At 47.7% G+C, this 136,101-nt stretch overlaps 12 protein-coding genes across 15 annotated transcripts in view; all 12 read right to left on the reverse strand.

Annotated features, from left to right (window-relative positions):
- Positions 1-6,288: 6,288 nt before the first annotated feature.
- KRT23 (keratin 23) lies at positions 6,289-16,566 on the reverse strand. The gene is made up of 8 exons (XM_009959430.2): positions 16,150-16,566; positions 12,502-12,584; positions 10,961-11,117; positions 9,195-9,356; positions 8,978-9,103; positions 8,020-8,240; positions 7,068-7,099; positions 6,289-6,392 (listed from the first exon to the last, which is right to left on the reverse strand). Exons 1-8 carry the CDS (start codon positions 16,564-16,566, stop codon positions 6,289-6,291), a joined length of 1,302 nt encoding a protein of 433 aa, XP_009957732.2.
- Positions 16,567-20,413: 3,847 nt separating this feature from the next.
- On the reverse strand, positions 20,414-25,266 carry LOC104352985 (keratin, type I cytoskeletal 19). Of its 3 annotated transcripts, XM_086478027.1 has the most exons (9): positions 25,061-25,266; positions 24,715-24,934; positions 23,942-24,024; positions 22,851-23,007; positions 22,438-22,599; positions 22,167-22,292; positions 21,810-22,030; positions 20,970-20,995; positions 20,414-20,499 (listed from the first exon to the last, which is right to left on the reverse strand). In XM_086478027.1, exons 1-9 carry the CDS (start codon positions 25,264-25,266, stop codon positions 20,414-20,416), a joined length of 1,287 nt encoding a protein of 428 aa, XP_086334153.1. The 3 variants fall into 3 exon arrangements, with proteins under 3 accessions (XP_086334153.1, XP_086334152.1, XP_009957743.2); XM_086478026.1 differs by having other exon boundaries at positions 20,414-20,496; positions 24,715-25,266; XM_009959441.2 differs by having other exon boundaries at positions 24,715-25,266.
- A 5,899-nt stretch (positions 25,267-31,165) lies between these two features.
- LOC104352966 (keratin, type I cytoskeletal 19) lies at positions 31,166-36,234 on the reverse strand. The gene is made up of 8 exons (XM_009959420.2): positions 35,785-36,234; positions 34,091-34,173; positions 33,593-33,749; positions 33,174-33,335; positions 32,897-33,022; positions 32,547-32,767; positions 31,719-31,747; positions 31,166-31,197 (listed from the first exon to the last, which is right to left on the reverse strand). The coding sequence occupies exons 1-8, from the start codon at positions 36,232-36,234 to the stop codon at positions 31,166-31,168; spliced, it is 1,260 nt and encodes a 419-aa protein (XP_009957722.1).
- A 10,294-nt stretch (positions 36,235-46,528) lies between these two features.
- LOC147413740 (keratin, type I cytoskeletal 19-like) lies at positions 46,529-50,299 on the reverse strand. Of its 2 annotated transcripts, XM_086478034.1 has the most exons (9): positions 49,853-50,299; positions 48,967-49,049; positions 48,658-48,814; positions 48,304-48,465; positions 47,827-47,952; positions 47,506-47,732; positions 47,031-47,032; positions 46,848-46,925; positions 46,529-46,548 (listed from the first exon to the last, which is right to left on the reverse strand). In XM_086478034.1, exons 1-9 carry the CDS (start codon positions 50,297-50,299, stop codon positions 46,529-46,531), a joined length of 1,302 nt encoding a protein of 433 aa, XP_086334160.1. The 2 variants fall into 2 exon arrangements, with proteins under 2 accessions (XP_086334160.1, XP_086334158.1); XM_086478032.1 differs by lacking the exon at positions 47,031-47,032 and having other exon boundaries at positions 46,848-46,939.
- A 5,776-nt stretch (positions 50,300-56,075) lies between these two features.
- On the reverse strand, positions 56,076-59,157 carry LOC147413741 (keratin, type I cytoskeletal 19-like). The gene is made up of 7 exons (XM_086477964.1): positions 58,711-59,157; positions 57,874-57,956; positions 57,525-57,681; positions 57,171-57,332; positions 56,694-56,819; positions 56,373-56,599; positions 56,076-56,217 (listed from the first exon to the last, which is right to left on the reverse strand). Exons 1-7 carry the CDS (start codon positions 59,155-59,157, stop codon positions 56,076-56,078), a joined length of 1,344 nt encoding a protein of 447 aa, XP_086334090.1.
- A 4,437-nt stretch (positions 59,158-63,594) lies between these two features.
- Positions 63,595-69,068, reverse strand: LOC104348399 (uncharacterized). Its single transcript, XM_009953681.2, has 8 exons — positions 68,319-69,068; positions 67,468-67,550; positions 66,854-67,010; positions 66,118-66,279; positions 65,628-65,753; positions 65,182-65,408; positions 64,091-64,446; positions 63,595-63,620 (listed from the first exon to the last, which is right to left on the reverse strand). Exons 1-8 carry the CDS (start codon positions 69,066-69,068, stop codon positions 63,595-63,597), a joined length of 1,887 nt encoding a protein of 628 aa, XP_009951983.2.
- Positions 69,069-77,863: 8,795 nt separating this feature from the next.
- Positions 77,864-83,302, reverse strand: LOC104348400 (keratin, type I cytoskeletal 19). Its single transcript, XM_086478023.1, has 10 exons — positions 82,655-83,302; positions 81,991-82,073; positions 81,270-81,426; positions 80,724-80,885; positions 80,287-80,412; positions 79,824-80,064; positions 79,234-79,269; positions 78,952-79,200; positions 78,347-78,448; positions 77,864-77,889 (listed from the first exon to the last, which is right to left on the reverse strand). Exons 1-10 carry the CDS (start codon positions 83,300-83,302, stop codon positions 77,864-77,866), a joined length of 1,830 nt encoding a protein of 609 aa, XP_086334149.1.
- Positions 83,303-91,266: 7,964 nt separating this feature from the next.
- Positions 91,267-96,207, reverse strand: LOC104348402 (keratin, type I cytoskeletal 19). Its single transcript, XM_009953684.2, has 8 exons — positions 95,719-96,207; positions 94,756-94,838; positions 94,026-94,182; positions 93,443-93,604; positions 92,881-93,006; positions 92,475-92,701; positions 91,846-91,976; positions 91,267-91,292 (listed from the first exon to the last, which is right to left on the reverse strand). Exons 1-8 carry the CDS (start codon positions 96,205-96,207, stop codon positions 91,267-91,269), a joined length of 1,401 nt encoding a protein of 466 aa, XP_009951986.1.
- Positions 96,208-101,491: 5,284 nt separating this feature from the next.
- Positions 101,492-106,263, reverse strand: LOC104348401 (keratin, type I cytoskeletal 19). Its single transcript, XM_009953683.2, has 8 exons — positions 105,679-106,263; positions 104,765-104,847; positions 104,077-104,233; positions 103,660-103,821; positions 103,105-103,230; positions 102,757-102,983; positions 102,288-102,433; positions 101,492-101,517 (listed from the first exon to the last, which is right to left on the reverse strand). Exons 1-8 carry the CDS (start codon positions 106,261-106,263, stop codon positions 101,492-101,494), a joined length of 1,512 nt encoding a protein of 503 aa, XP_009951985.1.
- Positions 106,264-113,607: 7,344 nt separating this feature from the next.
- On the reverse strand, positions 113,608-117,176 carry LOC104348403 (keratin, type I cytoskeletal 19). Its single transcript, XM_009953686.2, has 7 exons — positions 116,643-117,176; positions 116,184-116,266; positions 115,750-115,906; positions 115,491-115,652; positions 115,035-115,160; positions 114,689-114,915; positions 113,608-113,695 (listed from the first exon to the last, which is right to left on the reverse strand). Exons 1-7 carry the CDS (start codon positions 117,174-117,176, stop codon positions 113,608-113,610), a joined length of 1,377 nt encoding a protein of 458 aa, XP_009951988.2.
- Positions 117,177-123,119: 5,943 nt separating this feature from the next.
- Positions 123,120-127,991, reverse strand: LOC104341022 (keratin, type I cytoskeletal 14). Its single transcript, XM_086478025.1, has 8 exons — positions 127,470-127,991; positions 125,588-125,670; positions 125,119-125,275; positions 124,692-124,853; positions 124,472-124,597; positions 124,129-124,349; positions 123,726-123,775; positions 123,120-123,217 (listed from the first exon to the last, which is right to left on the reverse strand). The coding sequence occupies exons 1-8, from the start codon at positions 127,989-127,991 to the stop codon at positions 123,120-123,122; spliced, it is 1,419 nt and encodes a 472-aa protein (XP_086334151.1).
- A 4,802-nt stretch (positions 127,992-132,793) lies between these two features.
- The window catches only part of LOC147413742 (keratin, type I cytoskeletal 14-like), a 4,808-nt gene continuing 1,500 nt past the window's right edge, over positions 132,794-136,101 (reverse strand). Inside the window, exons 2-8 of the mRNA XM_086478028.1 lie at positions 135,698-135,780; positions 135,010-135,166; positions 134,331-134,492; positions 134,111-134,236; positions 133,768-133,988; positions 133,244-133,281; positions 132,794-132,891 (exon numbers count right to left, since the gene is read on the reverse strand). Coding sequence (XP_086334154.1) covers positions 132,794-132,891; positions 133,244-133,281; positions 133,768-133,988; positions 134,111-134,236; positions 134,331-134,492; positions 135,010-135,166; positions 135,698-135,780 — 885 coding nt within the window. The remainder of the gene's footprint in view (positions 132,892-133,243; positions 133,282-133,767; positions 133,989-134,110; positions 134,237-134,330; positions 134,493-135,009; positions 135,167-135,697; positions 135,781-136,101) is intronic.

The raw sequence follows: 136,101 nt of genomic DNA on the forward strand, positions 1-136,101 counted from the left end.
TCCATGTAGGCACATTTGTGTAGATTTTTTTCACTAGCTTTTTTAAAAAAAATAACAAAACCTTCTGTTTTCAGGGACTTGCCTTGTGCCACGCTCAGAACCCCCAAACAAGGAGACAAACCGATTTTTTTTCAAGGGTGTAATGCACCCCGAGCTGTCGGGAGCCGCCCGGGGGTGCAGGGCCGCAGCTTTCAGTCTGGGGACGCCGGGACGGCGCTGGTGAACCGCGGGTCCGCAGACCCCGGTGCCCCCCGGCAGCCCCGCTCCCCGTGCCCGCACAGCCCGGTGCCCCCCGGCAGCCCCGCTCCCGGTGCCCGCAGACCCCGGTGCCCCCCGGCAGCCCCGCTCCCGGGGCCCGCACAGCCCGGTGCCCCCCGGCAGCCCCGCTCCCGGTGCCCGCAGACCCCGGTGCCCCCCGGCAGCCCCGCTCCCGGGGCCCGCACAGCCCGGTGCCCCCCGGCAGCCCCGCTCCCGGGACCCCCACAGCCCGGTGCCCCCCGGCAGCCCCGCGCCCCCCGGCAGCCCCGTTCCCGGGGCCCGCACAGCCCGGTGCCCCCCGGCAGCCCCGCTCCCGGGACCCCCACAGCCCGGTGCCCCCCGGCAGCCCCGCTCCCGGGGCCCGCACAGCCCGCCGCGGGCTGGGGGTCGCCGGCTGTGCAAAGGGAAGGGGCCCGCAGCGCTGCCCCAGCCTCGGGGCTGGCTCCGGCAGGCACCGACACCGTCCCGTGTGAGGACGCCCGCGGGCCGGGTCCCAGCTCGGAACCTCCGCGGCCGCGCTGTGGCACCCCGGCCCGGCGCTAGGGGCCCCCACCCGCCTTCCGAACGGCTGCGGATGTGCTGCGCCGGGACGGGGGTGATGGAGTTCGCACGTTGCGTAACGAGGCTTCACACGTTCCCCCCTTTCTGGTCCCACATCCAGAAGAGAAATTTTTTGCATAACTCTTGTGGCCAAACGTTTAAAGTGCTGTTTATCTTCACAGCCACGAGCTGTTAATTACGAGTTTGGCGTTGGGTACGGCGGTGAATTTGTAAGCGATGGCAACCAGTATTGTCTGGCTTTCTGAATCCTGAAAGCTGAGCTGTTGAGAGCAGGAATGTTCGTTATCCCTTGGAATTATGCCCCTTTCTTGATGCTTGAGCATCTGAATTTTTAGACAGCGATAATCCCTAGACATTCAAGAAAAGGTTTCATTGGGGTTTTTTTACAGGTTTTTTTTTTTGCATAGCAGCAATGTTCTTTCCAGTGGAACATGTCTGTTCACAAAATGGCTCGGTGACTGGTTTGAGGCTGTTCTGTGGTGGGATTAACTAAGAAACAGAGCCTGGGCACTGGGGCAACTTCCAGAAATTGGTAATTTGTCTCACTAACAAGGAATGGAAAAGTGAGTTTTTTCCTGCACTAGTAACTTCAAAATCGCAATTTCTGTCTACTTGCGGCAACAAAACGTATTTCCCTCTTTGAAATTGCTCTGGCAAGAGTTGCTTCCAGTGTACTTGTTTTATGCACTTTATGCTTTAATTTCTCTTATGCATGATTCAGGGGTGTCTGTCTGAGCCAAAGCTGGTACTTTTTCTCTGAAAGTAGCAGGCTGTTAACTTCTACTGTACAGAAGTACTGCAGGGCTTGCCAGCTGCTTCAGCCTGTTTATTTCTCCTTCTTTTCCCTGCCTGCTCCCAATAATTATTCCTCTAAATTGAATTACGTTTTTCTCTAATTATATTCCTCATTTTTGTTGCTTTCCACAGAGCCTAATAACAGCCTATCAAATTAACTCCTTCTCACTTGTCCTTAGGACACTGGAATGCAAAAAAATATACCCCTGAAGTCTAGATAGTTATTGGAAGTGTCTTTGCCACGGCCGATGTTATGGTTTTATGCCTTTAAGCTTCTGATGCATATTCAGGCTTTCAAAAGGCAAATTCCTCTGTCCAGAAGCAGCAGCCACGCTCCTGTTTCACCATTAGGTCACGTTTAGTACTTTGCCGCCTGTGAGCCTCTGTCACAAGGGCAGTCCAAACCCTGGCGTGGTGGTGCTTGTTTGTTGTGATGCTTTTGCGAACGATTCTGTTACGCCAACCCCAAGGCGTGTGGCTCAAGTAGGTCATTTCAGTACAGTCGTGCAGCTAAAAATATCTTAAAAATACAACTTGGAAAAAAATGGAAAATGTTACTGAGGAAGGAATTAAGGGGAAGCAATACACAGGAGAAAATGACTTGTGATGTCATGAAGCCAAAAGCACAAGTCAGGTCAATACTGGCGATGCTTCGGCTGTGTAATCCAGGACGCGGGGCGGCGGGGGGTGCAGGCCTCTGGCGCATTGTTCTCCCCTTGCTTCCCTGGCTCTAGATCTTCCCTTTTCTAATGATTCACGCACAGAAGCAGGCATCTCCCAGCAGAACTTTAGAAACCTTTATAGGTCAGGGTGTGGACATTGTGAAACGTTTTACCGGCTCTTCTACCTGTTCCCTTTGCTTCAGTAGCAGCACACAGAGTGTTTTCAGCAGTGGTGTGAATGATGGGTTTTCTTTTCTTCTCTGTCTGAAATGACTTAATTAATTTTGCATCTGTGCTAACAAGGCAGGCAGAAAGCACAACTTTTGCATTCTACAGAAATGTCTCGTTCATAAATAAGAAAGCAGCCTGCCAATGTGTGGCCACATCACCTGGAAGAGTGTGTGATTAACAGCACAAAGCATTGCTGCATTACCTCAGTGCAAACTTCTTCCAGAGGATCAACAATTCACTTACCAAAGCTGCGTATTGTAATGCACTTAATAAGTTTTTGCATTTCTACAAGTGAAATGAGCGATGACTCACATTCTGGAGTGCGTTCAAGTCTGTTATAAATCACCTTGGAGGATTATTTAGTGCAGGACTTCCTTAAATGGCAGGTGAAACTGCGAGAAGTGATTTGTGAATGCGGATGGTTTCAGCCTCCTTTTATAGCCTGTGAGTTCCTGTGTCTTGTTAGTTTGCAAAAGTACTGTTACATCATTCACTTAGACTTAGAAATTACATTCTCTCCTACTGATACTTTTTCACCTTCCTATTCCATTTATGGGAAATAGAATATAGTCACTTGGAATGTGTTATTTTTTTAATGATACTTCAAATTTTTACAATTGCAGTTTTTATGGGCCTGGATCAGTTGCTTCCTTCATGTTGAAACAGCACTTCTGTGTCTGTTTAATACTGAAGTAGAATAAATACCAGCTAGGGGAGTTCAATCAGTTTTAATACAATGAATTAATAATATGATTTTTTGAGCAATATAGTGACACACTCCTGAAGATTTCCTTTCCTTCGAGACACCAGTCTAAGAGACAGACGCACGTATGCCTTCTCTTTTTCCGTTTCCCAAATACTACAAAGTCATAGGCATAGTGTTCAGTACAGATTTTGGTAGGGCTGCTGGAAGAAGTAAATTGAAGAACATCATCAGGGTATGTGCAGGGTCTTGACTGGCGGTGCACGCTTGAAATGAATCAGTCAAATTCTGTGTCTCCGGTGCGATGAGGTCCAGGAGGGATTGCTGGAACTAGAGGGTGGCTCTGCGCGGAAGTGGTATTGTCTAATAGCTGGGATAAGTAGAAGCTGTGAAGTGATGAGTTCTAATTTAGTCGCTATCAGTGACATTCTTTGCAGCCTTGAGCGAGTTGTGTCATCTCTTTTTCCAGTTTCTCAGGCAATAAAATGGGAATGATAATACTACCCCGATTCATTATCTCCCTAACTTCATCTCTCGGCGTGTTGTGAGAACCTAAAGCTAACAGTGCACGCAAGTGGTAAATAGTAGTATCGTTATTTATTTTTTAGGGTGCAGACCTACCCTAAGTACATTCAGAAATGCAGAGCTTATCTACCAGAACACGGATTCAGAAAGAATGAGTAACTACTAGATATAGGGCAACATGTGGCTGGCGACACAGTATCATGAGCTGTTCAACAAAAAGGAAGTCTGCAATTATACAGAGTGTTCTACAGCCATGAAAAATTCTTCAGAAATAAACAGGGTTTGCCGTAGGATACTTGTTTTCATTTAGAAAACAGAAGTAGTGTAGCTAATATTTCTATGTTTAAGGACTGTTTGGTTTATTTCACTTATTAAAAGGCAGCAGCTCGAAGGGATGTCTTGGAGCCATCGCTGCGTGATGCTGTTAGTGCACAGCGAACTCCGAGGTCAGTGCTGTGAGCTGTACTGGTCTGACCATTGGGAATGACACGGTTGTACGAGAAGGTTAAAATCATCAGGGCAGTGGAGCGGAATGGGAATGCTGCTGCCTCTTAGCCAGTACCCGCTGGACCATGGCTGGGCGTAACACGGGAGTGCAGGGGCTGCATCTCTCACCTCTGCCTGGGAGGACACCAGCACACCAGTGAAGCCGGTGCATTGCTCAGGCATGTGAACCGAGGACAGGCGTGTTCTGTAAAGCACTTCAATTACTCGTTTTTCCTTCTGCTTTCCTTGTAGTTTAGCACAATCAAAACCTAGCACAAAGCATAGGTGTGTTCCTTCAATTCCTTAGAAGGTTTTGTAGTTATTTGTATCGCAGCAATGCGGTCATGCTCTGTAAATCTGGTAAGTGAATATAACCTTAAATAGCAAAGAAAATTGTTCAAGAAAACCTGGGCACATTTTGTCCAGATGCTACAAACACCAGGTCTGGCTTGTTGGATCTGGTAAGCCATAAGGAAGGACATCGTTAATTAGCCAAGAGTCACTAATCCTGTATTACAAGTTTTACCCAATTTAAAGAAACCATTAGGTAATCCGTTCAATGCTTTTGGGATCTCTTTGTGCAACAAGGGTGGAGAGTTGGGGGGCGGGAGGGCAAAGGGGGATCGTGAACTGGTCCTAACATGCCAGTAAAGAAAACATTGTGTTGTGGAGATGGACCATGTTTGTTTTAAATCTGCATTTTCTTTGAAATTTTCCCTTTCTTTTGTGAGCCTTGTTTCAAAGCAAAGCAGGTAACAGGAATCCTGTGTGAAAGTCCCTTTTGAGTAGGAATGAAAGAGTGCAATGACGATTTTGCTGATGAATGTGAGACTGTCCTGAACACACTGTTTTAGGTGCAGGCGTTGACTTTGGAATGCAAATCCGAACAGACACTCATTAGGCTCCATTTTGTCTCTCTTCGTTCTGCTTTACAGTCCTTGTTGTCTGAACAGTCCTAGTAATATTTCTCTTTTTCTTGCTCAGTTTTTAGCTTGACATGTCACTGGAAATTCTCCTATTGCTGTTAGGGCCTCCTGCTGAGTCGGTGATGGGGCTGGTGTGAGAAAGGGGAAGCAGCTTGGATTTGGCTAATGAAGCTTGGATTTGGCTAACGAAGCTTGGGCCTCTCCCCTTACGTTAGTATGCACTGCATATACCAGTCTATCCTGACTACAGAACCCATCAACAAAAACAATGAACATGAATATGAAAGCAAATAACTGAAATGTTTTTTGAATTAAATGGGTCACTGAGAAAGAATGAGAGTATCTGGAAAAGTACTTTTAATCTTTGAAGGAAAGTGTGTAAAGAGAGTTAAAGAAGATGTCTCTAAAGCTGAAGAATAAAGAGATGTTTCTAGGGTGACTATTGTAGTACAGTGTGCTTCACAGCAATCCTACTAATAATGCTGTTTTAAACAATGACATTGAAAATTTGTCCATAGGGAAGTCTAATAGTTTTGCTTATGTAAATGTCACCAGTAACTTATGTCACCTCTTTCCTTCTTTTCTGTGTCCTTCCAGTTTTATACCTCCTGAAACAGTGAGGCTTTTGCAGTCAGGACCCATGCCAGTAACACAGCCACGTTGGGCTGGTGCATATGTAAGAAAAAGCAAAATCAGAAATTCCAACGACCAGAACAAGTAATGGAAAAGAATTTATTTGCTGCAGTGAGGTATCTGATGGGAGACGTGAGACCAGGAGAACAGTTGAGAGATTATTTACTTTAACTTACAGTTAATTTGCAGAGCAATAAATGAATCACAGGCAGAGATTCGTGCCCCAGTCAGATGTGCATAACATACATTACCAGCTCAGCCAGTCATTTTCATTTAATAGCTTTTCTTCAGCGTTTTGGTGACTAAAAGCTCTTTAAACTAACAGTATCAGCTATGCCTAGCTCTGTGCGGCACTTGTCATTACGAGGCTGCAAATCATTTGAGGAGAGAGTTCACTGCAGTAACCCTGTTTACACACAGGGAGACCAACGTACAGTGTGTGGTGGCACAGAAGGGTTGTCAGAGCTTGGCCCGCTAGGAAAGCCAGTAGTTAGCAGAGCTTTTAACTTCAGGCTTGCTGGTGGATCTCGTTGATGGTGGAGGATATCACCTGCCCATTCACACTGTCATGGACAATTGCTTTGATCTTTCGATTGGTCTGCCCAGCATGTTCTGAAAGAAAAAGAAAGGTTAATTAGACAAGAAGCAGCGCAGAGACAAGATGATGCAGGTATAAAGCTTCATTTACAGTAATTTACCAGCTCCCTCCTCAACTGATTTATCTTTACACGTTTCCCTTTAAGTCACTACTTGCTCTTGCTCTTTGTGAAATGTAATGCCAGAAAGTCACCCGAGTCTTGTCCAGGTCAGGGCAAATGAATAATCCAGCTACGTCTGAGCCAATGCAAATCTGACTTCAGAGCAGATTATCCTAAATGTCTGTAGGTCATGCTCATGCCAGAATATGAGGTTCCAGACATGCAGATTTGCTGTTTGCTCTCAAGCCCTAGCGCTGGTTTAGTCACCAAATGGAGCCTCTTTGCCTCCTCACAGACCATGAAAGCTTTAGTCTTGACTCTGAGCTTTGGCCAACGTGTTTGACTAACAGAGGTCAGTCTGAAGACAGTCCGGGAGTGGGCAGACACAGCAGAATGTGCTCTGAAGTGCAGCCCTTCACAAGACAGATGAATCACTGAAATTATTCTCAAATGTGGCCTACACAAGAATTAAGTGCCATGCAAACCTTTCATAGTTCGTTCATCTAAGGTTAAAATTATTCTGCGTAAAATTTATTGGAAATGACAATAATTAAGAGTCACTATAGAGAACAAAATGAGGGACTTTTACCTTTAGCTTTTGATTCAGATTTTCTTGCTATCCTGTAAAGATAGTATAACAGAGGAAAGATAATGGTTATGCTAAGTTCAAGAACTTATTCACCCCCTTCTTCTTGCTGATTGTAAGAAGATCTCATACCACTATGAAAAGAGATAAAATAATAATAAAAAAAAGAATGATGCTTTTATACCACGAGAACTTTTCCTCTTTGGTGGTCTTAGGTACTGATACTCTCACCTGCAGCCGTTCCTGTGTCCATTCATTATCGCTTCTGCTGTGGCCAGTTGCGTTGTTTCTCATATGTTCTGAGTTGCTCAAGTTGATCCCATTTGGCTTCTGACAACTAACCCTGTACCCGGTGCCGTGCTGCCCTGCCTCCCTGAGATTTTCAGCTATAAAGGCTGCTAATCTTCCTTTTCCTAGTTTTGTATAAATAAGGCATAGTCTGCATAGAAGATGAGCGAATAAAGAATAGAGGCCCAAAGATTTCTGCCTGCAGAGGTGTCAGACAAGAAACCGAACAACCCACCAGCAGCGGGGCGTACTGTACCGAGCGTGTGCGCTGGTATGTGGAACTGCAGATGGCCGACCAACAAAGACCCAACCTAGTCTCTAGGCTTCCTTTTGATCTAGAACTTGCTTTGAAGATAGGAAATGACTGTGAATTTTACTGAAATTGGCATTTATTCCTGTGCTGAGATAGGCATGCTGTGGGAATGTAGAATTATTTTTTTTAATAAAAAGTTATATTAATTTAGATAATCCAAATTACATGGATACAAGTTTCTCTGTATACTAAGTGGCTCAAGCTTTTTATTATGATCCATCTCATTAAAATACCAACCCTTGATGTAGTACGGAACTCACAAGCTTTGATTAAGCATAAACAAACAAACAAGTAAATAACCCGAATATGAGAACTCTCTTCTCATCTATTCCAGTCCGGGCGGCTTTGCCTTACCCGTCAGCATTCCCTTCCAGCAGCAGGCGGTAAGTGGAAATTTCCTTCTCCAGGCGAGTTTTGATCCCAAGAAGAACCTTGTATTGGTTATTTTGCTGCTTAATGTCATGTCGAACCTGGCTTAGCTCTTCCTCACATTTGGAGATGATCTGCTGCATGTTTTGAAGCGCAACAGCGTAGTAATTCCGAGTGTCAGCCAAGGTGTCTTCCAGCATGTGTTTCTGGCAGAGCAGATAATACCAATGCTATGGTTATTATTTCTGTGATAGATACAATGCAGAAATGCCAGCAAATTTGGTGTCTAGCTAGAAGATTGCAAAATTAAGAGTGTGGTAGTTTAAACACACATGTATTTGCATGATATTGATGGGAAGACAGCAGAATCATGAAGTTGTGTCATGTGTGCGTAATGAGAAGCAAAATTTGAGTAATTTATCCCTATTCTTCCTGCTCAAAACTGCTCCTGTAACTGTTGACTCTTTTGTCAGTTCTGCATTTACTGTCCAGAATTGCGCCAAAGTCTCCAGGTCACAGGTATGTGAGCTTTAACCTGCACAAGAGCTGAGTAATCTTTCTGAAGATCCCCACCAACATTTTTCACAGTTCATATATTTCATGCATTATAGTAGGGGCTGTAAACATGAACTTTGTATTACTATCTGTCTTCTTGGACATTTTTTCTTTCTAGATCATGGAGTCAGCTATCCCATCTCTTCTTTTTCCTCTCCCCATATTTTGTTCTAAGGAGAGACATAAATTTTTCACTTCTTGGTGATGGTTGCTGAATCTATTTTGCATATTCTGGCAGTCGAGCACGGTCCAAATTCCAATTTCACTGATACTCTAATAACTGCAACAAGGTTATGCTAGGCTGTGGATTTAATGAAGAATTGGTCCCTGACAATTTCTGAGAATATATGAAGTATCAGTGACCGGCAGAGGTGTCTGCGATAGATACCTTACTCATCTGTGCCTGCAGCTCGATGTCCAGGGACTGTAAAGTACGTGTTAGATCCTTGATCTCGTTCTCATTGCGCTGTATCTGTTCTGGGTTAGGGGTTGCTGCCAGAGACATAGCTGCGCTCTGTGGAGCAGAAGCAAGAGGAAAGTTTACTGGTTCTAGTCAGTCCTGTGCACAACCGGGATCTTTGAAATGAGCAGGGAATAGCCGTTACCTGTTCTTTGTACCAGCTGTCCAGGCTCTGGCGATTCTTTTCAATTATGGCTTCATAATCTTCTCTTATTTCTGCTAGAATCTTGGCTAGGTCTTCAGGAGGTGCTGCATTTACTTTTACGTTGACTTTGAAGTCTTGGGATGAGCGATTTGCTTCCATATCCTACTCATACATTAGCAGAGGAAACAAGAACACTTGTTTATGGAAGTGGAAAGTTTTCATTCCTCTCCTGTCTTTTTCAGTTCCATCCTCTCACAACACCCAAAAATATTTTTTTCGTTGTGGTGGGTTAATTATGATATAGATTGAGTAACTGCTATTTGGCAAGTTTATATATGGATAATACTATGACGTGACTTAAACCAGTGACTTACGTCTGCTTCTGTAGCAGAACTGTGCTAGAGAACTCAGTAAAAAATGTGAGAAGATCTTTTTATGTTCTGTTCTGGAAGATATGTACTTGATGAAGAAGCACTGACATTTTTTATTTATTTATCTGTTAGGAACCCAAAACCTTTGATGAAAATCTAACAGTAATTTCATCTTTCTTACCCTGTATGTGAATATTTATGGAGCCATACCTAAGTTTACAGGAGAGTAATGTAAAACTTCTATGTAATTGTTAAAGGAATAATTGGATTAAAGCATATAATTACCGTGTAAACAACATAATTAGAGGACAAGTCAAGCGGGTATGGCAACATTCCTTTCGGTGTAGCACAGTCCTGTGTGCTAGGTACCATTTTCAAAAGCGCCCAGGCAAAGTAGCATTGCTTTGGGTATGACATCACGGCCTCCGAAATGCAGATCAACTGGACATGCTGATGTCTCTGAGGGTTGCCCTGCTTCCAAGAACTGTTTCGTTACACTGTTGGGTTGTATCCTTGGCTATACGGGGATCAGCCAAAGACAGCTGCACCCGCTGCTGTGTAACCCTTGTGTTCCTGGGCTCCATTTTAATACTCCACAGATACTGAGTGGGATGTTTGGTTCTGCATTAGGTAATAACTGAGAACAACACCAGATCAAGCAACACGAAACCAGCGTGCTGTCAAGCAGTGGTATTCTGTGTGAGGGAATGACAGAGACTGTTGTGGTGTAGCTCTGGAAGAATTGAGAGCAGGATGTTTTTTTGACAGTCGTTAAGTATTATCTAATTATTGTGCTCAGGATTTTGCAAGAATAAGTAATTTTACTTGACTTCACCAACCGTTCTTTTTAATTTTGATCCTTTGAGAATTCAAGGCCTGTTTAGTTCAGATCAGCCTGCTCTAGGTGACCCTGCTTGAGCTGGGGGGTGGACAAGGTGGCTTCAAGAGGTCCCATCCAACCTCAGCCACTCTGTGTTCTGTGATTCTGCTAAATGATATGTCCAGAGTTGAGGGAAAAGTCTGTGATGAATAAAACTCAACAGCAACCAGTAACGTTTCCGGTTTACTTGTAATCTCTGTGTATTTGTGTCTAAGTATTTCTGAGAACATTTCTGTCGAATGTGTAAGTATTATTAGCCATGTGTGACAGATGGGTAGGTAACCAGAAAAGAGTGGGAGAAAATACAGCAATTTGTTATCCATCCTGAAATCCCAAGTTAATTGGTGAAGTAGTACAGCCCTTTGTGCCTCATCTGACTCTCATTGGCTTCTTTAGGAACATGATTAGGGTCTGAATCATCAATCCCATTTATAGATTGTGGATCTTACTCAAAGTTAATTACATGGTAGTGAAGATTTGTGTGATAGGATTTTACCAAGTGGAACTCTTTCTACCTCCTCATGGTCTTTCCTCCTGAGGATGTGCTCCTCTCTCAAGCCTTCGATTTCCATTTCCAGATCTGTTGTAACGATGGTCAGGCCGTCGAGCTCCTTACGCAGGTTCTCAACATCGAGCTGCACTCCCTGCCTGCGAGCCTTCTCTGCTTCGTACCTTTGTGAGGAAAAAGAGGATCAAGTGAGCTTGTTGAGAACAGACCCCTTCGGGCCTCTTGTATTATACAAGAGTATCAAAGAGAAGTTGACTTGCTGAAGTCCTCTCTGTAGGGAACTAGAGAGAACAAAAAAAAAAGGAAACAAATTCTATTTCTAAAATATGGTCTTTGAATATTCTTGAATAGTCTAAAAAATAAGATGGGTTTTATTATTGCTTTTCTTTCTTCCTCACAGCTCCTCCTATAATTGCTCCTTCTTTCATTTTAACATTAATCAGGTTGTGAAAGCTTTGAAAATACGATTCTCAAAAATTTGTCAATAAAGATGTGAAAACAGAATCAACAATCAATGCTTTCTGTAGCTTTTCCAAAATGATAACTTTTCAGTCCTTCAGAAAACAGGAAAAATGTCATGGAACCAGTTACTAACATTCCTTTCTAAACCTCTTGAGTTTGCCATCTGTAGCGAGCCAAAGTCGGAAGGACACTGTTGTGTCTTCCCTTGGGCATATGGAGCACTTTTGCTCTTCAGAATCTCTCACTTTACTTCATTTTTTTGGGTGGGCTCTACTGCTGTTTCTATGTTCAGTCCACCAGACTCACTCTCTGATTCCAGTCTCTCACAGTAGTTCCACTGTTGCCTTTCTATGGGGATGAGACAGAAAGGAAGGCAAGGCTGGATAAGGCCTACAGTGGGCAGAGTCCTGAAGTTTGTTAGGGTATTACCAGAAGCGGAGAGATTTTGTTAATAGCTGATCATCATCTGCTGAAAATAAGACAAATCTTCACGATTCCTAACACGTCTAACTTACAGAAATGTAAATGTCTTCCCTTTGCGAAGATCTGCCTGTTTCTGTCCAAACGTTATGTCTTTTTAGTTGGTCTGAGAACTATCTTCCAACAACGTGCCGAAAAATCAGCCTGCGTAGGGGTAGCCAAGGAAGGGCAACCCTTGGGCAGCGGAAGGTGCTGAAGGACGGGGATCTCCTGCGGAGGTGGGCAGGAGAGGTGACAAGTGCAGGAAATAGATTGGGGCTGGACTGGGGAAGCCCAATGCAGGGAAGGGTTGGTTTGTATTCCCAGATGACAGTTTTAAGTGCCTTTTGTCACAAGTATCAAGTGTCTGCTGTAAAACCTGCTCTTCAGGCCCTGAACTAAGTATCATAAACAGGGTGACTCAAGATTGTTCAGCAATCATTTGTGGGTTTTGCATCCTTTTTATCCTTTCTGGGTTTTTTTTTTCTGTTCTGCATTGGTTTTATTTATCCACTATCAGCAGAAAACCTCAGTAAAATCAGTTTCATATTGGATTATCAAGAAAAAGCAATATTTTGCTTAATCCACTTTCAAACTTAATCAAGGAAACCAAAGAACTTTTCTTACTTGAGCCTGAAGTCTTCAGATGCCATGTTTGCGTTATCAATTTGTAAAAGGATACTGGCATTGGTGATCTTGCCATCCTCAATCTGGAAAACAGAAAATCCAACAGGAGACTCAGTGTTGCCATATGGTGATGGGGAGCAACCTGTCTTGTTTTAGACTCCCTGCTGCTTGTAGGAAGCACCTAAATAGTAGAAGTTCCATGTTAAGGAGAGTACATGAATAAAAGCTTATTTTCCTGGTTCCCTTAGGTGTTTCTGCAACTTTTGCCATAGTCTTACTTTTCTCTTTGTCTTACTTTTCTGGATTGAAGCAGGAGGAGTCATCTTATTCCTGGCCAGGTAGAGGCTATGAATAATATTGCACAAACTTCATGGTATATTACAGGGTAACAGTCACTGTCTTCCTCTTTTTTTGTGAACTGATTTTGATTCTGTTTAGCATTGCTGGAAAAGCAGCCCTGGTCACCTTTAGGGCAAATTCAGCTGTGTCTGAGTACAATCAAAATGCTGGAATTACTCATACGCTAAAAAGTAAGCATGTGCATAACCACCGTGCTGAATCAGCGTGGTGATGCAGAGGCAGAACGATGATGGTAGCGTCAACCCGTGAGCAGGACCCCTCCGATCCACCATGTCCCTCAGTCTGGAGTCACGTGGATTGCCATTTGAGGATAACACTGGCAACTAGTTGTCATGGTCCACGCAATTATTCACCTATAACCGTACTGAGTCGTCCAGCATCACGGAGTGATTAATTCCTGTTTCTGATATTGCTTTGGGATGGTGAAAGTTGCCCTAAAAGGTGCAGGAGGAAGCGACTGCATCATTCATTTACCGTACTCAGCACGCACTGAAACGTCTTGTCAGTCCCTGCGAGCATGGAACACCTTTGCACTGCAGAGCTGACTGTGGCAGCTCGGTATTCCCTTCAAAATCTTTGAGAGAACCCTAGCAGGAGCTCATATATAATGAGCAGGAACTAATACTGTGGGACGTCATGTCCTTCTCGAACAAAGAGGAAGGAGAAGCACGGTTGCAATTCCAACAGCTGCCTTCACTCAGCACTTACATAGCAAAACAAGGTGCATTAGGGCTGTACAGAAATCATTAGCCGTTTACAGAGCTCTCAGCACCTTGAAGTAAGACTTCGCACACCTAAATGAATCACAAAGAAATGAGGAAATGACAAAACTGTGCTGAAGTGTCAAAAGTTTACCTCTCCGAGTGAAAAAGAAGGTGCCTGTGGAATGTTTTAACTAATCTGTGAACAGACTGTACATTCTTGAGCAATTAGCAGCGCACCTCAGATACTGCCCTGGGACATGATCAAGGCCAGCCGAAGTAGTATAACAGTCCCCTAAACCTGTCCCTGCCTGGAGTTTGTTGTCAGAGAAGAGGCAATGCTTGAATCCATCCTTAGGGAACGCTCAGTTTTCTAGGGAAGGCAGTAAGGCAATGAGAAAGCAACGTGTGAGTTCCTCAACTTTGTGCCGTTTCATAATGGTGCAACACAGCACCACATTTCTGGAAATGCTTTATGACCCTTTCTCTGCAATCTGAACAGTTGTCAGTGTTTTGCTGACTGCTGTAGGTACTGGTTGCTCTGCCAGTTCGCAGTGCATTTTGAATGGGGACACTTACCTGTCTATAATGGTACAGAATTCTTTGCTACCATGAATATGGATGCATCACTAATATCAATCTGCAAACTTACAGGTAACTTAACGAAGAACCCAGACTTTATTATGTATGAAATACTCTCAAATTCCTTCTCAAAACAGACTTTTTTCAAGAAGGCTTCCTGCACCGTCTGCTTCCTCAGCATGTCTCGTGCCCTTTGTCCAACAGCATCAATCCTTGGATGCTCTGTGAGTCAGTTTGCTTGTTTAGCGGTACCAGATGTTTGAATGAGGCATTTACCTGAAGAACTGGTGCTGTTTTACTTCGTGTCTGGGTTAGAGTGGAGCCAGGCTGGAGCAAGGCAGCTTGTTGCTGCATCTGGCATGTTCACCCAGAACTCAGGTATTCGAGGAAGAGTGTTGGCCAAAATGTAGGACCCAAATGACTGTATGCCTCCAAGTTTAGACAGCCAGTATATCATAGACTTTCTGGGTTATTGGATAGAGGATCCTAAATTTTCTCTAAATTTCATTTTGGGTGCTAAATTAGTTTTGCCTTTTAAATTCATGGTTAATTAATTTAATTATGGTTAATAGTTAGATGCTATATTTTCATTCATTTCACTGGCAGTCATGGTGCTAATTGCAATAATTTATAGAGAAAGTAAAAATTCTGGGTTCAATCACTGAATTGTCACCTGTCAATAATCCTGTACTAGCCCTGGCTCCCAGCGGGAGCACCACGTTCGGTGCTGAGACAGCCCCTGGTCCAGCAGGTGCCTGCAGCCACTGACAGCCCCCGAAGTGGTGAGTGTCAGAAATAAGTGTTTTGGGTGCAACCTGTTCAAAAGGGAGGGCTTTACCCCAACCGGCATTATGTTTTTAGTCTTAATTGTCTGCCTAAAGCTTTCTGATTTATTCATTCCGATCAATGTGAACACGTTTATCTTCTTGATGAACAAGTTTTTGTCTCTGGATCGGTTAAAAAAGGAAGTGCTGAAGTGACAAGTCTGGAGACAGATGACCCTGCTTTATCCTCAAAAGAGAAATAGGTGAGGACAATTCTGGCTCTCCTTACACATTGTCTGTGGTCAGAATGCCTCATCTTCTGCCTGGAGGCAACACATTTAACAGGGAGCAGGAGTTTGATTAAGTCCCTGGCCTCAGTCAGCAAAGATGTGGGATCATACCATTCGCAAGCCCTCTTGAAAAAGTGTCACAGGGTCTTGAGAATGCCAAGTGGCCACACTCTAAAACGTGGAGGGAAAACTACAGCATTGCATTTGGAATAGCTTTGGGTTTTGCCCCGTACAGCTATGTAAAGTTAATTACAATGGTTAGTCACACAGATGGTTACAGTGCTAAGTATGTTCATTATGAATACAGATTAATATTATGCTTAAATTTGAAGACACGTGAGTTTGGGAGATTGAAAGAGTTACTGTTGAACGTTAATATTAACTGCTGGCAGGAACCAGAAATTCTTCTTTTAATTATAGTGAAAACATCCACAAGGAATTTGTCACTGCTATTTTCTTAATTACAATGAAGTATTTTTCCATCTGATTACATAAGCTCATTGGACCCAAACCTCCTGTAGTTTCATTGTCTGCTACCACAGGAATCAAAGAAATGAAATGCAACAGAGGGCAGACTCTTCAGTTTGCCTGCTTTGTAATTTGCTTGAGTACATGTGCAGTCAAAAAGACCAAATTCTGCCAGACATAGTTACTCAAACCACAGTTTCATGTACAGAAACGAACACTTGGCAGCAAACAAATCTCTTTATGCTACCGGTCTTTGCAGAATCCCCCTTGTCTCCTTCCAGCCTTTCTGTCGGGTTCCCCATTCTCCTCCTTGTGAACACAAAGAATGTTTCTGCCCAAGGTCCTGTGACCACTTTCCTTAGTATTTCTAACATTTAGAAGGTTTTCTTTAACTTTCTTTAAAGGAAAGCCAGCAGCATAAATGAGTACCCAGATTCCTTAAAAGAGCACAGAATGACATAGTCACTTACAGCTCTGACTTACCTGTCTTTGCATGTCAGTGACGTTTTGCTCGTATTGGTTGAAGTCATGCCTCTTTCCATGAGACTTTCTCTTGTGCCACTCTAGGATGCAGCTTTCCAGCTGAGCGTTGGCTGCTTCTAGGGCACGGACCTTGTCCAGATAAGCAGCCAAACGGTCATTCAGGTTTTGCATAGTCTGTTTCTCATTCCCACCCAGGAAGATGCTTTCCCCAGGGTGCTCGCCGAAGCCTCCCCAAGGTGCCCCTCCTCCAGTAGCCAGCCAGAGGGGTCTGGCACAGGAGAAGGACGTATGTGTGCTGCTGGCACCACCATCTGCACTCGAAGGTCTGTAAGAAGGTCCTTGCTGGGCCAAACCACACCCTGAACTACCCCTGAGGGACCCAGAAAAAAATTGAAAAGGGCCTTGGCTGGTAGTCATGGTGAGCTCTGTTGTGAATCTAACCCAATGTTTGACTGACTAGCACTGAGCAGCTTCTTAGCCTTCCCTAAGCAGCTTTATGCCTTTTCCTGTGGGAGTTTCCCTTCGATGAATGACTACAGCAACAAGATTGTGTCATCATGAAACGTGCTTCCTCTTGGTCAATTCTGAAGCATTTATGAGCCTGCACACACTGTTGTTGTTATTTGGACTCACAGCCGCATACCGGATTGCTTTCCTTTTGGTTGTTTTGGTGGTTTTTTTTTTCTTTTTCTTTTCATATTATAATATGAGGTGTGGCTAGAATCAGTAGGTGTGGAACAGGATCAGCTGTGCCTCAGACAGTTTTCTAACCCTGTAGTTAGTACGTTATGTTTCCCTGCTTATGAGGGGAAGAGTATCGTCCATTACAGAATAAATGGAGAGCTGGGACAGGGATGGGTCTCTCAAAGTACTTTCTCTCTGTTGTAATTCTCAGGCTTTAGAATTACAGCAGTCTGTGAATCCTGAAACGCAGCATGTGCTGTCAAGCTGTTGTTAACGTACCGAACAGCTTCAGCCTGCGTGAGACGTGAGGCTTTAAGGAAGTTATCCAACCTCTGCCATTTGACTAAACCTCCAGTCTGAGGTGAGGAAGGCCCAGCTATTCCCTTCAGCTGCCCATTTCCAGGTGAAATACATGAGAATTAGGCACTTCACAATCTTTTCTGGTGATTTTTTTCATGATTTGAGGTGCAGTCATATTTCAATAGTCTTGTTGAAATCGATGGTAGTGCAGGAAATTCTCACTGTTACGAGTATTAATACTATTAAGATCTTTATATGTTTAGCTATAGAAAATAATTAGAACATGAGTTTGTAACAACACTTGAAAAATTCAAGTGATTGTTTAAAGCTACCAGTCCTAAAAATTGGCCTGGCAATCAGCAGATATAGTCTTTCTCAAAAGTTTCAGTAACCTTCTGTCAAACTTCTGCCGTCAAATACAGAACAGCCAAGTCTGGCTTCTGCAGAGATTCTGTTACTCCTCATGTGGACAGCGGCTGACTCGCCAAGGGTTCCCAGGGCAACAGTGCGGGTTGTTGGGTTCACCTTGTCTTTCAGAGGAGTTCTGGACCCGACGGAGGGATGGGCGAGAGGAGGAAGGTTTGGGAAGAGGTGGAAAGCGGAGTGGGCACGGGCTCTCACAACCGTGCAGCTGTTCTCCCTTACAGCAGCTGAAGGCTCAGCTCTTTGAGTTCTGTCCTGGCACTGTTACTCACTCTGAGTGTGGGGTTGAACAGCCTGCACAAACCCGAGTTACACTGTCCTGGAAGAAACCTGAAGGAATCTTTTTTTCTCTGTTTGTTTCATCTGAAATGTCTCAGTCCTAAGGAGTCGCTGCACTTGGTCCTTTCCTGGGATGCCTCCTGGGCCTCGTTTTCTGCGTAGGGCAGGTTTTGAGCTCCTCCTGGTGGCCCTGCGTCAGATCTGCTCAGCACCTGCAGATCCTCTTTTTACCAGTTACATTTCCACTGAGTGCATATTCCTTCTTACTCCTCATGCCCTTCATTCTCTAGAAATGCTAGCGTTTCTAGTTTGAGGAAATGAATCATTGGGATATGGTTTTCCAGTAAGCCCAAGGGGTGGCTGTCACCAAATACACTGATAACAGCTACTGTTAATAGCCGCAGTTCGGGGTCAGCCCTGCTGCGTGAGGGTCAGAGGAGCTTGAAGCACCAGACGAAACATGAAGGCCTGACTTGAAAAAAACCCCCAAAGTATAACAGAGCCCCTCATGTCCTGCTGTGCAGTTCATCTCAGTGGGGATTAATTTCAGTCTGGAGTTTGTAGCCTGGCAGTTCAGCAAGCTGATGACCTGTGAAATACTGCACTGAAATATAAATCCATACATATGGACAGCCACCATGGGAAGCAGAATTGTATTTTTTCTGGCAATAACACAAAGCAAAGGTGATCTGGCACATAGGAAGTGTTTCCTCTGCAGCTCAGCCTTTTCAATCTGGAAAAGATGCCCCACAGTTTTCATCAACACATGCTGAGGATCCATGAAAAAGACCAAAAAACTGACTTCAGACCCAGACGTGGCTCTCCTTTGTCAGGCCGGCACTGTGGGACCTGTTCATGGGCAACTGTTTAATCCCCCGAGCGCAGAAGGCAAGCAGGGACCCGAGGAAGGAGCTGGAGCATCGTCAGCAGGTGGCACCACGAGCTGGTGGCTGCTCTCACCAGTGCTCGCCCTCAGCTGGGGAGCTGCTGGGCAGCCCGAGCTAGCGGGAACGGGGGAGTGCGTGGTCCCGAGCGGCTTTATTGGGAATCGTGCCTGTTCTGCTGGGTTGGAACATGAAAAGCAAACTGAACTGGATTTATAGAGTGCAGTTTAAGTACAGACAGAATATTTTGACACCTACATTGTACAGGTAAATATCCCGTGACCAGCACGTGTTGACTCAGCTCCTCCAGCTGAAATACAAACGCATGGCTGCCTTTGGCCATGGAATGGCTCTCTCTTGCTGTCCGAGCAATGCGTACAATAGTGACCTGATTTCTGCATCAGGAAAAATATCGTTTGTACCATTTGGTCTTTCTTTTCCAGCAGATTGTGATGTTGCTTTGCTGCAGTTTGCAAGAACTTCTTGTCAGCTCTTTCCAGTGAGAATGCCAGCAGTACGGGTGTTTGTTAGCAGTGCTGTGCCGACGGTCCTGCAGCCGCGGTCCTGGCTGCACTGTGGGCTGGTGTCAGCAGTGTAGATTTTTTTTTTTTAAATGTCAGAAAATAGAAGACAGAAAAGTAGTGTCTCTAAGGAGGGTGGAAGGAAAATAAAGTATGTAATTCCAGACATGTTATCATTTTTGTAGTTACTAGTATGTGGATTGAAATACCCAGCAATGAGGCTAACAACAAATTTTCCAAACAGGTTATGTTAGCAAACTACAGCATCCATGTAGTTGTTTTATATGCTTCTGCAGTGGGGAATTACTAGCCTCTTAAATCTTTACAAGCATCTCCCTTCAATTACTGGAGTGTAGATTTGCAGGCCAGCGTTGCTAACACAACAGCTACGGTCGTGCCACGGGCTGGTGAGTTCCCTCCTTATGTAGGGGAACCAAAACAGTCACAGCAAACTCTGCTCGAACAGCTCATTGCGCCTGGACCTTCCCTAGTGCTTCCTCCAGAGCTGAGGGAATTTGCCTTTTTGCTGAAGGAAGTGCAGGAACGTGAATATATATATATATGGAAAAATCTTAATTTTTTTCAGAGGTGCGCTTTGTTCGTGCATGACTTATAGTCCTGTTGTGCACTTTGAATTCAGAACAAAGAGCTTAAGGGGTTTTTTCATTAACTTCTCAGTTTTTTACTGATATTAGCTTCAGATCCCTGGGAGAGTCTAATGGCACTTTATATCTGTCCGTCCATCATCACCTTTTTTATTGTTAAAGTTACTGTTATTGGTGTGATCCACGGAGCGTCTCTTGTGTTGGGTCCGGGAGCACTGTGTTAGGGCACTGCATGGTCATGTGTGTGGCGATGCCCGACTCACTTCAGAAAAACCACATTAGACTGGATGTATTTGCTCAAGCAGAACAGAAACTTTATTATGTAGTTTCTTTTGTAAGGAATCTCTATAGCTGCTGACAGGAAACAAGCTTGTTGGCTCTGACCCACAGAGCCAAGTGATCATGTAAAAAGGGAGAGCAAATTTAAGGAAAGACATCAAGCTTTGCACATTCTTGGATTACATTCTTGTGATTTGGTGAAAGTGAAAGGGTATTTCTCTTAGCATCAGCCAACGTGTAGCTGCACTGATTGAATATGGTGTTATGCAAGAGGGGAGTCAGTATTTCTTTACTGGAGTCTCCTTTCACGAGTAGAAGAAGATTTTCCGTCATCTTCAATGCCCACGAGAGGTCTTCTACTGCTCAGAAATGCTGCTGTAGGAAGAAAAAAGAATTCAACTAGGGGGAAAAAAATAGACTGCTAAGACACCGAAGAGCTGTGCAATGGGGTTCTAGTTTGTTTCCTCACAAGATCTTTTTCACAAATCAAAGGGGAACTGCCTTTGCAGCTTGTCCTCTCTCTACTGGTCCTCATCCAGTAGAGCTTATGAGAGCACATCACTGTCCGGTTTGGATGTCTCTTGTGTGAATCAGCAGAGGAACTTAGGAACCTTTGGGAGATTTCAGTATTTTAGAATCCCATGAGGAGTTCATGCAATCATTTTGGCAAGCTGCTGGTTTCAAAAGTGCACATAAAATAAGTGTCTAAATGATAAAGAATGTGGTCATTGTGGAGAGACTAATCTGTGTTAGTAAGAAGTAATCCTAAGCAAAAAAAGATAGGCTTATTTAATCCTATTTTGTCAAGTCATTTCAGCCGCTCTTTAAATCAAAAGTTTTCTTACCGTCCTTGGGGTTCACTCCTGACATCCTGCAGAAGAGAAGAAATATTTGATTAATGACTGTCACTGACCCTGCCCACCGAAACCGCTGATCCATGTAGGAGCCACTGCCTGTGAATAGCCGTGGTCTCTCTCTGCTGCTCTCGATGGGCTGTTTCTGGGCTGTGCTGTCACTAGTATTACTGTTAAGGTGCTCTCTGCTTGGGAGGCCGCTCCTCTCTACTCGGTGGGGAATATGAACAGCAGTCAGACCAGTCTGGGTCCTGACAGGTGTCTATATACTTCTCAAAATGTCAGAATCTAGCAACAATATAAGGAGCTGATTCCTTCTCAGAAATCAAAAGGAATTCTGTGTGTAGATCAGATGTGAGAAATGGGCACTAAAATGTGGATTTTACTAAAGTAAGCTGTGGTCTGAACCACGTTCTTTTCTAGTTGGGACTACTGGTGTATGATGGTGAATGTTTTCAGTGCAGAAAACCAAGAGCTAAGGACATACTGAGAACAGGTTTTTATGGGTTATTTCAGGCTGAAGGCTGTTATTCCAGTGCAACAAGAGATTATGTGAGACATACCTATGGTGCCCAGTAACTCACTATAGCCGAAATGGTTGCATTTGTATTTTCAGATCATCAGCACAATTGATCTGGAGATTTAGGCTGAGTTACAGCGACGCCGGGGATTTTGCCAGGCAGCTGTTTCGCCAGCACTCGAAAGGCTGCCCGTGCAGCGGGTGTAATTTGGTAATCGGGAGTCAGCTTAGCAACCCCAAATTGCTGCTTTACAACCTGTCATGTTATTAACCTGATCTCATCATCACGGGGTTTGTGTATAGTAACGTACTGAGAGTCCTGGCCCTCCAGCAAGTGGCGGTACGTGGCGATTTCCTGCTCCAGGCGACTTTTGATGTCCATGAGCATTCTGTACTCCTGGTTCTGACGCTCCATGTCGCATCGAAGTTCACTCAGTTGCTCCTCCACGCTGGTGATGAGGGCCTGAATCTGCGCCAGCTGGGCACAGTACCGCGCTTCTGTGTCTCGCAAGTTGGCTTCCAGTCCAGCTTTCTAAAGGGGAATAGCGTCAGAACAGGTCAGCGTGTGGGTTTGTCCCACCGCGGGGGTCTGAGGAGAGGCAGGACAGAGAGGGGGAGGGGGGGAGGTACTAGTAGTGACTTGTGATGTGCTTGGGACAGCTCCGTACCATGCTGAGCTGCGACTGGAGCTCAATCTCCAGGCTCTGGACATTGCGCCTCAGTTCTGTGATCTCCGATTTGCTGGTCTGTATCTGTTGTGTATGGGTGGCTACTTCACGGTTCAGCTCATCAGTCTGAAAGAAAAAAACAACTGTAAAATCACATACATATTGTAGAAAAAAAATCTCAGTTATATTGAGAAAGGGAGGGCCCATCCCGTCTTCTGGGGCAGTAATAATTAGGCGATGCATCGTTTGCGGCTTATTGGCGCAGCTGTACCTGAGTGAAGAACCAGGCCTCAGCATCTTTACGGTTCTTCTCAGCCAGAGCTTCATACTGTTCCCTCATCTCAGAGAGAATTCTGGTCAGGTCGATGCCGGGAGCTGCATCCATTTCCACGTTGACTGTCCCGCTTAGCTGGTTGGAATACTCTTTCATTTCCTGCGGGGGCAGGAGGCAGAGGACACCAGGTTAGGCTCCCTCCTCTCATACTTGCTGCCCTCAGCAATCCGTGCTACGCAGTACTTTTGTTCTCACGTGTCATAGGTGGAGCACATATAAAAGCATTTATCAAGTTTTATCTCTCATCGCACCTGCTTTACTGCTTTTTGTTTGGATTTCCCCCTCCTCACCCAAGAGGCATAAATTCCAGAGGGAAGTAGTTTCCTCTCTGCGCTGTTATGGACTCTCACCTCCTCATGGTTCTTCTTCAGGTAGGCCAGCTCCTCCTTCAGCGTTTCAATCTGCATCTCCAGGTCGGCTCTGGCCAGGGTCAGCTCATCCAGCACTCGGCGCAGGCCGTTGATGTCGGACTCCACGCTCTGGCGCAGGAACAACTCATTCTCATATCTGCGGTTTAAAAAAGAAACAAGCACTGGAATATGTACGAGCTTGTACCCAGTAGAGCTATAAAACTATGAAATTTTGTGTTGAATGTAGGAGGAACAGTGGGCTATAGATGAAAACATGCATTGAAAAGAAGTGTAAGGGGAGTGAAGGTGGTTTTTTCCAACATCCAGCCAGGGCATATGAAGGCATTGCCATCTGATTTTATTCTCGAGGAGTACATGACACTTCACTTTGCAGAACCTACTAATGATTATCAGCATCAACAGAAAAGTTGTCACACAGGACAGCCCTTTTGCAGTGTCCTCGGACTTGGTGTGAAGGAAGCACAGGTTGCCTGGTTCTGCCTAGGACACTCAAGGAGAAAATATAACCCTCCGGGTACCTCACTGCAAGGTGAATCAGTGGCACGAGTATCGTTATCATCTTTTCAGCAGTGTCTGATGTGCTGCTGAGTCCATGAGCTGGGTAAGCCCCGAATTACTCTTTGGCTTTCTTTTCTAAATTTCAGACTGAGAGAGAGCTACTGCAACTGAACAGCCATCTCTTCACACCACCCTGTTCCTTTCAAGTGAAAATCCCAACCTATTCCTCTGTTCTTTTCCCCTGTGATTTAGGCCAGTAAAAATAATTGAGAGCATCACTAAAAAACTGAGACATGAACTACAATTTATTATACAAACAGCTCAGGGATCTGAATACTGTGTTCTGTCAGGTTTATATTCCAAATTGATCCTTCGTCACACTGATTCTGTTTGCCAGGATTTTTTTCATCAGGAGTTACCAAGGAAAAATACCTCTCCATAATTTCAAAATGTGTCCTTCAGTGACTGAAGAACTTTATTTTCTCGATAAAAAGTAATACTACACTTCAGAAAACTGTTTTGAGAGAGAGAGACAAGGAGAGAGAAGACACGTGTGCTCCGGGTAAACTTACTTCAGTCTGAAGTCATCTGCAGCCAGCCTGGCGTTGTCGATCTCCAAAATGACTCTGGAATTGTCAATAGTAGCTGCAAGGATCTGGCAATTGAGAAACACAGAAAAAGGTTCCTGTGAACAGCGGCGAAATGCCATGGTCGTGAGTACACAGTGGTAGTTACTGAGGCTGTAAACCGCCAAAGAAGGCAGGAATGGAGCTCTGTTGTGCTGTCCCTGGTTAGACGTGCTTTCTGGATTGCAATAGCCATTTCAACTTACTGTGCTGCTCTTTGGTCACACTAATTCTTACAGCTTTTATAGAGAAAACCCCAAACCGCTAAGCTCTTTTCCACATTCCATATGCAAATCAGAGAGCTGAGATACCTTTGTGTAACAAAATTAGAAACACGAGAAAGTACATTTGTACACCTGATCTTATCTGTAGCTAGGAGAATTATTTTTTCAGCCTTTGAGGCCTGCCTGTCACATTCTTTGCTATTTGATTACTGAATAAATATATTGATAATTCGAAACACATTTTGCCATGTTTTGCCAGCTTTCAGTGCAATCATTTTAATTTCAACAAACGTCACATTTCAGGATAACATATTTGGTTTTTAAATTGGGAAGCAGCTACTCTTTTCTGCTAGAATGCTCATAACCACAACATATTTGGAGTTGGGGAAATCAATATTTGTTTTGTAACTATTTTAGCGTATTTTAAAGAAGTGGAATATGCAGTTCCACAACTCTAATGAATTCTTATGACTCCTCTACTTACGAATGTCATACCTTGTCTCGGAGGTCTTCAATTATCTTGTAATAGTTACTGTAGTCCCGAGCTGGGCTGGTGGGCGCTTGCTTCTGATACCAGTCTCGAATTTTAACTTCCAAATCTGAATTTGCCTCTTCCAGTGCTCGTACCTTGTCCAGGTACGAGGCCAGACGGTCATTCAGATTCTGCATAGTTATCTTTTCATTGCCAGAGAGAAGGCCATCACCACCACCAAAGCTAACACCAAGTTCATAGACTCCACCAAAGCCAGCTCCTCCACCAAAGCCAGCTCCTCCACCAAAGCCAGCCCCTCCACCAAAGCCACTGTAGCCTCCTCCGTAACCACTACCAAAACCAGAACACAAGCCGCCACCATATCCACCTCCTACAGAGGAGACATACCGAGCTGAAGAGATGGAGACACCCCTGCCACCAGATCCTCCATGTATGCTTGGAGCTCGGTAGGTTCCTCCTGCTCGGACTGAGGAAAGGCGAGAGCTGCTGCTGCCACCAGCCCCAAAGCCACCCCCATAGGTAGAAGCAGAGCTCTGAAGGAAAGAAGTGGTCATCGCTGCAGCACAGCAAGGCGCTAAGGTCGGTGGTTCAGCTTGGTGTAGAAGAGGGAAGTCTGTGCCTTCGCTGCCCTGGTGCTTCTTTTATACCCTCGAGACAGGGTGTTAGGAGACAAACCCAACCTGCCGCCTCCCTCCAAAATTTCCCCTCCCTAGAGGTGAGGCCCATTATGATGACATTCCTCACAAACGGAGCTGGCTGCACATCTCAGGGGCTAGGGCTTGGATTTTCTTTTTTAATTAAACAAAAGGGATGATTCAGATGAGTGTTTTTTCTTCAGGCTACAGTTCTGAAACTTGGAGTTTACCTCCCTGACATTCAAGAATGGAAAAACAAAGTGAGTTCAACCACACCCACTTAGCCATTTACAGCAATCACCATGACTATTTTAAGGAAATCAACTTTTTCTAAAAACCAAGTTTGATTCTTTCATTGAAAAATGTACAATCATCAGTTTATCTCACCATTATTTCTTCTTTTCTATCCATATTTTTTCCCATCAAAAATTTGGAGTTGAATTTGATGTGTTCTCATTCCTGTTCTTTGCTTGGAATGAATAGATTCTGGAGTCTGAATTTTCAGTACAAAAAGCATATAATCATAGGATTGCCTGAAGAACGATTAGCATCCATCAGTGGACGAGGAAGAGTGGGCACAGTTAATGTACTAATGCTTGTGAAATAGTCAAGAAGGGTAGTACCAGATTGAAATAATTCGGTTAACAGAAGAAATGTGGGAGGACTAAGTTCCTGTTACTTCTGGAAAACATCAACAAATTTGGTTTAAGATGAAACTGTTCAGGTCGCAATAAATGTGTTTAGTGCCAGTGTGCACTACGAAATGAAGTAATTCTTGAAAATAAGATTTGAGGAGCACTTAGAAGAGTCTTAATCCTTCATTAAAGTGGGAGTCTGAAACACCGGAATATTTCAGATCTATTAATTTCCAAGTGAAGTTCCAAAGGCAGTGGTTCATTAACACAGCTCTGTTCAGTACTGCGTGACTATGGGAAGGCAGATTTGGGAGATTTTTAAGGAAGTATTAACTGCTTCTTTACCCTGCTGGGCGGTGTCACTGGGGATAATGTGTGTGCGGGGAGTGTGGCAATAGCGTGGCGGTTGCAGAAAGGCCCCATTCTCTTTGCACCACAAGGTGACATTCCTCAGATGACAGCCAAGGTTGCAGCTGGAGAAGTGGGTTATGGTAAGACAATGAATTGGTGCTGAGGCGCATAATGGCTTGAGGAAGCTGGGAGCTGAGAAGAGGGAGAAGAGCAGGGATGAAGTGAATGTGGGAGGAACTTTCTCTCGTCTCTGCCTTGGAACCACCAAAATTATTATAAAATAAAACTTTGAAATAAGAAAAATGATCTGTTTGCTAACAGCGTGATAAGGAGACTCTGGCTCTTAGCACAGTTTTTGATGGTGCAAATCAACAGAAGCTGAGCTTAGAATTCAGGGTGGGTGACTGCAGATAAGCTGAGGCTCATACCAGTTGTTGGAATAAACTGAGGGGTTTTCTGAAATCTACAGTTGAGACTCCAATGCAGCCGCAGGGAAATGCACAGCCTTTTTACTAGGAGAAGGTGTGCACTTGGGAGGAAAGAAACAGCCCAGATCTAGCTGCGGTACAGAGCTTCACAGCCTGGTTCTGAGGATGTCCACTCATTCTGAGCTGATTGGAAAAGACAGGGTGTTTCCCAGTTGTGGAAACATGTTTCAAACTGAACCTGGACCTTTGCCACAGCAGTTCGGTTTTGCTGTTGGGCAGATTAATGCTTCTGCGTAGCTTGCCAGGTCTGTATGTCTCCAGAGTTAGTATCTCGGGGAACAAGTTGAGACAAACTCTCCTGAAGATAAAAAAGTGCCTTTAAGACCCCTGTAATGTAAACATCCTGAGGTGTGCATGCTGCTGGGTCTGTTCAGCTGAGTGATCCCGCATACACAGGATCAAATTCCACTTTAAAAGAATCTAGCAAAATCACTTCTAGAAACTCCATTAGCTTTAACAGGAAACTTTGGGGATTTTTCATTCCGTCTTCTTTCACTCAGTCTTTGTAACGTCTTTGGAAGCTTGCTGGTCAAACGCACTTTGCCGCTTCTTAAAGTGCCCTGTGCGTTATTCTAGATGGTTATCAGATGAACACGTGTAAAAACCAGGTAGCAGATAGAAAGCTGTTTCTTTCCTGTAGAATATTTACCGTTGGGAAAAACAAAAATAAATCAAGCAGCCACTACAGATTATGTCCTATAATGTAATTCAGAAAACCGTAGTGGTGGGGATTCTGTGGCTTTTTCAATTTTCTATAAATCACCCAACTCAGATCCTTGGGATGTGCCCCCACGACCCAAAGCTTGTCAGTGCAGGGCACAGCACTTGCAGACCTGAGGGTTGTCCCTGCCTTCATCATCTTCACTATTTGTTCTTTCCTATTAAACAACTACTTCTAAATAATTCCTAATATTTTGCTAGAAACTGCCGGTAGTCTTTTCACACCACAGGAGACTCCAAGGAAAGGTGCTTCAACGAGGCACTGTGGAGTCTGGGGGTGATTGGTTATGGATCATTTATTTGCAGCGTGCTTCAGTCGCTGTGCTTCGCAGGGATTTTCCTAAAGAGAAACCCCTTCGCCTTTGAGAGCTCACTGGCGAGCACCGGCCGTTCCGGTGGAAGAGAGACGGTGAGCATGCCTGTGCCGCTGCACTGCGAGCAGGCTGCTGGCAGATGCCGGGGTGTGTTCAGGATTCACTCACTCATGGTATTTATTTGTGTAGATGTTGTTGGTTTGTTACTGTCTCCAGGTTGAAGACTGCTCTATCAAAACCTACGTGCATCGTAGCAGCTTATAACGGACGATGTAAGGCAAAGCTTGCTTCGGTGAAAAATTATGACACAATTTGGTATTTACATTAGTAAAAGTTTAGAAATCAAAAGTGGTTTGATGAATCAAATTTCATATCTCAATTTGAACAAGTATGTGAAAATCATGTCTTTAGCTTGGTTCTTGATCTAGGTACACAATCGTATTCTTCTTTTCAATTGTTATTTCTGCATTTTTGCTATGTTCTATCTATAATTTTTTAAAAAATAAGTTACATTTCTCTGTATTTAGGAGGTTTGGAATGCTTCCAGATCCATAACCACTGAGGACTTGAAAGGAACATCTTGAATGGGTCTGCCTCTGCACTGGTAGAGCTCTCTGTTGCTCTGTTCATTCTTCATTTAGCTCTTTTGTGCAGCTGGAACGTCAGCTTCAGTCTACAAAATTTTCTCTCCTTATAGTCTGTACAAGGGAATTGAAGCCAATCACTTGCTGAAGTAAAAAAAAAAGCTATTTCAAGCTTTTGCCTTTATTCTGTTCTGGCTGTCTTCACTCTGAGATGTCTTATCCGATGCCTTGCCACACGGTTCCAGCCTTTGCACAGTACTCAGCGTTGTACCTGTGGTGCATCAGCTCTGCGGTTTGTCATGCTTCCACAGGGCTTTCCTGGGAGACATTCCCTGACATGTCTGTGCTCTGCAAACTCTTTTGTTACTTCTCTTGGGGAATTAGTGGGGTTGACACGCTTTAGCCTCTCCTTTCAGGAGGACAGAGTTCCATTCAAGAACCAGCTTGTTTATCATCTCAGTCTGCTGATAAAACTGTCACTCAGGCATTACATACCTTTAGAAAACACTTTTTTTCTGAACCAAACTCTGAAATTACAGTCTCTGAGTGATTTTATACTAAACATTTCACCAGAAAGCCTTCATTACCCTACAATTATGGGACAAAACCAATATAATTATAAACCAACATTAGAATAAGGCTATAAAACCAAGAATTCTAGCCTTTTCAAGATTTTTTCAAGTCTCTGAAGCCTCAATTTCTTTAGCAGGGTTTATGAATTCATTCAATTCTTGGCACTTTCAACATCTTAAACACTTTTAAACTGTTAACCTTTTAAACATCTTTTTTTTTCTACACATGTGTTCAATTCAGTCTTTGAAAATAAAACTTTTCAGTCAAAATACACATTTGCAAAGTATCTTTATAACTTATAGTTTGCGTTATTGGAGCATGAGAATTTCTTGTTGGACTTGCACATTTCAGCTATAGGACACAAGAAATCTGCACCAGTAATCTCATACTGTGACTGGTTTTGTCACAAGAACTTGTTCTCAGGGAATGGGAGTTAAGGTTAAAAAAGACCTGGAGTTGTTTGTTCTTTCTTCTGGGAGGGATTCCAGGTCTAACTGTTGTAGGGGATAAATTTGGTACAACGCGTTTGTTAGACAGCGTGTCAGCACTCGGGAGCAGCCTGTACAGGGGCATTTGATGCCCAAGAGCCGCCTTCTCCTTGCCCTTCCAAAAGCGGATGCCGTAGAAACGGGGGAGCTGCTGAAGAACCACGTGCATCTCGTGTATGCCAGTGCTTCTCATGCCACTGCTCCCTTCGGTTCTGTGCTTGGTTCCACCAGAGCCCCTTAGTCCCCCTGTTCTTCCCATCTTGTCCTCTTCTCTGTATCTCTTTGCTGATTCTTACTTTTCGTGTCTGTTTTTCTTTCCTGTCACGTTTTTTCCCTGTTGTAAGGAAGCCACTGCCTGATGCTATTGGGTTGGATTTCCAGAGGTGAGCTGGGATTGTCTGTGTCAGTACTTGACAGCTGATGTTGACAGGTCGCCTGAGTCACTGCTGAACCACAAGCGAGCACCAGCACCTCTTGAGTGAAGAGGGTTGCCCAGCCTCGACAGAGGAGGTCCGTAGCTTTGGGGTGCTCCCTGCTCTGCAAACGCTCCGTTGATCTGCTATGAGCATCTAGTTGTGAACTAATTGTTCCCTCCCCAGTCCAAGGAGAGAAGTGCTGAAGGATTTGATGATGCCTCCCTGAAACACAGGCTGCAGGATGATGTGCTCTGGGGGAGTGCAGTGGTGGGGTGCTTCCAGTCTGGGCACGCTGTTGGTTCAACTTCCCCCTGAGCTGACGAGCTGTGTGCCTGTTGTAATAGTGGGAGGTGGGAACGGGACAGGCTCTAGCCATGATTTTCTTTTAGCACAAGCCCTGAGAAGTTTCCTTGGCTGTAAGCTTGCAGAGAGATGGTTGGAAATGAAATTACTGATTTCTGGGGGCCTGACCTAAAAGCAATGACATTTGGGATTTCGGCTGGGGTGATGTCCTTTCAATGGCATGAGAGTGAAGATGGCTAAGATTGGTGCTAAAGGTTTGTTAGGTCTATGAACTGGGAAAGGGAGTGAAGAAATCTCACCGCTGTTTCTCACTCCTGTTTGTTCCTGAGGGAGTTACCTTCAAGCCATTTTAACAGCTGTATGGTTCACCCTGACAAAATGTCTCCCAGCTCTTGCTTCTTTCCAGAATCACTTAAGATCTCACTGCTACTGCTCTTCGGAGTGCACAGCCGTTGTACTTAGAAACATGGCACTTTTGTATTCCCCACTCTGAGGGGCTGAGGATGCCATTGCCTCCATGTTCAGAGCTCCTGCCAGCGAGAGGAGCTAGAAGGCATCTGAGATGGAGAGCCCCAGGCACCCAGCAGCTCAGTGAGCAGGGACCTGTGGGGAGGCTGGCTAGCTATCTCCTGCCCGATTAAAGCCAAACTTCAGTAACAATACCACAGTAACTCAAAAGAAGTTGAGACTGCAAGAAGATCATTTTTATTAGAGTAGATACAGCAATTCAGTACACGAAAGAACTCGAAGTAATTGAAAAGCTAACCCAATTCACAAATTATTCACCACTAAATGGATGAATCTACCTAAACTTTGCGTGCCCAAGAATTTTCTGTGCTTTAGTATAGTAATTTCCAGCAGTTTAGAGTGATTCCTCTCCGTTTCAATTCCTGTGTGTTGTCTGCTTTTTCTCATTTTGAAGAGGACATTTGGAGGACTTGCAGTACTATTTTCCATCTGCCAGCTTGTCTCTTTTGTCTGCAATAATACGGAGAGAAAGAACAGCGATTACTTAAGCATAACACACGGGACTGCTCTGCAGTGGGCACGGAGCTTGCTCTATGTCTTGTCTCCAATTCTCTTTTCTCAGAAGTTTTCTTCGTAGCATTGACTTGTATCATACATCACTTTTACAGTACAGCTGACCTTTAAAAGCTCAAGGCAAGTTTTCCTTGCATGTTCAAACAATTCCACCAAGCTTAAATTTCTTATATCCTTTCATTTGGGGGAATGACTAAGCATTTTGAACTTTACTTAGCCTTTACTGTAGCAGAGTCTGAGATTTCTTTCTGATGTCGAACATCTTTTAATGACTGAAATTTGTTAAATTCTAGCCAGAGTCATCATTTGTTACTTATCAGATTTTTTCTGTGACACAAATCAGTGGAGCAGCCCAGTCTCCAGAACGGACACAACTACCATGACAGATGTGTATTTCCTTCTAGAAAATAAAACTTCTTCGACTCCTAAAGGTTTCCTGAAAGAGAAGGAATTCTTACCCGCGGTTCCGGAAAGGGAGCCAAACATCCTGCAGAACAAAGAGAGAGCAGTTGAAAGGAGAGGTAACACATCAAATGCTGCATGAGATGAGATGTATGAAAGCAAATTCTCTATCAACCAGGTACATTTTGTGTATAGTCAGAGAAGAGGTGGTCATCTCCTTGCTCTCCCTCTCAGCTCAGGAGAGGGAATTTTTGTGGGAAATGTGTATTTAAACAATTGCAGTGGGAAAAGACAATTATGGAAAGAAGGAATAGAGGAAATCAAAACCTTTCAACTTCTACCTCATTTTTTTTGTTCGAGGCAACGGGATTTTTTCCTCCCTGAGGCTCTGTGTGAAATGACAGACAGCTGTGCTCCCATGTGGGAGCTCCACTCAATGGCTGTCTGAAAACAGCCAGCTTATCTGCCTTCACTTCTCTTCAGAATATTTTCTTCTACTCTGATTCCTCTGAGGCAAGAGCTGTTTAACTGGTAACAGGAAGTTTATGGGAATTTGGTGTTAATCCTTATATTCTGTAAATGTTGCTAACTACGCCGTGTTTCCTGGATGTGAGCAACTAAGGGTTAGTTACATTTAACCTCCTGCACTGCTTGTCAGTTTGCCTTCTTGTTCAGAAACGCTGAGGTGCTCACTTAATGTAAATCAGAATCGTAAATTTTCTAGCTCTGCCACGGTCCAGAAAAAGGGATTTGTTAAAAATTTTAGAACCTCAGGAGTATTTGAAGTTGTGTTCACTGTGGTGCTGTGGCAATGAGCACCGCGGCACGGTCAGACTTTATGGGGCCGAGCACAAGGGGTTTCTGCAGTGAGCAGCGTTACTTACTGGGACTCCTGGCCTTCCAGGAGCTGTCGGTAAGTAGCGATCTCTTGCTCCAGCTGAGTCTTGATACCCATGAGGATCTTGTATTCGCTGTTCTGACGCTCGAGGTCAGCTCGGAGCTCCGCCAGCTGCGCCTCGACGCTGCTGATCAGGCCCTGGATCTGCGCCAGCTGGGCACCGTAGCGCCCTTCCGTGTCTGCCAAGGTGTTCTCCAGCGCGGCTTTCTGCGAGCAGAGAGGTTGGAGGGGAAACCACGAAAAGGTTGCTGACAGATGCAAGACTCTTTGTGGGGAGGGGGATACGTGCCCATTTTGCGGGGCAGGGGGGGTCATGCAGTGCAAATGTTAACATACCATGCTGATCTGGGACTGCAGTTCTATTTCCAGCCCTTGGAGGCTGCGTCTCAGGTCAGTGACTTCGGACTTGCTGCTCTGCAGTTGCTCAGTATTGACAGCTACTTCACGGTTCAGCTCTTCAGTCTGAAACGGAAAACATTACAGGACAAATATGGGGCCTCTGAGGAGAGGTCATAAGGCTTTCACAGCAGCTTGCTGTGTGTTTTAGTCATTGTTTTCTTCCTTTCATGCATTTTTTTTGGTTAGTATTTGTACCGTTTGGAGTTTTTTCTACCTTGTTGTGGAACCAGGCCTCAACATCCTTCCTGTTCTTCTCAGCCATGTGTTCATACTGGTCTCTCATATCAGCCAGAATCTTGGACAGGTCAATGCCTGGAGCAGAGTCCAGTTCAACATTGACCTGGCCGGCTACTTGCCCTCCCAGGGCACTCACTTCCTGTGTGGACAGGGCAGAGGAAGACAAAAGAGGGTACGATCACAAACTGAAAACATCACGAACCTTCCATTCTTTCTTCAGGGGCTAACTCTGACTGACTCCCCTGAAACACGTGCAGGGGGTATCTTTAGTTTCCCAGTCTCCACAGAATCTGCTCCTCACTGTTGGAGAGCCCAGGGCAGTCCCGAGGCACTCTGCATTTCCACACGCTCTGTTTCTAATGGCACTTTCAGATGTGTTTCTCAGTGTTGTTTTACCTCCTCATGGTTTTTCTTCAGGTAGGCCAGCTCCTCCTTTAAGTTTTCAATCTGCAGCTCCAGGTCTGTTCTAGCCAGGGTCAGCTCATCCAGGACCCTGCGCAGGCCGTTGATGTCAGCCTCCACGCTCATGCGAAGAGCCTGCTCTGTGTCAAACCTTAAAAAAGCAAGCAGAACGGGTCAGGTTAGCTGATTAAGCCAGCCCGCCGTGAAACACACTATTTGCTATAAATGTATCTGGTTTTGTAGGATTCGTGATGTAGCAAATGTTGTCCAGCGTTAAACTTTTCTCCACGTTTTTTACATGATATACAATTGTCTGTGGTGCAGATGGTACTTTCAGCAGATACATAAAGGGCTGAACTACAACGACAGGATCAAACTAGTGTTCACACAGAGGTTTTATAGGCGTCCCTTTCTTTTTTCCCAGCCAGTCCCTTTGGCTCAACAGGGATTTTGCCTGCTCAAGAGAGCTTTTTCCTTTCAGAAATTACTCACTTGGTTTTGAAGTCGTCAGCAGCCAGCCTGGCATTGTCAATCTGCAAGACAATCTTCGAGTTGTCGATAGTGGCATCAAGGATCTACAAACAATGAGAGCTCATTGCTGGGGCTGAAACAACTACGTTATCTTCTTTCCTGATCTGTAGCTGCACCAAATGGAAGTATCAATGGTCTGTAGGAAATGCATGGCACAGATTTATCGCAGTACTTTTGCCATGATTGTCACTTGTGGCTAGGTCCTCTTGCTCTTGTCTGGCACATGAAGTCCCACAGGGAGACAAAACTAAGTGCTGTCTTAGAGGGAGAGGGCTTTGGTCAGCCAGGGGGCAGGTGATGTTTTAGGACTGAGGCAAGAAACCTATTTCCTGAGAGAGGCAAAGGGAGCAAAGTCTGCAGACCCCTCTTGGCAGAATTTGTTCTCGTCACTCATTTCCTTCACAGCGGGAAGTGATGGCAAGGTCTGTGTGACTTTAATATAAAGGACATGTCAGTGTTTTGTGAACAGTATGGGTTTGTATTGCATTTGTATAGGCTTTGAGCACATTTTTATTTCCTAAAATATCCAGGATAGTGTTTATTGATTCTTCTAATGTATCATGAAAGCCTCTAGAGGAAATTGTGTTTATTTAGAAGTAATCCCTGTTAATCTTTACCTAGAAAGTATGTCTTTTTTTGCCTGCCACTTTTAAAACTCCAAAGGCATCCACAAAAACATCTGGACAAGATTGTCTCTCCCCTAGCTAAGGGGAGTAAAAGACAGGAGGGAAAAGAACGCTGAAAGGAGAAAATCTAATTGCCAGTTCTGCCTTCACTGGAGCTCGGTTTTTGAAATCGGTAGAGAGTGTGAACGCATCGAAGCAAGGGGAAAGTAAACAGCGTGGGAGCGGTCATGAACTCCAAGCTGAACTGTGAAAACTAAACCTCAAGTTTTCTTTCATTTATTTACATAGCTTAATCAGTAAGCACCTATGTTTTCTGGGGTGTGTGCCATCTCAAAGTAATCTGTTATCAGGTACCCATGGGCTATTGGGGCAAATCCTGCATTTATAGATGGGGTTGATTACTTCACGTCTGCTGCTTCCTTTCTGCAGAAGCCAAATGTTTCAGCACCCTTATTTCAATTCCAAGCTTAAGCGAAATGTGAAAGAAAAATAGATGTGCAGTGATGCAATCTCAGGCTCCTATCTTCACATTTCCAGAATTGTGCTTAACCCATTTTTATTTTTACTGTGAAAGCTGTGTGGATGTGCCTCTGAAGTTTTTCAAGCTGTATGGCAGGTAACAGTCAGAAACACAGGCAGGCTGCTGTCATTGCCTGACTCTCTTTGTGTTTATAATGGTCATATGTACATTAACTGGTCAGGTAGGTGTGTATGACCCTCTATATGTGTATGTATGTATTTATATGCTTTGTTAAGAGCAAACATTATCAGAGAATTAAGTACTAAGGCATCTCAGACTCACTGTTTTATACATCCTCTTAGCTAACATTTGAAAAGTAGATAATTCCTTACTGATCATTTTCTTTATCCACCCCGCCCAATCATCGCCCATCCTTTTCCTCTTCCTCTCCTTCTCATAAACCGCAATGCCTTCTGGGTGTTTCCCTAGTGAATTTTTTCTCTTTGGGTTTTTATGCTTCCTTCTTAAGTGCAAATCTGAGATGATTTTTAAGAAATATTAACACCTACCTTGTCTCGAAGGTCTTCAATAATCTTGTAGTAAGGACTGTAGTCCCGACTTGGGCCTGGCCCTTGTTTTTGGTACCAGTCTCGGATTTTAGTTTCAAGGTCAGAGTTTGCCTCTTCCAGGGCACGCACTTTGTCCAGGTAAGACGCGAGGCGTTCGTTCAGGCTTTGCATAGTTGCCTTTTCATTTCCCGAGAGGAGGCCGTCGCCGCCACCCAAACCACCACCATAGCCACCGCTAAAGCTGCTGCTGAAACTACTTCCATACCCCCCACCCAGGCCACTTCCTAGGCCAGAAGAGACAAACCTAGCAGAAGAGACTGACACCCCCCTGCCGCCAGATCCCCCATGGATGCTTGGAGCCCTAAAGGAACCTCCACTGAAGCGGACGGAGGAGCCGCCAGGTCCCCCTGCCACAGAGGAGGTCGTTTGCCTGAAGCTGTAACTGGCCATGGTAAGAAACGCCAAGGACCTGGCCCAAGCTGCAGCTCACGCAGGTCCCGAGGCAGGAGTGTGTGCTCTGTTCCCCCACCCCTCCTCTTTTATGCCTCGACAATGGGAGTTGTCTCCAGAAAGTGTTATCTGAGACCCGTGGAATTTATCAGCCTTAAGCCCTCTGCCAACACGGCAGTTCCGCCCATTGGTCAGTGGCTGTTTCTTTCCCAAATACCTTCACGCACAGGAGCTGGTTCCCTCCCCGTGGCCGCTGCTTCCTGAAGGAGAAGGTGGGATTTGGAGGAGGCAGCGCCCTGCTGAGAGGAGCCTTCCTAAACCTCCTCCTGGTTTGCCTATAGGGGAACAAAAGAGCTGGGAGCGCCCGGCCCTGCTGCAGCCGACGCTGCATCCGCAGTGAAGTCACACGACGACTTTCTTCCCGTAGTCTCAGGAAAGGAGCTTTAATCCAGAGGGATTAAGGTAGTAATTGGTAGACTGATAACAGAGCTTGAAAGGAGCCCAAATGGTGAACAGTATGTGTGCACCTCGACAAAGCAGGTTCCCACCCCTCTGTTTTCCTTATTGCCCTCAAGAAAAATTCTTCTTTCAGGAGTAACTTTTTCACTGTTTCTTTCTTTGCTCAGTTCCTTTTGGGCTGACAGTCGAAGAGAGGGTCTGACAGAGAACATGCCTTGTCTGAGACAGTTTTGTTTTCTACAAAACCAAGGATCATTTTGAAGGAACCATAGCTGGATTTGTGGCAGGGATAAGCATTCAACTTCCCTGAGTACCTGGGGAGTGAGCAACCACAGAAACAAGTGCCTGATTATACCTTTAGTCCTTCCATTGCTACTGAAAGAGAGAAGTAAACAAAAGAGATGCGATCACTTCATCTTCCGGTCTTTCAGATTCATGAAAATGTGATTTCTAGAACATTCAAGTCCTCTGTTATCCAGGATGAACTTTCAAAAGCAATGTTGCTTTTGTTAGTGCCAACTCCTCCATGAGCATCCCTAACACCGAGGGGACGCTCACGTCTCCTCTTCCATTCTCTTTCTTTCACTTGCCACCCCTCACTCCCTCCAAACCTCTGGGGCTCCCCAGGAGACCTGCTTTGAAGGAAGTAGGAGTGAGCTGCCTACCAGCTTTTGTGGCTTCCGGGGAGCAACCAGGCCTGGGCAGGAATTCTGCCACCTACAAGTGCTTCCACTAAACAGAACCTTGGAGCACAAGACACGTGCCATGATGGTTCAATAAGAAATCCATTTAAAGGCAAAATAAAGAATTAAAGATAAGCCAAATTAAGTGTATACTCTGTGCAGGGGCCTGTCTAGTCTTTCTATACCCACAAAAAAAGCCTCAGGTATTTTAGACCACACATCAGCGCTGTGCTCACGTTGTGCAGAGAGAAATGTTGAACTGCAGGGCAAATACGGGGAGGGTAAAAGAACAAATACACCAACTGGCAGGTGGCCAAGGCACCTGTATCAACAGCCCGTTGGTCTGCAGCTAATTAGGAGGCTGCATCGGGAAGAGGAATTCTGCAGCGACCCAGGTACGGAATATATCCCTTGATATGTGCAATACCTGCACCGTACTTCACCTGGCTGCGATGCTGTAGCCTGGGGCCACCACGGCTGAGTTCTTTTCTTCCTGTGGAGGCTGCTGTGTTCAGACAGCTCTCCGACTTGCGCAGTAAACCTGCACAGCCTTTCCTGAGAGATACGGAGGACACGTCTGTCTGCCAAAGGCACGCTGGTCACTCCTTCTGCAGCTCTGAATGTCCTGTTCAGCCCTGGGTAGGAAAAACCTGCCCAGCAGGTAACTGTTCCAAGTCTGGAACAGTTCAATGGGTGAACTAATAGTCACGGTCTGCCTGCAGACAAAAAGCAAGCTGCAGAGGAACAGTTATTTTATTGTTAAAGTCCAGAGTTAGAGCATAAAGAATCTAAGTCCATGTGCTTTTCTTCACTGAACAGAAATGCAAGAAGCTTAAAGGAGAACAAATACTGGTGTATTCTGGTTTGTGTCCTGCTGCAAAGAGGGAGAAACAGCCTTCCCTCTAGGTACTGCTTCATCATTCCCTGACTCCCTTGTCAGGACCTCAAAGCAGTGTATTTTTGGGTTTTGCAAAATAAAATGCACATTTATAATGCTGTGTAATATTTTATGTTCCAGTTCATGAAAATGGGGCTCTGGAAGGCCTCTCTCTGAAGCCCCTTGGGTAGAAGCAGCAGTCATCACGTGTTAACACTGTTAGAACATCGATGATGTCCTGAGGGCAGGTTAGGTTTGCTTCATGTACGGGGAAAAATTTCCCAAAGAATGAACTGCAGTTGTTCATGGCAGCTTGGAAGGACATCTGAAAGTGGCAGGAGAGGAAAAGCTGGGGAGACGCTGCCAAATGGGGTAACTATTTGATCTTATTTGTACCACCAAATACATCGTGAGCGTCTAGTGCCCTCGTGCAAATCTGTCCCTCCTGCAGCATTTTTACTAAAACTGCATCCTAAGTTTCCAGAAGGGTTTTAGTTTTCTTTTAAGTTTCCATCTCTCAATGTTGGGACTCCCTGAAGGTGATAACATGTACTTAAATGCCTGGAAAAGCCTTTAGTGTGGCAAAGCATGTGCTCAGGAAAGAAGGTGCTTTTATCATTCTGCGTAGGTCTTTTTTTCTCCCACTACAATAAATCTAATTTATTTCAGGGTCAGATTTTCCCTCAAGGCAATACAAGGAATAGTCAACAAAGGGAATTTCCTTTATCTGCAGCTTATCTGAGGGTGAGGGAGACACGTTTGTTCAAGTGAAGTCATCCAGCAGCCTGGCGGAAACAGCCTGCGCCCAAGTCCTGGCCGAGACCTTGTTCTGCTTTACCTTTCTCTGCTCTGCTTTACTCGTCACTACTGCTTTATAAAATTGTTCATATTGTTTGGGGGTATTTGAATGAAGTGTCCTGTAAACCATTTTTATTGCTCTTGCGTGACACTGGCATATATTTCACTCTGCTCACGTGCTGCTACGTTTGCTTCCAGGGATTGCTACGGCAACTGCATTAAATTAACTCTGTGAGCGATTCAACCTACTTTATTGGTGTCTGCAATTCCACGGGTGCTTCTGTGGACGAATGAGCAAAGTCAGGTTATTATTCTGAATTTGCCTTTTAAATCTTAAAGTGTTTGTCCCTTCTGATAATTCTTCATTTCTCCCTCTGCTTCCATCAGTGAAAACCATAGAACCACAGGTTTGGGTTGGAAGGCACCTCAAAGATCACCCAGTTCCAACCCCCTGCCATAGCAGGGACACCTCCCACTAGCCCAGGTTGCTCAAGACTCCATCCAGCCTGGCCTTGAACGCTGCCAGGGACGGAGCATCCACAGCTTCCTTAGGCAACCTGTGCCAGTGTCTCACCACCCTCAGGGTGAAGAACTTCTTCCTTATATCTAGTCTAAACCTGCCCTCTCCCAGCTTCCAACCATCACCCCTCGTCCTGTCACTGCAGGCCCTTGTAAAAAGTCCCTCCCCAGCCTTCTTGTAGGCCCCTGCAGGTCCTGGAAGGCCGCTAGAAGGTCTGCCCAGAGCCTTCTCCTTTCCAGGCTGAACAAGCCCAACGCTCTCAGCCTGTCCTTGTAGGAAAGGTGTTCCAACCCTCTGACCATCTTGGAGCCCTCCTCTGGACTCACTCCATGTCTTTCTTACGCTGGGGGCCCCCGAGCTGGAGGCAGCCCTGCAGAGGGGGTCTCACCAGGGGGAGTCTCACCAGGGCAGAGCAGAGGAGCAGAATCCCCTCCCTCGCCCTGCTGCCCCGCTGCTCTGGGTGCAGCCCAGGAGGCGATTTGCTCTCTGGCTCTGAGCGCACACTGCTGGCTCATGCCCAGCTTTTCATCCCCCAGCACCCCCAAGTCCTTCTCCCCAGGGCTGCTCTCAACCCGCTCATCCCCCAGCCTGTGTCTGTGCGTGGGATTGCCCCGACCCAGGGGCAGGACCTCGCCCTTGGCCTTGTTAAACTTCATGAGGTTGGCCTGGGCACACAGAATGTGCTTCGTGGCTCTTCTGTAGGCACATTCTTGGACTTCATCTCTTGCTCATCAAAACTTTGGCCACCCCACCCTACTGATCATGTCACATGGCCTCTTAAAATCACAGCTTTGAATGTTTTTCTCTCCTGTTGAAGGTCATAGGCATAAACCATTTGAATCTCTTTAGTTGGAACGTGAAATTTTCTATTTTTTCATTAAACTTCCTTGTGGGAAGAACTGATGATAACAAGAGCTGATCTGCAGCTGGTACTGAATTGGCTGGTTTGAATGTCTGCCTAAGGTACAATTCTTAGCTTTCTTGCTTTTATATCCCATCATTAATCATTTTTAAAAAATCCTCACAAACCTTGCGTTGCCAATGCTCACCGAATGTGCCAGCAGATCCGGAGACAAGGATGTTTACATGCTGAAAAGGCAGGTCCAGGCACATGCACACCTAGCTGCTAACAGTGTAAAAAGAGGGTCGATGAGAGCAGAGAGCAACGCTGTTGACTTCCTCAAAATTAGTATTTTTGCAAAGTAGGGGGCATGTGATTTGGTGAAGAGAAATGCACATGAGTGCCCCAATTTCTGCATTGAAAGAGATGAGAAATAAGGTCATGTAAGTGTTCAGTTTTTAAAGCAATGACGAGAGTAAGACGCAGGACAACTTATTTTTATCCAGGGGTCCAGTACCTTCATGACAGAAAAGAAACAATGATGCAGTGATTCGAGCTGAACTTGAAAGATACAGATTCCTGTTCAGCTACAGGCTTTTTTGGGATACTGGGACACAGAATTTAATTTCTCAATATTTGTATAATATTTGAATAGATTAGTATAAGGAAAATACATAAAAGATCATTAAGAACTCAAGCACTTAAATAACTGGGAGCAGTCTAAATACTTGGCAAATACTTGAAACTGGATGTGGTGTGTGCTTTTGGAAATACCTCATTATTGTCTCTGTTTCCATAGAAACGTAGATAGCTTTAAACTCTTGACTTCTCTGTCAGTCCAGAACGATAATGATAATGCACTTCAGGGAGTGAAGTACCTGAGATAGGAAAATAAAATAGATTTTCTTATAGCATGAACAAAAATTTGGTGGGAAGCAAGGATCGGTAGGACACCAAGCCCTGATGTGTGAGAGACAAGGCGCTGGCTGTGTTTTTACACTTCCTTTAGCCTGTTATCTGGCTGGTGAATCTCAGCAAGGTACGATGGGGCTGGAAACTGAGAGTCAAACATCTGACTGATGAGAGGATGTGTTCCAAAAGTCGGGTTGCTGCAGGCAGCGGCAGTAAGCAGCGGAGAGGCCACCGCCAAGTCCAAATAGACTAAACCTGTCCCAGGCTCCAGAGCTCCAGGTAGATGCTGAACACTTGCCAGGTCAGCTGCAGCTCTCGGTGATTCACGCCGAAGGAGGCCCAGAGCTGTTCAGAGGGTGTTTTCCCATAGGCCACGTGGAAAATTCCTACTCAAAAGCCAGAAACACAGAGTGGGTGGGTTTCATAGCACAGGGCTGAGCTGCTTTGTTCATGTCTGTAAAACATTTGGAGAGCGTATTTGTGTTACTTGTATTTATGTTTGTGTGCTCATATATTTATGTATTTGTATTTATCTACTTACGTATTATTATTTCTTTTGCTAATTTTATAAGAATATATTCTGATCATAGCAACAAGCCACGGCTTCCAGTAAGGGCAGGGATTTTACGTGCAAGCACTGAACACAGGTTCTGGATCGAATTAGAGAACAAGGAGCTCTCTTTGTACCCTACTGATGGATCCTGTCAGCTGGATTTGAGCTTTTCTGCTCCTACAGGTGGTTTCGTACTGGTTTTTGCTTGAGATAAATTCTCAGAGTCTCCAGGTCTCCGTTAGGCTCAGTGAGAAACTCAAGCTGTGTGTTGCTCAAGTCCTGTAGCCGCTGGCTTGAAGAGCTGCTGCTGGGAGGCGTTTGGAGAACAGCTTGTTCTCATGGCAGCTATCAGCTCCTGGGGAAACTGCAGCCCTGGGTTTGTCCGCATGCCTTTAGGGAAGGAAAAGGGTATTTCTAACTACTCTCAACAGTTTTCTCCATTTTCAAAAAGAAGCAGTTTATAGGCAAATTCCACAGTGTTGGGGGTGGGGTGGGTGGGGTAGGTTACCCTCCTGTGCAGTCTGCGCTGTTGACTGTAACTGAGAACTGTGGTTTTCCACCAGCCTTTGACACTTGTATTCAGCTTTAAATCTTCTTTTAACTAAACACTAAGGTCTGCACCGAGTGCCTAGATATTTTGGGCAGACCACCACCACCAAATCAAGGTGACTGAAATACTTGCTGAGTGCCTTTTCACTCTTTTGCAATCAATTCAGCTCTGATAACTCATAAAAACTGTAAGATTCTAATGACATGATTTCTACCAGCATTTTCAAAAGACAGGGGCTCTCAGCATTTGTTTAAAATCTTTACGTGTGTATAATCACTGTGAACTTTTTAGTACTGCCATAATTTTTGACACTCTGACATCGGATTGTGGGAAAGAACTGAACTAAGACTAGAAATGTTCTAAAAACCCGATGATTAGTAAGGCTGTGAGTGCCTTTGATCCACTGCTGCCAGGGCTGGTGAAGCACGAGTGCACATGCCAGTGGAAAGGTGTTCCCTGCAGCCAGCCTTTGCAGTGCACCTCTGAGCGTGGGCTCGTGAATAGTGGGTTATTAGGAATAATTGCAGGGTGCATAAACAGCTCCTCTTTAGGCAGTACTAAATAAGTTATGAAAGTCAGCTCCAGCGCACCTGAAATTGCGTGTTCACTGGATCAACCGTGAGAGAGCATTTGCCCTTGGTGTCTGTCGTCGTGTGAGGATACTTGAGGAAATTCAGGAGTTAGTTGGCATTACTGCCCCAAGGTGTTATGCGCTCCGTGACATTTGTCAGAAATACGTTACCTGAATCCAGAAAGAATAGATTCTCCTGTAGGAATTTTTGTGCTTCCTTGACTTGACTGCTGTTATTTTTCATTGTTATGGTGGTTGGTAAATGTGAGAAACACCACAAAGGTAGCTCCTTTCACCTGATTTTTTATCAGAGGCACAGTGACTCACAGATTTTCTTTGTGTTACCTGAGACAGCGGTGGGGCCAAGAGGGAAGCCCACCTCGCAACAGGCCGGCTGCGGCGCAGAGCCTGGCCAGGCTGCCCGCGCCGGCGCTGCCTCGGTGGCACCTCTTCCCTGGAGCCAAGGGCGCAGAGCCTGGGCAGAGCGGGCACAAAGCCGCGGGCTGGTGTACCCCTCCGAGCCTGACAGCTGCCTCGGCAAACGAAACGTTTGCTATGGTCTAGACCCTGCAGGTACGTGCTAGTCCTGATCCTGCACGAAGCCCTGCAGAGGATTCAGTCCACTCGTTTCTGGTTCTCGCTTTGGATTCTTCTCTACCAGGCTATTTCCCCCTCTCGTCTCCATCTAACCCCCTGAAAATGTTATATTATGCAGGTGGAGATGATTAATTTCCAGAATTAATCATCACACACACCCAAGGATGATAATGCACAATACCTTCGGCTGCCTTTGGAACCAGTGACGGTACAAAATGTCGGTATCTCCACAGTTCCCCCTGCAGGCCTGGGTTTTAAACACAGCCCCGCTCCCTTGAACCGTGTTCTTAATAAAATTCTTCTCCTCTCCACCTGGCAATACCAGGCTCCCTGTCTGCCTGTGGCAGCCGCTGTTGCTGCTAAATGAGCTGAGAGACAAAACAACTTCAGTGCTAATTAAACGCATGCAAGAACAGTCCAGGAGGTTTGACTTAATCTGAATTTGCTGATTTCATACGGAATTACCTCCAAATCTTCGGCCAGAATTATTTGAAACAGTTACTTCCTCTCTTTCTCTTCCCTGTCCTTCACAATGAATGAATTTCTAACCTTTTTACTGTCTATTAATTTTGTTTATTACCGCCTCTGGTATTACAATGCTACCCCTGTGAAAAATGTATTGATTTTATAATTATTTAAGCTGTTCTTTCCTTGACCTAACCGTTTCCAAGGTCTGAGGCTTGAATTTAATTTTGGGACTGTACTGGACAGTTTCTGTCACAAGCCCTATTGTGTGTTTTCTGCATTTGCCACTAGAGGATGCCGGGCGAACCGCCACGCGGCGTGGGCCGGGGTGCTGCGCTGTCAACAGAAGCTTCAGAGACAGCCGGTCCCTTGGACCGGGCTGCAGGAGACACCCCTGCGGGGGGCAGGCAGAGGCCCCGCACCGTGCTGAACCACCCGAGAGCAGGGCACGGTGCTCCTAGTCCTGACGCTGCAGGTGTAGGCTCATTTCAGCTCGCCCCGTCCTCTTTGGACGGGCTGTGATGTTGGGATGGGCAAATTACGCTCTGGTGAGTCCTGCACAGTGACTGCACCAGCAAAGTCGGAGGAAGCCAGAGGCGGGTGGGCTGGGCTCAGCTCAGCTCGGCGCTGGGCGCACCCCAGTCCGTTACCCGCCAAAGGCTCTGCAGGGGCTGTGGGCAGCGCGGCCAGCACGGAGGTTTCTCCCCGGTTTCTCCCCTTTCCCGCTTAAGAGAGAGCAGGAGGGAAGCAGGAGATCGGAAGGGTCCTGACAGGCAGCCTGGGACAGATTGGCTCCCTTCTGGGATCAGAAACGTTCCTTTTGTTTCAACTGTGGCCAAACAAGGTATTTCATCCCCTAGTGCATTATAACTGGCTGATGCTGAGTTTTAGACTTTATTTTTGAGGTGGGCAGCACTGGTTGATACGAGAAGTGAAAAGCAGCACAAGGTAGAACACAGTCTGTGCTAACTTACACAGGAGGGTGAGAGTCCTTCTGTGACTCAACGCAGAGGAATTTTTGCTTTGACTTTACAAAACTCCTTTGTTTTCTAGGGACGTTGTTTCCCTGACTCATCTCTTTTTCCTGCTGTGCTGAGAATTCGGCCTTGGATTGCCAAGAGTAGACAGTTTGATGCCTTTTAAAATAATACATTGTTATCCGAGATGGTGATCTTCTACCTGACCCGAACCTGTTAGCACACCAATGTGAAAGTGCAAAGCTGTTTGACAGGATAAAAAATGTTAGTGATTTGTGTGTGGCTCAGAGAGCAGTGAGGGCTTGTGAGACCCACCCGTGTTTGTTACAGGGCAGCAGCTGAATCACTCACCTGGTATGTGGGAGACCCTGCTCAGCTGCTTTCTCAGCCCACTGCAAATCAAAGACTGAAATACAGATTTGTGAGTTTTAAATGACTGAGATATTTCACCAATTTTTCTTCCTCTGTCAAGCCCAAATAATGTAAGTGTGTTACGTGAAGTGGAACAGTTTTAGTGAGAAAGATTGAAGCTTGCCTCCAGCCTGCCATCCTCCGCCCAGAGCACTGCGCGGCCATGGAGCCAGGAATACTGCCTGAGGGAACACACTGCCTTCATTCTGAACCACCAGATAAAAGACCTGAGCCCAGGTCTTCCAACACGTCAGGAGGAACGATCCTGTTCCAAGGAGAACCTCTCTGCGTACTCGTCACTCGTTTCCTGAGCTGATCCTGTGCTTTTGTTGAACAGGGTTAGGTAGAGCCTCACCTAAAAATTGGGAGAGAGGGCTGCCTGAATACGATTGATTTCTCACTCAGTGACCAAAGGAAAATGTTTTTGATCTGACAAAATTTTAGTGGAATTTTGGGGTTAATGAATCCTGGTTGTTTCAGTTCAGCTGCTGAACTGGCAAGTCAACTACTTGCACTTCCCTTGCAATGTACGCTGTGAGAAAGGGTCTCGCCCGTTCTTTTTTCTTCCCTATAGGTGTCACTCTTGAGTTTAATGTGAATGTACTCGTTCACCTCCAATATTTTATCCAGACATCACCTGATTAAGTCAGGGTACGCAATTTTCTTTGGGGCCATATTACATAATACACCCAACCTTAATTTCGCCGTGAAGGTATATCTCATTTGTTCCACCTAAATATAATATTAATATACCAAATAGATTGCTGGATACACAGTTTTCTTTGCATTGCAGAAGAGTAAAATTTTATTGGAGGCATTGTTATCAGCAGAAAGTAGATCACCAATTGCACCGCAGAGAAGTGTATGTGGATACAGTGATTGCATATGAAGAGTAGTATAAAAAGGAAAAAGTAGCTGAGTTTAGGAGAGTCCTAGAAATGATTCATCTTGACTTCCTGAATAACATTTGTAGAGCAACCTGTGCGTTGGGTGGGTGCACAGGGTGTATTAGCACGGCACAGGTCAGGCTGCTCAGGTGACAGTAGGTAGATCAGGGAAGACCAACGCATTGGTGGTATCTTAACACACTCTTGACTGCCCTGTGGAATGAAAGAAGAAATCATTACTCCGATGGGGAAATCAAGAGTCTCTTGCAGCACTGACATTTCAGCTGTATCCAGTACTGAAATGTCCACCGTGTTAGCAAAAGCATGGGAAAGGAGCTTAGCCTGTTTCTGTAACTGAAGCTAAGACACCTTGAAATGAAGAAATTTGATTGTGAATTGTTCAATCCCTGTTGCGATTGCGAATGTGGAAGTCATAACACATGATGGAATGCAAAATATGAAAGCCACGGGGACAGGATAAATTAGGAGCCTCTTTGGAAGATGCTTCTTACCTGTCTTGTCACAGGACTGACCATGAGAGTAGGAAGTAGAAGAGTAAGAGTGAGAGGATATTCCCCCTCCTTGGAGAGCTCCTTGAGATGTTCTGTGGAAACGAGGAAAAGGGTCTTAATGAAGGGAATGACAAATACATTCATAAAGAGACATACTGTGACATACTGTGCAGTGCATGTAACAGCTCAGCTTTTCCTGGACTTTGCAAATGTTTCTTTATATTGTGTTATTTTTGTTTCACGCCCTTCAGCAATATTTTCCTAGCAGGATGTAGAAGCCGAAATAACAAAAGGCTGTAGCAGTATAATTCTGCTTTCGCAGTCCAGCTGTGCTTGCTCATCGGCTGAGAGAAGGCAGTGTGTTACAGTCAGGTTTTACATGGTGACTCCTCTTACTGAATTCGCTCTGCACAAACAGGCTAAGAGGAACTGAAGAACCGAAAACATGTCAGAACGATGTGCCCTGTGTTTCCCTCTGTGTTTGATGTGCTTTTTAAGTCTATCATACATACATTTTAATGCAGATCGTGTGAAAGAATCTGCTGTACTTAGATTTCAACTACAGACTGGTAAAACATTCTACTCTGTCTTCACTGCATCTCAATACAGAAAAGATTGTGGTAGAATTCATGGCCCTGTTTGCAAGCAGAATACGTACACAATATCTTGCTGTCCCTCCTGCAGCAGTGCCCGGTACTGAGCGATCTCCTGCTCCAGGCGGGTCTTGATGCCCAGGAGCATCTTGTACTCCTGGTTCTGACTCTCCATCTCGCAGCGGATGCTGGCCAGCTCCTCCTCCACAGCGTTGATCTGCCCTTGGATTTGTTGCAGCAGGCAGCCATAGCGAGATTCGGTTTCGGCCAAGGAGTTTTCCAGAGAGTTTTTCTGGAGGTGGAAAGGCAGGAGTTCAGGCCCAGAGCTCTGCCCCTCCCGGCCCGTTCCGAGGAGGGAAGGGCCCTCGGCGATCCCCCCCACGTACCGTGCTGAGCTGCGCCTGCAGTTCGATCTCCAGGTTCTGCATTTCGCGTCGCAATTCAGTGAGCTGGTGGCTGCTGGTCTGGATGTCCTGGCTGCTGGAAGTGACCTGCCGATTGACTTCTTCGATCTGCAAGAGTCAAGCCCCAAACAGCCTTTCTGAGTGAGAAAGTCGCCTGGGGGAGCACCTTGGCTGACTGAGAACTGAGGCAGCCGGGGAGCCTCTCCCTTTCACCCTGTCCTGCCTCGTCGTTGCTGCGTAGAGCCCGACGTTGCACCCGCCTTTGCACGCCCGACCTGGCCTGCTCCCCCTCTGCCAGTGCAGCCTTTCCCCAGCAGCTTCTCCTTCCCGCTCCCCCAGCTGTGCAAGTGAGGTGCAGGGGAGCAGCCTCCCCCTTTCAGGCGCAGGCGTCGCGTGCCCAGTACCAGGGTGTCTGGGTTTTCCCGCAGAGGAGACTGCGCTTTGTGCATGGCCTCGTACCTTGACTTCGTACCACTGCTCAACCTCTCTGCGGTTCTTGTCAATGACCTGCTCATACTCGTTTCTCAGGTCGTTCAGTATCTTTGTCAGGTCTTCTCCAGGGGCAGCATTGACCTCCACGCTCACATCACCGCCAGTTTGAGACTGCAGCTGTCTCATTTCCTGCAGAGAGTCCAGCGAGAGAAGCAGAGAGGTCAGGTCACTTCTTGTGGGGACCGCGGGCAAAGCAGCGTCACGGTATGAGGGAGTGACAGTCACATGACATGCGGCTGAATTGACCTGACATGTAGCTTTGGGGAGCCTGAAGAACCAAAGGACTATGTCTTGGGCACGTTATTTATGATGGGATCGTACCTCCTCATGGTTCCTCTTAAGAGTAATCAGCTCATCCTTCAAGGACTCCAGCTCGGATTCCAGTGAAGACCGAGTGCGAGTGAGATCATCCAGGATATTTCTCAAGCCATTAATATCAGCCTCCACAGTCTGACGGATGACCAGTTCATTCTCATACCTGTACCACAGAAAAAAGAAGCGTTACACATTCATTTCATTACGATGTGTAGGCTTGGCCATACCACCTGGGACTGGGTATCATCACCTGCATTAATGAATCTCCTAAAATTCATGACATGAAAGATGCAAGGTTCACAGAGAGGTACTCACTTCATTCGGAAGTCATCAGCGGTCATCTTGCTGTTATCGATGTCCAGAACCAGTTTGTTATTGTCCACGGTGGCAGCAATGATCTACAAAAGGAGAAGTTGGAGAGAAGTCTTTCTGTGTTCTAGACATTCAGGACAAGAAGAAAGAAGACCCAACGATTTGGTAGGGCATGGCTGTGGGTCTTGGGATTGTTTCCTGCAGTAAGGCAGGGGCCACAAAACATTCTTGAAATGCCATGCCACAAGAAGTGGTGTGTGCAAGGTTTTGGCTTCCCCAAACATTCTGATGAAAGAATATATTGATGGGGGAGAGAATATAAGAACATTTCTGCTGGGAGATCACCAACACCTATGCTTTCTGCACTCTGAGTGCATAAGGAAGCCTTTGTCCCTGATGCTGTAATTTGCCTCAATATAGAAACAGCTGATTGAACAGGAAGGCCTTGGTCCTTCCATCTGGGATATGCAGGAGGGTGCAGAGGAAAAGGGGGTTGAGATCTTGCAGTCCTGGTGCCTTGGCTTTGCGCTCCATCCAGCTGAACTGGGTGGGAGCAGAGGGAAGGACTGGAAACCGCACATGGCTGGTTCGGAGCCGCATGTGCAGCGCGGGGTTTCGGCGACGTGCGCCAGCACGTTTGGGCCTGGTCAGCATCCGCGAGGCCTCGGGCTGTGCCCCCAGAGCACGTCGCTATTGCCTGTGGGGTGCTGGGGGGTTGTGTCCCCGAGAGATGGGAGGCGCAGCTGAGCGGGTTTCAGCCTGCGGTGCCAGCAGCAAGGCCGTCCCGTAGCTGCCTCCCTCGCTCCCGCAGAGGCAGAGCCGGAGGGAAGCGCTGGCAAGTGGGAGCAGCGTGCGGGAGATGGGGCCGCGTTAGCCGGGGCTGCCCTACCTGGTTTTGGAGTTGCTCGATGGTCTGGTAGTAGGAGGTGTAGTCCTTGGAAACGCTGGGAGCTTGTTTCCTGTACCACTCGCGGATGTGGTGCTCGAGCTGAGCGTTTTCTTCCTCCAGCCTTCGCACTTTGTCCAGGTAATTAGCCAGGCGGTCGTTGAGGTTCTGCATGGTGACCTTCTCATTGCCACTCAGCAGGATGTCCCCCCCGGCACCAAAGCCTCCTGCAAAGCCACCAGCAAAGCCACCAGCAAGGCTGCCCGCGCTCACGCCCCCTCCGTAGCCGATGCTGCATGCTCCCCCACCATAGCTTCCCCCGCCTATCACAGAGGAGGCATATCGCCTGCAGGAGACGGAGGAGTTCCTGCCGCTGCCCCCGCCACAGACGCCTCCGCCTCCCCCGCTCCTGTAGGAGGTACTAGATGTTCTCTTGATGCTGCAGCTCATGGTGGAAGTGATCAGGTATCCAGCCCCAAACGCAAAGCCCGCTGCACAGCTCGCTCCGGGAAGTCAGACTGCAGCCTTCTGTCCTCGCTGGTGGCTCTTTATACCTTGTGGGGTGGGTGTCACCTGCGAGGCAGTCCAGCTTCCCATGGAGTTTGCCAGCCTTGGTGCTCATGCCAAAAGTGATGTGCTAAGGGGAATTTCTTTTGGGGCTTGGGACAGCCCTCCCCAAAGGTATTGTGTTTGCTGATTCACACAAAGCACACGCTATAATTTCAGGTGGGTGGCTGTGTGTTAGATTTTGTTTCAGATAGTATGTTGCGGGCTACTTAGTGAGTGAGACTTGTTTTAATAGTTCCTCTTTGTTCTTTGTAGTCATTTTTTGTCCTGAAAACAGGTGGTGAAAGCACCACCTAGTTACTCTGAATTTCAGAGCTGGAGAAGTATGAACTCAGGCACCCTGTGCATGAGTCTGGTTTCAGTTTGCCTGCAGAACTGCCGGCAACTGGCACCTCTGGAAACAAAATCTATGAATTAGGCCCTTCCCCACAAAGCAAGCTCATTGTGGGTGCTTTCTCTCAGAATGCTTAGTGGTAAATCTCCGTAGAATAACATTTGAAGAAGCAATGATATTTCTGTTTTCACCAAACTCTGGTAGTTTCACTTCTAGGAAATAGTCCTCTGTCTTGCAGAGAGCGATGGGCGTGCAATGATGTCATTTTAAAGTTGTGATTTTTAAAAATTTTGTGCAACTTTCCAGTCTCTCAGAGATTACTTTAAACTGAAATAGATGTATAGAATCTATAAGGCGTCACTGACTCTGTCCTGGGAGAGGAGAGCAAAAGGATTCTGCCTTTCAACTTAGCAAAATGGATGCTTAGATGATTGTCAGCTCGCTCTCGAGGAAGGAGATACCCGGGCTATTTAGAATGAAGGACAGTCCTGTTGTCTGCATAGGAAAGGGCATAATCTGGTTTTGAGTGTATTTGGGCTGGAAACTAAGGGGAGCTTTTTATCTATGGGAGGCATAAGGGTCCAGAAGGTGCTTCCATTGCAGGAGCTTTGGATGGAAAAGAGGAACAGTTTTGACCTCGATCGATCGATGGCAGGGATTTTATCCTCGTGTGGCAGAGGCAGCCGTGATGACCCTTTAGATCCCCCTTTCCTTCTGGCTCTCCAACACTGCTGCACAATTGCAGCATTTCTGTAAGAGAATGGGATGTGATGAACTCTTCTTTGGAAATGAAATTTTGCCTTTAAATAACTTGAAAACATACATTTTAAGCCTGAAAGACAAGGGGCCTCTTTACGTGAGAGCTGAACTGTGATGGGAATTAGTCTCTTTGGAAATTAAAGATTACTAGTTCGTTTCATTCTTGGTTTCTTCATGTATGATCTTACACACAGCTTGCAACTGTGGCTGAAGCAACATTTTCTCTCTTAGCCACAACGATTATGAGGCCCATAAAAGGTATGGATGCGTGTTAGGGCTGACTGAAGAATCATGAAAAGCCATTTACCCTCTTTCTTGATATCCCCACACACACTGTCACAGATATGCTGAAGATAATGTAATACTTTGATCTTCCTAATTATGATTGTTCTTTTATTTGTAGCTCTCTAATTATCTGCACGTCAGAACCAGTTGCTTTGCATATGTTATTGAGACTGAGTCATCATTATTAAAAAATAAAAATTATTTTCTCACAGGGTGTGATTCCTTAGTCATATTTTCCCCATTAGGTTGTTGAAATGCACCTTTATTCTTCCCTATGAGATGTTTATTGCTGATTGGCGTTAGTGCCAGAGGTGTTGATTTTATATCTGCTTCTCAGTGTTGTTGCATCATAACATCTGACCCAACAATTTCAAACATTTCCCAATGCTGTGATTTCAGACCATCAACAAATGCCTTTTCTTTGTCTCTCTGTCCCTCTCTTCTTTTTTTTTTTTAATAGCTGATCTAACCACGCTTACTGCTGTAACTGTATCACAAATACTTCAACTTCAGGCTTTCTGTTCTGTAATTCGTGGGTATTTCCCTGTCTCCTATGCGTTTTTGGGCCACCATGCCATGCATGTGGCTCTTTGGCCTGAGACGGCTGTTGTGAGTCATTCTGACGTACCGATTCCCTTCACAAGCCAGAAGAGCCAGATCTCTTAAGGTGCCATTAACAGTCATAATCCTTGTGATGACGGAAAAATGTCAGACGTTTTCTGTCGTGGAGGGTATAGAGGCTCCTCAGCTGTGAGAAGAGACTGTTGGAGCTTTGAAGTCATAGCTTCCCTTGGAAGACTTTTGGCTCATAATGCACCCCATGAACCTCTGCAAAGCAGAGAAGTTTGTTTGAAGTGACAGTGGTACGAAGCCTTTCCAAGGGCTGTTTTCTCACTGGTGAAATTGGATGCGGAGCCACAAACAGATATTCTGAACTGGCGAAAGAACCAAAAGTAGTCAGTGGTTTTCACAGAAGCTATGTGCCACTGCTGGGTGTATGTCTTTAGTCACACAAGAGGGAGAGGACAACCTCAGAAACAATTACTGGTAATTAATTGTTCTACGAGTGAGTCACCTGTGGCCTTGGTAAGAAGAGTGCTGCTCCCATGCGTTTCATCAGGAACTCTCGTCTGTGCGTTCCCCGTCTGTCACCGACCATCCTTCAGCATCACTCACCTCCACGTTTCTTCAGTTTGTTCAGAGATGAGCAGTTTCCATGGCCCCACATTAAATACTGATTTTTCTCTTATGTGACTCCCTGGGATGGACCCTTATACCTTTCATACATGTAGACCTACAGAAAATCCTATTAAATGTGAGCTATTTCAATTCCATGGTCTATCTGAGTTGTTATTCAGTAGTGCTTCCTACCACTGAAAAAGGAAAAGTTTGAAAGTAATTCCCAAGAGAAATTAAGCTCTTCCAGCACAGCAGTCTTTTCCTGTTCTCTTTCTCTCTGCCTGCTACAGTACGCTATTACCAATGACATTAACTCACTGAATTCTAAATTCCTCCTTGCCAAAGCCCTTTTTTTCTTTCCTGTGGATCTTTTCAGAACAATAAGCAACTGTATCGCTTTTTCTGAGAACCGTGGAGGAAGTGAAGTGAGCACCCAGAGCAGACACGTGTGGCAAGATTCCCTATGGAACATACCACAAGGTTTCTGGAGCATCTGCCAGCCTTAAGGGAGGCAGCGAGGCGTGCTGTGCTTCTGATGTGCCTGCGGCGTGTCCCCTGCGTTCTCCCCAGGACGGCCCTTGCCCCATGCCTCCTGAGTCAGTGGTGACAGGCAGAAGGCGTTGTGCTGGCAGCAGCAGGAGACTCCACCAGTGACCTCATCCTGTGGCAGTGACGGGCGGTTTTGCCGTGTCCACTCCTTTCAGTCTGGAGATTTTGCGTAGCTTTGTTTTGCAGATTTAACTTAAGACTCTCCGTAGTGCTGCCTGTTTCCCAAAGACCTCAAGCTCTTACAAACCGGTTCAGAAGTGGGGAAGGACATGCTGCAGCTTCAGCGTTCCCTTGAGTTCTCTAGATGTGGAAGACTGTGTTACCATCCTGATCGTTTTCTGTGATTCTGGAAGATTAGAAGGAAGCAAAATAGCCTTTCAGTCCTTATTTATGTGCACTAACTGTAGTTCAAGTTTCCATAATCCTGCCTCAAAAAAAGATGTCTTCTTGACCTGTTTTGGCTATGTTAAGTACAGCTGAGACATGAATGAGTTCTGGCAGCCTTTGGAGATGAAAGTCATGCTTGCATTTGCTTTACATCCCTTTCTATACTGTTAAAACCTGAAATGAACCTTTTTTTCTTTGGAGGAGGGCTTTTGTTCATACAAATTCCTGATGCTGGACTGAAAAAAGTCAAGCTGGAAACCCGGGGTTCAGCGTGAGTAAGAGGTGTCTCTTCTTTGTGGACACACACTGCAGACTGCAGTTACACCGTTGTGATGGCAGGGCCAAGCCACAGGAGTACTGAAAGAAAACCCAAGTTAAATAATGTTCTGTAAGTTGTTCCTGATGACAAAGCCTTTCATCTCATTACCCTAACGGAATACCCTCAGTCTCAAATGAGACAGCGAATGCTCGAGACCTGATTTGATGGGTGGCGAAGGGAACAACAGGCACTTGAACAAAGCCTGGCTGATTTTGTGCATCTGGTGCACACAGTTATAAGTTGAAAAAGGGCTTCACTGGTGTCTTCAGAAAGTAAAATATGTATAAAATAGCTCTTCTAGTGTAGCATTGCCCTCTCATCTCCAATTTTATTGCATATTTTATCTTCTTAAGCAGAAAAATAAAGTATAGAAAATACTTTCAGTAGGTGAAATGTGTCTCACTGCTCTTAAGGCATAGTATCCACCAATTGAGTGTACTGGCAAAAACGGGGTTCTTGGCATTATATTGATATTCAAACTGAAATTTCCGTCATAAAGCTTAGGAAAATTTTTGGTGCATGCCACTGAAGGAAACAGGCACATTGCCTTGTTGGCTGTATTCCCTAACAGAAGTCAGCAATACGTAATTCTCTGTGTAGTCAGAAGTGTAGAAACACTTGATGTCACAAAGCCCATATGTACCAGAACAACCTATACTGGGTCACACCTTCCCACAGGACGTCTAGTTATGAGGAATCAGTAAAGCCAAAGATTAATGGACTCAGATGAGTCATAGTAGCGGCATTAAAGACAGTTTAGTACATTAACAGTTAATTAAATAATCTTCAGGGAGTTTCCCATCATTGGTATTTTCTTTCTTCTTTCACTCACATCACTCTGAGTGTCTTCAGTAAAAAGCAGCAAGGCCAGAGGCCAGGAAGCAATCTGTTCGTGGCCATTAGAAAACCAAATGGTAACTGGGTTGTAATTTCACAGGAAGGAGAAAAATTGTGTCAAGAATGGATTTCTGTTTTCAACCTTATACCTCTTGCTTTTGAGCAGAGAGCTCTGAAGTCTCGCCTGACTGACAGTTCCCATGGGCAGAGCTTGGAAGGTGTCACCCTCAGAATTAGTGGCGTTTCCCTTTACTCAGTGGTAATGCCTCAGCATGCTGCCTGTTTTCTTAGTGCAAAATAGATTGTCCTGAGACAGTGTTACCAAGTATGGTAGGACAACCTGTATTTCGTTGGCTAGCTTGATAAATATGTGTTCAAAGTTTGTTAAATTAAATTTCCCAGACACACTGTTTTTATTTGCATTGCAGAAGGAAAGTTTATTATAGGCGGTGTTATCAGCAGAATTGAAGCCCTTAAACAAAGAACCAGTTGACAAAGACAAGTTGAGTAAGACAAGCATTGCAGAATGGCAGGAAGGGTGATGGGGCAGGTGACCAGGCACTCCTGCCCAATGGTTCCAGTTGCATCAGCGGTGCTGCAGAAGTGCTTGGTTCGGTCTCTCATTGTCCATGTTCAGTGTGTATTAGTTGGAGGATACCAGCATCGCTGCTGTTGCTTAGCACACCCTTGCCTGTCCTGTGTAAAGACAGAGCAAATCCTTGCCTTAAGGGGAAATCTGATCTTTCCTGCTGAGCTGAGCCCAGCAGTACCCGAGGCACTTTCACAGAACTGTGTTTTTTTTCATTCCAATGAGCAAAAAAAGCATATCCCATCCTGTAAAGTTTATAATCTGTATTTTATATTTAGGTAGAGGGAAGGACAAGACTTGGTGTATTTTAACCCCTGATTCCTCTGTGACAGAGTCAATGAGGTTCTCTCACTCCTGGGCTACTGGACCTGGGAATCTTGCCCAGCCCAAAATACAAAAATTTTTCTCTGACAGATTGTAGTCATTGGGGTAGATCTAACCCACTACTAAACATACCCTTACAAAGTGTTGTCTTACCTGTCATGTCACCACACTGGGAATGAGAGTAGTAAGAATATGAATGGGAGGATTTTCCACCTCCTTGGAAAGATCCTTGGGAGGCACTGTAAAAAGAGAGTAATTAATTCACCAAAAACCCACTAACTACTGCTTATTCAGCCAAAAGAGAAGTTGGTGGAGCTCCATGGAAAAGTCTGTCTTAGCAATCAAGTACACAAAGATTTATTTTTATTCCCCTGCTATAATATGGAATACGTACACGATGTCTTGCTGCCCTTCATCGAGCAGTGCCCGGTACTGAGCGATCTCCTGCTCCAGGCGGGTCTTGATGCCCAGGAGCATCTTGTACTCCTGGTTCTGACTCTCCATCTCGCAGCGGATGCTGGCCAGCTCCTCCTCCACAGCGTTGATCTGCCCTTGGATTTGTTGCAGCAGGCAGCCATAGCGAGATTCGGTTTCGGCCAAGGAGTTTTCCAGAGAGTTTTTCTGGAGGTGGAAAGGCAGGAGTTCAGGCCCAGAGCTCTGCCCCTCCCGGCCCGTTCCGAGGAGGGAAGGGCCCTCGGCGATCCCCCCCACGTACCGTGCTGAGCTGCGCCTGCAGTTCAATCTCCAGGTTCTGCATTTCGCGTCGCAATTCAGTGAGCTGGTGGCTGCTGGTCTGGATGTCCTGGCTGCTGGAAGTGACCTGCCGATTGACTTCTTCGATCTGCAAGAGTCAAGCCCCAAACAGCCTTTCTGAGTGAGAAAGTCGCCTGGGGGAGCACCTTGGCTGACTGAGAACTGAGGCAGCCGGGGAGCCTCTCCCTTTCACCCTGTCCTGCCTCGTTGTTGCTGCGTAGAGCCCGACGTTGCACCCGCCTTTGCACGCCCGACCTGGCCTGCTCCCCCTCTGCCAGTGCAGCCTTTCCCCAGCAGCTTCTCCTTCCCGCTCCCCCAGCTGTGCAAGTGAGGTGCAGGGGAGCAGCCTCCCCCTTTCAGGCGCAGGCGTCGCGTGCCCAGTACCAGGGTGTCTGGGTTTTCCCGCAGAGGAGACTGCGCTTTGTGCATGGCCTCGTACCTTGACTTCGTACCACTGCTCAACCTCTCTGCGGTTCTTGTCAATGATCTGCTCATACTCGTTTCTCAGGTCGTTCAGTATCTTTGTCAGGTCTTCTCCAGGGGCAGCATTGACCTCCACGCTCACATCACCGCCAGTTTGAGACTGCAGCTGTCTCATTTCCTGCAGAGAGTCCAGCGAGAGAAGCAGAGAGGTCAGGTCACTTCTTGTGGGGACCGCGGGCAAAGCAGCGTCACGGTACGAGGGAGTGACAGTCACATGACATGCGGCTGAATTGACCTGACATGTAGCTTTGGGGAGCCTGAAGAACCAAAGGACTATGTCTTGGGCACGTTATTTATGATGTGATCGTACCTCCTCATGGTTCCTCTTAAGAGCAATCAGCTCATCCTTCAAGGACTCCAGCTCGGATTCCAGTGAAGATCTAACAAGAGTCAGGTCATCCAATAGATTTCTCAAGCCATTAATATCAGCCTCCACAGTCTGACGGATGACCAGTTCGTTCTCATACCTGTACCACAGACAAGAGAGACAGGGAAATGGAGAAATGAGATGATGACAGTCAACAGCACACATCTTTCCGAGATCAGTATCCCAATAAAACATGAAAACTCAGTAATACCACTTGGGGCAGTGCTGCCTTGTCTCCTAAGATTATGAGTGGGATTTGAAAGACCTGTAATGTTCACAGAGAGGTACTCACTTCATTCGGAAGTCATCAGCGGTCATCTTGCTGTTATCGATGTCCAGAAGCATTCTGTTATTGTCCACGGTGGCAGCAATGATCTACAAAAGGAGAAGTTGGAGAGAAGTCTTTCTGTGTTAAAGACATTCAGGACAAGAAGAAAGAAGACTTGGTAGGGCATGGCTGTGGGTCTTGGGATTGTTTCCTGCAGTAATGCAGGTGCCATATGAGAGGGTAACGCTCCAAATTTACTTTTCAGGGAAACTCAGGCTCTCACAGACCATCCTCCCAAATCCCTACTCTTTACTTCTCTTTCTCAAGTCAGACAGAGTTCCCCACGAGTCCCGAGGAATGTATTGAGCCTGTTTCCTGCACTGTTCATCTTCATGGTCTGTTTACTCTGGTTTGGCCTTGGTCCTTCCATCTGGGATATGCAGGAGGGTGCAGAGGAAAAGGGGGTTGAGATCTTGCAGTCCTGGTGCCTTGACTTTGCGCTCCATCCAGCTGAACTGGGTGGGAGCAGAGGGAAGGACTGGAAACCGCACATGGCTGGTTCGGAGCCGCATGAGCAGTGCGGGGTTTCGGCGACGTGCACCAGCACGTTTGGGCCTGGTCAGCATCCGCGAGGCCTCGGGCTGTGCCCCCAGAGCACGTCGCTATTGCCTGTGGGGTGCTGGGGGGTTGTGTCCCCGAGAGATGGGAGGCGCAGCTGAGCGGGTTTCAGCCTGCGGTGCCAGCAGCAAGGCCGTCCCGTAGCTGCCTCCCTCGCTCCCGCAGAGGCAGAGCCGGAGGGAAGCGCTGGCAAGTGGGAGCAGCGTGCGGGAGATGGGGCCGCGTTAGCCGGGGCTGCCCTACCTGGTTTTGGAGTTGCTCGATGGTCTGGTAGTAGGAGGTGTAGTCCTTGGAAACGCTGGGAGCTTGTTTCCTGTACCACTCGCGGATGTGGTGCTCGAGCTGAGCGTTTTCTTCCTCCAGCCTTCGCACTTTGTCCAGGTAATTAGCCAGGCGGTCGTTGAGGTTCTGCATGGTGACCTTCTCATTGCCACTCAGCAGGATGTCCCCCCCGGCACCAAAGCCTCCTGCAAAGCCACCAGCAAAGCCACCAGCAAGGCTGCCCGCGCTCACGCCCCCTCCGTAGCCGATGCTGCATGCTCCCCCACCATAGCTTCCCCCGCCTATCACAGAGGAGGCGTATCGCCTGCAGGAGACGGAGGAGTTCCTGCCGCTGCCCCCGCCACAGACGCCTCCGCCTCCCCCGCTCCTGTAGGAGGTACTAGATGTTCTCTTGATGCTGCAGCTCATGGTGGAAGTGATCAGGTATCCAGCCCCAAACGCAAAGCCCGCTGCACAGCTCGCTCCGGGAAGTCAGACTGCAGCCTTCTGTCCTCGCTGGTGGCTCTTTATACCTTGTGGGGTGGGTGTCACCTGCGAGGCAGTCCAGCTTCCCATGGAGTTTGCCAGCCTTGGTGCTCATGCCAAAAGTGATGTGCTAAGGAAATTTTGTCTGAGGTAAAACGCATTACCGTTCTGTTCAAATATGTCTCTGTTGATTCACACAAAGCAGGACTATAATTTTATGTGGGTGGCTCTTTGTTGGATATTTTGTTGGATCATATAACATCTCATAGCTCCTATTTATCTGCCAGTATATCACTAGTAATAGGAGGTAATGAAGGCTCCACCTTGGTTGTCTGTCTCCTTCAGTCTTCTATGTGTCGAAATTCAGTGTTTCAGCTTTTGTCTTCCTCCTGTGATCACAGGCATTGATTTGTAAGACCAGCAGGCTCCAAGGGACTCTTCATTCATTAATTTATTCAAAATTTACATTAACTATTTAGAATTCTACTTTACTTTACTGAAATAAATTATTAACTTTTAAAGCTTCTTTCCCATGTCTTTTACAGAAGAGAATTTTACTCTGAATTTTTTACTCTAGTCACTGCTTATATTGAGGAAGGTTCTGCTGGTATTTAACTTTTTCTGAGTGCAGGATGGTGACTGCAGTCCTTTTTCTTGTTGAAGAAAACTGGGTGACAGGCACAAAAGCAGTATTTTGCAAGGGAAAACACATTATATCTTTTCCTATGAAACAGTTATTAATTTTATTTTAGCTGTTTTAAATGGACTCAGAAGAAATTAAGAGAAGTGTTTGGCATTTTATAATCACATTAAAATTAGCCATTTCTCAGAATATGTACTTGAATTTTATGATGCAGTAAAAAATAAGTTTGATGAAAAGATAGAGTGCCAAAGATTAGATCTGATTATAAGTCATTATCTGAAGTCGTTACAGTGAATTGTGTTTGCCAGCCGTCAGGGAATATCACGCAACGTGACACACAGAGTAAGAAACAATAGTGTATTTTTTTCCACTGCCTATGCAATATGGGAAGTTCAGTGAGTTGCTACTCAAGCATCATCTTTACTAATCAAGCCTCTGTGAAACTGAGACAAGCCTTGTACAGTAACAGATTCTTGGGTTTCCAGCTGTGCATTAAATAGTGGCACTGTAACTCCTACAGAAGAGTCATTTGGCTAGTACAAAGGAGGCACAAGGTGGAACCTGCTGTGAATTACTACCTCAAAATCAGCTTATCCACAGTGAGGGAGGATGAACTCAACCCAGAAGTATTTTAGGAAGAGATTCCATATTACCAGAGAAGAAATAAACTCATGAAAATTAGCAAAAGAAGAGTGAGAAGGCATTGAGTCACTTTATACTTGAAGGTAACCAGCAGAGGAGGGAGTAGGATTGTTTGAATTTGAAGACAGTGCTTGCATGTACCTGTGGTGGGTTGACCCTGGCTGGACACTGGGTGCCCACCAAAGCTGCTCTGTCACTCCCCTCCTTGTTATTTTTGAGAGAGGATCAACAAAGTTATAGCACTCAAAGCACAGCCCAGGGTACCTACCTGTGTGCTCTAGACTGATACGGTGGAATTAATGATGTTTTTCATTTCGATCTTCTGTGTATGGAATGGAGAATCATCTCTGTGGCCATAACCTTCAGGGGGACATATCCCCAGATCTCATGGTTCTCCATGGAAGACCCCAGCTGTATTCCAGTCACCCAAACATTCACACTCTCTAGATCCACAGGGTTTTCCTCGGCCTTTGTTCAAGATACTGAGATTCCTTATTCCCCTCTGATACTCTCTTGTAATTTCCTTAGCCACACCAGTGATGTTCTCCTGAAAATCCTTCATTCCCTCTATCTAGGTCTCTTACTAGGTGCTGTGTCCATTCTGTCTATTTTAACCCCTTCGGAGCTTCACCATATGATGTGTAGCACTTAGCGCCTGTAGGACAGCAAGGTAATTATGAGACAGGAAAGTAAATACTCTTTAAAGGTTAATTTAAAGTGTAGATTGACATCTGTGGAGGTAGTTGTAACACACAGGGCGCAAGAGGTAACAATATAGTACCCTCTAGAGGGCCCTGGCATAAGCACAGTTGATTACTTTAAAATAATCCACCTACCATTTACTATGAACATCATCTCTCTTTCTAGATGATGTGTGTGGTCCATGTATCTAGACCAAAGAGAGAGCATCACTAGACTCTCATTCTTCCTGTCGTGGGCCACTGGAAGTATTTGTGTAGCGCCGAGCCTGTTTAACCACTCAGCAAAGCCTAGTTCGTGCAAGCGTGATACACCACAGACTTTGGTTTGGTGTAAGTCAAGAATTTCTGTTTCCCTGGTTCCCCAGCTTGCACAGCAATGGGACCCGCATTTCTGGAAATTAATGTTGCATCTATCCTCTCCATCCGCACCCCTGTGCTCACCCTGTTTTGCCTGGAGGTGCCAGCTCCTCTTCCACAAACCCCTCATTTCTTTAAGGCTTTATTCGCCACTAGAGGCCACTCCCCGAGCACACAGCCCTGCCCCAGCAGGACGCTGCAGGTTCACCCTTCGCCTGGGCAGCCTCGGGGTCCTTTTGGCCCCTGGTTTGCCCGGGGTGCTCTGCCAGCCTTTGGAGCTCGGGAACTGCTTCACCATCGCCAGCCTGCCTCGGCCGAGCGAGCCGGGGCCTCCTGCAAAGAGCTGTAGGAGCCGAGCCTGCCGCAGGGGAGAGCTGTGGGGAGAGCGGCGTGCGGGGCAGGCGCTGCTCTTCGATGTTCCTTTCCAGGTTTTCCACTGCTGGGTTCGCTTGCGAGCGGCCCAGCCTGCGGTTGGCTGCTGTTCCGTTCTCTGTGGTCTAGGTGGCAGCTGTACCGTGGACTAAGGCTTTCAAACGAGTCGGAGGAATTCAGGTGCTGACTTCTCGTTAAAACTAACAACCCTGGGCTTTGCGATCTGCCTGCTCTGGCAGCCCTCTCTCCTCCAACATACCATGCCGAAATTCCTGAGGTTCCTCAGACGTGCCCAAGAGACTCCTTTGGAAGGCCTAGGGCAACACTTCTCATTTCCTTTGATCTCTGGATTTGTTAGTCTCCAGAAGACAAAGTTATTTTTTTCACCTAAGTCTCTGGCCATGGGTTTTATCTGTGGGGGTGGGCTGCAATGCAACAAGCCACTGTTTGTTTTCAGGAGCAAAGCTGTCCCAATCACTGAAGCAAGCTATACTGCGATGTCTTTGAAACGCTGGCTATAAAAAAGCGTATAAAAAAGCTGGACAAAAGCAAATGCAGCTCCCGAAGGATAGCTAATAACAAGAGAGTGCTTTCTGACTGGTTGGTCGCTGAGTTCCCTGAGCTGTTGCAGCAGCCAGCAATCCCATTTTTCACAAACTGGAGTCAGGAATGCTTTTAGGTAACAGTTGGGTGTGGCTGAAAGAGTTTATGTTAATTTTCGTCACGGTACAGATCTTCCTACGTCCAAAAGTACATGTTGCAGGTGCGTTCACATGGATTTCATTTGTCACAGGCAGAAGGCAAATATCGCTGTTAGTAGTCATGTTTTATGGAGGAGAACTTTGTAAAGATGCCGTCAATTCTATTTCCTTTTAATTTCCTTTTCTTGTCTGTTCAAGATCCCCTGTTTGTGCATTTCCAGTTGTAACCGATGAGGGTCAGTTAAGATTTTGTGAATCATTTTACGGTCATGGTTCTGTAATCATTCATGTTTCTTTGTGTCAGGCCCGGGTAGGCGCTGATTTGATGCCAACTTTATCAGCATTCACCTAGTGCTGAGATTTTGCGGCCTGTGCTGGGCTGATACTCAACTGCTGTTGAGTCTTAGAGCTCAGCTCCACAAGAACGTCTGGCACACTCTTAAAAAACAAAGGCACAGCCCAGGATGCTCCAAGAAGATTATGATCTGCCCTGAATGCTCAGAAATTGTGCTTTAAATCTCATTACCAACTATTGTGATGTATCATCAGCTATTCTACCTGAGGCATGTGTTGGCGGGGCTTTGTATTTTCTTTTTAAGTGTTTACACCTACAGAATGGAAGAAAACCTACACGCAGGATTCTGGTTGCATCAGACAGAAATGAAGTTTTATTAGCGACATTTTCCTGATACAGAACAAACAGGGTGAATCTGTAAAGCGAGGAGCTCAGGCGCCAATGCTTGAAGCCACAGAGCATTGCAGGCAGAAGCAGCGCAGAGCACGCGTGGCAGGGGGCAGGGAGCCCATCTGAGTAGCTCTGAGGGGCCTGTTTGGATAGACGGCATCAGCAACGTGGAGGAGTTGTTAAGAGCATCTCTCTTCCCTTGGGAGCATGGGGAATGTAGAGGATTTGGCCAATTTCTGTTTGAAAGGTCTTGCACTGTAGGATCCTCAATGTATGTTCTTAGTCAAAAGATTTTCTCCCATACCCTGTTGAGAAATAAAGCAAGCATTAATTGCTCCAGTAGTGGCACTGCACCTCTGAGGCACCAGCATCTACCAGGCAGAAAAGAAGCTTGATTCTGTGGTAGGTGACCACCAGCATTCCAAAAGCGTGAAGGGAGACTCCGGCACAGTATGAAAGCAGTGGTGTTTGTGGGGAAATGCAGAGAATGAGAGACATGAAGAAAAGCAGCTGGGGTTTAAGTACGTGGTTAGCTGATGTCACCCACAAAACTGAATAGAAATTGAATGTGTGTTTCTTAAGCGAGTTGATCCTTTGCACACAAATAGGAAAGAATTATTATAATGAATAATAAATAATAAAAAAGAACCTAACAGTTTCCAGAAATTTTAGTTTATCTTTGGTACTGTTCACCTCCAGAAGAGTATGTGGATATTGTGTATAGATTAGTAAGGATGGGACTGAGAGACCAGTGTGCCCGTACAACAGTTCTCACCTTGGCTTTCACCACCACCTCTGCAGGACTGAGACTGGGAAGATGAAGAGTAGGAGTGGGAACTGCTGACGCCTCCTGAGATCATTCCTCCTCCTCCGCCTCCTCCGACCATACTACCACATCCACTGCCACTTCCCCCTCCTATTCCTCCGCTTCCTCCTCCCATTCCTCCTCCGCTACTTCCTCCTCCTATTCCTCCTCCCATTCCGCTGCTGGAAGAAATGCCACCACCTCCATAGCCACCACTCATGCCACCTCCTCCTCCTCTTCCTCCTCCAGAAGAATAGCCACCACCTCCTATTCTACCACCTCCCATGCTTCCTCCCATTCCTCCTCCCATTCCTCCTCCTGGGATTCTGCAAAGAGAGAAAGGAGAAAAAAAGTTAATCAAATGCATTTTTGATCTCAGAAGGAAACCTGTCTGCAGATACTGCACGGAAGCCTGCCCTTCTCTTGTCTGTACCTGATGCAGTGCCAAAACTCAACCTCTCTTTCAATGTCAGCTTGAATTCAAGAGGTTTTGCTTTTCCCACATTCTGCTCAGACATTTCTTGCAAGATTTAGCACTGCTGCTGTATCGGTGTGTGGTGTCACTGCGCTCCACACTGGAAAGGCAGAACATGGAGCTGCTCTTCCAGGCACCGCTTACGAGCAGAAGCAGGCACACTGCACCAGGGAAAGGGACGTAGCTTGAACTTTCAGAGAATTGAACTCTTATGAAGGTTTGGAAAACTATGGCCACTTTTCTGCTTACAGTCTTCTCCAAGGTGACTTCTGTCTGCTCAGTTCCTGGCCTTTTCTGGAACCCAGGTAAAAGCAAGGCTCTGTACAGGGGGTTCCCTGTCCAGCCCCAAATGGGTAGCTCAGAATTTCTGCATTAATTTTTCTTCACATGATTTATAGTCTGAACAGGTTTGCCAAGCAATGTGTAGTACCTCAAACCTGGGAGGCCATTGGCCAAGAGCGCTCAATTAGCCTCATTTCAGTACAAAGTCTGTTTTGCAAACCTAGACTGGTAATTTCCTGTCTTTGTGACTCATCAGCAACCCCGGGTTTCACACAGTGCCGCGCTCCTGTGTCGGTTTACATACACAAGGTCCTGCTGCCCTTCCTCAAGCAGTGCCCGGTACTGAGCGATCTCCTGCTCCAGGCGGGTCTTGATGCCCAGGAGCATCTTGTACTCCTCGTTCTGACTCTCCATCTCGCAGCGGATGCTGGCCAGCTCCTCCTCCAAGGGGCCGATCATCCCCTGGATCTGCTGCAGCTGCATGTTATAGCGACGTTCGGTGTCTTCCAAGTTGGATTGCAAAGAGTCTACCTGCAAATGGAAAACAAGGTACAGACGTCATGGGAATGTGGCAAGTTTAACTAATTTTTGTGGAAAAATTTGAGATCTTCAAGAACCAGAAAAAAGCGCATCTTTGAATTTAAGCAACCCAGTATCCCGTTCTCTACTTCTAGGTGTAACCGTTCTTTCATTCGAGTGACACATACAGCCTGTGTCACCAGTGTAGCAGAAGCAAATACCTTTACTTACCATGCTGATTTGTGACTGCAGCTCAATTTCCAGGCTTTGATATTCACGTCTCAGCTCAGAGATCTGTTGGTTGCTTGATTGTATCTCCTGGCCACTTGAGTGGACTTGTTGGTTAACTTCTTCCATCTGAAAAAATCACTGATTGAGGCATTTTTGATAATAAAACATTATGGGGTTATCATAAAAGCACTGAGAAAGCAATTAATAAGAATGAAGAAGGATGTGACATAGACTGACTCTGTGTGTTTCCCACATGCCACCCTGCTACCTCACCCTGTGTGATCCACCTCGCTACTGGAAGACAGAGGTTCTGCACACTTTACCACATGACCTTGATATTCCAGAACAGACTGGCTACAGTAAACTTCTTAAAGTCATTTAAAGTTATGTCCCTTAAATAATAGATGGTAAGTTGCCTTTCCTCTGCTGGATGTAAAAAGGTCCAGTTCTTTGTGAAAGATTTAGTAACCAAAAGAGCCCTGGGCTTTACCTTGGTTTCATACCAGCTTTCCACCTCTCTCCTGTTGTTCTCAATAAGCCGTTCGTATTCACAACGCATTTCATTTAATTTTTCCATCAAGTTAATGCCAGGAGTAGCATTGACCTCCACATTGACATCACCACTGGATTGTGTTTGCAGTCCTTTTATTTCCTGAAAAAAAAACCACAAATAACCCCACCAGGTTCTAAAGGGTGAAAGTAAGGAGAAATGTCGCCGTTTCAAATAAAGGAAAAGAAAGGGACACAAATCCTCACACAGCCGTACCGCTTCTGCCAAGGGGGCCTCCTCTGCCCTTGTCGTGAAAGGGAACAATTCTGCGTTCCTAAATTCTATGCAGTGTGCCCTTTGTGCAAATCCTTTTGTGTATTTTCTTCTCAATGGGAGGTATCATTGCAGAGAGTATATATAAATACATTCTTTTGACTCCTCCCTATATTCTATCCAATTTTTCTTCCATGAGTTCAGCCACAAAATTGTACTTTGTTCTGAAAGCTGTTCATTTCCCTTGTCTCATTTTGCCACATTTGACCCAAGCATCTTATTCCGTCAGTTGCAGGCAGCTATGGATGCTACATACTCCTGGAAATCAAAGCCAGATTGTATCAAGTTGGATGATCAAAGCCAGCAGCCAAAGTCTGGTTACTGCAAGTGGAAGAAATCCACAGGAAATGCTCTGAGTGTTGTGTTTTCATTAGTTATTATTTTAAAGTGTGGAGAAACTTACCTCTTCATGGTTCTTCTTAAGATAGATCAGTTCCTCTTTTAGGGATTCAAACTGTGTCTCCAAGTCAGATCTGGATAGAGTCAGCTGATCCAAAAGTGGACGTAATCCATTAATATCACTTGCCACACTCTGGTGGAGAGTATATTCCGTTTCATACCTAAAAGACAGACAAGAAAGAGAGTAAAAGTGTGGCTAGACCTCTTTGTTAGCTTGGTTATGGACAGTTCCCATCAGTACGTCTTTGGTCTTTAATCCCATGGTTCAATTCTTAACAGAAAGGAACTAATTATCTTTCCATCTCCAATAGGTTGGTTTGATTTCAGTTGAATTTCTCTCTGTGAGATTTATGTGATGAGGATTATGTGTATAAATCTACATGCAAGGATGGAGAAAACTTAGACCATAGTCCTTTAAATGGCACTCTTCAATAACTTGTCTGGAGAAAAATAACAATGAAAAACTAAAGAAATCATCCTCAGGATGCTTTTCCCAACAACTATGTATCCTGTCATTGGAGCCAAGAGGCTACAGCATCTACAAAGATTAATTGGCAGTAGGAACTTGGCGGGGGGAAAGGGAGGCAAGACAGAATGAGGCAGGAGGGAAGGACTCACTTCAGTCTGAAGTCATCCACAGTCATTCTGGTGTTGTCAATGTCAAGAAGGATCTTGTTAAGGTCCACATTGGCAGCGACAATCTGAAAGGGAGGGGGCAGATGTTATTTGGTCAGTTGTCTTTTCGGTCTGGCACACAACTAGAGGGAAGAAATACCTGTGCAGAAACATGTTTCAGAATATCTTTACGGTAACATCAAGCCTGACTAGTGCTGCAGGAGCTAGAGAGAGGAGTTTATTGCTTCCAGTTAAAAGAAAGTGCCTTTGCTGTCGATTTTGGTTTACAAATATCTATTGAAAATACCTTGTTGGTAAGAATAGCTAACTAAACTGCTGATGTTCAAAAATCAGTAGGAAAACATAATTACCATTGCATTTGGCCACAACCATATTCATGTAGGAGATACGGGACTGTTAAATGGCTGAGGGCTAGACTTAGGCTAAACGCACATGTGGGCTCACCCTGGATAGTCACAAAGAGGTGTGATTAGCACGGCCACAAGCAGCACAGCATAAGCAAGCGATGATTCTATCTCCTGTTCAAGAGAGCGAGGAGCAAACAATCAGAGACGGGGGCTGAAGGGCGCACTGGGCAGGCCCCAGAACGGGTGCACTGGTGATGATCTGCCATTGCGCCAAACAACGCTCCCTGTGCCAGATCCCAGTGTGCCAGAACACACATATCACCCACAGCGGAGGAAAGCCGGCAGTCAGGCTTTGTCACCGCACCAGTCTGCTTCCCGGCTGAAACAGAGGAAGGAACTTATCGCCTCCGACAGGGGTATTGTGCTGCAGGAGGCAAGTGCCATTCTCATGAGAATCTGTTCAAAGTTAGTCAGATTGCATCGTACCTGGTTCTGCAGTTCGTCGATCGTTCTGTAATAGTGGCTGTAGTCCCTGGCAGAAGTGGGACCATGATTTTTATACCACTCCCTGATCAATTGTTCAAGTTGACCATTTTCATCCTCCAAGCGTCGCACTTTATCCAAGTAAGAAGCCAGGCGATCGTTAAGGTTCTGCATGGTCAGCTTTTCGTTCGTGGAGAGCAAGCCGGCATCTTCACCAAACCCCATTCCACCAAAACTACCTCCACCGTAGCTGCCACCACCAAAGCCGCCACCGCCACCAAAGCTGCCACCACTGAAGCCACCACTGCCCCCGAAGCCACTAAATCCACCTCCACTGTATCCACCGCTGCCAAAACTACCTCCACCGAGGCCAGATCCGTAACCACCTCCCATTCCCCCAAAACTGCCCCCACCTGATCCAAACCCTCCTCCCATACTTCCACAGCCCATTCCTCCCCCATAACTACCACCACTCATTCTCCCACCATAGCTGCTGCGGCTAATCCTTCCACAACTGCCGCTGCTGAAGCCCCCTCCATAGCTGTGCCTGGAAGCTCCTCCACCAAAACTTCTCCCAGAAAAGCCTCCGCTTCCTCCTGAAGAGGTGTATTTTCTAGTGGACACTGAGGAGTATCCACCAGACTTACGTACTCCGCAGCTGCTACCCCCTCCACCACCTCCACCACCGCTGCTACCACCACCTCCCCTGCTAATTCTAGTGGTGCTAGTCGAAGACTTAGTGCCACAGCTCATAGTGACAGCAGGTAGGAGTCTGACCACAATCCCAAATTTAGGTGCACAGCCTGATAAGAGTCAGGACTGCAAATTTTCATCCCAGCTCTCTCTATTTATATTTTTGTCAGTGGGTGTCACCATCAGGGTGTTTCCTTCTCCCAGGGCATTTACCAACCTTGTTGTTTGTGCCAAGAATAATTTGCTGAACAATATTTTTGTGCTGCTATCTCAGGCAATCCAGCCCATTGCTGGGTTTGTGGTGTTCGTTTAGGGCTGAACATTTCATTTCTTTTGGGTGGCATTCTCTTCATTTAGCTTTTTCTGGAACAGGCAGTCTTTTGCTTCGTGCAGCCTGGGTCTGCTTTGCGATGGAAAAGCCGCTTTATACAGGATCCTGTTGAAGCTGATGTTGAGATAACGTGTGCCTGATGGAACCAGACAGAGAGAAATTTTCTCAGTTCGTCCCTAAAAGAAAGAAGAGGCCCAAATCTCTCACGTTCGGCTGTGTTTGTTCAATTGTTAATCTACTTTTTTTGCTAAGGTTGGTGTAGCTGCTCTTGTCAAAGACTATTGTTCTCTTTTGCTCTTTCATATCTTGTGCATTTAAGCTCTTCTGCACTGCTTATGTTCTTTGTCTCACTACACGTGATAGTGCAAGAGTTTTATCAATAGGACTGTATAGCCTGTCTATTTAGGTTGTCCAGCTTGTGTATCCCTGGCGTCACTCAGAGAACATATTTTTGTATGAGAAGTCTATTTCAAGCGGTGCAGTGGGATTCTTATTTGAAAATCAAAATCCTTCCTTTGTGAAGGAAGTGATAGGACAGCACACTAGATAACTAAAGCCTGGAAATCAGAGAGAAAAAGGTATTGGTTTTTTTCACCAAAGAGCTGTTGATCTAAAACAGTAGGGAGATTAAGGATACTTTAGTTGTATTATCAAGTCAATTGTAGCACAATTAGCTGTATCAATGCAGACAATGACCTATAAACTACGTGAGGGAAGTTGTTTTATGGCTTGATATAAAACTACTCATTCTCTCTATTGTTCCTGTGTCATATATTACAGGTGATAATTATCTGTACTGCTCTTAATGCAGAGATCCTTGAGACTCTAAAATAGTGTCCTGAGAGAAAAGTTGAAAGGCTTTTTACGCAAATCAGTTGAGCTCAGACTGTTGAGACCACAAAAGAAATGACACCATACTTCAGTCTTGCACTGACCCCCAGTTCACTCAAGATGGACTTGTAAATGGTTTCAAATTGTTCGATTTGATGCTGAAGCGGAGTACCTGAAGACAGAATTGCATGTTTCTGAAAAATCTGTAAGAAGAGTCTGAGTTTGGGCGAACAAAAGTCAGTGCTGACTGACTCTGTGACTCCAAGTGACTATTATCTGCAAAATACAGTCATTCATCTTGGTCCTGGGTGAAAACTAAATGTTCTGGTTTGAAATGCAGACTCTCATTTCCCCAGCATCCGCTTAGCTCTGCTCTTATACTGCAGGCTTTTATGAGAGACTTACATCTCGTTTTTTCACACAGCAGCGACCTCAGTCATGCAAACAGCCAGTCCCTGCCGCTTACTTGCAAACAGCAGCAAAACCATCGGCATTTTGGTCTTGCTGTCGATGGACCCCAAACTGTTACTGCTGGCTTGGAAGGAAGGGCACGTTCCTGCAGCGACAGGTTTGTTCTGTCTTACTGGAATGTCTTCGTTGCCTTTCTTCCTCGCTGTTCGGTTACGGAGCCTCTGAGGACTGTAAGGTGTTTCAGAAATTTCGCAGCCTCCCCCTGGACCTCAGGTGCAGGAACAGAGAAGGGCACAAAGGAGCTCTGGTCTGTTGTCTGCTGTCTTCGAAAGGACCCTTGCAGACACAGGGCAGGGCAGTCCTTGCTTTCCAAAGGCCACCTTGACTGGGGAGCTGATTGCGCGTTGCTGCTGGGTTTTACGCTCTGCTGTGGGTCGCCATGTGCATGATTCTGTTACAAACTGTGTTTCTCCCTCTTAACTTCTGATCTTGTTTATGTTAGAGTAAGGATTATTTAACACTTTCTGACTGAATCCATTGTCCTGTCCTTTGTGCTGAGCTTTTGCCAGCATTGCTTTATTGCTGCTTATGCAATCTCTTTCAAAAGCTCGCTGATTTTATCTTGCCATTTGAGATACTCAATGGCTCAAAGATGATGAAAGATTTCCAGTAGCTGGATGATGTGATAATTTCTCCTTGATCCACAGCTGGAGGATGGTACTGTCGCCTCAGCAGCGTAAACACAGTTTTGGGGCTTCTGCGTGTTCTGTTGTTGGTGCTAAAAGATGTAGTTTACTATATGCAAAATTTTTTTTTCTTCCTCGTGTTGTTTTGCCGTTGTGTCTGGGCCATGTCCTCTTGGTCATGGGGGCCCCTTTTCACAGTTCCGCTGCAGTAAGTAAAAGTGATCATCACATTCAAATTTCCATCAGTGATTCCGGTGGTACTCCTTATAGATGCTTTTCACAGGCAAGCTAGAACAATCTATGGGTTTCTTAGTGATAATGAGCAAAAAAATCTCTGGAATTATTAAAACAAGAGTAAAAACATTTGCCAAAAGAGCTCCTTAATCTGTTTCTGTGCTTTCTGAGAACCTACATTGCTTCCTTTTTCTGCATGTACTTGCTTACAGCAGGGATTGTCCCTGCTGGAAGGTTCTTCTGATAAGGGCACAGCTTGCTGTATGCTTGGAAAATACTTGAAAAAATAAAAGCAATGAAAGAAAAGAAAGAGCCAAGCCATCGAGGAGAACTTTAGATAGTGGCAACATTTCGTTTTAGTTCTATGTCGTTACCACTGCGTGTGCATAAAGGAGGGACACAGATAAAAGGTTTTGCCTTTAGATCTTCGGTTGCTTTTAAGTCACATGCTCGTAGGAGGTTCCATCTTGTCTTTAGTGTTGCTGTTATTTCATTTTTGTGCCTAGTCCGGTCTTAGCGCTTTTTATAGAAACCTGCTGGCTCTCAGGAGATCTGGATTCTTAACAGCTTTTCCCTTGTGATATTTGGTTTCTTTCACGGTCACTGTGTTCTCAGAAACGTAGTATGTCTCTCTGGACTGTAATACCAAGGTACCTGAAAAATACAGGTGAACTATGAGTACTTCATCATCTTGTAAATTTGCATACACTCAATTCCCTCCTGACGTATTTTAATTTATTAGTCATTAAATATTTAACTGTGCAAATATTTACACAAACCAGAGAAGATCCGTTCTGTGGACAGGATGAATTTTTCCTTCCTGAGCTCACTTAAAGAGCATGCAGAACTTTCTGTTCTCTGATGCTTTCCACAAATGCGTTACATGGATGATATAAAGTTTATCATTTACAGAATTACCTAAAAAGAACCAGCAATTTTAGGACCTTTTCTCATCTCTTTCCTATATGTGATGCACAGTTTAATCATTAAAGTTTCTGCATTGATACAGCATCCAGTATGCTATGGAACACTGCTGTTTCCAAATCAGAGCAGAATAAGGACGTTTATTACCACAGCGAGCAGCATTGCGCAGCCTGCAGAGTATCTGAGTGTTTTGACACCGCATACAGCTGCTTGTCAAGCTCAGCACACGCCACATTTCAAGTACAGCCGACATTCTTTCACGCTCTCTCTGTTATTGTTTTCCTTTTAATCAGGCCTCTGTGATACGTATCAAAGAAGTGACTGCCTGGTGTCAGAGTGAAGACGATGAGCAGCCCACACTGCTGGGTGTTTTAGCACAACTGAGAGACTTTTACAACAGGCCGGAGCTGCTGCATTCAAAACAGACCAGGAGAGGATGTGTTCTCACTTCTGTGTCTGTGCACGGGAAAATGAAAACATTTCCCCTTAATTCAATGTCATTCTGATGCCATGCCTCAGGCAACTGCGAGTTTATTCTCTTGATCTATTTAATAATCTCTTCCCATCACTCTTACCAGAAATCTCTGTAAGAAGCGAGGACCTGTTTTCACCCAGGAGTCTGCTCACTCTTCATCCTTACTGCCTCTCATAACGTTCTAGTGAAATCACAATGATTTCCAAAGAAATGTAAGTCAGACCCAGCAAAGGAAAGAAGGACTATTAAGGCAGCCGTCAGCTTTCCTGTGAAGGTTAAGACCTCTAGCACTCTGGTAGTGCACATTTGGTGCGGGATAACTTTGGTCTTCCATGCGAGCAGGCTGATGGGAAGGATGCCTGTTGCTCAGATCCCGAAGGTACACACCATTTTGTCATTTGGATGTGGGAGCCAAAGGCCAAGGCTTTTGTGCCCCCCAGCTGACAGGCAGTTTACAGGGCGCTGTCCTGCCTGTCAGCTGCCAGTTATCATCGTTTCTGTCGCTTTCTGAGCCAGCATCAGCGTTGTCCCTCGGTGGCTCCCCCAGTCTCGTACAGGGTGAAGTCGATTTGAGTGGAATAGTTCGGTTTGTTGTACCGAAGTGGAACAGCGTTTTTCATATTGCCTAGAACAGCTGGAGGGCCCGATAAGAGCACCTGCCAACAAGCCTCCCGCCTCTCTGGAGTTCAGTGCCTCGGCCCCTTCGGGATAAGCAGCCCCAGATCCCTTCCAGGCTGCAGGAACCTACAACCGTTCTGTCACCGTAACGGCTTGGGTTGCTGCAGTGTCCTGCGAGAGGGAGCACAGAGATTTGACTCCCAGCCTGCAAAGGCACTGATCCGCCACTGCAGCTGCTGTGTTGCGGGCAAGGGAGGCATCCAGCCCCTCTTCCCGAGGTGCTGGGCCGGGAGGAAGGCCGCGCTGGCTGCGGGAGGCGCGCTGCTGGGCTCGGCCCTGTGGAGCGGTTACACGCGCGTCAGGGCAGCCCGCGTGGTCTCTGCTTGCCGGTGGGAAGTGAGAAGGAGCTGGTACTTGCTCCGCTTGGCCTGGCCTGGTCTGAGCCAGTGCAGAAGCAGCCTGGAGAACTTGTTAGTCAAAAAGTAAGATGTAGTGAATGTCATCGTTCAAGGCGGTTAAATACCCACTGAGCCAGGATTTGGGAATCAGAGCTTGGGACTTCAGCCAGTCTGAGTGTGGCTAAATGCGGTTAATGCCTCCTGCCCTTGGGGATCTGGTTGACTGTCTGTATAGAGAATTATTATCGCAAAAACACCCCAGCACTTCAAACGACAGCGCAGTGAAGTGGCCTATTTCGCTGTCCTAGCTCCGTAGCCCGTGAACATGGCCTGTGTAGCATTCGACAGTTAATAGAGCTGACAACTAATGCTAAATAAAAGAGACATCAGCAGAATATATGCACAGGCAGTTTTGAAATTACCTCTGTGCCTTCAAATGGACAAACGAATTGCGCTGGGAGTACTGAGGCCAAACATACGGGAGTGCGTGTGCACGTTTATTTTTGCCTAAGGTTGTTCTGAAGGTCTTGTTTCAACACGCACCACAATTTTCTTCTCAGAGCAGTAATAGGAACACCAGATAAGTATCCGAATTGCAACATTTTGTCCTCATAAAATTAAAGCTTATTATGCTGATTAATGCCTAACAAAATGCATGCAAATAAAAAGCGCGAGGTTCTCCTCACTACTCTTAACACCGCTGGAGTCCCACTTCAAGCATGCCCTAAGCTTTGGCTCCTGACACTAGGATATTTGTATTTCTTGCTCCTGCTTTGCAGTAGTTTCGGATTTCTAGCTCTATTCCTCCACACCAGGTTTTTTCCATCGTTGTTATTATTACGAGCCTGCTCTCTCAGGAAGCAAATGCTAGTGATAACCTAGGTGAGGTTTTGTATATAGAAAATGGAGAAAGGAAAGAGTAGTTAAACTGGCACTTTCTACCAGAGTGTGGTAAGAAACCATCTAAATTCAGTCTTCTTTTTGTCTGTGAGGAGCACTAATGCCATGATTAAGTAGGTATGTTTTCAAGTTTATTGGTGGTTTGTATTTATGTTGTCACACACTGTAACATGTAGCAAATGAACTTTATTATGAAGCTTGTTTGCGTTACAGAGGCAGTCTCGTTACATGCAAGGAACACTGTAAGGGCACCTTGTTAAGAAAGGTGCAGATGTTAGGTGAGGAAGGAGACATCACGATCAATGCTGAGTAGTAAAAGGAGTAACAGTAACATATTATTTTCCCTAACTGCTCAGAAATGTTTACTTATTTCTGTGCGTGATTACAACCTATCACCGTAGGCACTTAAATCGGCAGCAGGACTCGCAGCGTGCGACACCACCGCGTTCCAGCGTCTGCGTGCCCGTATGGCAGCGCTGGTTGCTCGGGTGCGGTACTGGCTTCCCACACTTCAGACTCTTCAAGTTTCGTTCTGCTTTGCTCTCACCAGGACTCGTTTCAGTGGAATTTTTTTCTGCAAGGCTACTGCACAGGTGATTAGATAGCTAGCAGTAACAGTGCTAAAAGGGAGTTACATTTTGGAAAGAAGGACAGGAGCAAGAGGTGTCAGGAGTCCTCGGCGCTGCTGCGATGGCGCAGAGCAGCGAGCTCCAGCACAGACGGCTCCTCCATCGGGTCTGACCTCCTCAGTAGCCCCCTGGGTGTCGCTGTAAGGCCAGAGGCCAGGCGATGGCCTGTAAATCCCCCGCAGAAGCCAGGAAGGACGCACTCCGCAGGGACGTTTTTGAGGTTAACTTGGCAGGTCTTAGAGGAGGTATGAGGAGCCGGGCTCCTGCCCTGGGAGTATTCTTTCATTTGGGCTGTTAGTTTAGCAGCCTGGACAGACAGGTCTGAGAAAGAGTTGTCACAGCCTGCAAGAGGTGCAAAATTTGCAGAGCGAACAGGGAGGGTAGGTTTAGGGGACAGAGCAATATAGAGACAAGTGTGATTTGATGCTGCAAGGGTTTTAGAGATGAAGTAGGTGATTTTGCAATAGCAGGGAGATGGGGGTATCCTTGCAACGCTGCCTCTGAGCGTGTCAGGTCAGGAATATCGGTGCGTGCTTGTGTGTAAAGTAGTCCTTCACGAAGATTAGCCAGTTCCTCAGGCCCCCATAGAGACACTGGTCAGAAACAAAAAATTCCTCCTAGATTTTTTTTCTTTTCAAATCGCAATCACATTGGCTGAGAGCCTGGTGTAAGGCAACGCGGTGAATCATGGCACAGATCTGCCCAGGACTCAGGTGTTCAGGATTCCCGTTCCCACGGTCTCCCACTCAGTCTGTGTTTCTCAACCTTCTCCAGTGCGTGATGCCTTCCTCGGAGTGAAAAAACAGAACTCGTGACTGTAAAGCTGAGAGAGAAAAACGTACAGCAGGGAAGCCCTGTCTGATTCCCCTTGTTTGTGTGGAAGCAGAAGAGTCGGGAAATGCAAGGGATGAAGATGCGTGAGCGAACTGGTGCTGTGTGAGGAGCCTCTGAGCTGTTTCCAAGTGAAGTTCCCCACAGGGCTCATTTCAGCCATTCAGCCCCTGCAGTCCTGCTTGCGCAGACCCCAGGCTTTAGTTGGCCTCAGCAGAAGTGAAGAGCCCTGGAAGGGGAGCGGCACGGGGAGCGGAGCCCTCCGGACTGTTAGCACCCGCCCGGGGCATGGAGGAGGCAAACGTGGCTGTGATTAAACCAAAGAGAAAACGTTCAATCTCTGTCTTTTAGGGCAGTTGCACCCTTGTTACTGTAAGCAGTCCCTCGACTGTGTGAGCTGTAGGCCACCCTTAACATTCGTTTGGGAATCTTTTCTCTTGGGTATCTTTTATTTTTCTCTCAACCTACCACTGGGTTTTGTAAAATCACATCCTAAACATGAATAATTTGCCAATCTTTGTAAAATCTACACCTGTCTGTCCTTAGACATGAGAAATGCCCTGAATGGAAAAACACAGAAGCCAGGTATTGTACAGCTACCGGCCAGCAAGGCGCAGTCGTGGTCAGTACGACTGGCCTGTGAATTCCTTCTTCTGTAAGACCGTACGCCTGCAGTTCGGTGCGTTCTCCAGCTTTATGCATTTACTTTTCCGTACAAATAAGTGCTGTCACAAAGCAGGGGTATCCTACCATTGCACTTCTACCCACCCGTTACCTGTGTGTACCCAAGCAGGCAGCACCGGCAACGTGTTCATCTTGGGTAATTAATTGTACATGATTTGAATTCTGCACTCGGGGGTGTTTTGGCACTGGGAGCTGAAAATTTCTGTCCTTGAATTCCAACATAAAGAGGTTTCATAAAGCATTTTAGTGACTCTTTAGGAAGATTTTTTTTTAAGAAGCTTTCAGGGAATAGTCAGGTCCTTGAACCGCCCCCCTCTCATTCCCTGACAGAAGTTAATAGCAGGAATGATTTTGGTTTTTGACTTAGTTTTAAAGTTTCCCCAGTGCAGGGCCCATTAGAGTGTTGCCCCTGATAGTGTGTTCTTCAAAGTTTTGCCCAGTGGGTCTTAAATGGTGACTATGTCACTGCAAACTTTTGGTTCTTGTGCATAATCTGACATGTTGTTGTGTATTTCACAGGTAGGGCTTCGTATTTGTAACTGATTCAAACACAAACATCTGCTAAAGGAATTTCTCTCAGGCATGGCTTTCTGGTTGCATCAGAGAGAAGCAAAGATTTATTAGCATTTTTTTTGTTGTTTTTTTTTTTTTCCCCACAGGAATACCAATCACGGTAGAGATTAACTCAGGTAACAGTGATTAGGCACAGAAACTCAGGTGGCAGAAGCAGGCAGGCCATCCAGAGGGTTCTGGTGAGCCCCTGGAGTGAACAGCGTTGAGTAACTTGAACAAGTGTTTGCTCTCGCTCTTCGCAGAGGCGTGATCAGCCACGCTCGGTATAGTCTTGCTTGGTCCGAAGGCCCGCTGGTGGGGTCCTGCAGTGGAAGAGGCTGGTTTTGCTGGTCAGTCCTCAGACTTCCTAAAACTCCCTGCTGAAAGATGAAGGGAAGCAAGAATTTCTTTGAAGATGTGTTACCTCATTCAGCATTTTTAAATCTTTTTGTTACTTCATAATGATAGACTATGCAGCTCTCCATGGACTAGATTTTTTCCCCAGCGTTCTGGAGGGGTTAGAACAGTGTCAGTCCATGTGGTGTTCTTGCTCTCTATGTTGATGGCTTCAGGCCTTTTGGTCTATAGCCACTACTTTCATGACCAACTCTGTGATGGAAAACGGCGTGTTTGTGAGACAGACTACATCTTTGACTAATATCCCTGTTACTTCCTTGATAAGAAGGGATAAATGAAAGTCTCACAGCAGGTTTCCATCTTTTTTTAAAAAAAAAACAGAAGTTGAAGAGAACCTCTCTAAAAATTATAACTTCCTGATCATTTTCAACATTTTCAGGCACTTGTCTGAGATGCTGTCAGGACCTGGAGCCTTACCCAGTCTCATCGTTCTTATGGCTTCCGACACTTCCTCCATTGTTGCTCCTCTCTCCAATGTTTTATTCCCTTCCAGGCAGAGCTTCATGTTTTCAGCACCTCCTGGAATCACAGCCGTGAAATCAGACAGGGAGGAGACCATTTGATCACTCTCCATCTTTTGCTACTTCAGGATTTTGCAGCTAACACTCCTCAAATTTTAAATGTCTTGAGTGTTCCAACTATTTTACCCTGCTTCAACTATTTCTCCCCCTTAATACCAGTTACATTTCTAACATTTGGCTTGATTCTGAAACTGCTGACTGCTCCAGTTCCCTGCATACTTTGGATTGGGCATTATTTTTCCTTTCCCCCTTCATTTCCTCTTTCTACACATCCTGTGATACAACCCTTCATAACATCCTCTTCATTCAAGTCACTTGTGAAAACACTACCATGTTGATATGTTACTGTATAAGAACAAATGTCAGAGTGGACTTAAAACATTGGGAAAACCAGCAAAAAGTCTCCAGATTTCCAAGTAAGGAAAGGAGTTGTCATATCCTTTCCTGCTATTCAGAGAGAAAAGGGAATGGGAGGATGTACTTTTTTATTCCAGTTTTTACCTTGGCTTTCACAAGAGTTGCCAGACTGGGAGTGGGAAGATGAAGAGCGAGAGAGGCAGGATTTGTCCCCTCCTCCTCCACCACTGCCACCTTCTCCACCTGAAGTTTTACCGCAGGATCCACCTCCTGTTCCTCCTCCGCTGCCTCCTCCTCCACCTCCAGAAGAGGAAGTTCTTCCACAGGATCCTCCAATTCTTCCTCCACCGCTTCCTCCACCTGAGGACCAACTACTTCCTCCTCCACTAGTTCCTCTTCCAGAAGACCAGCTAGTTCCTCCATGACCTCCTCCTCCTGAAGATCCACCACCAGCTCCTCCCTGTGAGGTGCTGTCAGGAGGAAAGGACATGTCCATATAAGATGTACAGCAATATGACCAGTGTCTGGCATCCCATCGGCTGTCGAGGCCACTTTCTGACTCTGAGCTCCTCGTAAGCCTGAGAGAGTACTCTTGTGTGAAACCCGGCCTGAGAGCTGGTTTTACACTATCCTGATTAAGGACAAATTAACTGATCTGCACAGCGGAAGAAAAAGAAAGATAATGGTTGGCTTTAGAAGTCTTTCAAAATACGTACCTTGAGTATTTATAAAAGACAGTTATTTTCTTGCGTACATTTCATTCTCCTATATAACTGTACTTCCTGATTGTACTTAGGAGAAGAAATGGCAAATTACAGCTCTGAATATTTTCGTAAACTTATTGTCAAGTTCATACTAAGAACAGAATCATATGGCTTTGTACACCCCCAGCTGACCTTGAGATTCCGTATGAATTCATGAGGTTGCAGTAAATATGTTGATGATGAACAGTTGCACTGATATCAATACAGCCACTTTCATCTTCAGCGGTTTGCAGAGATGGCACGTTAATTAATCGGAATGTACGTACCTGATGTTGTGCTGCCCTTCGTCAAGCAGTGCCCGGTACTGAGCGATCTCCTGCTCCAGGCGGGTCTTGATGCCCAGGAGCATCTTGTACTCCTCGTTCTGACTCTCCATCTCGCAGCGGATGCTGGCCAGCTCCTCCTCCAAGGGGCCGATCATCCCCTGGATCTGCTGCAGCTGCATGTTATAGCGACGTTCGGTGTCTTCCAAGTTGGATTGCAAAGAGTCTACCTGCAAATGGAAAACAAGGTACAGACGTCATGGGAATGCGGCACGTTATGGGAATGTGGCGGGATTAGATGATTCTTACGCCCCAAATGAGGAAAGTGTTGCATGCTGTCAGACGCGCCAAGCATCTTCAGTACCTGGAGTGCTAGCTCGAGCTGATCTCCTGGCCTCCAGCAACTCGCATGCTCTTGGCATAGCAGAGGATCGGAAGGGATCGTTACCTACCATGCTGATTTGCGACTGCAGCTCGATTTCCAGGCTCTGATAGTCACGTCTCAGCGCAGAGAGCTGTTGGTTGCTTGATTCCACTTCCTGGCCACTGGACTGGACTTGCTGACTCACTTCCTCCATCTGAAGAATTAACATACAGAGTTGGAGTTTTTGAGTCCACATGGCAGTTTATCACAGCAGCATCTGGCAACACCACAAGGTGAAGCAGGGCCGCTTGTAACATGGGGGCTTTAAACTTGCTTATATGGCTCTGCCAGTGCACCTCAAGCCCCCTTGTGTTTTCATTTGTTTTAATCAAGGGGCTTCTACCATTGTATCCTAAAAGCAATGGATGTTGTCGTTCAAAGTGTCGTTCATCTACAGGAAGTCCCTACCAAAAGTTGGTATTGTTTTTCTTTTGTGATGTGGACATTCAGATTGTCACCATTTACCTTGCTTTCGTACCACCTTTCCACCTCTTCACGGTTTTTCTGAATAATATTTTCATATTCTTGTCTCATATCATTCAGTTTCTTCAGCAGATCCTCTCCCGGAGCAGCATTCACCTCCACACTCACGTCACCACTGGACTGTGCCTGCAGCGATTTCATTTCCTGCAGGGAAAAACCAGGCCTAAGGTGAATAAACAAAAATTTATGGTGGAATTACTTTGCAAAAGAGCTTTGAAGTCAGTTAACTTGCTCTGATGTCATAAACCATCCTGGATCCTTTCGACAACATATATGCATATGTTGGGTCTTTTCTCATTGCAGTTATTTGGCCTTGGCTTCCCGGCCGCTGCTTGTGGAGGGGCCTGTGCTCAGAGGGGCCCTGGCGCAGCCCGGGCCTGGCAGCCAGCCTGTCCCGGGAGGCGCCCACAGGAGGAGAGCAGGGAAGAGTTTAGTGCAGAGAATGTCACCTGCAAACCTGCCCATTTCCCATACTGCAAGTGTCCTTGCTCTCCCCTGCGGTTGGCCTTTCAAGGATCTGGCTCTTACCTCCTCGTGGTTCTTCTTGAGGTCAATCATCTCCTCCCTTAGAGACTCAAATTGCATTTCCAGGTCAGACCTGCTCAGAGTCAGGTTATCCAACAAGGGCCGCAAGCTGTTGATGTCAGCCTCCACGTTCTGCCGCAGACCGTGCTCCGTCTCATACCTGCGCCCAGGACAGTGCAGAGGGGTCAGCCCTGGTCTTGGTTCCCAGTCCTTCTCCTACTGACTTTATACATGAAACAGTGCATGTACTGCAGTATCTCAGGGTCTGCTTTTGTGTCCATACTTCACAGCACATAGCATCTCTCAACCAGCAGAATTGTGAATCAGCAGCCAGTACTTAAAGTTTAGTATTAATATTAAAATTTAGTATTAAAATGTATTCTGTGGTCTTTTTCATTGCCTCTTCTTAGTGTAGACTGTGCAGCTTTCATCTATCTGTTTCATCTGACTTTCAGGAAGAGATAATCATAATTTTTCTTTCCTTAAAAAGAAAGCTGTAAGGTTTGACTCAACAGCCGTAAGGAGTATTCCCATTGAAGATCGTTACACAAATAATAAAGAATTTTGAAGTTTTACAAATTATTTTGGTTGTGCTGCCATGGAACCAGGAGGAATCCTAGTCTCTGTGGATGGATATTTGTTTATGGAATGAATTTATGAAACTTAAAGTTGAGGAAAGTAGGAGAAAGGAAGCCAATGCCAAAAAAGAGAAAAATATATTTACTTTATCCTGAAGTCTTCTGCAGTCATCCTGGTGTTATCCAGGTCCAAAAGTACCCTGTTGGTTTCCACAGCCGCAGTCAGGAGCTAGAAGAGGAGAGAAATGCTGAGGAAAATTTTCCCTCTGAATGTCTCAGGTTTGCACAAGGGACAGAAATATGAATGTGATCTTGTTATAATTCCCAGGTGTCTGAGGTTTCCTACGTGCAGAGCCCTGGAAAGGTCATCTACAGGGTGAAAACAGCATCAGAATGGTAAAATCTGTTTTGTGAGTACACGAGCCTTGTCAAGAGGCCTGGTGTCACCCCATAGCTCTGTCTTACCTTCCATGCCCGTGGGCCAAGGGCTGTGCTCAAATGTCAGACAGCCCACATCCCAGAGGGTGGTTGCTACCGTTTGTCCTGTGCCCTAAAATCCACTACAGGCGTTCTGAGAGCCTGCAGGCACTGCCAACAAACGGTGTGCGGGGCGTGTTGTAGGGACTGTGCATTGTTTCCCCACCTCTGACTGGAGAGAGCTGGAATCATGCACAGAAGGCAGAATTTCAAGGGCAAGAGGCACTTTCAGAGAGGCATCCAGTGAGTTTAGAAGTATCCATGCCTCAAACATTTTACTCAATCACAAAATGTCTGTCAATGCCTCAAATTCTCTGACAAAGAACATCCTACCTGATTTTGAAGGTCTTCAATTTTTTCATAATAGTGGGTGTAGTCCTTGGGACCAGTAGGACCTTGCTTCTGGTACCACTCCCTGATCAATTGTTCAAGCTGAGCATTTTCCTTTTCCAAATTTCTGACCGTATCCAGGTAAGAAGCCAGGCGTTCATTAAGGCTCTGCATGGTCAGCTTTTCGTCGTTGGAGAGAATTCCCACACTCCCTCCACGAAAGCCACCACTGCCAAAGCTGCCACCACTGAAACCAGCACCACCTCCACCAAAGCTTCCTCCATAACCACCACCAAACCCACTCCCACCTGATCCAAAGCCCGCTCCCATGATGCCACAGCCCATTCCCCCTGCGTAACCACCACCGCTCATTCCCCCTCCGTAAAAACCACCACTCATTCCTCCTCCGTAACTGCTGCGCCTGATCTTTCCATAACCACCACCGCTGGCTGCCCCACCATAGCTGCTCCTGGAACTTCCTCCACCACAACTGCTGCCAGAAGTCCTGCCACCACCACTTGTCCTAGAAGTGATTCTTGTTGAGGAGGAGGAGGAATACTTACTGCCCCCTCCGCCACCACCACTGCTGGCACCGCCACCACTGCTCCCTCGCAGGCAGCTTTTAGAGGTCTGCTTGGAGCCACAGCTCATGGTGGCAGCAGATGACTCGGGTCAGAACTCAAAGCTGGTCTTACAGTTGCTCTGGAATCATAGCTCCAACTTCCACCCTGCCTGGTCTGCATTTATACCTGAGATAGTGGGTGTCACCCTCGAAGGGAGTACCTTCTTTCCATGGGCATTTGCAAGCCGTAGTTCTTCTGCCAAGGGTAATTTGCCAAAGGGAGATGTCTGACACTGTCAGGAAGCTTAACCCATACTCTGTTGTTCATGACCATTTGTTTATTAATACAGAACGTGTAATTTCTATTGGGTGGCTCTGAATTAGGCAGATCTTTTCTGTGATCTAGTCCACTGAGTTACAGTCATCTGAATTAAACTCATCCCACTCACCTCATCCTGCTCACATCTCTTTCAGCACAATAAACTGTCATGGGACAGTAATAAATGTTACTACTTCTCTTTTAACGTAGTCATTCCTCGTGCCCTTTCCCCTTTCAGGTATTTGTTGAGGAATCCCTGCTGATTTTTTTATACTTACATGGTATTTTAATGGGTTCTGGTTTGTGGTTATCTGATGCTGTAGGCTCCTCATTTTTAGTCCTTTATCACTTTATGCCTTTTGAAAGCACATTGCAGGATGTATTTTGTGGGTACACTGAACCACTCTGACATCTGTGTAACTCCTCATAAAAACTCAGTGAACACTGGCAAATATCATACGTGTCAGCAATTTATCCCAAACATACAGCTACAATTATAAGTGTTATGTTTTATAAATAACAATTTAATTATGAAAAATTGTGTAACAGCAACTGGGAAGTAGCTCTGTGTAAGACCGTAGGGGAAGGAAGTGTGACAGCTTGTTGCAGGGAATAACTTCATGTGCGTGGACCAGATGCAGTTTCAGGGTGGTCGAGAGACGTGGGAAAGTGTCCTGGCTCTGGGCTCGTCCCTCTTGACATGTCTGTGAACACGAGAGGTAACGTTCCCACTCCTGAGGGGATTCCGAAATTTGGGTCAGGATGTTTTCCTTCCGCAGGGCACATACAAACCCGCTCATTTGGAGGAGAAAGGCAGGTTCCTGGTTTGGGGCTGTCAATAAGCTGTACACCAAAACAGCATTGGCCCTTCAGTTTTGTGTTCCGTTCATGGACACGGAATGACCTAAAGTAGGAAAGATTTGCTGTCCTGCATCTTCCTCTGTTAAGGTTGTATCTTGTTCGAATACACAGCAGTGGATAGTTCAGCTGAGCATCCGCCTTCTGAGCTCTTGCAGCAACCTGGGCCTCAAACACCTGAAACGTCTTTCCTGCCTGTCTCTCACGTCTGTCCTTCCCGGGCCGTGCTCTTTAGCCAGACGCGGTCTGTCAGCTGGCATCCCCTGGCGGCTGCCCCGGCTGTGTCACACCGAACTTCCTCTGCCGATCGGGTATGTTATTCTTTTCTCGCTTGGCCTTTGTGGTGTCAGTTGTTGCTAATTTAGAGGTTTGTTTGTTATGGCTTATAGCAAGTGTTTGTGGAAACATCTTTTTATAAATGCCCCTCCCAGCACATCCTCACCCACGCGGTAGGACACACCTAAAGTTCCATCTTCTGCTGGACTCCCATTTCTGAAATGCCCCAGGAAGCAAGGCCTTCTCTGGCTTGTACAAATTTAAATGGTTCGCTACAAGACTTAGTAGAGAAAATTTATCTCGTTCCAGTGAGAGATCCTTTCCTTTTGAAGTGCACAAAATTCTCTTCTATCCTAGCAGCTGCTTTGGCTCATGAAACCATTGCGTTACGTTCTGTTTGACTGTCCATTTCCAGGTGCTGACACCCATGTTACGAGGACGTGGATACGTTTCTATGTTGTTCTGTGTAATTCTGCAGAAGGGTAAAGCTTTGTCTGTTGAGTTGTTTTTTTCTGGAAAGATGTTTATTACATCTTTTGTACAAGTCACTACTTTCAGGTGGAGTAAGCTTCAAGTCTTCCGTTCGCAAAAAGAGCGTGTTTGGATAGTTTACGTATCCATGAGGGTTCTTGTCTGTAACACACTTCACAGCTTCATGTTTAATACATGAAAGGAAGATTTCGTGCCATTTCTTTCCCTAGAATTTGTGCAGGCCATGTACCTCAAGAGTGAAGATTATCTCCTTAAGACTGAAGAAGCCTGGTGGATTCAGTGTATCTGGAAATGACTGGCCAGGATCAGAGACAGAAGTTCCGGAACAAATGGTTCCTGAAAGGAGTGTTTTATTTCAAAGTTTGCTGAAAGAGGGAAGACATTTTGTGAGGTCACTTTCTCTGCAGTTATGTCTCAGGGGATTGTCCAGGCATTTGCAAGCATCCTGAGCTAACTAGATGATCTTGGATAATGTTTCCAGCAAAATCTAGAGATAATGCTGCAGGAGGGAACCTGGAGGGCTGGGAAAACCTTATCATAAGAGAGATTTCAATAAACTCTGCAGGAACTGCAAGGAATCCCAGTAGTACCTGTAAAATGGGACAGTGAAATGTTACGAAATCCCAGGCTGGTGCTGCTCCAGCTGTGCTCAGTGGGCGGCTGAACGGTGTGACAGGGCAGGATCTTCATTTATCACCACTGAATGTCTCTGACACCCTGTGCTGTGCGTCCTCAGCCCTGGCTGCTCGCAGGTATTCAGGTAGAGTCTCAGGAGTGTTGGGTGTGAGTATAAAGAGGTCTTTGGATTCTTTTGTGCTTGAGAGACCTCTGACAGGCTGCTCCAGAGAGGCTGTGAGCATCTGTGCCCCTCACACTGGTATAAAAAGAAGTGTGAATTGAACTGCAAGGTGAGATTTAAAACACGGGACTTGCTTTGAAACAGATTGGGGTTTTTTTGCACTGGGCATAACAGCTGGAGAGGGCGTGCAGTCACGGTGCGCCCTCGCAGCTGAGCGTTTCATGGCGTTCGGGAAAACCTGCCCTCGCGCGTTGACTGACACGCTTCAGGTCACAGCCGAGATAGGAGGGGGCGGAGGAGGAGGAGGAGGGTGCCTGGGGGACAGATGACACCATAGTTGTTTGCAGAGAGGTCTCTTCCCTTTCCCATGATGAAGCTGTTGCGAGCTCCTGCCCAGCAGAGGGTGGTGGACGGTTTCTGCCTGAACGGCTCGCCCCAGTGCAGGCAGGAATTCACCCAGTGCACTTAAATGGCAGAATTCCGTGCTCTGCGGCAACACAGGCGTGCGTTGGCTGAAAGCAGAGCCTGGGAGAGAACGGAGCCTTCTTCCTTGGGGGTGGGTGGCAGCAGTAAGGGGTGAGGCCGAAATGTGGCGGGCTGGGGCGCTGGCACGGTGATGGGCGTGTGGGCTGAGCACACGCAAGCTCCTGTCCACTCCCGTGGCACCACCTCTTGTGAGCTCTGCATTTACAGCCTCCTGGGATGGATGTGTTTGGGAGAAGCTGCTGGGGCTGCTGGGCACATTCAGGGGTACAACTGGACTCTTACCCCCCCCTTTTCGGTGCCTCAGTGGTGATGGATCCTCTTCCATCCTTCCTACTTCTGGTCAGGTCTTATCAGGAAAATTCAATTTGCTCATGTTGCTACACAGAGAAAAACCGTGGAAGATCTGTCTGGGAATGTGACTTATTATCATAATTATACATTATAAACTAACTTCCATTATATAATCATCAAGCAATTTTATTAACACCAGATAATCCCATAGAACAATATTCCTCCCCAGTAAAGAAGAAACCCAGCCCCTGCAGTTTGACTGTGTGGGAGGGAGAACACCGCTCTCGTTCCGAGGATGTACGCTGCTCTTCCTTCCATTGGGGTTCAGCTGCCTAACACTTGGCACACAACCGTTCTTCTCTCCACTAACGTAGAAGTGACGAGGGGTTTTTTCTTATCCTGATAAAGAGCTAGGTGTTTGAAACCTGAAAAATCTGAGAAAATTTAATTCAGATTGGTTGGAACACGTTAGGGTTCAATCATGTTGATTATTATTTTAATAGTGGGTTAACTGAGAGTTCTAAACAAAAAGTAATTCCCACCTATCGATTCCCCGTTGTTTACTCTGTAATGAGGGCACGATGTGCTTTGGAATCTTTTCTTCCCACTAACTCAGCTGTTGGTGCCTGGCAGCAGTTCCACCCAGAAATATTTGGGGTTGAAAATGTTGTCAGTACCAACCATTTCCAGTGAAAAGTATGATTTTCTCTAAATGCATTTTTGTAATTAGAAGTAGTTCTGTCAAAAAACTGTGCCCCATTCTCCCAGTGCACTTAGGTTTGTTCCCACAGCAGTTTACAACTGTCATGAGCCCCCCGTACCCAGCAGAAGCATCTTGAAATATTTTTAGTGTTACTTAGTGGAACAGTACCCAGGATGTGTTGTTCATTCTGTTTCTTCCTTCCTATGGGTATTTATTGCCACCCAATAAAACAAAGCAGTGCGTTCTTAGAGCTCAGTGAAATTCCATGAAAACCACCTGCATACGCTCCTTCCCTGCGTGCCGACACACACTTAGGCTTTTTTAAAGTGTTTTTCAAATATCTGTTTTGAAGTGAGAAGAGTACATCCCCACCTCTCCCGTGCTCTTCTGCAAGACAGGGTGTAAGTCTTGGCGTCTGCCCACAGCCTGAGACGTGTGGTCACGGGGAGTATCCTGGGACATACCCTCCTTGTTGTGTCTGGTGGTCCTACCACAGCACGTCCACCCAGCTGTCAGTTAAAGCGGGGCTGCGGCGCTGGAGGCGACTTGCTGCCCCCCATGCCGGGGTGGTCAGTAGCATCCAACCAGCAAACAGCTCGCCCTTAGGAAAAAAATAATTCTTGCATACGTTATACTTGATGTTTTACTCATTCGTTATTGCAGGGACTAGTACTGACGAAACATTAAAGGGCACCTTCAAAAGATCCACCCCCCAGTGGAATGATGGTGATTATGATAGGAACAGTAATTAGGTGAGTCAGAGCTGTAAGAGACTTGTGCAGTACAAACCCTTTGGTTGGGAACTTCTTCGGTTTGGCTCTAAACAGCCCCTTGCACAGCTGACTCTCTGGGGTCTCAGCTAATGCTACGGCCGTGGCAAGACCTTCGCCAGCGAGGGGTCCAACCTGCACCTCTGCCGTTGTAACGCGGTTACAGCCCCCGCGGAGAGCCTGGGTTTCCCTGTGCTCCTGCCTAGCGACAGGACGCAAAACATTCCAGTGCCGTTCACAAAACATAAACAGGTATTAGCAAGTGGGTGCAGCGAGTTTCAGCCTGGCGGCCATTCTGGGCCCTTACACAGGAGAACGCAGCTGAGGTCTTCGAAGAGGCGGGGAGGAAGCCTGTGTCGTCCCCTGCAACAGTCACACACACAGGATCGGGTCGTGTCACCCTCACTACGAATGTGACCATTCAGTACTGGCGAGCGAGCTGGAGCCAGATGTCAGGGCGGATCGCTTGTTCGTGTTCGCAGCTGGCAGGAGCTCCCCGGCACATACCGCAGACACGGCTTCATCTCTTTAGCCGAGTATTTCTGTCAGAAGATCAGCCAAGCGAGCCGAGCGGGGTTTGCCACACGCCTCTCCCCTGGGCACCCGGCGGCAGTCTCAGTGGGAGCCGAGTGCCCTCTAGAGAACACGCTGCAGTGTGGCGCGGGGCCTGTGGTGTCCGTCTCCTCCTGCAGCTCCGAATATCCCACATCGTGAGACACAAACTGGCTCTGAATCGCTCAGCGCCGTGGGCGCAGGATCAGCAGCGGCAAGAGGGAATGCTCCTCACGCCGCTGCCGTGCAGTAATGGCCAAGGGGTGCTGGAGGAGTGTGCAGTGCAGCTGGCCCTGGACAGTACTGAAATTGCTGTCTGTTATCTGTAATTACATTTTTATGTAATATTATTTTGTTTACATCTTACTGTGCTCTTGTTGTACAGTCTAACAGCAACTTCCAGGTAGCCACAGGTAGTATTGGCCAAACTTACCTGCGTCTCCTGTCTCTCAGTAAATATAAGTCCCACTTTAAGCAGAGCATCAGATCTGTGTCTCACTGCGACAGCGCCCTGTTTGCCCTCCTTGGAAGGCAGAACGAGAACAGGAGAGAACTGTGCCAGACACTCCCTTCGGGTCTGCCAGTTGAGAGCAGCTGACACCTTATGGAGAGCTCTGGAAAGCACCGAGGTGCCTGCTCTGCCGGGGTTTGCCAGGCGCTTCCTCCATTTCCTTCCTCTTCAGCACAAGCAGCATTTGCATGTGATGGCAACGTATTATTGCAGCGCCTCTGAAGTTTTATCTGAAATCAAATACAGTGCTCACAAAAAGCTTTTGCCTGAGCCTTGGTACAAACTGCAGACGCTGTCAGTTTTGCCCTGTGTTCTCAGGCAAATACACATTCAATTTCTTTTTCCTCTGAAGACAAAACCAAAACCACCTCGGTATAAATATTTTCCCAAGTTCTTCGGGTTGATATTTCATTCTGCGTGGCAAGAGGGAAATGCCAGTGCTGATGGCAGTAGAAAGTGAAAACTCGGATGCCAAGTTCACAGGATTTTAGTTTTGATGAGAAACCATCTCTCACTTCAGGGCAGATTTGGTTCGTGCTGTTTAGCCGAAATCCTCAGCTGGGAGGAGCGGGCGGTGGGTGGCACATCTGCAGACCTGAGTGTGTTGTACACGGGTGGCACCTCCTGGGCAGAAATCGCCATCTGGGGCAAACGTGGCACGATCCCAGAGGCTGTGTGCTGCGGGCACTGCCCTCTCCCTCCCCTGGTGCGCAGCAGCCCGAACCTGGTGTCAGCCGTGGCGGCTGCATTTCTTTCCCCGGCGCCGGCTGAAGCCGGGAGAGGCCGCCCTGGGAGCGCCGGCAGCCGGCGGGTGCCTCTCCCAGCTCTGCCTTCCCCACGTCCCCAGTGCTCCCACAGCCCTGCCCGCCAGGGATCAGCCTTGTTGCTTCTCAGCTTCAACCCCAAATACCGTCCTCTCCTTGCCCCCTGCCCCCGTCTCCCTGCTTATGGCAGCGCCTAAACTGACCAGGAGCAGAGGCAGAACTGCTGTTCCTCCAGGCGTGCGGTGTGTTCGGGAGTGGGCTTTGGGGAAACGCACGTGCTTTTATGCTTCGAATAGCTTTTGGCTCCTCAGCAAAGGACTCAAAATTATTTTAGATGTGTTTAGGTGTGAGAAATGTTTGTGCTGTGTTATACAGGCTATAAAAAGGATTTTGAGGCCATCTGCTTTTTCCATCCTGTGGGTGTCTCTGCACAGCTACAGAGGTCCAGCCACCCCCAGCTGTCCCATGAACAGGGGATTCGTGATAAAACTTGATTTCTGTCATCTCAGCACAAGCTCTCGGCTCTGCTTACAGTCACCCAAGAGAAGAGGCACCTTGTACAGACACACACCATCCCGAGCTGGCTTTTCCATGGACATGTCTGTCACTGATCTCTCTGTTCTCCTGTCATTGACCAGCTCCAGCTCCCCTTCCTTCCTCCTTTGTTCTTCTGCGAGCAATTTAAGCACAATGCTCTGTGGGAAACACACAGGCACCTGCCTGAACTGGCTCTTCAGGTAGATGCTGGAGGATGTCACGTAGGAACGGGCAACGCATGCTACAGGCTTGGGCAGGGAGGAGGTGGACAAGACCTGCAAGGTCAGTGAGGCCATTCTCTGGCTCCCACTGGCAAAGCAGCTTTGTTCCCAGTGGAGCAGGATCCTGACCAGTTTGGGTGACCCTTGTGCATGGATCAGCACCCGGCTTTCTAAAGGAACTCAGTTGCCAGACACAGGTTTCTTGATTGCATGAGGCAGAAGCAAAGTTTTATTAGAGAACTTTTGTCACCAGCAGGTACATCAGTGATCCTGACTAACTCCAGTAAGTTCTAGAGGTTATAGCAGAACAGAACAGAAGCGGAACAGAGAAGGTGGCCCCGACAGGCCCCTTCAGATACACGGCAAAGCGTCGCTGAGTTACTTCTACTTTCTCTGCGTAGAGGCGTGCAGTGAACATCGCGTGTTCTTGTTTTGTCTGTGGCTTTCTCTGTATGTCACCTAGTCCGTTCCTCCTTAATCACAAATTCTCCTGCAGGTCACTGGAGGAAAAATACAGCAGCATTATTTGATTGGAACAGAGAGAAATTCCTTCAAATAACAAAAATCTGGTCTGTGTAGTGCCCTTATTTCAAGAATAAACTGTTAAACAAAACAGTTGGCAGGCAGCCCAGGAAACCCCAGAAATTCCCTAAATAATTGGCATTTGCCCTTGTAGAGTTACAATTTGCTCTTCTTTCACTCCTTCCAGACTCTTTTGCTAAATTTTGTTTGGGTGTCTTCTTTACTTCTACTGCCAGATCTTTTATTTATGCCTCATTTCCCCAGCTTTCTCCTCTCAGTTCTACACCTCCCTCTTGTCTCTCATTTGCTTTCTGCTCCTCCACATTCAGTCAGGACTCTCTCTACACCTAATTCCTAGTGACACAGCCAAATTGCACTGCAGTTGCGTCCGTTGTAACAGGTCATACCTGTAGCAGAGTAACTCTCTGAGAAGGTACCGGTGACACATCCTAGCCTGTGATGTCTCCTGGCCTTATTACACAGAACAAACTGAAAACAACAGTTTTCCTTTTGTGAAAACACGGCTCTTACCTTGTATATCTCCAGTCTTGCAGGGCGGGACTTGGGGCTGGCAATGGGAAGTTGAAGTTGTGGTATAGGTGTGGCTCGTCCTAATGACTCCTCCTCCTACACCCGATCCTACTCCGATTCCTCCTCCATGACTAGTGGGATAAATTTGATGAGAGAAATAGGGAATTTGAGAACTTTACATGGCACTGCTGACTGACTGCATGACACAAAGTCTCAGACTGTCTTTTATAGGGGTTGCAATATTTTACCTCACGTTATATTTTCACTTTCAGAGTTGCTTTGCATTTGTGCTCCCCTTTGGCATGGAAATGCAATGCAGAGCATCGCAATTAATTCTTATTTTGACATCTTACTACAGAAAAGATATTGTTAGCGAATGCTGACATAGCACTAGTAGTTACGATGTTGTAACTAGCAATTAACAGATTCAGTTTCTCTGCTTTGCAGATCCCAAGAAGTGACATTTAGTTCAGATTGGGAAGTTCGTCACAGTAAAGTTGCTCATGAGACAGCTTTTTCATTTCAAAGAAAGCATTAAGATGGACTAAAGATTATGTCAGATTCCCAGTCTGTAACACAGATCCTTGAGGTTTTCATTTGTTCTCTGGTGGATTTAGAGATCTACGTACATAAGGTCCTGCTGTCCTCCTTCCAACAAGCACCGGTAGGTCTGAATCTCCTGCTCCAAACGGCACTTGACGTCCAGTAAGGTCTTGTATTCTTGGTTCTGGCACTCTATTTCTGCTCTTATTTCAGCCAATTGCTGCTCCACACATGTGATCTGGTTCTGTAGCTCACCGAGGAGGGTGTTGTACTGGCACTCAGTCTCAGCCAGAGAGGATTCCAAGTTATTTCTCTGATAAACAAGACAACCGAGGAAACAACAGTTATTTAAGTGTCACCCTGGAGTTTATTATTTCCAACCCAAAAATGACAGAGCTATTCACCACCACCATGCTGATTGGTAGGTCTGGCTGTTCGTGCTAAGAAATCCAGCAGTGACCACCTCTCAGCTGTAAGTAACCTCCCACCTACCTGGCTGAGCTGAGCTTGGAGATCGATTTCCAGGGCTTGCAATTGGCGTCTCAGTTCAGTAACCTGGTTGTTGCACGTCTCTACCTCCTGACCGCTTGTAATAACCTCCCGATTCACCTCCTCAATCTGAAAGTCACCAATCCAGAATAAAGAGCTTCAGAGAATGTCTGTGTAAATTGGACTTGGTTTTACAGAAGCAGAACCCAGCAGAAAGGGAAGCGAGCGGGGCAAGTTCTCTGCGCGCTGGGCGCTAACTGCCAGCTCGTTTTACAAATCACGGTAACCTCGTGGCTATTAAGTCTCTCCAATCCCAATGTGGGCTATCTCAGTTCCAGCAACACACCACAAGGCCTTGCGGCAAATGCTGCTGTTCCAGATGGGGCATAACAAACTGGTCAGACAGGCCTGTGTCTTCTGCGGAACACAGGGTATATGGAGTGCTGATCTCGGGCTTCCTTGCAGAGGAAGAACTGCTCATTTTCTCCATGTCTGTTTTCTGAAATGCTCCTGGGCCCAGAAATGTGCATGCCCGTTGGTTTCGCAGCGGGTGCGTGTCGCTTACCTTGCACTCATACCAATCCTCAACTTCCTTGCGGTTGCGCGCTATCAGTGTTTCATACTGGCATCTCAAATCCTCCAAGATTTGCCTGAGGTCTGGTCCAGGGCAGGCATTGACCTCCACACTCACGTCTCCGGTTGATTGTTTTCTCAGGCAATTCATTTCCTAGAAACATAATCCAGATCAGGGGCGGACTGGCTTGTGAGAGACAACGGAGAAGAGCAGAGCCTGCTGGCTGAGCGCAGCTCTCCCTGCCGGCTGTGCCTCCCAGCCACGGCTCTGGAAGGCACTGGGAGATGGTGCAACTGTTTTCCCCAACGAATCTGTTGGGTAATCTTTTCTCATCCACTGGAGTCAGCAGCAACTTTCACCCCCCTCTGGCACTCGCAGTGCCAGCGCAGCCCCAGCTGCCTCTGCCGGAGCTCCCGACCAGCCGCGAGGCAGACAGATCCGAGCCCCAGAGCGTTTGATGGGAAAGCTGTGGCGTGAACGTGGTTGATCTTTACTTTTCAATTTAGAGCACATTCGTGTAGGCAGAGTTTTATGTCAGGGCTGTGGTGCTCCTAGGGAAAGGGCAGGACCCTACCTCCTCGTGGTTCTTCTTCAGGCAGCAGAGCTCCTCCCGCAGCGACTCCAGCTGTGCCTCCAGGTCAGACCTGCAGAGCGTCAGCTGGTCCAGGACCTGGCGTAAGCCGTTGATGTCAGCCTCCACGCTCTGGCGCAGGGCCAGCTCCGTCTCGTACCTGGTTTGTGCAAGAAAGCAGAACTTCAGCACGGTAACATCCCACAGGTGCTCTTTGTGCAGAGATCTCCTTCCCCACCGGCCTGCTCTAAGCTGTACTTTGTGGTCTAAGCTGAATGCACTGCGCATTCGGTTTCTGCGCTGCGCTTGATGTCTGTTACGTGAAAGCTTTTCTTTCTCATCTATTTTCTTCCTGCGCCTGGCGATTGGATGTTTGATGATATCGCTAATTCAGCTGCCTTTCTGTTTTGCTGATCCCAATCTGCACTGGTCTGTGGTGGAAACACACCAGCTATACCACTGAGGACCACTCCCTGTGGTGTTGGTCCCCAGCCCTCACCAACAAACACAAACATGTTGCCAAATGTTTTACCCAAGAACACTAATTAAGGGACAGCTTAACACTAATTAAGGGACCCAGAGCGAAATGCCTTTCATCACCCCATCCTCTCCTAATGTGGTGTGTAGTGAGACTCGTCTGAAGTCTCTGTAATTAGTGCACCGAGACTCCACAAGGAAGATGTAAGGGAGCAGGGAGGAGGCAAGGGGGTCCATGACGCCGAGGGGCACTCACTTCACACGGAAGTCGTCAGCAGCCATCCTGCTGTTGTCGATGTCCAGAATGATCTTGTTGTTATCGATGGTTGCGCAGACAATCTGGAAAAGAGCAGACCGTGAGAGGCATCTCAGTTCTCCTGCTGTTATACTCTGTAGGTCTGTCTAGATTGCAGTAGGTGGTGACTCTTCACAATTTCCTTTTTCTGTCACCTTCTTACTTAAGTAGCCTTGTTCCTTGAGCAGAGCAGCTGCAGGAGGTCGCCCTGTCTCCTTAACTCACAGTCAGTAAAGAAAAGAGACCAACTGTGTAGAGGCTGGGAGGTGGGGAGTTGTGAGATGGGAATTCCCAGTGTCAAGATCTGAAGGCAAGTTCCAGAGATGCTTCCCAAAGAAGTGAACCTAAAGAAACTTCCTTAAGCCAGTAAATCTCAGCTGACATTCGAGCTGGTGTACTCTGGGCTTCAAGCTTAAGGATCTTTGGGGAAGATAGCTGGAAGGTGCCTTTAAGCCCTAAGATCAGCCATAACTGTGATTGTGGACATGTCTGTGCCACCATGGCCATCAATTTCAAGCACTCGGCTTTTCTCACCTAGAGTTTATAACGCTTCGTTTGATACAGCATTGGATACATGTGTTTTGCTCTTGTTCTGTAGTTCGCTTTGCTTTTCCTACTGGGCTGACGCCACTACATTTCCTCACAGCACACTTGGTAATATCATATTTATAATTGCGTAGTCAGACCACGACATAACACAGCATCCTTTTCCCTTTTAAGAGCGTTATCCCGCCTCATCCCCTTGCAGCCTGCATCTTTGCTATGCACCTGTGCTCAACAGTGTCACAGGAGAACTTGCCAAAATTCATGTTTGCAAAGACATGCAGCAGCACCAAAGTTACCTCTAACAATTGCAGTAGGTTCTAAATACAAATTCAGAAATAAGCTTTAAATAGGGGAGGAACAACGGAAAAAAGGGATTACCTGATTTTGAAGATCTTCGATTTCTTTGTAATAGCAGCTGTAGTCCCGGGGCTCACAGGAGAGGCCCTGTGTAGCGTACCACTCTCTGATTCTGCACTCCAGTTCAGCATTTTCCTTCTCCAAGCACTTCACCTTGTCCAGATAGGAAGCCAGGCGGTCGTTGAGATTTTGCATGGTGACCTTCTCATCGCAGGATGAAAGCAAACAGTCGCCACCAAGACCACCAACGACCACACCGCCTCCGAGGCCAAAACCAAGGCCATTGCCATAGCAGTTGCCACCTCCATAGCTCCCACCAGCCAAGCTACCAACACTCAGTCCCCCTCCATAATTCACTCCACCGCAGTAACTCCTTCCAGAAAAGCCTCTGCCACTGCCTATGCCATAGGAAGAAATCCGTGCTCCACCACCACCACCAATGATACAGCTGCCACCACTGCTCCTGCCTTTGCTAGACACAGTAATAGTCTCCTTAATGTTGCAACTCATGGCGACAGCAGTTGGAAATGCAAGCAGAAGCCCAAAGCAAGATGCACAGCTTGATATTAAATCAGACTGCGAGGTGTCCGCTGCCGCGAAACCCTATTTATACCTTCCACAGTGGGTGTCACCCCTGTCTCTTCTTCCCATAAGGCTGGCTACTCCAGCCATTGGTGCCAAGAATAATTTCTCAAAGGGAAGTTTCCTTTCAAGAATCCTGGTAGACAAGGAAGATACTTTACATGTCTCTTGCTAATTTCAAAAATACATTAGCAATAATGTTTTATGAATCATCAGCTTTTTGTTTATGATGCAAACTTTACAACATTAAGCCAGGAAAAACACTGTCCTAAATTATATACCAGGAAGAAATCATTAAAGGTTATTGCATCAAAGAGCTCTTTATCTCTCATTAATTTATTTTCATTTTATTTTGAGTTGAATAAGCAGTTTTCCTGCAAGGTGCTGATGTTGGGAGTATGTAAGATGAAAAAGAAAGAATAAATACAAAGTTTGACTCTCGAATGATGTATGAGGAATGATGTAAGAACTTTGTGGAAAGATCAGAGACACAGAGATTAACCTTTAAGACTCTCCATTGGCAAAATGACAACTCCAGAATACGCTGCTACGAGACAAGTGAGACCGTGGAGTGAGCTCTTAATGGACGTGGATGAAAGGTTCTTCATATGGGATGGCTCCCCAGTAATTCACAAAGGATTTGTTTCTTTATGTGGAGAGCGTAGGGTAAGGTAAAGGTTCTTTAAATATTTCCAGTTGTTCCGTGAAAGGTATTTCTGCAGTTTTCATCATTACGGACAGTGATTGTTGCTGGGGAAGGGGGGGTGTTTGAAACGGTGAAGGGGAGTGGAAACGTCCCATGGGCAATTTCTCTGCCAGTGCGCGCTGCGTTCTAATAAGAGGTTTGGGACTGCTGTCCTCGGCAGCGTAACGACAGAACTGCTGATACAGCGGGCAGAGCAGTCATTGCCCAATGCGGTTCTACACGGGCTTGGAAAAGACAGATTAAGTACAAACTAGAGGTTCTCCTCTATCATTAACGGCTCTAAATCTTAGCTAGGCAGAGAAATTAAAAGGTAAGAATCCTTTCACTCTCCTGACATCAAAATTCAGGCTAAGCTCATTTTCATTAGGTGTTTTGCTAAGACTCAAGAGCAATGGCCTTCTCTCTAGGGAGAACCTGTTTCTACTGCCCGTTGAGCAAGAGACAGGCGTTCCACAGCTTTCTGAAACTAACCATGTGCTGGAAGAAATTCTCCAAGCCTGTTTCACCAGGGAACAAGTGAGCTCAAACTCTCGCTCAAATCCTCACTCTGTGTCTGGATTGGGGGTTGGAATCGCTATTGCTATGGCAAGTAAATAATTCCATTTACTGAAGGACTGAAGTACCCCAGTATTCATGGATTTGCCCATCATTTTATTGCTCTTATTCTTCTTATTTCTGTTGAAAAGATGCCTCCCCTTATCTCTGCATCCTTGGATGTTGCTTATCCAGTACAACGAAAGCCGGCAGCATTCTGGTGGTATCTCCAGCAGGCTGGAGACAGAGGTGTGGAGAGACTTGCTCAGAGTGATTGCCTCAAAGACAAGGAGCACGCCTCCGGCAGAGTCTGCAGTTGAACCCAGATCTCCCATATCAGATGGCAGTGCCTGAATGTCAGCCTGCTCTTCCTTCCCAGCTGTGCTCCACTCAGTCCCGAAATACAAAGGAGCAAAGCTCTGGATAGGTAAAAGCTCCAATAAAGTGACTGTATATAGGAAGGAATACCTGGATTTCATTACTAGGACTGGAGAACATAATTGGAGTCAGGGTGTGGCGGTAAGAATGAACCGAAACTGATGTAATACTCCGTGGCTTGAAGCTTTGCCTGGCCTGTGTGTGATTCTTCAGGAGTTTCCCAACGGCTGTCTGCAGCAAGCATCTTTTCTGAGTGAGCACACATTCCTTCCCCTGCTCCACAGTTATCATTTTAGCACATCAGAATAATGCAGGCAGAAACATGGGATGACTTACCCCTTTGTGGGAGTGGAGGATGTCTACGTGCCTATTGTGGTAATTAGTGTGGAGAGCAGAGAGGATGGCTCCTGCTTTTTGGGGAGACCTTGCTCCCCTGTGGGCCTGTAGCTTTGTCCCACAGACCCACCTCTTTCTGCTGCCGCCTTCGGCAGGCACCTCTGCCCGGGACCCTCTCGTGGCACCCACTTGCCCTCTTTGTTGCTGTTTTTCGTTTTTGTCTTTGGGAAGTGGAAGCACTAGTTAAGCTAAGATAAAATTAAATAATTGTTCTGAAGACCTTAAAAAAAATTAAGCTTTCCCTCCTATTTTTATTCAGTTATTTGAACTCATCAGCTTCCTGGGTCTGTCTCATTAGCACAAAGAAATATGGAAATCTCATGGAAATGTAGTTCCCAGCCCAAGGTTTGTGGCTCCATAATTGGCAGCTTCTTAATATATGGGTTGTTTCCAGGGTGTTTTCTGCTGGGGAACTGTTTATCACAAGCTACCTTCTCATGAGCTGCCTTCCAGACTCATCCCAGCTTGTAGGTCCACAAACAACATCACAGCGTCTGAGGAGGTGAGTCTGTACAGCCCTGGGTCTTTCCAGAGGCGTATTCATCAAGTCTGGATCGCTGGAGTCCTTCTGGCCGTGTCATTAGGTCTCTTTCACCTCTCAGGAATTTAGGACAGCTCCGTTGTGGAAGTGCACGCTTTGCGCCTGCCGGACCTGGTGGGAAGGGTGGGAAGCCTTTGCTGTGAATACAGGGAATGAGGTGGAACAGCTAGATGTCAGCAGCAGTTCGCAAGAGAAGGAGACTAGCCCAGCCCTGGTGGGAATCAGCTGGGGCTCTCAGGAGAAAGTGGCAAGCTTTTCTATACTGTAGGTAGCCTGGAGGGCCAGGAGGCTGAACACTGAAAAGGCGTCAGTGCAGCATCTTTGTATTTTTAGAAATGAGGGTGTGAGGGCTCACAGAGTGGGAAAGCTTGAGGCCAGAAAGGGCAGCAGGGGGTTGTTGGACTGTCTGTCTCTGCACTGAACAATGCAGGAGAAGACAGTGGGAAGGGGAAAGATTTGCTTTCTGACTTCTTCCCAGCCAGAGCTCTGAGAACAGCTGGGATACAGAGGAGTCCAGCCAGGGGAAGTTTGCCATTATAACCATGATAAGTAGCTCTTTTGATCTCATGAAGCAGTGGCCTTACATGTCCACTGAGAGATTTCTGCATCAAGCCTGGGACTTGCTGTAGGGCTGGAACTGATCTTTAAAGAAGACTCAATTGAGAGTCTTGGTTTAAAAACTTCTACCTATGGCCATTCTTCTGAGTCGTTGTTGCAGTTGTTCCAGTGCTGTGTTTGCTTATTTTGCTCAAGCCTAACTGGATACTGTTGGGTTTGGTGTCTGGTAGATGAACTAAAAGACGTATCGCTGAGACATCTCTCCATGGTCTTTTACAACAGGAGAGGGGCACCTTTCACCTGCTCCCTGATACGTTAATGGCTGAGCTTCTTCAGACGCTTGCTACCTACGGGCCTTGGAGATGCTGCTTTCCTGGAAGGTTTCAGGTTGTGCTAAGCCTACTTCTGTAGCAGCGGAGAAGTTGGTGTCTATATAAAAGCACTGATGCTAGGAAAGCGTGCCACGCTATTCTGTATATACGATCCCGAAATGTTTTTGTCTTTGTACCCTTTCTCCTCCTCCCCCAAGGCTGGCCGTTCCATTGCCTCCAGCTTTTGACAGGAGTAACCAGGAGCTTTGCTTTGCCAGGTCATCTCATAAGTGAATGGGACTCTTTCTGTAACAGCCACATCGCAGCGGACCAGAAATAACAGCAACCGCATCCAGCGCTGCTGTTTTAGCTGCGAACCTGCAGGGTGGCCTGGACATGTAAAACCAACCCCTGCTTCGTTTTCTGGACCAATAGACTATTTAATCCTCAAAACACCCTCCAGCTTATGATGGCTTTTATCTGAGAGTTCCTCAAGCCCAGAATGACTCTGTGAGCTCACCATGGATGGTTCCCATGGCTGCGCCCACCAGAGGTGCTTCAGGGCCCCGAGTTACCCGACTGCTGCCCCCGCTTCCCGAGGCGGGTCGGTGCCAGGCTGCGTGCACACCATCGTGCCGGTCCGCACTGGCAGCATCAGCTACGTGGCTGCTGATCGAGGCCCGAAGGAGGGAGCGATCTTGGCCTCGCTGTGAAGTTTATGACATAATGGCCCTGTGTCTCCAAAGGCCCGAGCTGGCTTTTTTCTCTATTGCATTCTCTCTTGAGCTGCACTTTTTCAGCTCCCATCCTGCTCTCCAAAGAAGGCATGTTTAATGTGAAGGTGACCTTTGAATAGTTCCTGATGTTCAGCTTGAAACTCTTTGAAATAGAAGGATGACCAGTAAGTGACTCGGTCACTCTGTGAAAACAGGTCGGAAATGAACCTTTTGCCTCCAGTCCTTTTCCCAGTGGGGAGATCCCTATAAAATGAAAGGGATGGGTCAGAATATAAGCCATGTCAGTAGAAACTGGATCAGATCAGATTTCCTTTTCAGCCTGATCACAGTCCCCAGGTGGGGTGATGAAGTATGAGAGGGCACAGCCCAGTTGTGCCAGCACTAGACTGGGGCTGAGGCAATCTGTCTCCAGATATTCCATCACTGACTTCCAAAATTTTTCTAAGATTGTGTTTCAGCACAATGCTCTGTGGGAAGCAGACAGGTACCTGCCTGACAGGGCTGTGCAGCTCCTGGAGGATGTCACGCAGGAACGGGCAACGCATGCTACAGGCTTGGGCAGGGAGGAGGTGGACAAGACCTGCAAGGTCAGTGAGGCCATTCTCTGGCTCCCACTGGCAAAGCAGCTTTGTTCCCAGTGGAGCAGGATCCTGACCAGTTTGGGTGACCCTTGTGCATGGATCAGCACCCGGCTTTCTAAAGGAACTCAGTTGCCAGACACAGGTTTCTTGATTGCATGAGGCAGAAGCAAAGTTTTATTAGAGAACTTTTGTCACCAGCAGGTACATCAGTGATCATACTGCTGGTTAACGCCAGCACTAGTCATGGTGGTTGGGCACACGCAGCAATACAGACTGGAAAAAGCAAACAGCAAAATAAAGCAGAATGCGGCCCAACGCTCTGCTCATCCCTCTGACACACGGCTTAGCATTGCTGAGTAATACAAAAGAGCACGCTCCTCGCTCTTTGCAGAGGCACACAGTAAATATTCTCTCTCTTTATCCAAGCCTCTGCTTCAGGGTTCTCTGGTTGGATATTCTCATTTCTCTGCTTAATCACAAATCCTTCTGCAAGGCACTGGAGAGATCAAAGGAAACGTTAATTTGTTTATAGCAAAAATAGGTTCTTTCCCACCCTCTCATTCTGTACACGTGATCGTTTCACAAGCCAATTCAATTAGAATTTCAGATAAATACTGTCCCTTCCTGAAAGGCCTGCTTGTGGCCTGCCAGGCAGGCAGGTGGGATTGGTAGCGAGCTGGAGCATGATTTGCCCTTTTCCATAAAAATGCAGCCATTGCACCAGCAGCAGCCTGGGTGAGGGAACGGCATCAGGGTCCTTGCCAGAGCAATGCCCCTCCTCACACTCATTCTCCTGGACCAACTGTCGCCGTATTTATTTCTTTCTCTTTCAGTCTGGCTGGAGGTTTCCCCTTGAAACAGTACTGGTAGTTTTCTGCCAGTATTCCCATGATTCCTGCTTTTTTTTTTTTTTTCTGATTTCTGGGCACTCTGCTGTCTCCTACGCTTGCCTTTGTCCCAGATTTCATGTCAGTCCTTTCTCCACGTTCTCTGTGGCTTGCCTGCCTGCTGACTCTGTCCTTCTCCTTTCTGTCCCTCTTCCCCCTCCTCCCTTTTTGCAGTTCTCATGCTTCCTAGCGGAGTCACAGCTCCTGAAAGCACTTGTTGTAGCCACTCCTCTGTGGCGTCCCAGCGTGTATTTCCCAGTAGCTTCACAATAAAACTTTGAAATAGCACCTGTAACCTACGGGGGAAAGCTCTTTGTGGCTGCTTGTCCTCGTGCATTAGTACAGACTGTGGAAATCTTTAGACCGCGGCAGTTCTTACCTTGTATCTCCGCAGCTGCACAGGATGGCATCTGGGAAGAAGAAGTGTAAGTGTGGCTTGTTCTAATGATACCTCCTCCTCCTATTCCGCTTGTTCTTGCAACTCCTCCTCCTAGACCCGAGGACTGACCAATGCCTCCTTGCTGACTGAGGGGACAGGAAAATAATGTTTTAGTGAAGGAAATGACAGATAAAGTAGAACTATGGTTTTTCATTGTCCCTGCTGCTCTCAATCTCTTCTCCTATTTGGCAGAAAATTGGTAGAACATTGCAGTGACCTTCCTTCTTGCGGCAGTGGCTGGCACAGGGTAGGGAAGCAGATGGTCGCCGTTGATTACCGGGCAGCGCGAATAGGTCAGTGAGGGTGAAGGAGCTGTGCGGTGCCTCCACCTATTATTCACTTTGCTGTTATGCTGAGATACCCAGGGCACAGGTATTTTATTTCTCTTGTGTGTGTCAAGCCTACTTACATGAGGTCCTGCTGTCCGCCCTCCAGCAGGCAGCGGTACGTATGGATCTCCTGCTCCAGGCGGCACTTGACATCCAGCAGGATCTTGTACTCCTGGTTCTGGCACTCCATTTCTGCACGCAGATCAGCCAGTTGCTGCTCCACGCACGTGATCTGGCTCTGGAGCTCAGCAAGGTGGTTGTTGTAGCGACATTCTGTCTCAGCCAACGAGGACTCCAGGTTGTCCCTCTGAGGAGTGACATGTGGCAACACACAAACACAGGCATGAGAAACACTGCGTTGAACTGTGAAACCTTACATCAAAGCACAACTGTGAGACAGCCGAGCTTCACACCAGCTCACCACCCACCTGGCTGAGCTGAGCCTGGAGATCGATTTCCAGGGCTTGCAATTGGCGTCTCAGTTCGGTGACTTGGTTGTTGCACGTCTCTACCTCCTGACCGCTTGTAATAACCTCCCGATTCACCTCCTCAATCTGAAAATCACCAATCCAGAATAAAGGTGTTCAGGGAATGTTTAATGTAAATCAGATTAAGTATAAAGGAAAGAGCAGAGAAGGTGGCACAAAACATGACATGAGAAAGGTTTGGGTGAACTCTCTCATCCTAATGGAGCGTAAACGGCGCTCGTCATTCCTCTTGTTCTTCTAACAGTACTGCTGCCCAGTTCTTCTCACCACTTACTGCTTTGCAAAGAGCTCCTGCCTCAAGGCTCACAAACACGCAGCGCCTCCCATCACCCCATGAAAAGGAGGCAGAGTGGCTCTATCCCCTGTGTCAGCCAATTCGAACCAATGCTAAGAGCTGTTACAGTGTGTTGTGTGGGTTTAACGTGCAATAAACCACTGTGGAACTGTTGCCTGGGTGTTAGCCAGAGAAAGTCAGAGCTGCATGAATTTACTCACCTTGCACTCATACCAATCCTCAACTTCTTTGCGATTGCGTTCAATCAGCGTTTCATACTGGCACCTCATCTCCTCCAGGATCTTTCTGAGGTCTGGGCCAGGGCAGGCATTGACCTCCACGCTCACATCTCCCGTCGATTGTTTCCTCAGACAGTTCATTTCCTGGAAACACCGCCCAGATCATGTCATTTTTTAAACAGAAGGAAAAAACTGAGGGAGCTCAGTTCCCCTGTAGGGAGGAGCAGAGCTCCTGGCAGAGACCCTCTCCGCTGGACCTTCACAGCTCCTAGCTCTCGTGTATTGTCTCCACCAACCACTTGCCCCTCCGCAGCCACCACCCCAGGGACCCACAGAGAGGGCGGGTGATGGATCCTGCACAAATGAACGCCTTTGACGCAGAGAGGGGCAGGACCCTACCTCCTCGTGGTTCTTCTTCAGGCAGCAGAGCTCCTCCCGCAGCGACTCCAGCTGTGCCTCCAGGTCAGACCTGCAGAGCGTCAGCTGGTCCAGGACCTGGCGTAAGCCGTTGATGTCAGCCTCCACGCTCTGGCGCAGGGCCAGCTCCGTCTCGTACCTGGGCGTGAGAAAGGGAGCGAGAAAGAGCAGTCAGGGCCTGACATCACCGTTTGCTCTTTTTTTTCTTTCACTTGACCATCACTTGACCATCCGTCTTTCTTACAGTGTTTTCCTGACTGGCCCAACAGGATGCTAAGCAAAGCAGTCTGAGGCTCGCTCCGTCACACCCACCCTCACTCTCCCTTCTCTGGAGCTCTTCCACCGGGGCGGAGGTGTCGCTCACCGTGTTTCTGTGCTCCCACAGGAAAAAACAAAAGCTTCCCCTTTGAAAGACGCCACGTGCCAGATTGGCAGCTCAGGTGAACCCACGCTGCTCCCTGTCTGCAGATCCCTGCTGCTTTCTGAAGAACTCTAATCTCCACTCAAAAACATCTTGTCCCAAACTTTCCATCAGGGAGCTGCCACTAACTAAGGCAGCTCTAGAGGCTGTTCTGCATAGCCTCCAGCCTGTCCTGACCACGGGATCGCAGGAGATCTGTCTGAGAGCTCCTTCTCGCCAGCTCTGCAGGGACAGCCGAGGGGTACTCACTTCACTCGGAAGTCGTCAGCTGTCATCCTGCTGTTATCGATGTTCAAAATGATCTTGTTGTTGTCTATCGTGGCGCAGACAATCTGGAAAAAGAATATTCACTCCTGAAGTCTCTGACCTGTATCCTCCGGCTCAAGTGTCCCCATTGACCGGTGCTACCAGACCTAACCTCTTCTCTCTTTTGAACTATTATTGGGCAGCAGGCATGGGGGAGTTGAGGGGTGCAGCAGTCGCAGGGGCGAGTGTTCAGCGAAGCCCAGTGAAGGCATTAAAATGATAAAATCTAAATCTTACTTTCACGGATAAGAGATTGAGGCTTAATGACAAGTCTGTCTCATTCTGCCTGTTTCCTTGATTCTTTTCACTCTGTTCTTGTGTGTCGACATCCTCGAATTTTTGCCGAACACACTTTGCAAATGTTTTTAATTTTAAATTTTTTGTTCTCATTTTTAATTAGATGTCCTATATTTGCCAATTCTGTATGAAACAGTAAACTTGTAAAAAACAGGAAATAGCATTTAACTGGAGTTCTGCAAGACTGATGAGAGAATAACACAAGTTCAGGCAAACTAATGCAATCCATTATTTATTTCTCTTTTAGTTGTTTTCTTGGCATGTCTCTATTTAAACACCTTGGCACAAAGCTGATTCAGAAAGACTAGTGAGCCACTGCAGATGGATTCCGTGAAGAGAACAGTTTCCCTTTCAAATATATCTGATGAATAAAAGCAGTGGAAACTGTCCAAACACCCAAGGTTTCTACCTTTGAGCTCTAGGGCTTTCTACAGGCAGTTTTCTTAATGGCTGTTTACAAAAAGCACTTTACAACAATGAAGTGTTACTCTTGATAATTGCATTAGGTTGTGAACCAGCACCGTGGGAGAAGCTTGCAAGGGAGAAAGAAATGGTGTTACCTGGTTTTGAAGATCTTCTATTTCTTTATAATAGCAGCTGTAGTCCCGGGGCTCACAAAAAGGGCCCTGCTTGGCGTACCACTCTCTGATTCTGCACTCCAGGTCAGCGTTTTCTTGTTCCAGGCACCTCACCTTGTCCAGGTAAGATGCCAGGCGGTCATTAAGGTTCTGCATGGTGACCTTTTCGTCACCAGAAAGAAGAATGCCATCACCAGCAAAACCACCTCCAACTACCCCTCCACCAAGACCCATACCAAGGCCACCTCCAATGCCACCGCCAAAGCGAGCACTACCACCGCTGAATCCAATGCCTGAACATCCTCCGAGGACAGCGGCTCCTAAGCCACCTCCATAGTTTCCACCAACCAAACTGCCAGTGCTCAGTCCTCCTCCGTAATTCACACCACCACAGTAGCTTCTACCAGAAAACCCTCGGCTACCACCTATCCCACAAGTCGTGTATCTTCCAGAAGAGACTGAGGAGATCCGTGCTCCTCCACCACCACCACCGCCACCAATAACACAGCTGCCACCGCTGGTCCTGCCCCTGAGAGAGCCAGTTGTCTGCTTAATACTACAACTCATTTTGAGGACAGCTGCAGATCCAGCCCAAAGCCCAAAGCAAGATGCACAGCTTGATATTGAATCAGACTGCAGGTTGGTGGTTGCCACAGATCTCTATTTATACCTTCCAAAGGGGGTGTCACCTGTAGCGAGTTTCTTCTTCCCACGGGGCTGGCTAGTCTTGCTGTTTATGCCAAGAATAAATAGCCCATGGGCAGTTTCCCTCTAGAAATCCCAGTTCACAAGGAAGATACTTTACATGTCAGCAGCTTATTCCAAAAAGTAAAATAATGTTTTATGAGTCATCAGCTTGTTGTATGATGCAAACTTTACAACAAGTCAAGAAAAAAAGTTGCCCTCGATTATGTACAAAGAAGAAACATTGGTATTTATAACATCAAAGTGCCTTTTATCTTTTATTAATTTGTATGTATTTTATTCTTAGTCCAATGAACATTTTTATATCACATGCTATGGTAGAGTACGTGGAACAAAAATGGGAAATTCATATAAACTCTCACTTCAGAAAACTGTGAATAATAGTGACGGCAGTAGTGAGGAGACCAGGTGTATCGTGGTGGGGATGTCTGTTACCTGGCACAACGACAGACAGTAAGTCTGATACCTGCTGCACTGTGAGGTTTCTTAAATCACTGAGGTAATGGATCCCCACGTGGGTTTAGCTCCCATTTGTGGCTTATATTTCTCTGGGCATGCAAACGCAAGAAGTCAACTGGCTCACCCTCTGCGGAGATCAGGCCTGGTAAATGTTGGAAGTCCTCTGTGTCTAGACGTTACACAGACTCGATGCAAGCTGAAGGGTATGAAGTACTCTCTGAAGTTATTTTTCAACTACTTTAATTGCTGTCCTTGCCGCCTCAATTTGTGGTGATCGTAGATAGAGAAAGAGATGACAGGAAAGGGAGTATCCATGGGCGATATCTCCAGTTCCCTGGATGGACTGAGATGTGATCCCCTAGGTCTTTGCCGCTACTGAGCTTGTGCTGAGCACAAAAAAAGAAGGAGAAAAGCTTTCTGCATTTCTTAACTGAGTCAGCCAGAGCAGCAGCAGGCATTAGCACAGCCTGGCTAGTCATGGGAGCGCGATCTCCAAGCCAGGCAAGCAAGAGCCAGAGGAGCGTTCGGAGAACTGGCTCCACCAGTGCAAGTGTCTTTCTCCAGCAGACTGCTGTAATGAGAGGATATTCCGCTCTCCAGGGGACAGAGGCTTCTGTTCCCTACAGGGTGGAAATTCCAAGCAACTCTTACTCACAAGTAACCTTGACTCAAGTATGTCCATGTTTACAGGAGCAGTTGTGATAAATCCTCTTTGGCGGTGAGTGACACCTGACAGGGAGCCCCGAGAGCAGCCGTCACCTCCGGACAGAAGGGCTGAGAAAACCTACACTCACACTCTCAGCCACCTCTTGTTTACTGGTGGGAAGTTTGGTGGCTTCTGTCACCACGGCAGGAAAGTGTCCCCAAGCATATATAGATGTGATCGTCTTCTCACCAGCCTAAGTTAGGATCTCCACTCTCCAGTGAGATAATTTATTTCTTTACTTAGATCAGACACGATAAAAAGACGCCTACCTTGGGCTGGCAGCATCCTGGAATTTTCATTATTTGTGTGGTGCAGGGAAATAACTTGCTCCAGAGAGAGCCAGAGTCTGTCAGAGCTCAGATTCCTGGCTAGGACTGCAGTGCCTGAAATACAGGTCTGTCCTCCCCCGAGAAACACATCCCCCTGCTCCCCACACAGCCCAGACTCACGACAATGAAAATCAAGAGCAAAAAGGAGGCTAGGGAGTAAATCTGGCTTTCATCCGTCATTTTGAGGAATATAATTGAAGACAGGGTGTGGCTGCAAGAGCCAACAGAAATTAATATAATGTCTGGAGTGCTTGGAGCTTTGCTTCTGCTCTGTGGGTTTTCAGAAGTTTAATAGTGCTCTACACAGGGCAGTGCTCTGGGTCGAGGTTGCCTTTCTTTCCCTTTCAGAGGAGACATTGCAGATATTGGACGTTTCTCTGCGGGGGGGCAAGGAGCACCTACACCTTCTTTCAGCAGCTACCTAATAGGGGGACGGAACAGGTCTTGCTCCACAAAACAAACTGGTTTGCAGCTTTGTACAACCTTTTACGTGTGTCCTGGCAGAAGGGTCCACAGGCTACCGAATCACATTGTACCAGTGAAGATTAGAAACCATCGTACAATTCTGCCGAAGCACTGTTATTTGGGATATAATGACATTCTTTGGAGCTTTGCTGGGCTCCTGCCAGTTTCACTGCGACGTGGAACGTGGGACTGATACATCAAGTGCATCCAGAAGCCGGTCCCTGACTAACCAGTGAGATTTTTTCCTCGCTGGAGCGCTGCCGCTGTGTGTGCGGCAGGCGGGCGGCGGTGCTTTCGCTCCGAGCAGCGCGGTGCTGCCCTGCTCCTTGCTCCTTGCAGCCCGGTCAGGGCTCGCCCGCTCGGCACCCAGGCCTCGCCACAGCGCGGGCAGAGGCGTGGGTGTGTGCTGGCCGGCCGTACGGCGCTCTGCTTTCTCTCGCTGTGAGCCACTGTCTTGTTCTGAAACATCCATCGGCAGCAGCTTTTTTCCCCGCTGAACTGATTTCTTTACCTCCACTTGGGTCATGACTTGTATTCCCGTAGCCTAGGGGCATAGCCTTGGGGCAGAACACTGCGCAGGGGAAGGGCTGTGCCAGTCTAAGACAGGAAAATGTCCTAAAAGGATTTATAACCTAAATGTAAGACAGGAGGGAACAAATGGTTTCATACAGATGGCAGCGAAGGAAGCAACGACAGGCTGCGGCCAGCGTGGTTAGCAGCGGTCTCAGCGCAGTGTCAGCGCACGCGCTGTGAAGGCGGGTGGGCTTTGTGGAACAGAAGAGAGATCTGACAGTGGTGGAAGAGGTGATCGGTGTAAATACTGGCATGGAGCGATGGGCAGCTCGGGAGGAGGCAGGAATTGTTACGCTCCGAAGCGGCGGTGTGGGCAGTGGAGTCTGGCGCTGTGCGGACTGCGGCTGTCCCGGTGCACAGCCCTTCTGCAGAACGTCGGCCCGGCTCTTCCACACTCTGCTCCTTCTGCTTATCAAATTGATAATGTTTTCTTGTGTCAACTACAAGAAGGGTGTGCCTAATTTGACAGAGCTTTGCTTTCATAAGCATTGCTTCGGTGATGTTTGTGCAACCACACTGGAATATGATTTTATCTTGTCACTTCTAATTACCATTAATAATTTGCATAATAGCCATTAGGCATCACTTATTAAACACTTCTTTGATGTGATGCTAAGCTGGCTCCAGACCTCATGCTCCCATCTTTCAAATGCAGACCCATGACTTTTTCCTGGCTAATGACTCACTGGTTTATACCACCATGTTCAGCAGAATTCCCATAAGGCAAGTGAAATAATTACCGCAATGAGTTTGGTAACAGCAGGATCCTAGGTCTTAAATACGCCCCAGAGACCAAAGCGATTATTCTGTTTCAGTTTCTTTCTTGCTGACTGCTCACATCTTCAGACTACCTCTGAACCTTTGCTGGTGATGAAGCAGAAGTCCAGCAGAACATGGAGGTGGACAGAACCAGATTTCTTCCCATTGAATCTCACAGTCTTCCCTGATTCATTTTGTGAAGGGTTTTAATTTCCTTCCAGTGCCTACCAGTCGATGACAGTGCAGCCAGACTTCCCAGCATCTGCATCTCTGGAAGCGCTACTGATTACCATGACAAAGAAGAGCACCAGAGAGTTCGTATTAGGACAGATGGGAATGCTGAGGGTGAACAAAACTGCAGCAATTTCACTCCTGCACGGGCAGCTGAGTGCAGTGCAGGTCGGGGGGAAAACCACCGCTTTAGCCTGTGGTCCCTGCTGGCAGAGCCACTGGGTCAGACCAGAACCTGACCAGCAGAACTGGAATTCAGGTGCTTCCTGCGCTCAGACACCATGCAGTGGTGCGAGAGAGGCAGGCAGCCAAAGGCATACGCCAGCCAGAGCCTCCTCAGAGTGTCCTCTTTTTATCTTTATTTTATGCTTGTACTAAAAAGGCTCTTAATTTCAATGAACTTTCAATATGTGGTTCACACTGGCAGTTTAAATTGTATTATTCAGTGTATTGAGCTGAGGAATCTCCTGCTTGATGACAGCAGTAGTTTACTAATCTATATAATTCTTTATAAATGTTACACAAGCCAGTAAACAAAAATACAAACCCCACAGGTAGTTACTACGGGTGGGAGTGAGACTGTACCTGTCTGTGTACTTTATAAAAGAGACTATATAGAGGAATTATAGTTTATACATCACACCAGCATATGGCCTACTATTAAAAACGCATAGTGCCTGTAATCAGGTGTAATTGCTTGTGCAGTGCAGCCCTTAACTGGTGGCTGATTTCCATCACTGGCAATTTGCAAAACTGTTTCTTCACTGATGTCTTAAACCTCTGGTATGTTCACTCCTCAGGGATTTTTTCTGATGGTGTGGTAATTCACATGTGTCTGCTCCCTCTGTAAGACAGAGACCCTATCTGCTGGAGCAATCACAGTACCTTTCATCTGCAGCCACTGGTCGCGACGCTGATAGCTTCTGCTTACCAGTCTGACCGCTGGTACAACTCTCCCTCCTCTCTCTGGGGCACCCACCCTTGCTCTTTCTACCCTTAGATTCCCCTCCCAGTCTCATACCTTCAGCCTAAGTCTCTGTCTGTCTTTGAGACACTCATTCCTTCTTGCTTGGCAAGATTTGCACATTTAAAGAGAAAAGACCGTGCTCTCACAAGCCGCCCTCCCGGTGTGCTGCTGTCAGCGGCTGCGGATGTGCAGTATGACAGAAGCTTCCCCACAGTCACTGTCCCAGGTCACTTCTTGTCCTGTTGTCCCATGCACTGCGTCTTCTGCTCTTCATTTATCTTCTCTTCCCCGTCTCTTCCCGTGCTGTTTCCCCAGTCATCATTTCCCACCACTGCCCAGGTTATAAACTCCCTGGGCAGGGAAGGCATCTTCTTTCTGCACGGCTTTTGCTGCCGTGGCCTTAGAGGTGCTGTGTACACTGGGGTGGGTTAAATGATACCGAAATGCCCAGTATAATTAGTGCTGTGGGAATGGGAGATACGGAATCTGGTAGAGAAAGTATTTAACGCAGAGCCTTGTCCAGAAGCTCGTTAGAGCCATTACCCCCACAGGGCTAACTAGTGTCTGGCGCTTGGCTGGCTGGCTCAGCCCCTGCCCTCCGTGCTGGTGCGGTCCTACAGCCTCCAAGGGGCGACTTGGAGTGGAAAGGTGACACGTGAGCAGACAAGGCTTTCTGCGGAGCAGAGCCCCAGAGCAAGAAACACAAGTCCCATCTTTGCTGTGTTCTTAGCCAAGAGAATAGCTCTGTGTGGTCAAGCTTCGTCTTGTCCCATGTTGTCACTCCAGAAACGTCTGAGCTGTTTCTTTCTTTAGAAATGGACCCTAATTCAGACTCATCGTATCCCCTGAAGTCTTCTGGTTAGAAGCCTTCATGCCAGACCTCTGCATAAGGCTGGTCGTGAAACCCCGTCCAGGAGTTGGTCACAGAAGGAGGGTGACCGAGCCGCGCAGTGGGGAGCGGGGATCGCAGGCACCGCTCGCAGCCTGACGCGTGGGCCAGGCACAGCTGGGACAGGCTGGATCTTGAGTCATTGCTTGCACAAGCAGCAAAATGCGATTGTGCTCCTGAATGTGTTTGTAATCCCTTTCTCTGTGGTAATAAATGCTAGCATCTTTTTCTTCTGGCTGTTTATTGTATTTTACTTTTATAAAAATTCTCTCCCACATATTAATTTGTCTCACCCTTTTATCTTCCTACATGTTGCCAGCTGGTTCTTCCTGTTTGCCTTTATTTTAAATCCATTTAGAGGTTCTTTATTTAGCGTTTTCTCTGGGAATCGTTTTCCTCCACCAGAAGGGTGTGTCACATCCAGCAGAGCCTTGCTTTCAAAATTACGACTTCAGTATTATTTGGGAAAACTTGTTGTTCTGGATTTTATCCTGTTACTGCACATTCATAATAACTCAAAGCTGTTGTATATTATATTATATTATATGATATTAGCACACACCTACTTTAATGAAAACTCAGTTTTAGCTCAGAACTCTCTTTCAACAGAAGTCTGTCAGTCAGGCTGCCTTGAAACTCCTCCCTGCACTCTGTCCAGCCTCCCTGACAGTTTCTTTCCTCATCACCTTCTACTTCAGGTCTTAGCTTATGCTTCCTCCTCTGGTAGCAAACGTCCCTTTCCACAGCATCAGCTGGTCCTTTCCTCCACCCTCCTGCAGCCCCTGGATTTGGAGCAGTGCGGCAGATGGGAACACTGCTGCTTTGCTTTTTCCCTTGGAACGATTGCTGTGTGGGTATGGACCAAAGGTGGATTTCTAACCGAAGGGGTGTGATAAACGCAACTATCAGTGTAACAATTTTTAAAATACTTCTATAGTAATAAACTTGTAGAAATTATTTCTCAGGTTCAAGGCTGTGTCAGTAGTAGCAAAGTTTTATTGGGACAAGCTTTGGCAGTTGTTAGACAACTGACCACACAACAGATGAGCCCAAGTGAAGAGCAGTGACTGGACCGAAGCAGCATGAGAGGATGAAGGCAGCAGGCAGCGTGGGTGGCAGGAGGGGAGCCGTTCTGCAGCGTCCCTCCCGACTGGGGCTGTAAGCAGAACTGAGAACTGTCAGGTCGGTGTTGCCTTGCTTTTTCCAAACCGTTTGTTCTTCGAGAGACCTCCTGAGGGGGCTGGGCAGCGGGGCCGGCAGGGAAGCTCTCCTGTCTGCGGTGACCTGCCGAGGGAGAGCGGGAACCATTACTTTGCCAGGGCTCTCATCTGCAGCCCATGCCTTTCTCTTACACCCCCCTTGCTCTTGTACTGGCCTTTCTTTTCCCTCTTCTCCCCAGCTTGCTTAATTTTATATACTTGTTGAAAGACTCGTGACTGACAGATTCCCCCTGCCAGTTCCTCGTTTTCATGTTCTGGTAAAAGTCTTATTTAAACACATTTACTGCTAGCAAACCCCCAGTGTCATGTTTTCTGTGCCTAAGTTTATAAATGCCCCATAGCTGCATCCCTTGCCACTGCTTTCTACCACAGCTCGATTAACCCCTGTGCTCTACCACCACATATCCTGCATGTCTGGCTCCCCGCACAGACTCTCTCCAGGACAAAGAAACTCCCTCCAGCCCCTCTTCACCACCCAGAAAAGCCTGGAGATCTCCCATCCTCCTCTTCCCCAGGTACACAGCAGGACTAAAGAAGCAACTCACGGTCCTGCCCACAGGCTTCTAGAGGACCCCTCACCTTGACCGTCCCCACCGGAGTGCACGGGCTTAGGGCAGGCATGGCTGACACAGGCTGGCTTTGAGCCCAGCACTTCTTCCAGCTGATGGTGCAGGGACTCCTCGTCCCACTGGCCCTCTGTGGAAAAGAGACAGGTCTGGTAACCAAAGCCCCCAACGTTCCCACCCTGGAGATCTGCCGCGTGACCTGCCGCTGCTTGTACCGTTGGCTTTAGCTGCGCCTCTTCAGCCGCTGTTGGCTGTTCCCCCTTCGAACCACGAGGGTCATTAAGAGCAACAATTAGCACAGCCTCCATCCTGCCTGTCTGTTCACAGCTATTGCTTTTCCATTTTGATGCACTCAGGAGTACCCGAGGCTCTGAGACAAGCTCTGACAGTGTCATTTCATCCGTTGCAACTGGCAGTTTGGAACAAGAACTGATTTTTCATGTAGCTAATTTAGGACTGCAGAGCCCAGGAGAGCCCACCTCAGGGCACCACCATTAAAATACCTCGTTTTCCAAACTGCTGGAGCAGGTGGGTGCTCAGGCTGGTTGTGTGTGTATGCAGCCATTTATGAGATTAACAGCCTGCCTCACTGTTTCAAAATCTCAGGTGATGGAGGCAGGGAAGAGCCAACTGCTTTGCATACAAATTAAATTTCCCAAAACTTTAATTAAAATTGTTGTGTGAAATTGAAAATGTTTAGATAATTTATTGTTTCGGTTACTGTAACTGCCAGTCCCTAATCCTGTCTAGCTGTGGCAAAGCCAATAAAACTCAGTGAAATGACAGCGTTCGTAAAAGACCTTGCCCAGCTCCCAGTGAAAGCCGCCCTTTCACGAGCTGCGGTGCTGCGCCTTGCCCAGGTGGCTGGGCCAGCTCTGGGGGCCTCTCCTGGCCACCGTCACTGACCCAAGATGGGGGAAGGGTCTCTGGCTTGCACTCTGGATGTTTATCAGAGCCAAATCCTCAAATGCCTCGCTGTTTGCTGAGAGGCCCTGCCTGGTCACGGGTCAGTACTGGTTCCTCATCAGTATTGCTTTCACCATTTGTATCACAAATTTTCCTATCCCTGTGAGCCAAAGCGTAGAGGTTTTACTGTGCCCGGGTCTGTCTGTGGCCTGCGTACATGATGTCGTGCTGGCCCCCCTCCAGCAGACAGTGGTAGGTCTGAATCTCCTGCTCCAGGCGGCACTTGACATCCAGGAGGGTCTTGTATTCCTGGTTCTGGCACTCCATTTCTGCTCGTATTTCAGCCAGCCGCTGCTCCACACAGGAGATCTGATTCTGTAGCTCAGCCAGGTATTTGTTGTAGCGACACTCGGTTTCCGCCAAAGAGGATTCCAGGTTTTCTTTCTGAGAGTGGAAACAACACAAAGGTACCTGGGTGTGCTCCGGGCTCGGCCCATCCGGTCACGCAGCTTTCTGAAGAGAGCTGGAGAGTCTGAGGTGGGAATCACAGGGGCATTGCCTACCATGGTGAGCTGGGCTTGTACATTGATTTCCAGGGCCTGCAGCTGGCGTCTCAGCTCAGTGACCTGTTTGTTGCTTGACTCGATCTCCTGGCTGCTTGTGACAACCTCCAGATTCACCTCCTCCACCTGCAAAATTAGAAAAGAGCAGCCCTCGCCTCACCTCCCCACAGCATCTCGTTGTGGCAGGGCCTTCACCACGCTGCTCGTGCGCGCCCAGCAACGCACCCGAGTATTTCCAAATCGAAGCCCCCCCATTGATTCCCTCGTGACCCTGTAACACCGTGCGGTGGCCCCTCTGCCGTGAGCAGCAGAGCACCGAGGTCGGGCAGTACAACGGGACGCTGAGCTCACCTGTGACGCAATTGCTGATATTAAGACATCCCCAGTAAGAGTTCTTATTCTCTCGCCTTTCCCCCAACAGGCAGAGCAGGGGACAGCTCTGCGCGTGTGCAGTACCTTGCAGGCATACCACTGCTCAGTCTCTTTGCGGTTGCGCTCCATCAGCGTTTCGTACTGGCACCTCAGATCCTCCAGGATCTTCCTCAGGTCTGGGCCAGGACAGGCATTGACCTCCACGCTCACGTCTCCAGTCGCCTGTTTCCTCAGGCAGCTCATCTCCTGCAGAGCATACGTGCACCGTGTCAGTAATAGTGACACCGGGGAGACTTCCCTTCTTCTTTCTTCTTAGCTCTCTAAGAGTAAGGGGCAACCTAACCTCCTCGTGGTTCGTCTTGAGGCAACACATCTCTTCGGTCAGAGCCTCGCACTGCAGCTGCAGGTCGGTCTTGCAGCTGGCCAGCTGATCCAGGACGGGGCGTAAGTTGCAAATGTCTGCATCCACGTTTTGCCGGAGACCGCATTCAGTCTCGTACCTTAAGCCACAAAGGCAGCAAAGAAAGGTCAGCACGTCAGTAAACCATGGCAAGCCCTTGAGTTGAGTTTGTAGGGAAAAAAACTTAGGATCGAGTTCTTTTGCTTCAGGCAGGCAATGCTATGAACATTGTCAATGGCATCCACGCCTTCCACAGAGACCTGCGCTTTCGTACGGCAGCATGACAAGCAGAGGGTTAGGATTTCCCCATCACCACCGCTCACCTACCCTTCCACGGGCAGTGTGAACCCCTCAGTCCAGCACAGGACTCTACTCACTTCACCCTGAAGTCGTCGGCAGTCATCCTGTTGTTATCAATATTCAAAAGGATTTTGTTTGTCTCCATGGCTGCACACAGGATCTGGAAAAGGAAACGCAGGAGAGACTCGGGCTTGCGGCTCCCACTGGCTGCGGAAGGCCCTGGAGCAAACACCTCCCTGGGGTAACGAAACCCACTTGTTTTATAATGATTCCGTATATTTGGATTGTTAACCAGTTAGATGGCATCACAGCAGGGAAACCCACGTGCCAGCTTGGTGGAGCGGGCTGTGCTGAAACTTCAGCTCTCTGTAAGCGCAGTGTCCTCCTCCCTCAAACCGTGCGTTTCATATGAAGTACGGCTTCACCTCCACCTCCAGAGACACAGCTATTGCCTCTGCCGTTTGACATTGGTCTATCCACGTGGAAAAGCAAAGCCCAAAGAAATATTACGATTTCATTGAAAAACAGTGATTTACCTGGTTTTGAAGGTCTTCGATTTCCTTATGGAAACAGCTGTAGTCCCGTGGTTCGCAGCTGGGCCCTACCTTGGCGTACCACTCCCGGATCTTGCACTCAAGGTCGGCATTGTCTCCCTCCAGGAGCCGCACCTTGTCCAGGTAGGAGGCCAAGCGGTCGTTGAGGTTCTGCATCGTCGCCTTTTCGTTGTTAGCAAATAGGATCCCATCACCGCAACCGGCGCCGGCCCTGATGAAACCACCACCAACACCTCGAGTGCAGATGCCTCCCCCGCTGAATCCAAGGGTAGAACAAGCCCTCTGGGTGGCTCCGAAGCTCCCACCGGTAGCACTGCCGGCGCTCAGCTGCTTCCCAAGTAATCCCTCGCTTAAGCTGCCACCAGAAAAATTGCCGACCACACCACCTAAGTCGTAGGCAGCGTGTCTTCCTGAGGAGGCGGAGGAGACCTTTCTTCCACTACCAGCCGCAGAGCTGCCAGCGCTGCTCCTGCCTTGGGAACAGGCAGTGACGACCTGCCTGACGGCACAGCTCATGGTGAGAGCGCGAGGATGTGACTCGGAGCCCAAGGCAAGCTGCACAGATCGCTGCGGGATCCGATTGTGAGCCCTCTGTCCCCATAGCCCTCTATTTATACCATTCCCAGTGGATGTTGCCACCGGAGAAGGGCTGTTTATTCTTCCTCCTTGTGACCTGGCTAATGCTATTTTATTTTTTCAGCCGGAAATATTTGCCCAAAGGCGTTTGTCTCCAGAAATCCCACAACAGAAAGATGCTTTGGTTAACAGAAGCGTGTTTCAAAACTACATCAAAAATGTTACTTCCTGAATCATCAGGTCTGACTTGTGATGACAACCAAACAACAGTGACACAAAAAACGACGATACCCGAGAGTGCCCGGGGAATGAAACATCATAGCAATTATCCATGCCTGACGTGGGCGAGTCTGCCTGGAAAGTGAAAGCGGTGGGAAAGCCGTCCTATCTGACGGAGCCTGTTCGACCCCTTTGTGACCAGAAGCGAGGGTGTCCCCTCGTTCAGCTGCCCTGCAGGCCCTGGGGCCAGAGCCAGGAGACCACCCTGGGCCGTGCTGCCTCTGCCAGTGCCCTGCAGCGCGGGTCCAACCCAGTTTGGGTGGCTGTCAGTTGAGTGAGAACCTGCTGAGGTCTGGGTGGATAGACCTCGAAACGCTCTTCTCTTGGAGAGCACAGGGGAATATTGCACTTGGGTTACCGGGGTGGTTTGTTACTTCTCTTTCCCTGCGTGCATCAAAACATCCCCTTTCAGCAGGGAGATCCTGTGGGGTTTGTTTTGCTGCTTTCTAAAGTAGACAAAATATTCAAACATTTATCCAAAATAAAAGAGGAAAGGGTATTTCCCGAGTACCAGATGTTGCAGTTAACTCTGAATATTCACTGCCAAGAGAGGCCAGTGACGTAAGATGTTTCATAAGATTTCTAAAACACGGAGAATTTCAGAAGCAGCCTGATCCTGTATAGACCTGGCCCAGTTCCAACCAGCTCCATGGAAATTCTCCAAAGATATTCTAGGGGAAATGTGTTAAATTTAGAAAAGATCATTTTAAAAAAGATATTAAACCTATTTTTCAGTCTTGGAATGCTGAATTGAGGAAGAAGGGAAATAATTAAAATGTTTTGTCATCTGAATCTTTCATTTTATTAATGATATTAATACAGCCATGCTAATATTGGCTGACTTTCGCCCATGTGTGGTTCAGCTTGGTTTTGGCATCCAGGTCACCCAGATACATCACATAAAGGATGCGTCAGAAATATTGCTTGTGCCATTTGGGCAAGTTCATTAGTCTTGATTTTATCTTGACACTGCAAATCCAGAACACCTTAAATGTGGTGTGGATCCTGTGTGTGCCCATCCTTTGTTCCATCCGTAATAAGCAAGTGCGGCCGGTGCCATGGTGCCATGGCATGCCTCATCGGTGGCGAGGTCCTGGGCAGAGGCTGCGGCACGGCCAGGGTCAGGCGCCTCTGCCGTGGAGCCCGGCAGCAGCCCTGCAGCTGCTCTGGCTGCTGGAGCAGAACTGGTCAGAATCTGCCTGTTTTCCACAGAACTGTCAAATTAGTGGTGAGCTCACGTTTGTTGTTTTCAATTATAGAAAACTAAGCAGAGGTGTCCGCGTTTCTTCCTACTTTTTGAACTTCAGACCTTACCATAGGTCTCTGGAGCCAAAGGTGTTAGAATTTCTACAGCTTTTGTAAAGGGGAATAATAATTTCACTCTTGATTTTACTGGATTTGTATGCTCTTCATGGTAGCTTTTTTCCTTTCCAAAACTTGAAAGCTTTATTAAAACCAGCTCTTGCTTTTACACCAGAACATACCTCAAGACCTGCCAGCAGTTGCAGTTCTCATTTTATTAAAAGTGATTTTCATGTTTGTATGAGGAGATCTGTTAATGACGGTATCTACATGCATAATGGAAGGCTCTTTCAGCATTAACTTTTATTGACTTCCAGACGGGAGTCTACAGATGGAGATTTGCTCACCACAGCCTTGCAGCCAGCCACGGGCGATGCCTCTGATGAGCCGTCCTCAGTTGACTTGGGAGCCCCTGGCAGGCAACGTTGTGCCCCAAGGGAGTGAGAGGAGGAGAGGAATGATGATGGCTTACGCGGATTTCCCGGCAGGCGTTTCACAAACAGCAGTGCAGGCCTGACAAGGAAAAATTATTACTTCAAGTAACAAATGAGCAGAAAAGCCTGCCCTAGGCGAAGGTGCTGCTCCCACTTAATGAGCTTGGTAAAAACCAGAAAGAAAGGGATTATTCTTGAGCTTTACATTTGCGTGTTGTGCTGTGCAGGGGGAGAGCAGGATGGTGGTAGAGGGTGGGCACCGCGGCGTTATTCCCGAGGGTCGTTCTACTGCACACAATGGTCAGGTTTGAAAGGAAAATAGAAATGAGAAAGAAAGATTAGATTTCCCTGGAGCCCTTGGTAGTCTCGGGGTATTTTAAGGCTAAAGACTTTCTTAAGCTAATGCGTATGAAGCACAGAGACTACAATGTGCCCCCAAGAAGGAGATCCAGCATTTCACGTTATTACAAACATTCCCTGAGTCACTACCTGTCTTCGTGTCCAAGAAAACTTCCCTGGAGACTCAGTGACTCAGACATAACACCGAGCCCCAAGTCCCTGCCGGAGTCCAAGCTGCCGGCCATCGCCGGCGCGACTGCCGGCCCAGGCTCGAGGCTGGGCTTGAGCCAAGCGCCAGGGAGTGCCAGGGTAGAGACGCTGAGAGCTGGGCACCGCGCAGCGCCCGAAACGTGCCCGCTTGGGCCTGCGCCCGTCCCTCCAGCCCGTGCTGGGCTGGCCTCTGGCCTGGAGAGCCTGGTCAAGAGGCCCTGACAGAGCGAGAGCCACGAGCAGCCCTGGCTGCTGCCTGCTCGTTGTCCGCCCAGTCTCAGTGTTTCACCTCTGGAAAATTCTTGTGTTTGCTGTTTACCAAGTATTTGCTTATCGAGGTGTTGGTGTGATTGCCACGCCACTGCTTTTCTGTGCGCTATTGGCTGTGCCGAAACTCCGTCTCGCTGGTGGCACCGAGCGCTCCAGGGTTCTGATCCCAGCTTTGCAGATCAGCCTAGGCAAATTGTTCAGCTTCTCCCAGTCTCAGTTTCATGCTTTGTAGGATGGAAAGAACAATAACAGTAATCCTCCTCCTGAAGGGCGCTGTAAAAACAACTGTCTGATGCGAGCACGGACCTTTAAAGATCAGAAACATGATGCTCATTTTAAATATTATTCCTTGTAAGTGTTCTTGCTGGTTTACATTAAGTTTGACATCCTACATATTTCTCTCTGTGTCTCAGCGGATGAGACAACTTTCAAGGACATTCTTGGCTTTCCATTTTTGTTGTCCATTAAAGTTTCACCATTATTCTCTGAGGACTTGATTCTGTAACTCCTTACTGAATCCTAACAACGTGTTTCTTATTGTTCTTGCACCTTGCAGAAAATCTGAGAAATGCTCTCCAAAACCAGTGCTTGTCCATCTCTTGGGTGTGATAATTTGTCTGTGTTTCACAGATACAAACTGTGTGCAGCAAAGAGTAATGATAAAAAATAAATTGCCTAATAGTTAACGTGGTATTTTCCTTCTTCAGAGTACTGTAGCGTCACACAGTGATTACTTGTGCTGAGCTTGGACTTCCCTCTTGTTTGTGATAATAGGGTTACGTGGAGCTGTATGCAGAATTTAAGCCTTTTTCATTGATGCAAATACGTGTTGGTGAATAAGGAAAACTCCTGACAGGATCCTCCCAGAGGAACTGAATCAACTGATTATAAACCCGGGCTTTCCACCAGCTCTCCCAGCTATTCTCCCAGCGCTTCTCAGGTGTTCATTTCAGGGCGTTCTGCTGACAGATGTAAATGGTATCTCAGCACCGGGTGCCAGATATCAAAGACAACTAAAATGCTGCTGGATAAATCTCCCTCTTGTGTCCTTTTGGCCGCAGAAGTGGCCATGCCTTACTGTGCTGCCCACAGAGCCAGGTACTCTTGGACTGGCATCATCTTTTAGCCTCCTACAGCTCTTCAATCCGTAACATTTGTAGTTTCCAGAAAGCCTTTCTGTGTTCGCACACTGGGGGCATTCTGCAGATGGCTCAAGAGTTAAAAAGCTGCCATTAACAACTGAAATACAACAACTCTCTTCTGATGGCAAAAAGAAATAGCATATTTGCAGTTTAATCAGAATTTCCAGCCTGCACCCTTGTCCGTTGCCGTAAAGTCTGACAGCTTGACGCTGAAGTACGTTTTTGCTTGATTTTTGTTTTTATTGTCAAGATGGCTCTAGCTCACTTGGCGTGGAAGACTTCCTATTTCTGGAAGGAAGGTCTGTTGTTCCAGCAAAGAGAAGAGCACGCTCCAGTCAATGAACTCGGCGCTCTGGTCTGTGTAATTGCTAAACAATAACCCAGCGTGATAACATCTCTTCACACTCCCTTTTCTGGAAAGACCTGGCAGGTTCCCCACTTCTTCGATCACCTTCCCTCTCCTTTGCTTGTCTTGTCATGCCCAGCATGACATCATCAGCTCTTTTCAAGAGTCTGTTCGGGCGGGGAGCGTGCCTCTGTAGCTGTTCCATAAGGGCCGCGAAGCCCTTGTGGAGGCTGAGGGAGGATGAATCACCGCTAATCGTCCCAGAGACAAGTGTGCTTCCCTTCAGCCGCACAGCCCCTTGGGCATCCTGCTGAGCAAAGGGAAGCTGATTTACTGCAAACTGTTTCCTTCCCCTTTTCTCTAAGGCCCAAGGCTCGAGGTGGGTGATGAACACGGGCTGTGGTCCAAGGCTGGACCTTGCTCCCAGGTACCACTGCCTGGAAAGCCTGCAGTGGATCTAAGCAAGGCCGTCAGGCTTTTGGGTCTGAAGTGGTTTCCTCTCCTGTCGAGCCCACAGGGGGTGTGTGGCCAGCGCAGCCCCCTGTGGTTCCTCACAGCCCCCTGTGGTTCCTCTGCCGCTCTCCAGGAGGTGAGTGGGCAGAGGCAGAGCTGGCACCGGCTGCCAGCGCGCAGGCTGCCTCACCTAATCCTGAGTGGCAGCTTGCCTGCAGGCGTTGACATACGTAACGAGCTCCTGTGTTCCAAGGAGGATTTTAGCGGTGATCTACTAGATACCTTAGTGATAAAAACTCATTGCTACTCATCCCTCTGCGGATTAAGCAACGGTTACTTTAGAACCTGTTAAGTGCAGCCCTCAGGCAGCAGGAAAAGACCTGTGTAATGTACAGTGTGCCTAGTGGTGTGATTTACAGGCAGCCGAATAAGAACAAAGGCGCGTGTGTAAGAGATTTGCCAACCAGCCTGTCGTTGGGCTCACGTCTCGGCACGGTACACACGACAGTGGCAGTCTTGCTGAAGTCATTTTAGTTCAACTTACAGGAGAAAGGGATTCTTTCCGATACCAAGAGTTAGAGAACCAAGCTTTATTTTGTTGGCTTTCGTTATCGGTGGTGCGGCACATTGACCTCAAACATCGTCCTTCTGTCATTGCCTTCATTTTGTATCGAAATTATCTGGTTTATGTCTCAGTCAGTCCCATGTATTTATGAGAAATGAGTTCAGTAGGAAAAACTATCTCAAATTAATTTTGCTCCGGGTGGAACCCACATCCCTCCTTTCCCGTCCTCTCGCTGGCTTTTTCTTGTGGTTTCTTAGGACTTTCCCTGGCACAAACACACAACCCTGAGGCTTTGAGGGATCACGTATCAGTGACAGACGAGCCTGCAGTTGCATGAACGAGGGAAAAAAGCTTTATTAAATGTGTACAGGGTGCACGATGGCACCCGCGTGGAATTAGGGTAATACAGGAAGGAGGAGCAGATGAATGAAGCCGCCTGCTTTCTGTGACACAGCCCCATCACCCACGGCCTCAGGCAGTGCTTGGTTCAGCTCGCTGCTCTCTGGAGCCTGGGGCCGAGGGTCCCCGGAGCTGCTTGCCCTCCTAGCGAGTGGTGAGCGCCACCTGCTCCCGGGAGGAGACCACCTTCCCGTCCTGCACCTCCTCAACGATCGTGCGGACCTGACGGGAAGACGTCACCACTGCAAAAGGAAAGCAGAGGACAATTATTCAGGGGGCAGGGAGGCGAGAAATTTCTTAACACATTATCGGATATTGCATGTTCTTCAGGAAGATGTCGGAAATTCCACAAGGTACTGGAAGATGCTCTTTCAGACAACCCTACATCGGCTAGGCAGGGGGAAGAGCCAGGCTGACAGCAGAGCTCCAGGAGGCAAAAGGCACACTCCAGGAATGCGAGGTGTCGCTTGATTTTTCAGGTCTGTGTAAAGCCAGAACACTGGCTGCTCGATCACAAGGCCCATTTAGGGCGAGTCTTTCTTGTGGTAAAGGAGTGCAAAGTATTTCCCTTCCTGACAGCTTTTTCCTGCGATTAGCAGCTGTAAGATGCACACAGCTCTCCCGAATCACTCTGATTCAGCCGGCGAGGCGGCGCAGCACGCCCGAGGAGTGATTTTCACTCCATCAGTCTGACAGCTGCAGGTCTCAGAGCTGTTTGTTGTAAGTGTGTGGAGCAAGACAGGTTCTTACCGTCTCTGCCGGAGTGTGAGGACATAGCCGAGGAGTACTGGGAAGAGATGCTGCAAGAGAAGGAGAGAAACAGAGAAGTCAGGGACAAATTCTTTTCTGTTGCTGATTCACAGGCTGTGTATTCAGGCAGAAGGAGAACAGAAAAGGCTCATGGTGGTTGCTAAAACGGCTGCTCTGCTCCGTGTCTCCTGAAGGGCAGTGCCCTGCCAGCAGCGAAGGGTGCCCGTTACAGCATCTCACCGCAGACAGAAACCCGGGATAGAGCCACTGGGCATCCGTGGCTGGTATGAACAGAAGGACAAACCCTGAAAGCTGCAGTTGAACTGAGCCCCAGGCAGCACGTTTTGTGTCTGTTACCCGTCTCCTCCCGACATGCCCTCCCCAGCGGAGCCCCTCTACGTACTGGGCGTCCTCGCCCTCCAGGAGCCGGCGGTACGTGGCGATCTCCTGCTCCAGGCGGCACTTGACGTCCAGGAGGACCCTGTACTCCTGGTTCTGGCGCTCCATGTCGCACCGCAGCTCGGCCAGCTGCTCCTCCACGCCGGTGATCAGCCCCTGCAGCTGGGCCAGCTGGGTGCCGTAGCGGGCTTCCGTGTCGGCCAAGGTGCCCTCCAGCGCCGCTTTCTGCGAGCAGAGGAGAGGGACGGGTTGGGGGGACGGAGGGCGCAAGGGACGGGAGCACCCACGCGTCCCCTGGCCCGCGCTCCCGCGTGCCCCCCAGCCCGCAGGGAGCCGGCCCCTCGCACCGTGCTGAGCTGGGACTGCAGGTCGATCTCCAGGCTCTGGATGGTGCGTCGCAGCTCTGTGATCTCCGTCTTGCCGCTCTGGAGCTGCTCGGTGTTGATGGCCACCTCCCGGTTCAGCTCTTCCGTCTGCAACAAGGCAAAACCGGGCCGTCACGGCACCGGCGAGGGCCACGGCCTCGGGTCCCGCGCGCCCCGCCGCGCTGCCGGCGAGCCAGCTCACCTTGCTGAAGAACCACTGCTCGGCGTCCCTGCGGTTCTTGTCCGCCAGGCTCTCGTACTGCTCCCTCATCTCAGCCAGGATCTTGGTGAGGTCGATGCCCGGAGCAGCATCCATCTCCACGCTGATCTCTCCACCCACCTGCCCGCGCAGGGCGTTCATTTCCTGGCACAAAAGAGACACATGATATGATACACGTCGGAGTGAAATCTGTATATTCCCATCATGACAGATTTCTTATTTGCACCCAGCACGTGAACCCCACAGGCCTCCTCCTGGAGGTCCTGTCTGACAGGATTGTTTCCCTCCCCCTTACCCACTCCTGGCAGCCCTAATTGCAGAGGCACTCCTGCACGTTTGACCTGACCACTTCCCATTCTGCACGAGGTACATTTTGTGGGTCCCAGTTTGAGCCTGGCTCTGCACTCACCTCCTCGTGGTTCTTCTTCAGGTAGGCCAGCTCCTCCTTCAGGTTCTCGATCTGCATCTCCAGGTCGGCTCTGGCCAGGGTCAGCTCATCCAGCACTCGGCGCAGGCCGTTGATGTCGGCCTCCACGCTCAGGCGCAGAGCCTGCTCCGTCTCAAACCTGGGGACACACGCACACACGCAGTTAAACCCCAGAGCCCAGCTGATACAGGTTCTTTCTTGCTGTTTCCTTCCCCAGCTTGGCGTATTTCCACCGAGCGTCTTTTATCAAATGTGCATGCACAGCCCTCCACGGTGCAGGAGTGTCCAGCCCACGCTGTGCCCAGGGAGAGCTGTGCGCTTCCCAGATGTCACACTTTTAGTGAGCAGTGACCTGAGGGAGCACCTTCAGTTGCAGAAGGCAAAGGAAAGCCTTAAACAGACTGGCTTGTCCCTCCTTTCTCGTAAGAGCTCTCAAAGGCATTGGACTTACTTGGTTCTGAAGTCATCAGCTGCCAGCCTGGCATTGTCAATCTGCAAGACGATGTTGGCATTTTCCACAGTTGCAGCAAGAATCTGATGGGGGATAAAAGAAAGCAAAAGGATGAAAAAGTGGTTCCAAAAAATGGCATGCTCCTGCTTGAGTGCCCATTCAGAAGAAGGACTGGAGCAGCACTGAACCTCCTGCCCGTTGGCTGGACTTGTAGATGGGCTCTGCAGGGGGAGGCAGATGCTCGTGCTTAGTCTCTCATTGGCACCGATTCGGTCCTGTGAAGACACCGGTGTGTGCACATGCCCCGGCCTGTTGCCCCTGCCAGGACAGCACCTCCAGGCGCCGGCTCACGCCACGCTGAGTCCTGGCAGCGCTCTGGGCTTTGTCTGGCAGTGCTGAACAGCCCAGCTGGGGAGGGAAAAAGGGTTGAGGAAGGAGTGCCTTGTGCCTGCATCGTTTTGCTTTCGTAATTACACCTGAGGTGCAAGTATTTGTTCTGGGATTTTGAAAATGATTGGCCATTTAATGAGCGGTAATTTCTGTGGCCACAAGCTAATGAAAAGCTCTCACTGAGTTCTGGTGCTTCAGGGGATATCCAAGCAATAATCCAGGAATATTGATGTAGTAATTTCTGAGCTGCGGTGCAGGAGGGGAGGGAAGGGTCTGCTTCCCTCTGGATCAGGAGCAGAGGGCTCCTGTGAGACCCAGCACTTCATTGCTCAAATCTGGAGACAGCTTCTGCTTCCACATGTTTCTGCACTCCAGTTCAGGGCACACCTGACAAGCTGGAATCTTAAGAGAAGCTTTGTGCATCAAGGCAGGAGCCCTCCACCCCAAGGTGAAGCCCAAGAGAAGCGCTAAAGATCTGAAAAATTCTAGGTATGTGATTTCCCCCAGGGCTTGGGCTACCGCCCCCATTTCCCTGGAATTCTCTCTCACAGACCAGGTATTGTCCTTGCCCAACCGCCCACACCTCCATCCCCTCCAGTGGAACCTGAGCTTACTAAGGCTGCTGTCATCTGAGTAGGCAGTGGTGAAGGACCAGGCAATCAGCTCACGATGAGTAACGTGGGCAGAGGGAGGCAGTGATGGCAGGGTAGGAAGGGAAGGACAGATTCTGGTGCTTTCATTCAAGGGCCTTTGCCTGAAATCAGCCAGGGAGCTGCTAAGAATGAAGAAACAACCTTGGCCCTGGTTTCGTCTACTGCATTTCAGAGCAGGGCACACACTTGACTTCAGCAGCTCTGAAGCCCCTACCACAGCCCAGTGTGTTCTGACTCCTGGATTTCACTCGTGTCTGTGTTTGCACCTCCCAGAGAACAACCATCCCATAGGGCAGTTTCTTTCTTAACCTCTACCCTGAGCCTCCTATGCGGCTGGAATGGATCCGATGTGTAGGCTATTTATGAGAACAACTTAGCATCTCCATTTGCATATCATTCAGTAGCTAACAGTGCCAAAGAGGTAACGTGTCCCTGCCTGCAGAGTGCTTGATCAGGAGCCCAGCAAAGGGAGCACATACTTGGGGCGTAAGCAGCATGGAGGAAAGGCAGGACGTGACTGGCGTGGCAGCACGCGCGCGGGAGCATCAGATAACCTGAACCAACCTCTGATAGCCTCCGACTCCTGCTTTCCTGCCCCGGCCTGCTCCCTACACCGAAACAGTCAAGAGAAAACCCATCTTTGTACCTTGAGGAGGACACGATCGAGAAACTGCTGTTCATAAATGATTACTAGTATTTCCAAGCACGCTCTTTCTGTTTTCCCATCTCAGACCAATTATCCGTCATTTGCTAATACTCTTCCCTTCAGCTGTTAGGAACAGGGTCATCTTTTTAGAAATTACTTTAATGAAGACATCTTGGTAATCCCAGCATCCTACCTTGTTCCTGAGCTCCTCGATAGTCCTGTAGTAGGGGCTGTAGTCACGGTCCGGACCAGGTCCCTGCTTCTTGTACCATTCCCTGATCTTGACCTCCAGGTCAGTGTTGGCCTCCTCCAGGGCACGCACTTTGTCCAGGTAGGCAGCCAGGCGGTCGTTGAGGTTCTGCATCGTCTCCTTTTCGCCAGCCGGGAGGATGCCATCGCCGCCTCCGAAGCCCCCTCCGAAGCCGCCTCCGAAGCCGGCCCCGAAGCCAGCCCCAAAGCCAGCCCCGTAGCTACCCCCAAAGCCACCGCCGAGGCCCCCCGCGACGCTGCTGCAGTAGCTGCCCCCGTAGCCGCTGCCGAGCCCCGAGACAATGCGGGAAGAGACAGAGTAGCTGCCAGAGCCTCCGTGGACGCTGGGGGCTCTGTACCCTCCTCCCCCGACCCGCACGGAGGAAAGCCTGCTGGAGCCTCCCCCCGGGCCCCCGAATCCCTTCAGGGAGGTGGAGGAGGAGTATTGCCTGACAGTGGTGCTCATGGTGAAGGCTGGCGGAGGCTGGAGGGCTGGAGAGAGACACCCGGCTCGGCAGCGCAGGCAGCGAGTGCTCGCTCCCCTGGCTCCGAGCCCTTTATAGCCCGGCCAGGAGGCGTTGCCGGCGCTTTTTTTTTGTTGCATTCCCAATGATCACTCCTAAAATCTGAGCCAACTTCCAGAATCGTCATTTTTGCCTTTGTTCTATTAATGCTTTTTGTCCTATTCCACTAGAAACGTTTTATCTCACAAAGGGTGTCTTTATGCTTCTTCCGTTTCCAAGTAAATAGTCAGGTGTGAGTCAAAGTAGGAGGCTCCTTGCTCAGGGCTACATTTTAATGCTGCTTTGTACTGTTAGCTCTGGAGCAGAGGTGTTCAGGCAGCGGTTCGATGCAGTAAGTCAGCATCTCTTTTACGGTGTCCTTTTGTCCCAGCGCCTGCAGTTTCCTGCCTCTGCTCAGGCTGCACCTGCCGGGACAAGAGCCGTGTTGTGAAGCCCTGAATGTACATCCACAGTCCCGTGAGCACAACGGTGCCAGGAGGTACTTGGCTAGCAATCCTGGAAATACAAGCCTGCTCTTTTATCCACCGAGAGGGATGTTCTGTAATGAAAAAGCAATGAAAAGGGAGTTCGTGCTTCAGGGCTCATTCAATTCTTCGCTTCAGACACCACCCAAAAGTGGAGGAATACGGAAAGGCAATAAGCAGTGGATGTTTTCTGGGTGTACAAGAGCCTAGCAAACCATTCAGAAAGGGCATGGTATAGTTACTGGCTGGCATAACTTAAAAATTATGAGATGCTCCAGGAAAAAAATGTGGAATAGCATGAGGTAGATGATGGATGTAAGGAAAAAAGCTGCTGGTCTCTGAGCGCCATGTACAAGAGCGCCAAGTTGACAGTGACATAGCTTAGCAGGGAATGCTAACGATGTTTTCTGTGATGAACATCTCAATCAGCTGTGACCAGGGAGGACAACCTCAGTGTGAATTTGGAGTTTACAGGTCCCATGTAAACAGAGCTTCAAGAGAGATACCGGTTGCCTCTGAAGAGCAAAAAGGCTCAAAAAATGAGAGCCCCAGGCATGGTCAAGCTCCAGTGTCTGTGCTCCGTGCTGACCTGCCTCGCGGGCAGAAACCACAAACCTGAGTGTCACTAGCTAACAATGCAGGGTGTGGAGGAGAAGATATTTCTCATGTGTGTACGTGGTGAATTGTTTGACTGTCTTTGCAGACAGGCCCCAACAACCCCTTCCCAACAGCCAAGTTCTTCCTTAGATCATTTGCCAAAGGAGGGGGGAAAGAGTATGGAAATAATGCAACAAAGGTACATTTCTGAGTCGCTTTAAAGGGCCTGACTCCCTCCCCTCCATCTGGAGAAAGCTGGAAACGATACAGGAGCAGGATGTGTCCTTGGAATACCGGGAGGTGGCTGCTGTGGAGAAGCGCAGCCGCCCGGGTTCCCGTTTGCCACTGGTGAACAGAGCCAAGTCTGCGCGACTTGGAGAACCGGAGAACTGGAATCTCCGCCGTGTTTGCTCTGGCCGGAGGCCGGGTTCAGGCTCTCGGCGGCAGCATCTTCTTGTCGCGCGGGCGCCGGGAGACGGGGCGCGGGGCCAGCGGCCGCCCACTCTCCGCTCGTCCTCCCCAGGTGCGGACGGCGACGGCGCGGCAGTGCGGGGGCGGCTGGGACGTGTAGCCCCAAGGAACGCGCTTGCTGCCCGTCCTCGCTGCCTCACCCTCACCCCGGGGAGACAAAAGGGCCGAACTCGGGGGCTGTCCTCGCGGAGCGCAGCGGTGGCACGGAGAAGGGGGAACGCCAGGGACAAAACCAGCGCAGGGCCCCCGGGCAGGTCCAAGCCCTCAAAGCCCTCCGGACCGGCCAGGCAGCAGCGGTGATCAGCTCCCGCAGCCCGGCTGTAGGACGGGTGACTGCCGCAGCGTTTCGGGGTTAACAGCAGATTCTTTCTGGACATGAAATTGCCTTTTCTTTCATCTTTTGTTTCCGAATTAACAGCTGTGCCATAAAATTACACATTGCTCAAAATATCTATGATATTTTGATAATCCCACAAGGCGGCAATTAAAATCATGAAGTGTTAATTAAGACTTAAAACAACGTATTAAAAATTCTAAGAGGTTATTTACATGACCTCCCACTGCACACAACCACAAATGACTGCATATTGTTTATATCACACTCTCTTTTAAATAAAAGGCTGAATATTAAATCAGATTCTGCCTCTGTTTCACGAGCACATGCATGCTATGAGCCTATTTTTTCTACATTTCAAAAGCAGCATGCCCGTTCTATGGCATGACAGTAATTCCATGGTAGCACGTTGGTGTTCAAGCATGCGATCCTGCCTTACTTTAGGGGGAAAACGGAGGTGAAGTTCTGGCTCCAAACATACAGATCATCAGACCCAATAGATGAAACTATCTGGACAAAAACACTTTGCTGTTTATTTTAGTGCACTTATAAAGTTTGCCCTAGTATCGAGTTATCATAGGAAATAAATGAGCTGAAAAGCCACACCTTAATGGCTCTTTCTAAAGTGGTCTGTTATGGCAGATGAACTCGGCGCAGCCCAAGAAGTCAAACTGTCTTTCTGGAATAAAACATCACTTTCTGAAACCTGCCTCAAGCTGCCGCTGCCTGTCTGCCTGAGCCGCCACCTGCAGCTCCCTCCTCAACGGGCTCCTTAAGGTCTAATTATTAATGCTTAAGGCAGGAGAGAGTCAACATCTGTTTTCCACACCTCCCTCACAACCTGCAGTAGCAGGAGTAATAATACTTTGCTGACAAAATCCCATTTTAAATACTCGTTGGAACAGGAGATTTTGATAGCACAGTATTATTTGCTGTTTCTATAGCAACACGGGTGAGCCCAGACTTTTCCAGGAGAAAAAAATGAAGCAAAGATGAATTCCAGCGAGGCACCTCCAGCGTCCCCACGCCGGGTGGTGCAAGGGTGGCAGCCGGAGGGGCTTGGCCACTGCGGGGAGCTCGGAGGAGCTGCGCGAGGTGTTGATGGTCCCTGCACCACCCATGGGGAGCACGGGGGGTCCCCAAGAGGGGACCTGGGAAGCCCCAGGTGTTAAACAGCGGGCTGCGTCCGTCCGTACCCTTCTCGGGCGTCTGAGCTCAGGCTGCTCGACGCCTGCCCTCATCCAGCCCCGGGGCACGGAGCATCCCTGGGGAGAGGCTGCGCGGGGCTCCCTCCCGCAAGGGCGTGGGGGCGGAGGGAGGGCAGTCTGTAGGGCTGCGGCGATGCTGTGGCGGGCAGCGCCTCGGGTCGGGAGCCGGGCCCTGGCAGTTACTCGTGGCCCGTCCACGATGCGCCACGGGGGCGTGCAGCCGCGGAGCGGCGGCGGCCCTTCTCCTGACCACAGCGCTCCTCTGCTGGGTGGTGGTTACGTGCCCTTTGGTGGAATCTGAGTGGAAATGAGATCGCTGCTCGTCAGCGGTGAGCTTCGAAACCCAAGCCATGCCCACCGCGAGTCGGTGGGTGCTGGAGCGCCTCAGGCGGCTCACGCAGGGCTGCTGCGCGGGGCGGCTGATGCCCTGAGGGTCTGCTCTGCGCGGCCGGGGCCCGCAGCCGACACCGGGCAGAGCTGCGTGGCTGCAGCACAGGGTGCCTCTGGACCCCAGCATGAACCCTGCTACCTCGGCTTGTAGGCGCTGCGCTGCAGGGATCCTTTAATGTTTGGAAAAACACCCTGAATTCTCTCTTATGTCCCTGTAAAATCCAGGCGGATTTTCTGGAAAAGGGTCTTAAAACTGTGTGGCCAGCTCTATCCTTACACACATTCAGTAGTGTTTCTCTGAATCATCCCATTGATTTAGAAGCCGAATTTATGGAGTAATAAACGTGGCAGAATCCAGCCAAGAATGTGTCTGAACTGGCTTTCCAGGAATGGCTGGGCCAGCTGACGGCAACGTGAACTGCTGCGTCAGGAGCAGCCACTGACAGCAGGGAGGGCCAGAAATAACGCCCAGAGAGTTTCAGTCTTTTTCCTTGTGTAGACCATACCCACCACTTACCATCACTTGCTTTCCTCACTCTTTAGCGGTGCCTTTGGAAGCAAGAATTAAACTAAGCTGGGTTTGTGTTTCTGGAGCGGCGTCAGCCAGCGTACCCCTGCCACATCTACAGCTTAATTTCCTTTTAGCACAAAGCTTGTTACCCGGCCTGCAGGGCAACTGCTGAGGCCGAGCTGGGAAGGGGATCGTTTGCAGCGCTCTGGCTGCCTGACCTGGGTTTTGTTCACTTCCTCGCTTGGACTCACTGAGTCAAAAGCTTCAGCTCTGCTGCTGCTGTGGGTTGCAGCCAGGGAAGCGGCACTTTGCCCCGACCGGAAGGTCCCAGTGCCAAATCTGAGATGAAATACAAAGACTCTCACAAGTTTCACCTCCCACGATGCACCTTTCTAGACCTCCACCCACATCAGCTGCCCTCTGAAGCACCAGGTCTCAGGTGTTACAGAAGTGCAGCTCTACTGGCCCCAGCATCTGGGTACCAAAGGTGGAGAGTATTGCTGCTTCCAGAGAGGAGCTTTGTCCTGCAGCTCTGGGAGCAGGACAGCCTGGCTCTTCAGAGCAGCAAGACCAGACCCTGGTTTGCACGAGTGCAAAGTAAAGCTTTATTCGATTTCTGAGCACGGCACAGCGCCTAGAGAAAGGGTGAGGGAAGCGGGGGTGTGACAAAAAGAGAAGATGCTTTTCGTGGTCTACATAGCCAGAGCACATAAGCTGGAACCTTCTTTTGCTTTGCTGGGTGAGGTTTGCAGCAAACCACGCAGCCGCCTTAGTGGGCAGCCTGGGTGATCTGCTCACGGGAGGAAATCACCTTCCCGTCCTGGACTTCCTCAAAGATTGTGCGGATTTGCCGGGTGGTTACGGGTGCTACAATGGAGAAATAAGGAACCGTTACTTACAGGGAAGGAAGGACAGAGTGTCTTAAAGATTTTCATGGGTAGCTTTGTTATTACCAACAACTGCCTCAAAACCCCATAAATATATATATAACCACCACATTCCTACCCCTAAATACTTTATTGCATAGTTTCAGTCTGCACAGGTAGTCTTCTGAAAATATTTTGGTACATCATAAGAGTGGTTTATGTCAATTCACATTTTGAAAATATAATAAAATAGTAATTTGAGTAAATTAGTAAAAACAGTCTGCGCCAAGAAAGTGGGTAAGGGTGCAACAGAGCTATGTGTGATCAGTGTTCCAGCCAAGACATGTTCTTACCTTCTTTCACAGGCTGCGAGACGTAGTGGGATGACATGCTACAGGAGGAGAAGAGAGAAAGGATGGACAGAAAGGGGAAAAAAGTGAGTAGTCTCTAAGACAAAATCATTCTTTACAACCCTGCCTTTCCTTCTCGTACCAGTATGTGACTAAATGCCTTCTGGAAACTGCCTAGTGTCAAAATTGAGAGGAAGGCAAAGGTAAGGATGTATGTGTGCCACGGGGATTCAGACATAAGGCAGGAGGCATCCCTGCTGCAACGAGCAGCAGCGGTACCTGCTCCTTCCCCAGGATCACACAGACCCCGGCGGGATGGAGGTGGATCCCGGGGGTGCTGCAGCGCTGTGATAACCACCGGGCTGCTCTGGACTGGTAGGACTGGAAAGGGAGACCCAGCGGCACGCCGTGGTCAGGGAACGGGCTCGCGGGACCCTCTGGGGAATGCAGGTTGTTCATGTTGCGTTTCCGTCGCTATTACCCGTCTCCTCCCGACATGCCCTCCCCAGCGGAGCCCCTCTACGTACTGGGCGTCCTCGCCCTCCAGGAGCCGGCGGTACGTGGCGATCTCCTGCTCCAGGCGGCACTTGACGTCCAGGAGGACCCTGTACTCCTGGTTCTGGCGCTCCATGTCGCACCGCAGCTCGGCCAGCTGCTCCTCCACGCCGGTGATCAGCCCCTGCAGCTGGGCCAGCTGGGTGCCGTAGCGGGCTTCCGTGTCAGCCAAGGTGCCCTCCAGCGCCGCTTTCTGCGAGCAGAGGAGAGGGACGGGTTGGGGGGACGGAGGGCGCGAGGGACGGGAGCACCCACGCGTCCCCTGGCCCGCGCTCCCGCGTGCCCCCCAGCCCGCAGGGAGCCGGCCCCTCGCACCGTGCTGAGCTGGGACTGCAGGTCGATCTCCAGGCTCTGGATGGTGCGTCGCAGCTCTGTGATCTCCGTCTTGCCGCTCTGGAGCTGCTCGGTGTTGATGGCCACCTCCCGGTTCAGCTCTTCCGTCTGCAACAAGGCAAAACCGGGCCGTCACGGCACCGGCGAGGGCCACGGCCTCGGGTCCCGCGCGCCCCGCCGCGCTGCCGGCGAGCCAGCTCACCTTGCTGAAGAACCACTGCTCGGCGTCCCTGCGGTTCTTGTCCGCCAGGCTCTCGTACTGCTCCCTCATCTCAGCCAGGATCTTGGTGAGGTCGATGCCCGGAGCAGCATCCATCTCCACGCTGATCTCTCCACCCACCTGCCCGCGCAGGGCGTTCATTTCCTGGCACAAAAGAGAAACACATCTTCATGCCATCCAACACCAGCCTGTAAAGATGTTCCTCTCAAGACAGAGTTCTTCAGGAAAGGTTGCATCCTTCAGCAGGTATTTCTGGGGCAGATCAAGAGGAAGCAAACTGGGGCCTTTGCTCCACAATCACAAGCAAAATAATCCAAATTCTTAAGAAATCTCCACTTGAGTTAATTCTTTGGAGAATAAATCAGAGCCTATAGTTGGCTTCATTTCTCAGGAGATAAACCTTCCAGGCCTGAAGCTGCTGGGATTGTTAATGAATCTCTAATGGCTGCACTGGACATCACTGACATAACAAGTGGTGAATGGATTTTATACAGGCTCCAGAGAGGATGCGCTGTTATCCAGAATGCATCATCTCTGCTTCCTTACCAGCACTTCTCATCTTCCCCCCAGCAGTTCCAGACTCAGCACAGTCTTAAATGTTGGACCAGATCTCATTTTCTGGGCCCAGGCTGGACTTTTCTGAGCCTGGCTCTGCACTCACCTCCTCGTGGTTCTTCTTCAGGTAGGCCAGCTCCTCCTTCAGGTTCTCGATCTGCATCTCCAGGTCGGCTCTGGCCAGGGTCAGCTCATCCAGCACTCGGCGCAGGCCGTTGATGTCGGCCTCCACGCTCAGGCGCAGAGCCTGCTCCGTCTCAAACCTGGAGGGACACAGGGACAGTCATGAAAAGTGCACGAGATCTTGCCCAGCCAGGGACAGAGCACTTGGGTTTGTTGTCCGCTTCCTCCACTGGCATCACGTCAATACTGCATGACCCCGACGGTGCTTGGACAACTTCTGATGGTGCATGCTAGTGATTGCAGGGCAACAGCTGATAAAACGGTGTCCATCTCAGTCCATAACATCACCTTGCCCCTGATACCACTGGGCCTTGTTGCCGGATCTGGGCTTTCTTGAGCTGCACACACGTGTTAAATGCACAGCAGAGGCACAGTGCGAGTTCTTTGCACTGAGGAACAAGCCGTGGGAATAAAATAATGAAGTTTTGGATGGCACCAGAGCAATCCCTAAGCACCTGTAAGATTTAGATAACCATCTGCTTTGGAAATTGCACCTTCATTTTGAAGGCTTGTTTCCATGTTGCCTTTTTGGGCTTTGGATGGGATTTTCTCCTCATTCCATCAAATGTCTGTGCAGACCTTGTTCCATTTTTCCAGGAAATGTGGCTTACTTGGTCCTGAAGTCATCAGCTGTCAGCCTGGCGTTGTCAATCTGCAGGAGGAGGTTAGCATTGTCGACTGTGGCCACCAGGACCTGGAGGGTGGAGGATAAAAGAAAAAGCACTAAATGAGTGTCAGGAGCAACTTGTGGCTGACCAAGGGGTGGGAGGACAAGTGAGACTCAGGACAGGGGTAGTTTTGAGAAGCTTGGGCTTTCCTTAGCAGAAGTGTGTATTGAGTCAGGACAAGTGAGACAGCTGAGACTGGCTGCAGGAAGGGGCTGATAACTCTGTGACCTCCCGTTCCAAAAATCCGTCAGTAACGATTTCAACAGGCAGCATGAAGCCACGTAAGACGTGTGAGAGCTGATGACGGCATTGGTTCCCATGCTTCAGTCAGGTGCTGGTTACGCAAG

This window comes from Leptosomus discolor, chromosome 25 (assembly GCF_034619465.1).
Source record: "Leptosomus discolor isolate bLepDis1 chromosome 25, bLepDis1.hap2, whole genome shotgun sequence".
NCBI lineage: Eukaryota > Metazoa > Chordata > Aves > Leptosomiformes > Leptosomidae > Leptosomus > Leptosomus discolor.

Bases quoted from the DNA above. Each gene is read 5' to 3' on its own strand.
- LOC104352966 (XM_009959420.2), bottom strand. From the start codon at position 36,234: ATGGCCAGTTACAGCTTCAGGCAAACGACCTCCTCTGTGGCAGGGGGA. The intron at 33,750-34,090 runs GTGAGTAATTTC...TGCTTTTTTAAG, and splicing joins GCTGACGACTTCAAAACCAA to GTTTGACACAGAGCAGGCTC. The intron at 33,023-33,173 runs GTAGAAAAAACT...TTTCCGTTTCAG, and splicing joins AGGCCTGGTTCCACAACAAG to ACTGAAGAGCTGAACCGTGA.
- LOC104341022 (XM_086478025.1), bottom strand. From the start codon at position 127,991: ATGAGCACCACTGTCAGGCAATACTCCTCCTCCACCTCCCTGAAGGGA. The intron at 124,598-124,691 runs GTGAGCTGGCTC...GCCTTGTTGCAG, and splicing joins AGCAGTGGTTCTTCAGCAAG to ACGGAAGAGCTGAACCGGGA. The intron at 123,776-124,128 runs GTACGTAGAGGG...CTTCTCTTGCAG, and splicing joins CTGGAGGGCGAGGACGCCCA to CATCTCTTCCCAGTACTCCT.
- LOC104348399 (XM_009953681.2), bottom strand. From the start codon at position 69,068: ATGAGCTGTGGCACTAAGTCTTCGACTAGCACCACTAGAATTAGCAGG. The intron at 67,011-67,467 runs GTGAGTCCTTCC...TCTGTCTTTTAG, and splicing joins GTGGATGACTTCAGACTGAA to GTATGAAACGGAATATACTC. The intron at 66,280-66,853 runs GTAAGTTTCTCC...TTTTTTTTTCAG, and splicing joins TTAAGAAGAACCATGAAGAG to GAAATAAAAGGACTGCAAAC.
- LOC104348401 (XM_009953683.2), bottom strand. From the start codon at position 106,263: ATGAGTTGTAGTATTAAGCAGACAACTGGCTCTCTCAGGGGCAGGACC. The intron at 103,231-103,659 runs GTGAGTAAATTC...GGTGATTTTCAG, and splicing joins AGGATTGGTATGAGTGCAAG to ATTGAGGAGGTGAATCGGGA. The intron at 102,434-102,756 runs GTAAGTAGGCTT...CTGTCCCCTCAG, and splicing joins GGCGGACAGCAGGACCTCAT to TCAGCAAGGAGGCATTGGTC.
- LOC104352985 (XM_009959441.2), bottom strand. From the start codon at position 25,266: ATGACCACTTCTTTCCTTCAGAGCTCTGCTTCTACCTATGGGGGTGGC. The intron at 22,600-22,850 runs GTGAGAGTCCAT...CTGCCCCCGCAG, and splicing joins TGAAGAAGAACCATGAGGAG to GAAATGAAAGAGTATTCCAA. The intron at 20,500-20,969 runs GTAAGAAAACTT...TTCTTCCTACAG, and splicing joins AGGAGTGAACCCCAAGGACG to CAGCATTTCTGAGCAGTAGA.
- LOC104348400 (XM_086478023.1), bottom strand. From the start codon at position 83,302: ATGAGCTGTGGCTCCAAGCAGACCTCTAAAAGCTGCCTGCGAGGGAGC. The intron at 80,886-81,269 runs GTAAGAGCCAGA...TTTTCCCTGCAG, and splicing joins TCAAGAAGAACCACGAGGAG to GAAATGAAATCGCTGCAGGC. The intron at 79,201-79,233 runs GTCATGGAGGAA...CTTCTGGAAGAG, and splicing joins TGGATCTTCAGGAGGAGGAG to GAACTAGTGGAGGAGGAAGT.
- KRT23 (XM_009959430.2), bottom strand. From the start codon at position 16,566: ATGACTACCAGCCAAGGCCCTTTTCAATTTTTTTCTGGGTCCCTCAGG. The intron at 9,104-9,194 runs GTAACGGCTATT...TCTGCTCCACAG, and splicing joins ACAGCTGGTACAAAGAACAG to AGCGCAGCTATGTCTCTGGC. The intron at 7,100-8,019 runs GTAAGGCAAAGC...CTATCTTTACAG, and splicing joins CTGGAAGGGAATGCTGACGG to GATAGCAAGAAAATCTGAAT.
- LOC104348402 (XM_009953684.2), bottom strand. From the start codon at position 96,207: ATGAGTTGCAACATTAAGGAGACTATTACTGTGTCTAGCAAAGGCAGG. The intron at 93,605-94,025 runs GTAGGGTCCTGC...TTATGTTTCTAG, and splicing joins TGAAGAAGAACCACGAGGAG to GAAATGAATTGCCTGAGAAA. The intron at 93,007-93,442 runs GTAAGCGACACG...GGTGACTTTCAG, and splicing joins AGGATTGGTATGAGTGCAAG to ATTGAGGAGGTGAATCGGGA.
- LOC104348403 (XM_009953686.2), bottom strand. From the start codon at position 117,176: ATGAGCTGTGCCGTCAGGCAGGTCGTCACTGCCTGTTCCCAAGGCAGG. The intron at 116,267-116,642 runs GTAAATCACTGT...TTCCTTTTCCAG, and splicing joins TCGAAGACCTTCAAAACCAG to ATCCTGTGTGCAGCCATGGA. The intron at 114,916-115,034 runs GTAGGCAATGCC...TTCCACTCTCAG, and splicing joins TACAAGCCCAGCTCACCATG to AAAGAAAACCTGGAATCCTC.
- LOC147413741 (XM_086477964.1), bottom strand. From the start codon at position 59,157: ATGAGCTGCAGCATCAAGAGAACATCTAGTACCTCCTACAGGAGCGGG. The intron at 56,820-57,170 runs GTACGAGGCCAT...TGACTCTTGCAG, and splicing joins AGCAGTGGTACGAAGTCAAG to ATCGAAGAAGTCAATCGGCA. The intron at 56,600-56,693 runs GTACGTGGGGGG...TTCCACCTCCAG, and splicing joins TGCAGGCGCAGCTCAGCACG to AAAAACTCTCTGGAAAACTC.
- LOC147413740 (XM_086478032.1), bottom strand. From the start codon at position 50,299: ATGAGCTGCAGCATCAAGAGAACATCTAGTACCTCCTACAGGAGCGGG. The intron at 49,050-49,852 runs GTAGGGCAGCCC...CTCCTTTTGTAG, and splicing joins TCGAGCAACTCCAAAACCAG to ATCATTGCTGCCACCGTGGA. The intron at 46,940-47,505 runs GTACGTATTCTG...TCGTTTCCACAG, and splicing joins GAGGGACAGCAAGATATTGT to AACATCTCAAGGAGCTCTCC.